At 40.4% G+C, this 144,179-nt stretch overlaps 3 protein-coding genes across 4 annotated transcripts in view; 2 read left to right on the forward strand and 1 right to left on the reverse strand.

The window, feature by feature from the left end:
- The first annotated feature begins 32,383 nt into the window (after nucleotides 1-32,383).
- SLC27A6 (solute carrier family 27 member 6) lies at nucleotides 32,384-94,378 on the forward strand. 2 transcript variants are annotated; one of them, XM_066382142.1, is made up of 10 exons: nucleotides 32,384-32,865; nucleotides 44,329-44,532; nucleotides 45,826-45,984; nucleotides 47,750-47,874; nucleotides 69,971-70,165; nucleotides 77,969-78,059; nucleotides 83,962-84,160; nucleotides 85,584-85,681; nucleotides 87,173-87,303; nucleotides 93,334-94,378. In XM_066382142.1, the coding sequence occupies exons 1-10, from the start codon at nucleotides 32,385-32,387 to the stop codon at nucleotides 93,508-93,510; spliced, it is 1,860 nt and encodes a 619-aa protein (XP_066238239.1). In that variant the 5' UTR covers nucleotide 32,384; the 3' UTR covers nucleotides 93,511-94,378. The 2 variants fall into 2 exon arrangements, with proteins under 2 accessions (XP_066238239.1, XP_066238240.1); XM_066382143.1 differs by having other exon boundaries at nucleotides 87,173-87,335; nucleotides 93,334-93,460.
- A 6,571-nt stretch (nucleotides 94,379-100,949) lies between these two features.
- Nucleotides 100,950-144,179, reverse strand: part of ZNF394 (zinc finger protein 394) — a 481,244-nt gene continuing 438,014 nt past the window's right edge. The window contains exon 3 of the mRNA XM_066382179.1: nucleotides 100,950-101,036. Within this exon, the coding sequence (XP_066238276.1) occupies nucleotides 100,960-101,036 (77 nt within the window). The 3' untranslated portion in view covers nucleotides 100,950-100,959. The remainder of the gene's footprint in view (nucleotides 101,037-144,179) is intronic.
- ISOC1 (isochorismatase domain containing 1) overlaps nucleotides 132,984-144,179 on the forward strand; it is a 21,714-nt gene continuing 10,518 nt past the window's right edge. The window contains exon 1 of the mRNA XM_066382144.1: nucleotides 132,984-133,479. Coding sequence (XP_066238241.1) covers nucleotides 133,171-133,479 — 309 coding nt within the window. The 5' untranslated portion in view covers nucleotides 132,984-133,170. The remainder of the gene's footprint in view (nucleotides 133,480-144,179) is intronic.

Genomic DNA, 144,179 nt, shown 5'->3' on the forward strand with positions numbered 1-144,179 from the left:
CTGGCTGGTAGTTACTATTATCTCTATTATTAGATATGATAAATTTTTGCTTTGTTAAAAATGTTTATCTTATAAAAATAAAATTATTTTTTTATATAAATAAAAATTTTCTTTTTTGGAAAAAAATCAGTAAAAAGAAAACAATAAAAGTTATCTACAACCTAGAGATAATTCTATACACATTTTGTGGCTTTTGTCCAGTATTTTAAAAATCCATTTATGAGCCCTGGCCGGTTGACTCAGTGGTAGAGCATCAGCCTGGTGTGCAGGAGTTCCAGGTTTGATTCCCGACCAGGGCACACAGGAGAAGCGCCCATCTGCTTCTCCACCCCTCTCCCTCTCCTTCCTCTCTATCTCTCTCTTCCTCTCCTGCAGCCAGGGCTCCATTGGAGCAAAGTTAGCCCGGGCGCTGAGGATGGCTCTATGGCCTCTGCCTCAGGCGCTAGAATGGCTCTGGTTGCAACAGAGCGACGCCCTAGCTGGGCAGAGCATCGCCCCCTGGTGGGCATGCCGGGTGGATCCTGGTTGGGCGCATGTGGGAGTCTGACTGCCTCCCCGTTTACAACTTCAGAAAAAATACAAAAAAAAATCCATTTATGTATGTATAGAATCATATTGTGTATTGTGTATAACTAAGTGTCTATACTATATCGACATGGATAGCAAGGGGGTTAAAGTCAGCATTAAATATACTTAATGTCAGCACCTGTGTCATTCAGAAGACAGTGGTAAATGAGAAAGGTCTGACTGGAGATGGGTTGCATGCTGAAAGATGTTTCAGTTTGGGTTCCTTAGAAAGGCACTCAGAAATGAAATGGATGTGTTCAGGAGTTTAATTAGGGGGTATCAAGGGGCACTCCTCTCCTTTCACCTATAGGGAAGTAGGGAAACCAGAATCAGGCAGACAGGGACGATGCAACAAAGGTCTCAGTCAACTCAGTGGAGACTTTACAGTTTGGATGACCCTTCAGAGTTTTCCCACAAGAGTGCCAGGCTTTGAGAAGTAATGATTTGGTTTTTTGTTTTGGAGGGGTTATCTAGGCACACCTTATAATATTGGACTTCTAAAATCTTAACTGATGTGATGAGCTAAGGTCTATTTCCCACTTTATAGTGTGTCTAGAGTCCTCCAACATACATACTACTTCCTGAGATTGATTTTTTTAAAATTAATGTGTAGGACACTAGCTGTCTTAAAAAGGTTAGTGACGGAGTCGGTCAGCACTTCTGGTTCCTGCTCATGGGCCGTCACCTAGTCAGAGAGCTAGTCTAGAAGTCTTCGAATGCACTCTCCAGTCGGACAACCAGCTGTGCACGTGAAAGTCAAGGTTTCTGTTCCCAGCAGTCAAGGTGGAGGATAGATATAGGAGGGCCATTAGCTGTCTCAGCCATAGCATTGAATTCATTTAAACATGGAACCTAGGTTGAACAAGTGTGGGAGTTACACTGTAGAACCAAATATAAATATCATACATCCTGAAAATATAAAAATATTATTGGCCCTGGCTGGTTGCCTCAGCGGTAGAGTGTTGGCCTGGCATGTGAAAGTCCTGGGTTCGATTCTCAGTCAGGGCACACAGGAGAAGCGACCATCTGCTTCTTCACCCCTCCCCTTCCTCCTTCTTTCTTTCTCCATCTCTCTCTCTCTCTCTTCCCTTCCCACAGCCATGGCTCGAATGGTCCTAGTGAGTTGGCCTCAGGAGCTGAGGATGACTCCATAGCCTCACCTCAGGTGCTAAAATAGCTTGGTGCCGAGCAACGGAGCAGCAGCCCCAGATGGGCAGAGCCCCCTAGTGGACATGCTGGGTGGATCCCAGTCGGGTTGCATGTGGAAGTCTGTCTCACTGCCTCCTCTCCTCTCACTGAATAAAAAATAAATATATATTATCTAGTGGGAGCGGTAAGATAGGTCTATGAGACACATTTCACAGCAATCCATTGTAAGATAAAAGTGATGAATCTGGGGTTGGGTGTGAGCTGGTCCACAGCACACAGTATAGATTAGTAGCCCCAGGTGAAGGCAAAGGTCAGACCTGTGACCCTCTCTTACAACAGAGTGATCCGTTAAACACTTTTCCTCTCGAGGCAAATGAGGTCATAACATACCACTGGTGATGTCTCATATTCTTTAACTTTCCAGGTGGCAGCGAGTTATTTTTATGAAACATTAATTCACTTCCTCTGCCATCTCTCCCCTCCCCAGGAATCCTATTCCTCTGAGCACAAGGCTCATAAATGCCTAGCCAAGTAGTCTGCTCAAGTCACTCAGAGCTAAAATGTACAGAAGTTATGGACATGGAGAAGAGTAAAAATTACCCTTTTATATATTATCTAGCATAAGCAGAAAGCTATTCATCAAAGATTGAAAGGCAAGACTTGCTTAAGTGTAGAAAGGAGTGATTTGGGATTATAAAATAATGACATTAATCTTAAAATGAGGTATTATGTATTGGGAACAAATTTTTCATGTGGTGAAGTAATTTAACAATGCAATTAATTTTTTTTCCCCAGTGCTCATTCCAGAGCCTCATCACTAAATAATTTTTTTTTAGTCAAGCTGATATAATCTGTTTTTATTTTATTTCTTTTTAGCGAAAGACAGACAGGAAGGGAGAGAGATGAGAAGCATCAAGTCATAGTTGTGGCACTTTAGTTGTTCATTGATTGCTTCTCATATGTGCCTGGACTGGAGGGCTCCAGCTGGCCCAGTGACCCCTTGCTCAAGCCAGTGACCTTTGGGCAGAAGCGATGGACCAGGGGTCATGTCCATGATCCTACGCTCAAGCCGGTGACCCCATGATCAAGCTGGTGAGCCTGCGCTCAAACTGTCAACCTCAGGGTTTCAAACCTAGGTCCTCAGCATCCCAGACCAATGCTCTATCTACTGCGCCACTGCCTGGTCAGGCTATATAGTCTGTTTTTATAAATTTCACTTTCTAGTTTTCTAGTCAATGTTAATTTAATTTAAATTTAATTTAATAATGCCTGACCTGTGGTGCCACAGTGGATTAAGCATCAACTTAGAACACTGAGGTTGTCTGTTCAAAACCCTGGGCTTGCCTGGTCAAGGTACATATGGAAGTTGAGGCTTCCCGTTCCTTTCCCCCTTCTCTCTCTCTCTCTCTCTCTCTCTCCCCTCTCTAAAATAAAAAATAAAATATTTTATTAAAAATAAAAAATTTTAATTTAATGCCAAAGATCCATTATATAACATGCTTTTGTCTCCCAGGAAATATGCTTGGTCAACTAAGAACTAGTAGTAGCATAAATGTCATCATTAATTAGTACTTTAATGACACTTTTCTGTTACGCCACAAGATGGCAGCATGTGCAAAGGTGTCTATTTATAGTTATTTTTCTATTTGTATATAAATTAATGTATCCTTTGTTTTGGACGTGTAAAGGATGGTTCAAAGGCTAGTTTCCATCTTCTAGAATTAAATAAGGGTTTATTTTAATGTTTTTCACGTTCTTAAGTTCAAGAATATTGTATATTTTTCATCCTATAATATCAGATCTTAATATGTTCTTTTATAAATGAAGCTAGCTGGTGAAAATTCTATTTACATTTAGGCCAAAGAGAAAACATATCCTCACATACAGTTTTTGTTTGGCCTCTCTTCTGATTTACTGACTTATTGGAGGAAATTATCTCAAATGGCTGTTCCCTCTGAAAATTTGTTGCCCCAGATCCTACGTGGCTCCCTCTCACTCAGTGACACTTCCCATGACTACCTTGTAGAAAATGACACAGTATCCCTCTTGTCCTAATTTATCATTAACATCTACATTTATTATCCACCAATAAATATATCTACTTATTTATTCATTTGTATTTCTCGCCGAATAAGATGTAAATTCCACAACAGACAGGATCTTATCAGTTCTGTTCATGGTCGTGTCCCAGCCCCTAGAACAGTTCCTGCGCAGCATGGGTATTTAATGAACATGTGTTGAATGTATTGCCATGGAGGCTGAAACAAGGAAGCAAGAGGGTTGATGTATTTAAATAGGACAAGTGCTGTAAATGAAAGAGTCCTAACCTAAGAGTAGAGAGGTAGAAGTTCTCACTCCTGCTCTACCAGACAGGTGAGGGACCTTGTGCTGTTATTCAAATCTTCTGGGTCTCAGGTTCCTACTTAGTCCATTTGGAGTAAAAGTAAAACCATTTTTACTCATATCCCAACATAGGTATGAGATATCGACGCATGTTGATGACTCCCAAACTTCTGTGTTCAGCCAGGACTTCCTCCCTCCGCTCCAGACCTTAGTGCCCACTCAGTATCTCTGCTTGAAGGTCTCACAGGCTTCTCAAACCTAATATACCTGAAATTGTACTCCTGATAATTCTGTCTTTTTGATGATTGAAGTAAAAAAACCTTGGGTTTTTGTCTTTGTCACCTTTTCTCTCACTTCCTAATCTCTAATTTATCAGGATAACTGTCAACTCCCTTGTCTTAATATATTTGAACTCTGGCCACTTTTCTCCATTTCACTACTGTCAGCCAGATCCAAGATAGTCTCATTCCTCTTGTCAAAATCTTGATTAAGGTCCTGAAGATGCACCGTGACCATATATCCAAGTCATTTCCTGCTGGTTTACATTGCCTGACATTGTCACAGATGAGAATTCAGTTGCTATTATATATTATATACATATTTCTTGGACTTATGTAAACAAGAAACCTAACATCACTTTTGATTTTGCTGACACATTGTACTTTAACTTCTCTCAACACTCATTTATTCAGCAGAAAAAAAAGTTCTCATATACAGCAGTAATTATTATTTAAATACCTAATTATAGAAACCTGATTAAACTTCAAAATAATAATTAACAAGATACAAAAGTATGTAATTAGATGCTAAAATAAGCAGCTGAGAAAAAGAAATGCTACAAGATTTCAGATCCAAGAGTGCTAAGGATGCTGAGACATTTTTAAAAGAAATGGGGCTCGAGCTATACAGTTAACACTTTGAGAATGGCAACTGACATGAAAAGCACAAGCCTTTGAGTTGGAAATGGGCTTTTTGGGGCAAAGAGCAGTATTAAGAATTCACTGGAAGACACGGTTGAGTAGTTGGGGTAGAGGTATAGATGAGAGAACATAGTATAAGAAGGAAGGAAAATTTGAGAGGTATCTTGTAAGATATGGAGGATGGCTGAGCATTTTTGAGGAAAAGAATGACCTGGATTTAATGTTTTTAAAATATTAATATGACTAAAGAATGAGAAATAGATTGGAGCAGAGAGCTATTTAAATATGTCTACTCTATGTCATATACAATTAATATAATTCCAAATAAGAGACTTGCTAAAATCATCAAATGCCCTGACTCAAGCAACCAAGCCTATACAACTATGACTGTGCATATTTAGCATTTGTCTTGTATTTTCTAGCCCTACATGAAATGTCTCTAACACAAGCATAGTTTTTAAAGTCTGGATTCTGACCATCCTCAGATCTTAGGTCTATACAATAGCCAATTCTGTTTACTATTTACCTTGACTATTAAAAAGGAAAAAATTGTAAAGCACTTATCTTTGTTCATTAACTTAACTTATTAAAAGAGTTCATAGTGATATATGTCCAAAAGAAATTAATATACTTATTTTTAATAAAAATATTTTTGGCCCTGGCCAGTAGCTCAGTGGGTAGAGCGTCATCCTGGCATCTGGACGTACGTACTAGGTTCAATCCCAAATCAGGGCACACATGAGAAGTGACCATCTGCTTCTCTTCCCCCCAGTTTCCTTCTTCTCTTCCTCTTCCTTTCTCATAGCCAGTGGCTCAGTTGGTTTGAGTGTGGCCCTGGGCACTGAGGATAGCTCTGTTGGAGCACATCAGCCTCAGGTTCTAAAAATAGCTCAGTACTTGAGTATCGGCCCCAGGTGGGTTTGCTGGGTGGATCCCGGTAGGGGAACATTTAGGAGTCTGCCTCACTATATCCCATCCTCTCACCTAAAAAAGAGAGAGAGAGAGAGAATATTTTCTACATTTCCTAGACTTACAATTGCCTTCATGATAAAAATAAATAAAAATGTATTCATTAAACCTGATTATTACCTAACTTGATATTCATGATTCAATTTTAAATGATACTTCATGGAAGAAATAAGAGAAAAGGATATGAGGCACAGCATTGCTGATTAGAAAGACTGTTAGTCATTAAAGTCAGTTAGCCTTCAGAATCTCAGAATTTTCCCATGGGCTTTGAAAAATATCATAACAGGTAAAACTGGACCTGGTCAGAAAGTATATTCTTATAAGTTTCCTGTAGGGTATTTTTCCCCGCCGAGAAGGAAGGAAGAGGGCCAGAGCCGCAAAGTGTGGAATAAGTAAACGGCTTTATTGAGTACAGAGTGCACATCCCGCCCGGCAAGGTTCCCTGGTCCCGAGGAAAGAAAGATGGAGGCTAGGGAAGTTGCACGGATTAAACCGCGTGGGAGATATTTAAAGGGTCCCTCTAGGGAAGTGGAGCTACTATTACGTGGTGAAATTTCACTGGCTGGCAGACGATCGCTTCTTTCCAAATGGTTCCTGGGAAGCTTCCTTTGGCGGGTTTGATTGTGGGCGGTCCTAGCCAAAGTGGGCGGGTCTGAGTTCTCCACATGACTATCCCTCTATCCACCGACCTTACATTTTCTTTGTTAAAGAAAAGATGAATTTACAAATAGTACAACAGAACAGGGATGCTATGTGGACTAAATCCTTTGGCTCCTAGAGCTTCTTTCAAACACTTGAAAGTCCTTAGAACTCTAGTTAATAAAAATGTAAAATTGTGCAATATCTCTTTCCATATTGCTTCTCTAACCTAGCAAAAAAAATTTAAAACCCTCTTTTATAGTCTTTACCAAACCAAAGACTGGAGAAATGAGACTAAATTGTCTAACATATGCTAAACAGGCCTGGAACCTGTCTGCCAATCTGAGGTACGAGAGCAATGGAGGATATCTCTCCAAAAACCGTTGAGATTGAATTATTAGACATTCTTTAGAAAAAAGGATGTTGATTATGTTAAAGAATCCTGAGTTCCATGTCTGACTTTTAAAACCCTTGACTGCCTTGCCTGGGTAGCTTAGTTGGTTAGAGCATTAACCTGATACACCATGATTGCGTGTTCCATCCCCAGTCAGGGCACATACAAGGGGCAACCAACGAATGTATAAATGAATAGAACAACACATCAATGTTTCTCTCCCTCTCTCTCCCCCTCCCCTTCCTCTAAATAAATAAATAAGTAAAATTCTTGATTTAGCCAGTTCAGTTGTGAGAAATATTTCAAACATCATGCATATTTCTATTCTTAATGAATTTGTTTGACATGTTAACAGTATCTGGACATGATATCATCTTCTTACTAATATCCTATTTTTATCCAAACTATAACCAAAATTAACTTGCTTATAATTTATTTCACCACTGTATCTCCTCCATCATGAACTCGCTCGTTTCAAGATGGAAGAATTCTAGCATTTTATTTTTCATCTCTATCAATTTTTAAGAAAAGTGAAAGAAAAGTATTTCTGGAATAACCTAGATCATGCTTAAATGCAAAGGAATTTGTCATTCTCACCACATCAACAAAACACTCACAAGCAATTTTTATTTTTACTGATGATCCATAGAGCAGATGTATTTTGTGTGTGCGTGTGTGTGTGTGTGACAGAGAGAGGGACAGATAGGGATGGACAGACAGGAAAGGAGAGAGATGAGAAGCATCAGTTCTTTATTGCAGCTCTTTAGTTGTTCATTGATTGCTTTCTCATATGTGCCTTGACAGGGGCTACGGCTAAGCCAGTGACCTCTTGCTCAAGCCAGCAACCTTGGGCTTAAGCCAGAGACCTTGGGCTTCCAGCCAGTAACCTTTGGGCTCATGTTAGCAACCATAGGGTCATGTCTATGATCCCACACTCAAGTCAGTGATCCCATGCTCAAGCTGCTGACCTTGGGGTTTTGAACCTGGGTCCTCTGCATCCCAGTTGGATGATCTATCCACTGCGCCACCACTGGGTCAGGCTGTATTTCCATTTTTATGGACATCTAAAATATGGTAAAGTCATGTACAACTGCTGGGACTCATGAGAGAAAATTCTGTGAGGCTCATGCTGTGCAGAGCATTATCACATCTGAATCTAGATCTTGGTAGTTAGAGATAAAATGAAAATCTGTTCTAGATGGTAAATCACTTCATACAGCAAATAATTTTGTTAAATTTATGAAAATTCTAAAAACATATGTCAAATTGAACACAGTTTTATGAGAGTAATGACAGAGAAATTTATGAATCATTCAAGTTCATTTAGCAGAGAATGTTGGAGAGAAGTAGTAGTCCTTCACTTCTTAATACGTACTCCTAGATTTTTTAAAATAATTTTTAATTTTTCAATTATAGTTGACAGACAATATTATATAGAGTGGGGCAAAAGTAGGTTTACAGTTATTCATATGGAAAATAATACAATAATTAATAATAATACAAGAATAAACTCTTTTGCACACTCACAACTATAAACCTATTTTTGCCACACGCTATGTTAGTTTCAGATATACAACATAGTGATTAGACATTTATATACCTTGTGAAGTCTAGGGCCTTGCTGGGTACCTCAGTTGGTTAGAGCATCATCCTGACATGCCAAGATTGTGGGTTAAATCCCCGGTCAGGGCACATAGAAGAATCAATCAATGAATGCATAAATAAGTGGGACAATAATGTTTCTCTTTCTCTCTCTCCTTCCTCTAAGATAAATCAATAAATAAAAATAAAAAATAAAAAATATATATATACTTTGTGATCATCCCAATAAGTCTAGTACCCATCTGACACTATATTACCTGTGCCATGTTTTACATTCCCATGACTATTTTTATAAATGGCTATTTGCACACCTTAATCCTTTTCCCTTTTTCACCCATTCCTCCTCAATCCTTTCTCACCTGGAATCCATCAAAATCTTTTCTGTATCTATGTTATTTGTTCATTTACAATATTTTGCTTTTTAGATTCTACATATAAGTGATATCCAACGGTTATTGTCTTTTTCTGTTTGATCTGACTTATTTCACTTAGCATAATGCTCTCTGGGTCCATTCATATTGTTGCAGATAGCAAAATTTCATTTTTTATGGCTGAGTAATATTCCATCCTATATAGGTTCCACCTCTTCTTTATCCACTCATTGATCTATGAGCACTTAAGATTGCTTCCATATCTCAGCTATTGTAAATAATGCTGCAATCAACATAAGAATGCATATGCCTTTCAAATTAGTGTTCTGGGTTTCTTCAGATACCATAGGTTCAAAGAGACCTTTCTGAATGTTTCTACCAATAATTAGGCATGCTACAGTATCAGATATGAGCTCTTCTTCCTTTGACACTATTAAGAAATATACTATTTTTTCAGCTTTTTTAAGATGCATTTCCAAGGAAAGCTTCTCCTTCATTCATATAATAGTTTCTCTTTTTAAAGTGTTTTTCTGTTTTAGATAGTACTGAGGATTTACTCAGATGGCTTGCATTTGTTCATATTCTAGACAACCTCCTCATTTGTTTAGAATATCCCTGAAGTCAGGAGTAATAAAAAGGATTATAAGCTCATCATTTGCATTTTCTGTGTTATTGAAACATGACTGCATGATGCAGTAAAATTATCTCTATTACTTAGCACTCTACTTAGGTCAAAATAAATATTCAAATAATTCTATTTATTGGAAAACCTATACTCAGTGATATACTGGAAATCATCTATATGTTATGTATTAATATTAACATAATTTATAAGCATTCTTTAGTTTCTCTAAATGGTACCTAAGAAAGAGACCCCATTTGTACTTGAATTGAACATCTACTCAATGTAAGTCTTGTTCTTGGTGCTTCCTGGAATGCATAGAGAACTGAGAGAGTGTCTGACTTCAAGGGTCTGACCATCAAATCACAAAGATAAGGCAAGAGAACAGTGTATAACAGATAACAAAAAAATGCAATTAAAAACACAAACAATATGTCATTGGATTCAAAGTAAGGAGAGATGAAATAAGATTAGAAGTTAAAGATTTTATGGACTAAGTGACATGTTAGGCATTATGGCAGAAACTATTAGTTGTCTACCTGGATATCCATGCTTCCTCTTCCTTTTTAATCCAGTATCCTGAATTTTAGCTGAGCCTTTCGATGTATGAAAAGGAAAACTACATTTCCCAGCTTCCTTAAAGTTAGGTACAGTCATGTGACTAAGCACTAGCCAATGAGATATCAGCAAAAGTGTTCTGTGTAATTTCTGTGAATGTTGCTTAAACATAGCTGACCTTCAGGAAAGAGTCTCTTTCTACCATTCTGCCTTTTGTGCTCCTTCTGGCCCCACTTACATATGGCTGGAGTTCCACAGCCCATCTTGGGTCATGAGGTAACTTGGAGATGAAAACCTTGTGTTAGGCAGGTAGAATAGAAAGCTAAGAATTGGGGGTTCTGATGAAAACAGGATGAGCTTCCTACCTTCAGGTTTATTTTACATGAGAATAAAAATAAACTCACCTGACCTGTGGTGGCGCAGTGGATCAAGGGTCGACCTGAAACGCTGAGGTCACCAGTTCAAAATCTCGGGCTTGCCTGGTCAAGGCACATACGGGAGTTGACGCTTCCTGCTCCTCCCCCCTTCTCTCTCTCTCTCTCTCTCTCTCTCTCTCTCTCTCTCACTCTTTCTCTCTCTGTCTCTCTTCTCTAAAATGAATATATAAATAAAAATAATTTTAAAATAAACTCCTAATTTATGTAAGCTCCTATTATTCAGGTATATTCTGATCTATATAGCTGAAACAGATCCTAATACTATAGGCCCTAGAGTGTTTCACTCAAGGGAGGCAGAGAAGAAAGTTACTCTAGCAAAGGAAATAGTACTCTACTAAATTATTTTATCATTTTACTTACATTCTCACTTTGATAGTTTCCGTAACGCCTTTGGTAATATTCCTGTGTTCCACTTTCCTATCAACAATACTTCAACATCAGGAGTGGTAGTTGGTATGGTTTCTTAAGTCAGACTACGTGGTTAGAACCCCAGATTGCCCTCTCGTGTGCTGTGTGACTTTGAGCAATTATTTAGGTTTTCCTAAAACTGAGTTATCTTTAACTTGAAGATATTGAGAGTCAGTCTGTTTTCCCTTTTTGTGGGGGAAAAAAATCTCATCTCATGATACTATCACATTGATATTCTTGTTGCATCTCTCCAAAGGCATCTCTTCTTTGAACTGGAGGATGGGGAACCATGGATATCCAGGTAGACTATTAACCATTCTCAGTTTCCTCATTGATAAAATCTGGTTCATTGGAGTTTCATGATTATTCATTGGTAAAGTATGTAATGGTAAATGTTGGAGAGAAATATGGCTATCACATTCAAGAATGATTTGTTGAGTGTCAGTTGTGTATTGAAATCTGTATTCAACCTGGGAACACTGAGTTAAATAAATTATATTCCTTACTCTCCAGAAGTTTATGATCTAATAATGCTCTGTGAGAGAAAATGTGTTTGCATTCTTGGGGTTGGCTCTCTTTGCAGTTCCATGTCCTGTGAATTAATTATGTTCTGAGTTATAGAACAGTGTTTAATTAGCAGATAAACTATGCAATTCAGTGCATGCTCCAGTTCAAACAAGAGATGCCCTTGGCATGGTACACAAGAATATCAACTCATAGTATCATGAGATTTTTTTCCCCACAAAAAAAAGGAAAACAACTGGCCCTCAATATCTTCAAGTTAAGGATAAATCAGTTTTAGGGAGACCTGAAAATGAATAATTACAAAGTCTGACAACATTAAAAATGTCTACTATTACTTAAATTTGTGAAAATGCCAAATTAAAAGCTTTTTAAAAATACTTTTGTAGTAAGAAAAAAATGACAAAACAATTTCTACATATTTATATGTTTTTACTGAGAGATACTTCCTTTATTATCCACATGACAGTCCACATGTTACTTAGAACTGTTGGTGGAAATTAACAAATCATTAAAAAGTTGTGTCAGTTCTTTAAAAAATGAACATATTTCTTATAGAAGTAATGTTATACATGTAGCTTACTTAACTCACGATGTGCCTAAATATAGTGGTAATAATACTATAAACTCTAGCATTGTACTCCACTCTCTCTCAGGGAACATTTATAACAGATTCTAACTTAGGATGTCAGGAACCATGTCCCAATGCCTAAACCTTCACGACACTTTCTCTTCAATCACTGGGAATGATTATCAGGAGTTCCAGCCATCTGGAGCCTGGGTGAAGGACAAAGAAGAAGAGAAAAAGGAGTCCTTGGAAGTCCTTGGTTTCGCATCAGCTACTAATTACATTTTTTACAAGGCCCTGAGAGTGGTCCACAAATTTCTAGTTCTGCTACCCTGACAGTGTCCCTTATGCCCACAGGTTGTCTCCTCTTCTTAGGCTGTTGCCAGAAAAGACTAAAGTTATTCCCTAGTCTCAGAGTCCATGAATCAAAGTGTACATACAATCCTTGGGAGCAGTGGTTTTCAAATTTTTTGAAACTATGATCCACAATAATAAAAGCATTTATGTCATAATTAAATAAATATATACCTACATTTATACATAATTGAGACAAAAGTTTAATGGGACAAAACTCATCAAATTATATGATACGCATATTGATAATTTTAACTTCATTCTATTCTATTGAAAATGGTAGTCATGACCCTGGCCAGTGGCTCAGTGGATAGAGGTTCGGCCCAGCTTATGGACATCTTGTGTTCGATTCCTGGTCTGGGAACACAGGAGAAGTGACCAGTTGTTTCTCTCCCCCTCCCACTCCCCTTTTCTCTCCCTCTTTCCCTCCTGCAGCCAGTGGCTCCATTGGTTCCAGCATGGCCTCAGGCACTGAGGATAGCTGGGTTGATCCAAGCATCAGCGTCAGGTGCTGAAAAAAATAGCTCGGTACTTGAGCATTGGCCCCAGACAGGGGTTGCCTGGTTGGGGCACATGCAGGAGTCTGTCTCACTATCTCCCCTCCTCTCACTTAAAAGAATAAAAAATAGTATTCACAGCTCACTAAATTGCTTTCACATCTGATTTACAGATTACATCCCACCATTTGAAAAACTCTTTTTAGAAGGTTTCTTAAATTTTTAACAATAAAAGTAAAACAAAAACTGCTTGCTACTAACAAATAAGGAAAAATTCACAAAATTTCAAGTTCTCTCAAAAATGTCACTGTACTTAGACATTTAGTTTACTTTGGATGTTTAGGTGTTTTAGCCCATTTCTGTTTGGTAAATTCTCCACCTCATGACACTTGGGGAGGCAGGGCTCATCTCCTACTACAAAATCTCAGTTGTCCAAAATACCATCTTTCCCCAGCCCTAGAAATGAGGGATGAGTACAATGTTCCAGGCCCTTGGCCTGGGACAAGAAGTCATCTGGCAGCATGAATTACTATTGGCTGCGATCAGCATGGTGCCACAGTATACACCACTTTGCGCCAAGTGGACTGCGGTGCCAGATGCTGCACCCAGTAGCAGTGGGTGCACACACATGGTGTCCGGTGGTGCAGTTCAGTCACAGTCATTGTACCCAGCCTCCTTTGATTCTGGCTCTGCCTGTGTCTGATTCTCCAGCTTTTCTGACCATTTCCTTTTTGTCTGAATCTGCATAGTGTAAGCTAGTTTCTCTTGTTTGCGGTCAGTTGCAATCAGTTTCCCTATGACTTAGTTAAACAGTAGGGATTTATCTTTGCTTTATACAAAAAAAGACTATCTTGGCAAGTCTTGCAAACAGATGCATTAGAATTCCAGTGAAGAGAAAGATGGGTACTCTGCGAGGTGAATGTTTGATTAAGAGTGGAGAATGTGGCGGCCCTGGCCGGTTGGCTCAGTGGTAGAGCATCGGCCTGGCATACAGGAGTCCTGGGTTCGATACCTGGCCAGGGCACACAGGAGAAGCACCCATCTGATTCTCCACCCCTCCCCCTCTTCTTCCTCTCTGTCTCTCTCTTCCCCTCCCGCAGCCGAGGTTCCATTGGAGCAAAGATGGCCCAGGCACTGGGGATGGCTCTGTGGCCTCTGCCTCAGGCGCTAGAATGGCTCTGGTTGCAACAGAGTGACACCCCAGATGGGCAGAGCATTGCCCCCTGGTGGGCGTGCCAGGTGGATCCTGGTCGGGCACATGCGGGAGTCTGTCTGACTGCCTCCCTGTTTCCAACTTCAGAAAAATACTGGCCCTGACCGGTTGGCTCAGTGGTAGAGCGTCGGCCTGGTGTGCAGAAGTCTCGGGTTCGATTCCCGGCCAGGGCACACAGGAGAAGCGTCCATCTGCTTCTCCACCCATCCCCCTCTCCTTCCTCTTTGTCTCTCTCTTCCCCTCCCTCAGCCAAGGCTCCATTGGAGCAAAGATGGCCCGGGCGCTGGGGATGGCTCCGTGGCCTCTGCCTCAGGCGCTAGAATGGCTCTGGTCGCGACAGAGTGACGCCTCGGATGGGCAGAGCATCGCCCCCTGGTGGGCGTGCCAGGTGGATCCCGGTCGGGCGCGTGCGGGTGTCTGTCTGACTGTCTCCCTGTTTCCAGCTTCAGAAAAGTACAAAAAAAAAAAAAAAAAAGAAGAAATACAAAAATAAAAAAACTTAAAAATTAAAAAAAAAAAGTGGAGAATTGGCTTGCTCATGAGACAGTAAGTAAAGGAAAAATCTATCTTGGAGTTTTTCCACTTTCTTTGTCAACTAGCTTCCTCATGATCTCCCTTTTGCACTCTAAAATTCTGGAGAGGAGAGCGAGTACCAAAAGACTAAGATTCTATGGGAAGAAGAGGAAGTCAGTCATCGGTGATGAAAAGGAAGGGAGCCCCAGTTACATCACTGGGGAATAAGAAGCAAGCCATTGTGGTTACGCCCTGAGATAGCCTTTGTCCACAAAAGAAGGTCCAGCCTGAGAAAAAGTCTTATATGAGTCTATTTGGGCCAAACTGATGACAATTTCCGGGAAGCAGAATCTCAATGTATTGAGAAAATGTTCTGGAGAATGGCAGTTTTGCAGCCTGTTTTATACATTAGAATCAAAGGAAGAGACATAAGAAGGGTTGCAGGAAATCCAATGGTGGTGGATTAGGGAGATGGGAAAAAGCAAAGCTGGGGAAACCTCTGAGATTAGATAAAAAGTTAAATGAAGAAACACATAGTTCTTTTACATTGGTGGATACAGGATAGTTAACAAAATAATTAACATTTAGAGCACATAGAGATGGTATCCAGAGAACAAGGTAACCACGAGGGGTCCTGTGATCTAATGCGATGGGTATGCCCTATAGTCTGTAAGAGAAGGTTACTCTGACATTTCAAAGGTATCTTATCTCAGATGCAAAAAGACAATATACTGGCTTAGTCTAGTTAAGGTAAAGATTGGCCTTCATTAAGGAAGCAGGTCTAGGACCTCACTATCCATCATAACTTGCTTTTAGTTAGGAAGTTTTATGTTCAGACCATCCTGGTGGTCACTTTTGGTGTCTAAGTTTGCAAAACCCGCCCTTCAGGCTTTCCCTGAACTTGTCAAGTTTAGTACAATATGTGGCCCCTTTTTTGTTCACACCTTTCACATCCAAGAGGCCAGTATATCTACTACCTATGAGCAGTCATCTGAGTATAAATATAATATTTTTGGTCAATAGACTCTGAGATCCAGTTTATTTTTTTCCTAGTCAAAATCTAGATGACAACTATAAATTCTCCTGGTTGACTCATTCAGATGGCACCTGAATTTTTGTACAGTTTCTAGCCAATAGAATTGGAACAAGACATCCGCAAGCACAGAGTCAGGAGCTAACACTCATTAAACTCCATTGTTGCTTTCCCCTTTGGAACATTGTATTTTGACATTTCAACCATCCTCGTTGCACAAGATATTTCAGACTAAATGTTTTAGGTACAAGTCTAGTGCAGATTTGTGGAAATTTTTTAATTCATACCCAAAATGTCACTAGCCCACTAAATCTGCACTGGATTTATACAGATGTGTAAACGTGATAACTCTTGATGTCCATTTCCAAGCTAAATGAGTGTAATGTGTGGAAGGAAGGATTTTAAAGTGAGGCTAATTTGGGAAGGATGGACATATGACTTACCTTGATTGTGGTGATGATTTCATAGATCTATATGTATGTCAAAACATTAAATTGTACACTTTAAACATGTAGTTATTATATAATATGTATATATATTAATTCTCAAAGTTGCTTAAAAACAAAATATTCACGAAAACTCAGTCACATAAATTTGACTAATAATATCTTATTATTAGATACCAGAGAGTGAAAGAACAGACACACATGCACACATACATATATACCTGAGCTAATTCTGAGTTGTTTACCTTGCTTTTGTTGGAAGAAAGAAACTTTCCTCTACCCTCAAGGTTCTCTGGCTGGTCTAATAACCAAATACACATGAGACAGATAAGCAAGAGAAAATAGCCCAATACATACTGTGTATAGGAACCTCACATACATGAGAGAGTCAGAGACCCCACATGCAGGAGAGGTTCAGAAACAAAAAGAGAACATGGGCATATAACACATCCTGACCTAGGGATGAGGTAAGGTGCCTTGGGGCTTCAGAGTGTCATCGGGATGGTAAGAAGAGCAGACCTTTGGTAAACAGCAGTTTGCTTTGCCCTATAGATAGGCCAAAAGAAGTTATTTCTGATAATCTTTATGGAAAAGGCTTCTAATTCAAATTCTTCTAGGTAGTTTGAGAGTGGAGAGAAGAATAGGGCAGAAGTATGTCTTGAGCCTGTGGCTAGTTAACCTTTAGCTCACAACAATGTGCATACCACACAGACACATATTATGACCCCCCACATTGTGAAATATAAACAAACAAAAAGAACCCATATACCACTGCAAATGCCTCAATGGTAGACATTTCTGTATATGCATGTTGGTCAGCCTCTATTTTTCATCCAGTGAACAAACATGCATTTTTTTTTCCAAAACCAAAACTTCATAGAAGACAAACATATCATGAAAGCACATTAGAGAACAACCTACAAGCAGAAGAGGAGCTGCTGCAATAAGTGGTGTATAAATGGGTAGACTAGCCCTTGCCTGGTGCCTTAAATAAATCATAATTCTCAGCAATACAACAGAAAGAATTAATTTATTTGTTCTAATCCTTTTATTCTATTTTCTAAAACACTGAACCCATCTTATAACCCTCAAATTCATTTTCAAAGAATTAAAAGGTTTTAAGGAAAAATAAAATCCTCATTAAGATTTGTCAATCCATTTATCATTCTAACTCCATAATGAATCTGCAATAATCTGTAAATTTACTCCATTTTTTTCCTAATACAGTATGAAGAAATATACCTAGCATTGTGCCTGGGAAGAAAAATGTTGAACTATTTGGAAAGTTCCCATTTTGCTAAATGAGGTACCTGCCTCCTCTTATCTCTTCTCTTGTTCCACCATCTACACTTGACCCTGTGTTGACCCTTCTGTTTATATTCAATGGTGGAATGGAAGGACCCTCAGCCCATGTGCAACAGAAATGTCACTGCTGGCATTGAAACTTAAGCTCTCTGCATCTCAGTGTCACCCTGCTCCTGGAGGTGGGTCTGCCCCCCCCCCATGACAACAGTGCTGAAACTGATCATTTTACACATATTCCAGTATTTGTCTGGTGGCCTCTGGAAGGCACAAGGGCTAGCCTGAGACATTGCTACCAATAGAGTAAGATGAAAAACAAACAAATAAAAACCCTGAAATGTTTTTAAAAATTCTCAATATCAGCAAATTATAGTTTAGTGAATACTTTTTGGTGTATTTGTCACTAATCAGATTGATCTTTGACACATCGATAAAAAGAATCAATCAAGCAGGCAGGTCAGTGGGGGATCACCAGCTGTAGAAGTTGAAAACGGGGATATGCCAACCTGTGGACGTCAGAGCCTGTAGCACTTCTAGTGGGGAAACTCAAGAGTGGGTCCCAGCAGTGACACTTCTCTCCTGTGTGGGCTGAGGGTCCTTCAGGTACCAGGTGACATAACTCATCAATCTTCCAGTAGGTGCTTTTTAATAAAACAAGGAAAGCTGTGTTCCTTGGTATTCTGCTGATTAAACAGAGCCAAGAAACTACAGTATCCTTGAGGTAGACCTAGATCCCTCCCATTTCCCCTCATTCTATAACTGACAATGGTGGTTATGTGAGTACATGATTGTCTAGTACTTACACTCTTGGTACTCAGGCTGGTGAAGAAAGGGTTGCAACTAGGCAGCATCCTATTGGCTAATAAAAGAAGAAAATGGTGGAGGCCAGGTTCAAATCTTAAAAGAAGGGGCGAAAAGGTTCAGATAGACATAGTCTTGGGGCATTAGCTTGGTCCCTGAGCATCAGCCAGGGAGCCTCACTTTTATTTATTGAAGGTCCATGCAGAATGCTTATGGAGAGATGAGAGCGATAGCTTATGCCGACCATGGCTCCCTAATATGCGCAGAGCTGGAGAATGTAGGCCTTGTTGGGTATAGTTTTCTGTCTGATTTACCTACTTTGAACCCTTTTATTTGTTGTGCAACTTCTCTAAATTCAGACCTGCTACTGGAATAGTCACAATGACAGTGAGAAGAATAAAAGCTGTTATGGTGAAGAATATGTACTAATTAAATGCCTGGAGAGAATTAAAGTATGTCAATTTTGTCCAGAAAAATGTACGATACGCTAGGTGGCACAGCTCTAGAGATAGCCTCACCTTGCAGTTCTCTCTGCATTTGTTATTGGCACGGGAGTGGGTACTGAATAGAACTATGTAAACACCTGAGATTTTTTTTTAAAGGGCCCACCAAGAGAATGTGAATTAGAATTCTTTAGTCTTATGTGATCTCGGAAACCAGAGGACATAAAGACTAAGTGTGGAGCTCCGACAATGATTCACATGAAGGGGTTGAATTGGGCAACCTTAGCTAATATGAGTGTGAAGACAAATATGCAGGCCTGCCGAGGCCAGATTCCAGAGTGCTTGGGCATCAAAAGCAGATACAGAAAATGCTTCGGCTCATCTGGTAGATGAATACATTCATTATAGTATGGGTCATTATGTCAAGTGAACCTCACCAGATGACCCTGAAGCTCAGATTCTGTATGTTTACTATTGCTGGTAATCCACCAATATTATTATGCCTGCGCACAGGCAGAGTGAGATATAAACTTTTCTGGTGAGGCACAAGTTAATTAATTAACATTCCTTCCCATTTTGTCAAAGATAGCTCTGAGTTGCATAAAGTACTCCTTGTATGTCTCTGGTGCCTTTCAAGCTGCTGCTCCAGCGCTGGAGCTCAGAGGGAGCGAGTCCAATAAGTCCATGCATGGGCCCTTTAAGAGGAACTGCCTGGGACTCCAGCAGCCCTCTGTCTCCCTCAGCTTCAGGCCCCACTGGTTTTTACAGCCAGAAGTTATGGGGACTTCTCTTCCTGGCACTGGAGCCCAGGATAGGGGTCCTGATGTGGGGCTGAGACCCCATGCTCCTCAGGGGGGATCTCTGCAGCTGAGATATCCCTTCCGGTTTTTATCTGCCACACATGGGTGTGGGACCAGCCAGTTCTGTATCTCCATCCCTCCTACCTGTCTCACGTGGCTTCTTTAATCCCCTAGTTGTAGGACTTCCACTCAGCTCAATTCCAGGCAGTTTTGACTGATGGTTGTCCATACATTAGCTGTAATTTTGATGTGGTTGTAAGAGAAGGCCAGTATCATGTTTATCTATGCTAGTGGTCGGCAAACTCATTAGTCAACAGAGCCAAATATCAACAGTACAACAACTGAAATTTCTTTTGAGAGCCAAATTTTTTTAAACTTAAACTATATCGGTAGGTACATTCCTTATCGAGGTAGCGCTCTCACGTGGTATTTTGTGGAAGAGCCACACTCAAGGGGCCAAAGAGCCGCATGTGGCTCGCGAGCCGCAGTTATGCCATCATCTCAACAAGAAGTTCCTTGTACTCTGATCTCTAAACAAGGGTATTGGTCACTGTGTTTGTTCTGGCATTAATTCTGGAAAGCCATAGTTCTGACAGAGTAGCAGGTTTTCTTCATCTGTTTTAGGGGTTTTTTAGCGGCAAAAGAATGCATTTTCAAATTTGTAGTTCTATTCATGAAATTTCCACATTGAAATGGTCTCTACTAGTCTTTTTGGAATCTTCCTGTGTTCAAAAGTCAGTTTTGAAGAGTTGACAAGTTTTTCATTTTGGTATTATACTATGCAATTCATGTATATCACTAATTAGCCAAAATTTGCCTGACCGGTGGTGGCACAGTGGATAGAGCATCAGACTGGGATGCGGAAGACCCAGGTTTGAGACCCTGAGGTCGCCAGCTTGAGCGTGGGCTCATCTGGTTTGAGCAAAGCTCACCAGCTTGGACCCAAGGTTGCTGGCTCGAGCAAGGGGTTACTCTGTCTGCTGAAGGCCCACGGTCAAGGCACATATGAGAAAGCAATCAATGAACAAATAAGGTGTCGCAACAAAAAACTGATAATTGATACTTCTCATCTCTCTCCATTCCTGTCTGTCCCTATCTATCCCTCTCTCTGACTCTTGCTCTGTCTCTGTAAAAAAAAAAAAAAAAAAAAAAAAAAAAAAGGAGCCCTGGCCGGTTGGCTCAGCGGTAGAGCGTCGGCCTGGCGTGCGGAGGACCCGGGTTCGATTCCCGGCCAGGGCACACAGGAGAAGCGCCCATTTGCTTCTCCACCCCTCCGCAGCACTTTCTTCTCTGTCTCTCTCTTCCCCTCCCGCAGCCAAGGCTCCATTGGAGCAAAGATGGCCCGGGCGCTGGGGATGGCTCTGTGGCCTCTGCCCCAGGCGCTAGAGTGGCTCTGGTCGCAACATGGCGACGCCCAGGATGGGCAGAGCATCGCCCCCTGGTGGGCAGAGCATCACCCCTGGTGGGCGTGCCGGGTGGATCCCGGTCCGGCGCATGCAGGAGTCTGTCTGACTGTCTCTCCCTGTTTCCAGCTTCAGAAAAATGAAAAAAAAAAAAAAAAAAAATTAGCCAAAATTTGTTTGTGCCTCCTGTAGCATCAGAGCACACATTCATATAATGATTTGGAGAACAATATATCTTTGAAGTTTGTGGTTTGGATTTTCAGGCCACTTTGCTGCTGTATTCTCATCTCTGAAAAGATATGTTAATTTAGTTCAGCTTTTGTTTTAAATGTTTTTCTTATTTACTATATAACACAGGCTGAAGCTTAGTACTGCGCGGTCATAAAGCAGATGTGGATTTTGAATACATAGTTTCATGTAAAATAAAATAAATATGTACATTAAATAGTTATGATACATTTCAATAATGGTGTTAGACCACAGAACAAAAGCCTTTACAATATATAACATAAATTGCCCTGGCCAGTTGGCTCAGTGGTAGAGCGTCGGCCTGGCGTGCAGAAGCCCCGGGTTCGATTCCCAGCCAGGGCACACAGGAGAAGCGCCCATCTGCTTCTCCACCCCTCCCCCTCTCCTTCCTCTGTCTCTCTCTTCCCCTCCCGCAGCGAGGCTCCATTGGAGCAAAGATGGCCCAGGTGCTGGGGATGGCTCCTTGGCCTCTGCCCCAGGCGCTGGAGTGGCTCTGGTCGCATGGAGCGACGCCCCGGAGGGGCAGAGCGTCACCCCCTGGTGGGCGTGCCGGGTGGATCCCGGTAGGGCGCATGCGGAGTCTGTCTGACTATCTCTCCCCATTTCCAGCTTCAGAAAAATACAAAATAAATAAATAAATATATATATATATATATATATGAAACATAAATTAACATGTACGTGCCTGTGGGAACATTATTATAGTCCCTAGTATTTTCAGAAGGGCATTCAGGTGAGTTGTACAAAATAGAAGGTTTTTATAGACAGAGGTAGAACTAAGAAGTTAAAAGAGTAGAGTATATATTCTTATTATAGAGACTTCTTTTGCACTTCCCAAATATTCTCATACCTGGAAGATGGGCATGCCAATGAGCCAGTGATAAAACTGATATGGAGGGGAAATTGACAATATCCAGAAAAAACATAAATATGTTTACCTTTTAACCCAGCAATCCCATTTCTAAAAAACTATCCTAAAGTTACCATGGCAAAGGTATATACCATGTACACACTCATTAATTGTAATACTTTTTATAATGGCAAAAGATTAAATACAAGGCCATCAGTAGACATGAGTTAAATTATATCACACAATAAAATATATGCAACCTTTAAAAAAATAAGGAGGATTTCTGCATAATGATAGATAATAATCACAGGATATATACTGATATTAGGTGAAAAAAAGCAAGGGTGCAGATCATTGTAAACAGTAAGCTGCATTTCATCATCAATAGTGATGACTGGTGATCTATAGTGAGATTAGTTGTCTACTGCACAATGAATCGATATTACGTTTATCTTGATGTAATATAACGTAAAGTAAATAGCATCACCTATGGAGTATCTTGCCAATACTGTTTAACCTGAGTCTCATCCAGTCTTCAGGTCTGATTACGGGGGGGAATGAACGTGTTCATGGTGTCAAAGAACAAAATTCAACCCAGTGAATTTGAAGCTCTCACTGGCTTTATTAAGCAATTCATGAATGGGGCCGCGTCCCGTCTAGCAACCAGAAGGGCATTCAGGTGAGTTGTACCAAACAGAAGGTTTTTATAGAGGGATGTAGAACTAAGAAGTTAAAAGAATCGAGTATTTCCGGCAAGGACAGCTCCCATTAGGGGAAGACAAGAAGTACTATCAGGCATATTACTTCACTAGTGTTGATCAGAAAATTCCAGATTCGTTGGTTTAAAATTCCACTCCTGAAAGAGGCTATAACTGCAATTAGGTTATTTATTAAATTTTGCATAGCTTAGCAAAAGTAACTCCATTGGGGCCTGTTGTTTCTTTTTTAACAAAGGAGAATATAGGGAAGCGATCAGACCAGTGCAGAACCTGGGACACTCTACAAGACCACTGGCCTATTATCTTTACAAGGAAAAATGTCTTGAGAAAAGATAAAGAGGTTGCAATAAGGACTAGTCTGTATTAAAAGATAACTTAGATTATAGAAGTTGATTTGTGTTTTGGACCAGTCAACTCCATAAGATATTTTGGGAGGCATTAAATATGGGCTAAACATTAAATGGCATTAAGACTTATTGTTAATTTTATCATATATGATCATGATATAGTGATTAGGTAGGAAAATGTCCTTTTTACAGAGATGTACCCAAAGGTATTTAAGGTAGAAATGTCATGCTGTCTGTAATTGAACTACTTCAGAAAAAATAGTTGAAACACACTGGGCAGAATGTTAATCATGAAATCAAAGTGATGAGTAGAGAGTGGTTTTTTTTGTTTGTTTGTTTATTTTTGTTTTTAGAGAAAGAGACAGACAGACAGAAAGGGAGAAACATAAGAAGCACTCTTGTTATTCATTGATTATTTCTCATACATGCCTTGACTGGGGGCTCCAACCAAGCCAGTGACTCCTTGCTCAAGCCAGCGACCATAGGTCATGTCGATGATCCCAAGCTCAAGCCAGTGACCCACACTCAAGCTGGATGAGCCTGCGCTCAAGTCTGATGAGCCCGCGCTCAAGCCGATGACCTCTGGGTTTCAAACCTAGGACTTCAACCTCCCATTGTGGCACAACCATCAGATGAGTATCATTTTTATTATTTATAACTTTATGTATATTTGAAACTTTTAATTTAATAAAAAGCTAAACAACACTGAAACAAAGAAATACCAATTGACTTCACTTCCTGGTGACCACATCTCCTCTCTTGATGACTTGTGTCGGGAAAGAGCTGCAGCAGCTGCTTTGACTCCATAGGTGGAAGCCCCAGATTGACATTGGCAGAGTCATGTCAGCCCTGGATCTATCCGCACTAGACTTTCTGTCCACCGAGAAAGAAATAATTATCGTAATAAAGCCATTAGGGAGAAACTTAATTTTAAGTGTTATAAATTTGCATGATGTATCAAGAAATGAGATATTCTATTAAACCTTTGAAACTCCCACTCCCCCTATTAAACCTTTGAGATTAAATCTTAGACCTCGTGGGACATGCTCAAGTAAGGGCCCACGAAACAATTCACTGCAATATTCAGAATATTGTTAATGCCTAGTAAAAGTTGCCAATTTCTTTGATTTATCTCACTAACAATCAAATGACCTGTTTCTATGTAGGTGGCTTATAAAACAGAAACAAAGCTGCCCTCACAACTCAGAATCCATGATGAAACTTGACATAAATACCTTTTGCAGATAGTACACCTCACCAACACTGAGGAAGGGGAAGTTTCGTAAACAGAAGTATCTGGAGATAAGAAAGCTATTTTTAAAACCATGAATAAAATATATGTGTAAAATATCTTGTCAGGATCCTGACAGGCATAAATTTTTTAATATAGTTTATAGTCTGTAGCAAAAATAATAGTTAAATATTTAATTTGTTTGAGAATTGTTCCCAAGACTATTATTATAGGATCAATTACTCGGTGCCATAAATTTTTTATATTTCAAGAAGTGTTTGATGTGTCTAAGACATGTTGTAAAGTAAATGCCTTCCAACCCTCTAACAGCAGCCTTCATCTTTAATGTTAAGTTTGCTTCATGAGTCCTTGTGAGGAATAATATTCTGGGAAATGATTGCTCATTAATACAAACAGATTGTAGGAAGAGTAAGCTTTCCATCAAAACCAAGCTAGTCAGAGACCGAAATTGTGATTAAAACCTGAACACAACTCTGTTCCTGCATGGAATTGTAAATTGATGAATCATACATTCAGTTTCTGATCCTTATTTTGAGAGCTATCCACTCCATCACATATCCACTCCACCTCTATCCTTCCCCAAGTACCAATTGCAATCTAGGTACTCAGAGCTCCTTGGCCCATTGTATACACCCGTTGTCATGTTTTGGTACCAACAAAGTATCATTTGGGTCCTTTCTGAACCTCTTCCTTCCCATACAAACTTCCCATAATCCAAAACATGACTGCCATAGAATTTCAACAGAATTCTTCTGAACACAAGTTACGTGTTTGCACAAAGTCAGAATTCTCAAGTTACAGTGGTGAAATCCTATGAGCATAAGATGAGTCAATATCCATCGTATGATGCTATTGTCCAGTCTTACTTTGACCTACTCACGAAACAGTGCATTCAACAGAACTGAGTGTGCAGAGGGATTTTGGAGTGCATTCAAAAGAAAACTCAAATCAGAAATGAGAAAAGGGTAGTCGAGAGCATATTTAGATCAAAAATAAAAGAAGAATTTTCTTTTCTTCTTTATTGATTTGCATTATAATAATATTTATTTTCAAATAATGTTAAAGAAAAATGTAATATCTCTTACATTTTTTTATTTATTCATTTTAGAGAAGAGAGAGAGAGAGAGAGAGAGAGAGAGAGAGAAGGGGGGAGGAGCAGGAAGCATCAACTCCCATATGTGCCTTGACCAGGCAAGCCCAGGGTTTTGAACCAGGCTCTATGTTTTCTAAAAGGGTACCTAAGAAATACTGCACTGTCCCTGATCAAAAGTAATGTCAATAAATGTCTAAATTATTTGCAATTATTTTTGCAATTCTTTATTTCTATTTATTTTAGTTAAATGATAAATTTACTCACTTGCAACTACCTTACTGTCTTTCCCTCATTTTTGCAATAATTAAAAACTCTAGTTTATAATTATATGTATAATATTTATGTCTTTGACATTATTTGAAAATTAATTCAAAATTTCCGGAAAAAATAGAAAACAAACACATGGGCTGATGTAAATGCACACAATCCCAAGATTTTCATTGATTCCTTCTTTCATGATAAGGTTTCAGGACCTTGCTCAATATAAATTTTGGCAACATACGCTTGTAGTTCTCCCAATAGGTCAAATTGTCTCACATTTATTTTATTTTAAAATTTTTTATTTACTGATTTTAAGAAAGAGAGGAAGGGAGAGAGGGAGAAAGGGAGAGAGAGAAGCATTGACTGATTCTCCACACACTCATGCATTCATAGGTTGATCCTTGTATGTGCCCTGTCTGAGAATCAAAGCTGCAACCTTGGCATATCCAGACAACGCTCTATCCAATTGAACTATCTGGCCAGGGCTGTCTCATATTTATGGCGCCAAATATATTCTCAGACCACATCAGTAGTTGCTGAAAATTTAGTTCTATGCCTTGAGGGTCTTAGCAGGTCCATGATAAGAAGTGTAAGTGTGCCTGACCTGTGGTGGCGCAGTGGATAAAGCATCAACCTGGAAACACTGAGGTTGCCGGTTCAAAACCCTGGGCTTGCCTGGTCAAGGCACATATGGGAGTTGATGCTTCCTGCTCTTCCCCCTTTTCTCTCTCTCTCCCTCCCTCTCTAAAATGAATAAATAGAAAAAAAAATCTACAAAAAAAAAAAGAAGAAGTGTAAGTGCAACACAATGAATTTTTCACGAAGATAATTTTATTTATTTTGAAATATGGTCCTTTATTATAATGGTATTCTTTCTTTTTAATTTTAATAAAATAATTTTAATTTAAAAATTTTTTGATTTTAATGTTAATAAATTCTCCTTTTATGAAGTGATGGTGACAATAGACGTGTTGGCAGCAAAAACGACACCAGGTGTTAAACTGGTGGAGTCAGACCCAACCTCGGTTCAGCAACCTCAGTACTTGAGTTCTGGCTAGGAAAGAATTCAGAACCAAAACTCAAACTATCGGAGGGGGTTTATTTAGTCAGAGAGAGAAGTGAGCAGTAGAAGAAATGGGCTCAAGAAACAAATTACAGAGGGAAAGAAGGGGTCCTCGGCGAGAGAAAGGTAAAGGTAACGCACATGCGGGGAAGAGGAGACAGATGGGGGAAAGCAGAAAAGAGCAGGTGTGCTCCTGGGAAGGAGAGCCCCTGGGGATGGAAGGGTGGGGATGGTCATGGGCATGCTCCCTAGAGAGAGCTGCACTGGGCCCTCCCTCTTGAGGATACTTATCTGGAGGTCCCAGGGGTGGATCTCAATAGAATTTCCAGGTATGCCCTTTCAGGGTCATGGACTCCACTGATTGGTTGGCACCAGGACAGGGGCTTATTAGTCAATACAGCTGGTCTTGATGTCAGCCATGGTGTCACTTGTCTGGTTTTGTTGCTTTTCTGGGCCAGGAGCTGAAACACAATGGAGGCCTAGATGTATTTGATGTGGGTCAGAACTTTATTGTCCTTGGGGTTTAATGCACAAGGGCTGTTCTCCAGGCCCCTTGTTTGTTCCCCTTTAAATTCCAACCCACATGGCTAGCAACACACTAGGGGAGAAAAGGTTACCCTAGGAGGCGAGGTCCTTGTTTTCCCAGGTTTTTTCTTTGAGAGGCACCTGGGGCCCTTCACCCTGGTGACCTTCTGTACCTGGCCTATGGTCCTTGCTCTGCTCATGTCTGTCTAACTGCCTACCACAGATGGTAATTGTTTTAATGTGTGCTAAATATTTCTAACTTAACAAAATAAGGATAGGTATCTTTTGTCTTTACTCATTTTCTTCCACTACAGGAGGGCAGATTTTACTTGCATTGGAAGCCAAAAGTCTGAGACCAAGCCACTCCATAGTCTGTTCTTTGATTCAAATGTTTTCTAGGAGGTAACCAAATCAGACTAGAGCTAGAAGTGAATAGGATAGAATTTCAAAGATGCTTTTCAAGTTGTAAACTAATTTTCCCAGTTGCAAACCACTTGACACTTGTAATGCTGGTGGCTGAGGCCAGGCAGGTCCACAATGGATTCTGGCAGATGGTAGAGAAACTGCGGAGCCCGAAAGTACTGAGCCATTCTCATTTAATAGAGTCGCGTAAACAGCGGTCAAGCCAACAGGTAGGGGAAAACTGCTCCTCAGGCCAATGAATGGCAAAAATGGCCCCTCTCAGTGGTGGGCAGGCAATCCACAACCCGCCACTGCCCTGAGGGCAAGCACTCGAAGCCTTACATAGACTATACACATGTGGCACTGCCACATACTCACGCACCAATCAAGCAAAGTGTTTGCAGCTGGTAAACCAGCAAGCAAGCCTAACACAACTGTTTTTCCAACCTTCCACCCCTTTAGGCTTGTTCACTTCACAATCTATGTGACAGGGATCTTTAACAATGGTCTCTGTACAAGGAGTGAGGTACATTATATAAACAGAGTCTACAGCAACAGCACAAGTTATACGATAATTACAAAGGTGCCCTTCACAATGTCTCCCTGAGCACTCTACCCAGAGAGGTAACTAGAGGCCCCCTCTAACCCTCTACCCTACAGTAGGTGGGAGGGCATATATCACCTTTCCATAAGTGCTCTGTCCGTTGCCACAAGCCCCATCCAAACCCCTCAGAGGTCCAAGCTCACAGGGCCTGGCGAGGTCAAACACACTCAAAGCCTGTGCCACCTTGACAGTTCTTTGTGCTGCTTCAGCAGCAAAAAAGCACTTATCTTCTTCTAAGGCCAACACCTGCTGCACATTAGACCAATTCCACATGGGGCCTCCAGCCGCCACCCGTCCCTGTTAGACAGGTCCCTCAGCCTTCCCCCTATTCAAACTGGGACAGTGGGTCTTGGGTGCCCTCTTCGCCCTCAGCTTTCTCCAACAAGTAATCCTGCAACCGTCCAACCTGAACGTCAGCCATTTTCTTGGCAGCTGCCAGAGAAGCCTGCTTCCTCCACTTTTTCAGCGGCTGAAACCTCTATTGCAGCTTACGCTGCCACCAAAGCTCTAAAGGGATTTTATTAGACCTGCCATCTAATTTCTCTTTATTTTCCCCAGCTGCAATAAAATCTACCAACATCTGTGTTTTGGAGTAACCTTTACAGGCCTGTTTCTCTTGTTCGTCGGGGGGACAGGACGGGCAGCAGCCCACACAGCCTTGGAGTCCCATGCTATCTCCAGCTCCCCCAAATCTGCTACCGTCTGTGTAACTGCATTGATGGGCTGCCCAGCATAGGGGCCCAAGATAGCCACTAGTGACCCAAAAATGGCTGACGGGGTGCTACAGAGAATAAGATCACTCATCCCTGACATAAACACTTCCTCATCTGGCCCATGGGACCTCAGGTTGAAAGCAGGATTCTTCATACCTAGTTCCCAAAGGATCTGGGGAAGCCTATTATGGGACTGCCACTGACTCACTGCCCCTGGCAAGTCTCCAGTATTCTGCCAGACTGTACAAATGGCGGCCATCAACCATTCTAATAGTTATGGTACCCTGGGTTGTCATGCAGTTCTAAAGACGCTGCCTCAAGGAGGAGTGCATCATAATAGCAGCCAGTCTCTCAATCTCTGTTCCAGAGAGCATGGTGCCATCCACCACCATGTCCCACAACTGCAGCAATCAGGCTGCCAGGGGCTCAGTGGGTTTCTGCCTGAATTGCACCCCTGACTCCATCAGCTCTGCCTGGGGGTAAGGCCAGGCCACAGAGTGCTCCACTACGTGCAGAAGGGGATGTGCCTGCCCCTAAGGTGCTCTTGGCTGCTGGGTTTTTACCTTCTGGGTGACCACTGGCTGGACTCTGAGTCTATGGATGGCAGTTTTATCCTAAACCTTCTCCTCAGAAGAGTTGGAAACAACTACAACTGCTGACTCAGAGTCACTCCTCCTGCACGGATACAGCACCCTCTTCAGCGCCTGCTTCAGCTCCTGCAGCTGCCAATCCTCATCCTGAAGAGGGAACTTGAGCTCTTGAACCCACAGTTGTTTCTCCAGCAACTGTTGCTACAAACATTCAGCTTCTAGGGCAAACTGCAGCTCACAAAACCATAATTCCTTCTCCAGCAACCATTCCAGTTCCAGGTGCTGCTGGTGTTCAGCATGCATCTCACACTGTAGCTCTCAAAAACAGTCAGCCTCTTTTTCCAGCAAGGATTGTAGTTCCTTGCCACTGTTGGTGCTCAGTCTGTAACTCATCCTGGAGGTCTTGAACTCAGGCAGCCTCTCACACAGACCTTTCAGGTTCTGCTCGTAGAACTGTAAAAAACACCCAGCTCATGGCCCCCAAAAGGATAGCCATGAGGAACAGCCACTCCTCTATTCCCACCCTTCAAGGGTGTTGGCGGCTCCATATTAATCTGCTCCAAATCCTGCCCACTACTCCAGAAGTAATGCTGGTGGTTGAGGCCAGGCAGGTCCACATTGGATTCGGGCAGACAGTAGAGAAACTGCAGAGCCAGAAATCATTGGGCCATTCCTGTTTAATAGTCTCGCAAACGATGGATGAGCAAACTGATAGGAGAAAACTGCTTCTCAGTCCAAAAAACAGCAAAAATGGCCCCTCACATTGGCGGGCACGCAACCCACAATCTGCCACTGCCCTGAGGGCAAGCACCTGTAGCCTTACATAAACCATATACACAGGACACTGCCAAATGCTCACACACTAATCAAGCAAAATGCTTGCAGCCGGTAAACCAGTGAGCTAACATAGCTGTTTTCCCAACAATTCCAATACTTTTTTTTTTTCCTTTTTAACTGAAAAGACCAGAACTTCTGAGTAAATTTAGAAAGTGTTTTCTCTATCTACCCAAAAGGGTTTTAAGAGCCTGGCATACTTCTGGGCTCTTCTCTGTGACTACAAGAAATCATTTTCAGATTAATAAACCAGAATCTGTGCTTGTAGTTAGCCATTTTACTTTATTAGAAAATCTGAGGTTAGCTAGAACCGAGTTGCAGAACGTTAAGACAGAAGAAGCAGAAGCCTAATAAAGTGAGGCAATGCTTAATCATTTCAATATGTACAATTAATTGTGTATACACACTTCTTAAAAACAGAGAGCTGAGATAAGTGTCTGCAAGGGGGATAATGTGTAATCAAATGCCCTTTGTTTGTTTTTTAATCTTCAGTAACATTTCGTCATTGTATAAAATTTTGTTATTCTTTGCAATGACCTGTTCCTGCTCCACCTCCTTCTCCTCTATTTAGAACCCTTAGTTTGAAATCTGAGAATTTTTTAATGATCTAACTGTTAAAAAAAAAAAAAAAAAAAAAGGTGGTTTTTTATTTATTTTATTTTAAAAGACAGAGAATAGCCAGAATTTTATACATTTTAAAAATATATATGTGGATGTACATAATCCCCAACATCAATCAATAGTTTTGGAAATTTTGTGAAAAGTACTGTCTAGTCATTCTAAGTTGAATTCCAATACAAATGTTAATACCAACCTATTAATATGTTTTTAAAAATACTTTTTTGCAGAACAAACTAATGTTGGGGCGTTCTATGAACAAAGAATTCAAGAATTCAAATATTCCATGACTGTCCAATTCATTTATATCTCTCTCTCTCTCTCTCTCTCTTCCTCCCCCTCTATAATGGTTTTCTATAGTTCCCTTAATTCTTTATCCATGAGCAACTCCGACCCAATTCCAGCAGCCTGGTTCTTCCCGACCCTATGTCATGCCCTCTGGCATTCCGGGCTTTCCCTCCGTGACTGGATCCCCGCCAGAGGCCCCTGTCTGGGCGCACGAGCCCGGGTGCCTTGACGAGCGGAGAGGGAGGAGCCGGCAAGAGGGAACCCGAGCAGTTCCCGCGACCGAGCCACCGGACACGGTTGGCCCGGAGCCTGGAGGTGGGAGGAAGGCGGCGGACACCGCCACCGCAGTTCAGAGGAGAGCTAAAGCAGCCCAAGGTCACTGGGGGCGGAGGAAGCTGCGGCCGGGATTGGAGGCAGCGCCTGCAGCGAGCGCGGTGGTCTCCGGGGAGCAGTTCTCCCGGGCCCGCGGCGGGAGGGGTGCTCGGAGCGCACCGAGGGCGGCGCTGCCCGGCCCATCCCACGGGCCTCGCGGGCTCACACCGGGCAGGGCGGGGCCCCCAAGCCCTCCGCGGATCCTGGCGTGTGCGGACGGGAAGCCTCTGATTCCTCAGCGGTCGCCACGCCAGTTTCTCCCGGGTACAGTTCAGCCCCCCAGTCACAGCCGCTGGGAAAACTACTCCGAGAGAGAGCATCTGCCCCGGAACCTACTTCACCTGAAGTGGCGGGGCGGCTTCGGGCCGCAGAGGCAGCGGGGACTCCCCCAGCACGCCCCCGCAGAGGGCTGGCGAGTGCGGAGCGCCGGCCGTCGGAGCTCCCACGGCGCCGGGCTCACTGACTCCGTGACCCCTGCAGCGACCTGCGTTGACTTCGCCGGAATCCCTCTCTCTCTACCCCGCCACCAGCTGTCTCAAGCCTTATTCCCGGCATCCCCTCCTCTGTGCAAACTTCTAATTGTGTTTAACAAGCTCCTCCACCATCATCCCCAACCTGCCAAAGGCTGGTCCGAACTTCAGGTGCCAGTCCTGAGCGCTGAGGACCGGCCTGGAAGAGAAGTACACTGGCAGGGCTGGGATCAGAGAGGCCTTCTGGCCTCGTGGCCCCCATGCTCCTGTTGTGGATTTCGGGACTAGGGGCTGGAATGGTCTTGATGCACTTTGTGCAGAAACTCCTGTTCCCTTACTTCTGGAAGGACTTCTGGTTTCTGATGAAGGTGGTACGCTGTGGAATTCGGATGGAGCTGTACAGTCGGAAAGGGGAGCTGGTCACTGTCCTGGATAAATTTCTAAGCCATGCCAAGAAGCAGCCTCAGAAACCTTTCATGATCTATGAGGGAGACATCTACACCTATGAGGATGTGGACAAAAGGAGCAGCAGAGTGACCCATGTCTTCCTGAACCATTCCACACTGAAAAGAGGGGACACCGTGGCTCTGCTGATGAGCAATGAGCCCGACTTTATCCACGTGTGGTTTGGCCTGGCCAAGCTGGGTTGCTTGGTGGCCTTCCTCAACTCCAACATTCGCTCTAAGTCCCTCCTGCATTGCATCCACAGCTGCGAGCCTAAGGCCCTGGTGGTGGGCGCAGGTAGAGTATGGGGGGTCCTCTGCAGCGGGATGCCAGCCCTGCCTGTTCTCCACACACACACCCCACCTTTTTCTGTTAGAACTGTGCATAACTAATACTGTGGGTATGTGATGAAGTTTGCATGTTACAAAATAATTTTACAGTTCTAAGACTGATGGTTTAATACCCCCCAATCTCCCTTTGATTACTTACTCTGTTGTAGATTAGTAAATATCAAGACAGTTTTGGAAAACGTATGAAATCTCTGCTTCTAACTATTTTAAGAAGAGGGCAATTTTGCTGCTGTTTATTATAGCTTCATTGAGTGCAAGAACACAGAGGCTTAGAACTCAGTTCTAGATTTTACAAGATTTGATAAAAGTATTGATGAGTAAGAAAGTTATCTTGATTCCATTGTGAATACCTACCAGCTTCTAATAGTAACACCACAGAGTTGACTACATTCACAGAACGAATAGTTTTAATCTAAACTGCATGAATTCCTATCTTCCTTGTCTACTCGTACTTTGCACTTCTTGCAAGCTAGGATTTGCCTAGCAAGATTGGGCACCCACCTCCCAGCCAGTGGGAGGGTTCTCAGCAGACACCAAGCCTCTTTCTCTCTTGTCCCCTGTCCCCATCTGTACATCATTTATTTCTTTAAATAAGTTCTAATCCTTTCTCCCCTCCCCTTGGAGTTAGGCTGGGGATACACCTGTTGACACTGAACTAAGAAGAAAAGTCTTTGAGTGCCTAATTAACAAGGAACCTAGGAGGATGGGTTACATTACAAAGTAAAATCCCAGCATGAAAAATGAAACTTACTCTGACCTGTAGCAATAAGTAGGATTAAAGAGTCACACAGAGTTTTGATAGCATGGTGAAACAACCGTTACCACTTGTGGTGCAAGTGATAATGGGAATGCAGCAGGAAAAAATAGCACAGTTCATCTCTGGCTTTATTCTGATGTATTCCACTGCCCATATTACTGCTCATTCTAATCTAGATCGCAATTTCTGGAGCAAATTTAAACCTCAAATTGTGCTAAAAATTGGTAAAGGTATAAATTCTCTTTAGAAAAACCAAGGAAGAAGGCTATATTATCCTTGAAAAGATTTCTGAACCCGTGATTTTAGGCCAACCTGAGAAATATGCCAGAGCCAGTCGCCTGAGGGCCTCTTAACATGCATAGACCTGATTACCTCTCAAAATAGATATTCAGACTTTGCTAGTGACTGAACTGTTGCTTAATTAGGACCAATTATTTTGCAGTTTTTACCTGTGCCTACTTTTCCTTGCTTGCCAATCACTAATTTCATTGTTTTCTTGTTCTTGTTTTGAACATTAGCAATCATTTTTTAAATACATAAAAACCACTTTGGGATGCTGGAGTTTTAAGCCAGAACCATTTAGTAAATTTGCCATGTAAGTAGGTATCTGGAGAAATCAATCTTAAATCTTACTAATGGTTCTTTTTAGCATGCCTCCAAAATATATAAATTGCATATGTTTTTCAAAGATGAAACAATTTTATTTGATTAATAACTAGATTTTTTTTTGTAAAACATAGATTAGATTACAGTCACTTTTCTGTATTTGAAGCTCTTACCCTGAAATACTGTATTCTTAGCATCTTGAATCTAATCAGTGAATAGTATATGTATATAGATATTTTAGAATGACAGAGGTCTTAGATTCTCACTGGGTATTTATTTTTAAATTTTTTATTGAATTTATTGGGGTGACATTGGATAATAAAATTATCCGTTTCAGGTATAGAATTCTATAAAACATCGTCTGTATATTGCGTTGTGTTCACCCCCAAGTCAAGACTCCCTCCATCACCATCTATACCCCCTCTAACCTCCTCTGCCTCCCCCTACCCGCTTCCCTCCTGCAATCCCCACACTGTTGTCTGTGTCTTTTAAGTTTTTTTCTTTGCTGAATCCCTTCACCATTTTTCACCCAACCCCTCTACTACCATTTCCTCTGACAGCTGTCAGTCTGTTCTCTGTATTTATGAATCAGTTTTTATTTTGTTAGTTTATTTTGTTCATGAGATTCCACATATAAGTGAAATGATATGGTATTTGCCTTTCTCTGATTGGATTCTTTTAGCATAAAAATCTCCAGGTCCATTCATGCTGTGGCAAAAGGTAAGATTCCCTTCATTTTTACAGCCCAGTAGCATTTCGTTATGTAAATGTGCCACAGCTTTTTAATTCACTCATCCATTGATGGGCATTTGGGCTGCTTCCAATCTTGGCTATTGTAACAATGCTGCAATGAATGTAGGGTGCATATCTTCTTTCACATTAGTGTTTCAGGTTTCTTTGGATATGTTCCCAGAGTGAAATTGCTGGGCCAAAAGGCAGGTCCATTTTTAATTTTTTGAGGAATCTCCATACTGCTTTCTACAGTGGCTGCACCAATCTGCATTCCCACCAACAGTTCATGAGGGTTCTATTATTTCTTGATTTATTGATGATAGCCATTTTGACAGGTGTGAAGTGATATCTCAGAGTGGTTTTAATTTGCATTTCTCTGATGATTAGTGACTTTGAGCATCTTTTCATATATCTTATCAGTCATCTATATGTCTTCTTTAAGGGTCTATTCAGATCCTTTGCCCCTTTCTTAATTGTTTTTTGGTTTTGTTGTTGTAGAATTTTATAAGATCCTTGTAAATTTTGGATAATAAGCCTTGATCAGATGTACTGGTGAACATGTTCTGCCACTCAGTGAGTTGTCTTTTCCTTTTGTTGATGGTTTCCTTTGCTGTGCAAAAACTTTTCAGTTTGATATAGTCCCATCTGTTTGTTTTTTTCTTTTATTTCCCTTGCCCAAGGTGATATATAAGAAAAAATATTACTTCAGGACATATCCGAGATTTTACTGCCTATGTTTTCTTCTAGAATTTTTATGGTGTTGAAGCTAACATTTGTCTTTAACCCATTCTGAGTTTATTCTTGTGTATGATATAATACTTCTGATGGAAATGTAACAGTTAAATCATTATACCCCCAGGGAGAGTACGTATATAGAGATGGAAAGACAGGTCAAGTGGTTTAGACAGACATAAGCCAGACCGATTCCTATTTCATTTATGGGCTGCCTCTTCTTAGCTGTGTGACTGAAGATAAAATCAGTTGCTCTGGGCTCACTTTGCTTAGTTATGAGATGGTGTAATTCTAAAAATTAAATGATATAGCTTTTGTAAAGTGGCTAGCTGAGTGCCTGGTATGCACTAATCAGATCCTGTTGAATTGAAATAATTGCTATTAACTGTATTATTACAAAGTCATCTGAGGCCTTTGATAAGGTATCTCATTTAGATTTTGCTGCTACAGCCTAATTTGGTGTTAATTATAAAAAGAGTAGTAAGTCACTTGTTTGGAATAGGACTTTGAAGACTACTTTGGCGTTTTTTAGCAAAATTTTATTTTTTAGAGGTATTAGAACCAATTGCAAAAAGATTTCACAGGCCGGTCGGATAATGTTCATGGTGATAGTGGAAGATTCAGTCATGGCAGCTGTCTAATAATTCTGTCTCCAAACACAAGCCAAAGGAAAAGCCAAGCCACCAGGCTAATGTTATTGTTGCTGTTATTGTCATTAAGAAAAATACCAACAGTTGCCATTTAGTCAAGGCTGACTATGGAAAAGGTACTCTCAGTGATTCTGAGAGGCAGATGGAGAACTGTGTTTTGGAGATTAAGAGGGAAAGAAATTCACCTAAGTGATTGAGATGACACAACTTAGTAGATTCCAGCACAAAGACTCGAAACCTGGTCTCTCGTGGAAGACTCTGCTGTACTGTATAATCCAGCTGTTTCTGGGGCTGTCAATCCCCTTATGATACAACTGTGGAAGCTATACGTATCCCACTATGTCAAAACAATAAAGTAGCCTGATCTGTGGTGGTGCAGTGGATAAAGCGTCGACCTGGAAATGCTGAGGTCGCTGGTTCGAAACCCTGGGCTTGCCTGGTCAAGGCACATATGGGAGTTGATGCTTCCAGCTCCTCCCCCTTCTCTCTCTCTATCTCTCTCTCTTTCTCTCCTCTCTAAAAACAAAACAAAACAAAACAAAACAAACAAACAAAAACAATAAAGTAAAAGTTGCAAATATTAAGATATCAAGTTTTTAATACACAGATCACTAGAAAAAAAATAAAATGTTTACAAAATTAGTATTCCTTTCTCAGTTGCAAGACTCAAAAATACTTGCAAAAAAGTGAGGGGTGTAAAAAGGGACAAACATGGTGACGGAAAACAATCTGACTTTAGGTGATGCGCACACAACACAAGCAACAGTTCGAATGCTACAGAGATGTTCACCTGAAACCTGTGTACTTTTATTGATCAATGTCACCCCATTCAATTTCATTTTCTAAATAATTTTTTTAATTTTAAAAAAAGAAATGTTATATCTGTGTATTTTGGTTTAGAAGATGTGTCAAGTAGCATTTCAAATTTCCCTGGAAATTTTCAGTGTTTATTGAAAATGTAATAGTCTTAGATTAAACCTACTCCTTTCCCCCAATATTTCAATTCTAATTATTGCTAATAATGCCTGTTGCCAAAGTTGTTATCTACCTATATATTCCTTTCTCTTTACTTCAAACAAACAGGAGATGTTGCGATACTTGTCTATCACTTGAAAAAGTATATGTAATTATATACTTTGTCATATTTAGCAATAATAATAATAATAATCTCTTCCATTTTACTGTTTTTCCACATGTTCTTACATAATCCTCACCACACTCTTTCAAAGATGAAGAAAGCAGAGAGTGGGCAAGTAGTCTCTAGCTCAGGGGTCCCCAAACTTTTTACACAGGGGGCCAGTTCACTGTCCCTCAGACCATTGGAGGGCCGGACTATAAAAAAAACTATGAACAAATCCCTATGCACACTGCACATACCTTATTTTAAAGTAAAAAAAAAAGGGAACAAATACAATATTTAAAATAAAGAACAAGTACATTTAAATCAACAAACTGACCAGTATTTCAATGGGAACTATGCTCCTCTCACTGACCACCAATGAAAGAGGTGCCCCTTCCGGAAGTGCGGCGGGGCTGGATAAATGGCCTCAGGGGGCCGCATGCAGCCCGCGGGCCGTAGTTTGGGGACCCCTGCTCTAGCTCAAACATCTGGGGAGGCAGTGTGGGGATGTCGCCCAGATTTTCTGATGCTAAGTCCTAAAAGCTTGTCAGGTGCGTGACTGTCTTTGTTCTCCTTTCTGCTCCTTCATAATCCCTCATCTCTGTCTTTCCCCTTCCTCTCCCCTTCCTTAACATCCCTTCACCTGTTCCTTTTCATTCTTCCATGTATCCGTCTACTTGCTCTCAACATCTTTTACACCTCAGGTGTGCTATGATTCACAGCAGTGCCGTGGAATGATAAAGTTTTATTAGCCAATTCACCAACAGATATTTGTGTGGCTTTGAGGAATAGTCCATGAACACAGATGTAAGCTCTCTGAGCTGAAGAAGTTTGTTTCGTTCATTGATACATTCTCAGAATTTAGCACAAAGGAAATGCTCAATAAATATTCATTGCCTGAAGAATGAACGCCCTAACAGAAAATTATGAGGTACACATGGGCATGCAGCAACTTTATTTACTTACAATTTTTTGCTTGTCCATTGTCCTGCTGTCCATTTAGTAACTGATTTTGAGAGTAGATATATCAATGGAATTTCTTTGTTGTGTTATTTTATGTCAATGCTGCTAATGCTAGAATCATGACACCCCAAAAGTACAGTGTTTTAGACACACTAAGAATCCACAAGATTGCAGATTGACTTGCAGGTATATATTCTGCCCTCTCTCCTTTGGCAATATACCACATACTAAGTCATCATAATTATAAATATATAACTACAATATTATGTTCATATTACCCTGAAGTCTTTTCCTTTATATTCAATAAGTATTTTGTGTCTCAACATGTTTCGAAAGGTTTTTGATTTCTGTTCACAAGAAGTAAAAATCCTGCCAGCTCGCTAACCTTAAAATAATGCATGCAGCCTTGCCCTGTTAGTTTTCATGAACTGCTTGCTGCATTCAGACGTGCAGGGCAAGTATTCCAGTTAACAATCGAGCCATTGTAATTCTCCAAATGACTTTCAGCCATGAAGGCATCTGTTTTTTAAAGACCAAGAGGAAATGTTAGAGGAAAAATAAAGACCCTTTAAGTCTTTAGAAAGTAGTATGTATTCAGACAGATAAAATGGCTTATGTGAACTTTTATTATTTTATCCATGTACTATGATATCCTGCTGTAAATCTATTTTAATTTTCAGGGAATTTTGATATTTTTACTTATATTTAGTAGAATGACTGGTTGTTTTGCATTTTTTTAAAGTTTTAGACTTAGCTAAGCCAAGAATTACCTCAATTCCAAAAGAACACAACTGATTTTTTTTTTTTTTTTTTTTAGAATACAACTGATTTTGATAGGAAGTTTAAGTGGTTTTGTGGTTCAGGCTGTGCTTAAGCACAGATGATACATGGCTAATTCTTTACTGACTGTGGGGACACTGGCCCTGGGATTCTTCACAATACTGCTGCCATGTAATTACTATAAGGGAATGATGCTTGAATACTCACAGGAGCAAAAACAATTTCAAGGGAGGTTGTGCCTTCTCAGACAAGTGGTAAGGCTGAACGGGAGAAATGCCCATCTTGGACTCAGACAAACATGGACTTGACTCCTAATTCTGCCACTGACTGCGAACACATTGCAGATGACTGATGGATATCACTGGGTCTTGTATGACTTAAATGTAAAGGACACACCAGAGTGCCTGGACCATAATATATATTCAATAAATGGTTGCCCCATAATTATTTTTAATTGCATGGTGACAGAGACCTATATGCAGTGGGCAGAGGGCTGACTGAAGGGAAATCCAGGTATATGTAACATGACCCAAGGGAACTGGTATTAAGCAGCTGTCCTGTTCTCCCCAGAAGAGGGGCACTTCCCAACCCTCAGAGGCTGGGGCTGGAATGCTGTCAGACACAGTTAGGAACTAGTTAGTTACCTTTTCTCTGGCCAAGAAGGGGAGTCTTCCATTTATAACCAAAAAGCACATGGCAGATAGCCCTGTTGGAGTCTTAATCTTACAAAATACCACCTTGAAATTGCCTTTTTAAAAATATATGATTTACTTACTAATTAGTCTAATTGTATCTAGAGAGATACATTTTTTATGCATTTATTTTTCTAATTTTCACTACTTTCTCACTGAAAAATAGTAAAAAAAATAGATAACATAAACTTAACATAAAATATATAGTAAACTTAACATAAACATATCATAAAATAGTAAACTTTCTCACTGAAAAATAGTAAAAAATAGATAACATCATTCCATTGTGATCTCATTTGAGTAATAATTATTCACTGGCAATAGATGAATTAGAAATAATATCAAAAGAAGTGTTCTACTTTTTTCTTCCTTGTATAGTTTTGCCAGACTGTCCCCCAAAAGATGTGGGGACAACTCAGAGGGAAAACACATAAACCCACTTACAGACTAGTATTCGGTTAGTAAAACTGTTTCAAGGAAGAATATGTAATCACAAGTGAAAGGTGTGATTCTGTGCACCTCCCAAGGTTGTGATGATTGTCAATAAACTAATATTTGTAAAAATAGCTGACACATTATTTATGATAAAATGAATTCCTGGCCTGATGTGAAAGATTACTATCTATCCCATGCTCTAAATTGTTTTAGAACATTGCTTACTTACACATGAGTCTTCTTAGCAACCGTAGCCTGCCCGTGCATTCCATGAGAAACTCATAGATTTGCTCTACGTAATTGGGTGGTATTTAGAAGCATGTGGTTAGATCTGTAATTCCATTTTGCATTTTTTGTGAATTTTTTTTTTTTTTTGTATTTTTCTGAAGCTGGAAACTGGGAGAGACAGTCAGACAGACTCCCGCATGCGCCTGACCGGGATCCACCCAGCACGCCCACCAGGGGCAACGCTCTGCCCACCAGGGGGCGATGCTCTGCCCCTCCGGGGCATCGCTCTGCCGTGACCAGAGCCACTCTAGCGCCTGGGGCAGAGGCCAAGGAGCCATCCCCAGCGCCCAGGCCATCTTTGCTCCAATGGAGCCTTGGCTGCAGGAGGGGAAGAGAGAGACAGAGAGGAAGGAGGGGGGGGGTGGAGAAGCAAATGGGCGCCTCTCCTATGTGTCCTGGCCGGAAATTGAACCCGGGTGCCCCGCATGCCAGGCCGACGCTCTACCGCTGAGCCAACCGGCCAGGGCCATTGCTTTGTAATCATGGAAAACTCAAGTTGACCATTTGTAGCTGAATATCTTATTAGTTTTATTAATGCATAAAAGTTTAAAATTGAAATGTTTGCCAGTGTATTAACGATAAGCAATACTTTTGAAAATATTAGCTTGTTTTATGTAGAAAATAAGATAATTTGAAGAGTTTTTAATACAGCATGACTAACTCACTGAGCTTATAGTCTCAGAAATTTTAATTAGATATATTGATATAATAATGAGGCCCTGGCTGGTTGGTTCAGCAGTAGAGCGTCAGCCTGGTGTGTGGAAGTGTCGGGTTTGATTCCTGGCTAGGGCGCACAGGAGAAGCGCCCATCTGCTTTTCCACCCCTCCCCCTCTCCTTTCTCTCTCTTTCTTCCCCTCCTGCAGCCGAGGCTCCATTGGAGCAAAGTTGGCCTGGGTGCTGAGGATGGCTCCATGGCCTCCACCTCAGGCACTAGAATGGCTCCAGTTGCAGCGGAGCAATACCCCAGAGGGGCCAAGCATTGCCCCTGGTGGGCATGCCGGGTAGATCCCAGTAGGGCACATGCGGGAGTCTGTCTGTCTGCCTCCCCCACCGCGCCACCCTCGCTTCTCGCTTCAGAAAAATACAAAAAAAAAAAAAGATATATCTAATATGTAGAATCAAGGCATTATATTGTACAAAAAGTGCCAAAGGATGGCAGGGAGAGACCCGTTTTTGTGCGTGCAACCCCACCTAATGCAGTGCCTTACAGTGCAAGAAATAATTTGTGTTTTCTGGAAGACCCTGTTGCTTTGAAAAGAGAGCTGAGCTTTCTCCTGTAATGCAGACTATTAAAGTTCATAGAATATTCAGCTATCTCATCGTTTTTATAGTAGTTGACTGTCAGGACGTGCATGTACAGTGGATCCCATGGGCAGAGCTCAATTCTGTGACCAAATATCTATCCGGCCCTTAATGGTGTGTGTGCCAGATGCAGTCAGCCAAAAGCCAAACAGGACACGTGTCATTGTTTTGAGGCACTTAAAATTCTACAGATTTCAGTGGTAATACAATTCACTAAAGAGTAAATCTTCATAAAACACAGCCAAGTTTCCTTGAAGTATTTAAACAAATGTTATTTTTTTTTGTCAGGGCTTAATGTTCAGAATTTAGTTTCCAAACACACTAAAACGTTTCATCTTATTATGAAAGATTAACAATGAGAAGTAAATAATGATTCTTTATCCCTTACATGGTGTTTCACTTTTTAAATTTTCACTATTCTCACCCACATTTCCTACCACTATTCAAGAAATGGTTTTGTTAGATAAATTTCAACTTGAAAATTCTAAAAGCTCCAGCTAAGTCAATTTACTTTTAATGGATGAGGGAAATTAAATTGTATTTCCTCTGATTCTTAGGAATCTGCTCACTTTTTCTGTAAAAGTCATCACTCCGTAAATCCTCACCCTTTCTTTAGACTACAATTCCAACAAAGATTCGGGGCCACAATTAAATGAGTCCTATTGTGACTTGCTTTGCATTTACATTGCCAACTTAGATATACATATCATTAAGAACATACAACAGTGTATGCTGTTAATTTATCATTCCAGATGAGAGATTTGAAATTGAGGTAATGAAATGAGTCAGACTACAGACTTGTACTTACACATACGAAGTGAGATGAAAACAAACTTTAACATTAAAAATTAAAAGAAAATAGGAAGTCTAGATTATTTGCTTGCCTTGTTTTTTCACGCATTTCTGACATGTGCTTCCCCCAGAGGTCCTCGTGACTTTTCACTTCTCCTTCGGACCCGAGAAGTCTGTGCACAGCAGCTTGCTGTGTGCTCAGTAGAACTATTGATAGATGATTTCTCTGGACTCTTACAGTTTGCTTTATTTCAATTTGTTATAGATATGAAAGTTAATTTAAAAAATTTCAAGTCCCAGTGTGCCTGTCACCTACGACATATCACGTCCTGATCATTTTCTGTGTTTCCTTCATTTTCTGGCTGGTTTTGTGAACTGCCTCATCCCTTTTGACATATTTTCTTGCTGCTTCTTTGTGATCAATCTGGATTATAGGTTTTGAGGAAGGAAATCATGAGTTTTTCTCAAATGCGCTGCATTATAGTGGAAGTAAACAGTGGCTGGCAGATGGCTTTCTGAGATAACTGGGCAGAGATTTGCATTTCCAGGAAAATGTTGAATGCAACACCGGCGGTTCAGCTTCAAAGCAGACTGTATCTTTCTTGTGATTGTTGTTAAAGTTTTGTTAAAAAAAAAAAATTAGAATGACTCTAATTGCTTAGAAGGAAAGGTCCAAATTTACATGCACTTGAGCGTTCTGACCTGGGTGTATTTTACATGTAATAACATAATTTTTTATCATTGGTTTCCTTTATGAAATAATGTACAAATTTTAGAGTTAGACTTGGGTTAGAGTAACAGCAATTTCACTGTCCGCCCACTTGTGACCTGGTGTATCAGTTCCCTAGGGCTGCTGTAATACAATACCACACTGGGTAGCTTGAAACAACAGAGTTGCTCTGGGGGTTGGGAGTCCAAAATGACGGTGCCTACAGCGCTATTCTCCTCCGAAGGATCTCAGAACGAATCTCGTCTTGCTCTTTCTGGCTCTGGTGGTTGCCAGTAGTCTTTGGCATTTCTTATGTAACTACAAAGGCCCGTGGCATCACTAACTCTCCTCGCTTAACTTTTGACTCTGAAACAGTCTCTGAGTCATAATGACCTTGTTATGCCAAACAGGTCAGGGGAGTCTTCCAAATGTATTGCATTATGATAGAACTAAACAGTGACAGACAGATGGCTTTTTGGAATAATGAGCTCCTGAATTATATTTCAAGGATGTTTGGTGCAGTGTCCTGAATTTAGATTTAAAACAAAGTATAAAATACTTTTATTTAAAACTTGGGGGGGGGAATCATAGTCTGGATAATAAAGTCTCCAAAACCCTATTTGAATTGGCTTAGTTGCATTGATGACATTAAGTGATGACTAGATTTCCCTCTCAGTTGGTCCTGTTGAAACAGAATCATAAAATGATTTTGATATTACTTATCCAACATAAAAAGGAAATCAACACTGTATTTACATTTTATCTCTGTTCCAACACGCCAAAGAAAGCACAGGGTGCATGGTTTGAGATTTATGTTCTGTTTACCACTTCCCAAATCCTCTGGTTTTTAGATTTGCTTGAAGCCATAGAAGAAATCCTTCCCAGCCTCCCAGAAGATATCACTGTTTGGGGGATGAAAGATTCTGTTCCACGTGGTGTAATTTCACTCAAGGAAAAACTTAGAACAGCATCTGACAAGCTGGTGCCACGCAGCCACCATGTTGCCTCAAATCTCAAGGCTCCATTTCTTTATATTTTTACCTCTGGAACAACAGGTATGCTTTATTTTTTTCTTAAGACCTAAAAAGAAAGCAACAGTGTTGAGCAAATTTCTGCCATGAGTAGTGACGTTAACTTTCACTTGGTTTAATGATAATTTGGCAAGCCACCACATTCACTTACTTCAGGGGTCCCCAAACTACGGCCCGCGGGCCGCATGCGGCCCCCTGAGGCCATTTATCCGGCCCCCGCCACACTTCCAGAAGGGGCACCTCTTTCATTGGTGGTCAGTGAGAGGAGCATAGTTCCCATTGAAATACTGGTCAGTTTGTTGATTTAAATTTACTTGTTCTTTATTTTAAATATTGTATTTGTTCCCATTTTTTTTTTTTTACTTTAAAATAAGATATGTGCAGTGTGCATAGGGATTTGTTCATAGTTTTTTTTATAGTCCGGCCCTCCAGTGGTTTGAGGGACAGTGAACTGGCCCCCTGTGTAAAAAGTTTGGGGACCCCTGACTTACTTGGCTCTTGTCTTCAAGTTTGATAGTATCAGGAGCAAAGGACTGTCCAAAGACTTGACCAGCTTTTTTTGACATGTTCTTTGCTAGCTTCTCTGTTCCTCGATTCCTGATATAAAAAAAAATGAACAGATTTGTTTAAATACTGTCTATCCTGCAGGATTAAAAAACTGATTAGTCTACTTTAAAACAGTTTTTTAAATTTTCTTGTGTAAAATGTTAAATCCTAAACACAATCCAACTACAGCTGCAGTGTAAGCTACTGCTGCTGGCTCTCCTGGTTTCCCGTGGGGTGACTGGAACAGATCACAAACAAGAAGTCTTCAATGCATTGCCGGTTTGGGAGAAAATACAAAATAGAATCAAAACTTAGTTTCCCCTCTTTTTAGGTAAACAATAACAATATACACTCACACCCGGCATCGCCCCCTGGTGGGCAGAGCGTCGCCCCCTGGTGGGCGTGCCGGGTGGATCCCGGTAGGGCGCATGCGGGAGTCTGTCTGACTGTCTCTCCCCGTTTCCAGCTTCAGAAAAATACAGAAAAAAAAAAATTCTAGAAATGATAAACTTTGAAAAATTCTTCAAAGCTTCACCTTAGTTTTCAGCTTCTTGAGTGAATGGTGTCAGTCGGTTATCTGCTTTTCTAAATTTTGTTGCTGTCATCTCTAATTCCATTCTTTTTCCCTTGAGGGTCTATGTACATGTGTATTCAGTCTGCCAACTTCTACCTCTATTACTGCTCATTGGTCTTGGTTAGGTAGCTTCAAGAATGTCTAGGAAAAGCTAGACTTGATTTCTATTGCATATGTATTTTTTCATTTTCTTCCAGGTCTCCCAAAAGCAGCTGTGATTACTCATCTGCAGGCTTTAAAGGGGTCTGCTGGATTGTGGGCTTTTGGTTGTACTACTGATGACATCATTTATGTCACCCTTCCTCTGTATCATAGTTCCGGATCTCTCCTGGGAATTGGTGGATGTATTGAGTTAGGTAAGTTCTTATTTTCTGTATGTAAGTTTTCAAAATGCCTAATAATTAGAACTTGTGTTTTTAAAGTTTGAAACGCTTCCAGTAGAGTTCAGAGTGTGTGCGTGTTATATAATTATACCATCTGATAAGTTATAAAATGTATTAAAACTATATAATTTCATGACATACTCAGGGCATTTCTGAAGTGGAAAGCGTAGGGAATGGCCCTGCAGATGGGGCTGGCTGTCGATGGGCTTTCTTCTCCATGTGGTTGCTTCTCCTGTAATTGCCTATCTCCGCCTCCTTAAAATGGTGGCAGGAACCATCCAAGTGAGTGAACGTGGAAACTGCATAGCTCTTAAGTCTTATCCTTGGAAGTCAGATAGATCATTTCATCTGCATTTTGTTGATTAAAGGAAGTCACAAGCCAACTCAGTTTCAAAATTAGAAGGGTTGGGAAATAGACCCCATCTCTTGGAGAGAGAAGTGGCAAATTCACATTGCAAAGGTAAGTCACAATAAGAGTTACTGAGGCTATCTTCACAGTGTACTCCAGACATCCAATAAGTCTGCTGGTAGCACTTGTGACTCATAGATTCCATTCCTAAACCTGCAGAGAGTATGTGTTCGTTACTAGCTAGTCCTGAAATAAGATACAGAGATAATTTATTACTATTTATATGTCTAAAATACTATAAAGTAATTTTATAGAGGAACATATTCAGAATATGATCAATGTCCACAAAAAGTATATATAGATCAAGGTCAAATCATTCGAGTTTTCTCTTTGGACATATTCATATGACTTACAGTGTTCCTGACATTAGGTTCTGTGGTCATCAGTGAACTTTTTTGTTGGAGCTATCTTACCAACTACCCTACTCTCAGCCTCAAGATATAGACTGTAAAATTAATGTTGTCAAACGAGCATGATATAATTGGCCACTGGTGGATCATAAAAGCCTTAAAAGTGATAAAGTCAATGATGGGATTCAGCCAGTTTGTACAGGTTTGACAGAACTGATACCTAATTTTTTGTTGAATTTGGTGAACCAGTTGTTAAAATGGCCCTTGCAATCATGGTTCTTTCTAAAGTGGGTACTTGGGCAGACACCCAATGTGGAAATCACACATTTACATTCCTTACTCTTTTTTGTTGTTGTTTATTTATTTATTTTTTTTGTATTGTTGTTTATTTTATTGATTTTAGAGAGAGGAAGGGAGAAAGAAAGAACATGGACCTGTTCCTGCACGTGCCCTGACCAGGAATTGAACCAGTAACCTCTGCACTTGAGGACGATGCTCTAACCAATTGAGCTATCTGGTCAGGGCATTCCTTACTCTTTTTTAACATTCATCTGTGCAACAGCACATTCTAAGTACCCATAGTAATGTTCATTCTGTCCATAGGTAAAAATTGCAAGTGAGGATGCCAATCAAGAAGCAATGTGGAAATATCTTAAATAACAGTTTTATTGTTTTTTTGTCAGGTATTATTTAATATTTTTTCATTAATATTTTAAAAATATTTCTTATAATCTAGTTTTGTGTACCTACCTCTTTTATTTTCCTTATTTAAGTATTAATTGCATGAAATAATAAACTACCTTTTGGTATATCTTTATTTTATACTTAAAACAGTCATTACAGCAGAGAACCTGTTGTTAAATTATTTGAATCCCACCGCTGGATAAAATGTTCTAGACAGAGCAACATTATGTGTGTTTTATGTTAATTCTGCCCTTGAATATTTTTATCTAGTGCCCCTTTTTGCCTTCTCTCATAGGTGCTACTTGTGTGTTAAAGAAAAAATTCTCAGCAAGCCAGTTTTGGAATGACTGCAAAAGGTACAACGTGACCGTGTTTCAGTACATTGGAGAAATTTGTCGCTACCTTTGCAAACAACCTAAGGTAAGAATAATCATTCTCATGGAGAAAAATTAATTCCAGAAAGAAAAAGTTTTGAGAGAAAAAGTAATTTTTGTTTGTTTATACTCCATCTTCTTCCAGAACATAGTTTAGCTGACTTACACAGATTAAATGACTTTGCACCCAGATAAAATGAATATAAAACAAGTCAGAAAATAAAAGCAGAGCTATCCAGGGATGTCCTTATAATATGCTTTATATTATGGCAGGAAGGGATAGACCTGCATCCTGTTCACTTCATGTTGAGACTGATTAAAATTTCTGTATACGCATGTGTCTGATTATGAAGTTAGATGCACGCTATATTTACAGAAAGCAATTATTCCATGATTGAATTAAGTAATCTTTTAAAATGCTGTTCAAAAAAAAAAAAAAAAAACAACCTAACAACACTGATTATATTGTGACAGTGATTATATTAGAATATCTTTTTGTTTGGTTTTGCTTTAAATGTAGAAGGGAATTTTGCTTTCATTTATACTTGTCTTCCCATCTAAAGCAATTTTTTCCGTATAGTTTTGATAAATTGCACCCTTCTGAAAGTAAACAGGCAGAGGGAGTTGCAACAGCCCGACGTTTGTCTTTATTAGTTTGTTTGCTTTCTTTCCCTCAGAAGTTACTTTTCTTTTCCTGGTCTCACTTGTATTTTAAGATGCTTATTTTTTAACTGTCTGATATTCTAAACATTCTTCAGGCCACAAAGAAGTGACTCAGTAATCAAATCAATACCAGCTGCTTAAAGAAGGGTGATAGAGAATGCTTCCCTGTGCAGGCTGGGGCAGCAGAGCCTGATAGCCTGCCCTTGACCTCTGAGAAACACGGTTCCTAGACTAAAGCACCTCTCACTCCTCACCTTTACCATCATCACTCAGCCCCATGGAAGTGGGCTGGAATACCTTCTCTGGCTGGCTACAATAACAAATTATTCATTATCCACAGCACAGCTCAGACTAGACTGGAGGCATTTAAATAAAACTTTATTAAAATATGGGAATACAGGTCTGACCTGTGGTGGCACAGTGGATGAAGCATCAACCTGGAACACTGAGGTCACCGGTTTGAAACCCTGGGCTTGCCTGGTCAAGGCACCTTTGGGAGTTGATGCTTCCTGCTCCTCCCCCTTTCTCTCTCTCTTTCTCTCTCTCTCTCTTTCTCTCTCTCTCTCTTTCTCTCTCTCTTTCTCTCTCTCTCTCTCTCTCTCTTCTTTCTCTAAAATATTTAATAAATAAATAATATGAGATTACACAGGAGAAACAAACACAGAAAAGAATGTGAGCCTGACCAGGCAGTGGCACAGTGGATAGAGTGTCGGATTGGGATGCAGAAGACCCAGGTTCAAAACCGCATGGTCACCGGCTTGAGCCTGGGCTCATCCAGCTTAAGCGCAGGGTTGCTAGCTGGAGCATGGGATCGTAGACATGATCCCATGGTCACTGGCTTGAGCCCAAAGGTTGCTGTCTTGGGTCCAAGGTGGCTGGCTTGAGCAAAGGGTCACTCACTCTGCTGTAGCCACCCCCCCCCCCATCAAGGCACATATGAGAAAGCAATCAATGAACAACTAAGGTGTCACAATGAAGAATTGATGCTTCTCATCTCTCTCCCTTCCTGTCTGTCTGTCCCTATCTGCACCTGTCTGTCTGTCTGTCTCTCTCTCTTTGTCACAAAAATAAGAGAAAGAATGTGAAACTGGATAATCTTATTTACCAAATGCTTTCACTCATTTTACACTTGGAGTGTGCCAGGGAGAGACCTTCTGTCTAGCTCTGAATCTACCTCCTTGTGGCAAAAGGCATCCTTATTCTTTTTGCTTGGTCAGAATTCTTCAAGTAGCTGTAGATTTCTTAGGTCCATAGCTAAGACAAGGAATCCTAGAGAAATGTTTTAGATTATTTTTGCCTTTATTCAGATCAGGGAGACTTTACCAATAGGTTGTGATCTTACCTGAAGAGTCCCAGTGGAAGAATTTTAATGCCACAGCCTGACATAGTTTATCTTCTAATTTTCATTGTATTCTTTGGTAATATTTTAATTTTATTTATTTTTTACAGAGACAGAGAGTGAGTCAGAGAGAGGGATAGACAGGGACAGACAGACAGGAACGGAGAGAGATGAGAAGCATCAATCATTAGTTTTTCATTGCGCATTGCAACACCCTAGTTGTTCATTGATTGCTCCCTCATACGTGCCTTGATCGCAGGCCTTCAGCAGACCGAGTAACCCCTTGCTGGAGCCAGCAACCTTGGGTCCAAGCTGTGAGCTTTTTTGCTCAAACCAGATGAGCCCATGCTCAAGCCGGCGACCTCGGGGTCTCGAACCTGGGTTGGGTCCTCTGCATCCCAGTCTGACACTCCATCCACTGCACCATCGCCTGGTCAGGCTTCTTTGATAATATGACATGTTGACAAAGTTAATATTAGAAATCAATGTCCTCCAGTAAGATAAAAACCACCTCAGTAAAGGACATAGTAGATCTGTCTAATGAACTTCATGGCCTTTCTAATTGTTCTCCCAGCCATTTCTGTGTCCTCTCATCCTTTAATAGAAACTTAGCTTTTGCAAGGTCCTTTGCTCAGTGAGTATTCATTGAATAGTTGAATACATGCATTTATTTTTTTTCCTAAAGTTTCACCATCTTAAATAATGCTGCAGTTAGTATCATCATGTAATATAGCCAGTATAAGGGTCTCAGAAGTAAAGGTAGTCAACGGACATGGTATGTTGATTTTTATGGAATATTTCCAGATTGCTTTTCAAAGTGGTTGACATGATTTAGGATCTCAACAATGTGGAAATATGCCTGTTGCACAGTCTTTTATCAGTACTGGGTAACATTGAAAATAGTGGTCTTCCAGTTGGAGAAATAGACATTCCCTCAAGCTTCTTCAAAAGTCCCTAAAGGAACAACAGGGAAAATAGGCCAGTCTTCATGATCCACCCTTGCAAGTAAGGTGGATGGAACCCAATTTGCCTGGGCTTCTAAATAATATTTTGTTTTAACAAAAAATGCCTTGTTGTTTAAACAGTGGGGACAAGATTATTTAATTTTATTTGTAATTTTATAGACTAGAAATAAGCATATTTTTAATTCCTTTATTTTTTTTTATTTTTTTTTATTTTTATTTTTTTCATTTTTCTGAAGCTGGAAACAGGGAGAGACAGTCAGACAGACTCCCGCATGCGCCCGACCGGGATCCACCCGGCTCGCCCACCATGGGGCGGCGCTCTGCCCACCAGGGGGCGATGCTCTGCCCATCCTGGGCGTCGCCATATTGCGACCAGAGCCACTCTAGCGCCTGGGGCAGAGGCCGAGGAGCCATCCCCAGCGCCCGGGCCATCTTTGCTCCAATGGAGCCTTGGCTGCGGGAGGGGAAGAGAGAGACAGAGAGGAAAGCGCGGCGGAGGGGTGGAGAAGCAAATGGGCGCTTCTCCTGTGTGCCCTGGCCGGGAATCGAACCCGGGTCCTCTGCACGCTAGGCTTAAGCTCTACCGCTTAGCCAACCGGCCTGGGCTTAATTCCTTTATTAAGATTGCTGGCAAGCTGGGATAGTGTTCTAAGCTGTATTCCCCTTTAAAATGTCTCTTCTGAGTCTTTTACTCATTTATCTCTTTAACACATACTCTTTTACCTATTTGAGCTATCATTTCATATAATTAAGATATGAATAGTTTGTTATACTTCCTATAAATATTTTTCCAAGGTGTTTTCCTTTGAATTTTTAATGAAATGAAATATCTTTCTCACCCTCTTTGAATTTGTAATGCATAAATTTTGGGGAAATGAGATAATTTGAGAGAACTGAGACTTGGAAAATGATTCCTGATTGCTTTTAGTTAATTAAATATTTTAATTCTTAGCTAAAGTTCTATGAAGGAAAGACAGTGTTTGTGAAATAATCTCCAAGCGCTTATTTTCAAGCAAATTGAGGAGAAGCAAGAGAAATAAATATAGCTTTGCCCAAAGAAAAGCTTAATCGTTTTTCTGAGCAGAGATGCATTACATTACCTAATCTCCTTTGTTGATCTCACACAGTAAGGGAGTAAGGGTACAAGCAGTTCTTGGCATTAAAAGATTAGGAAAAGGAGAGTCATTCGGTTAGGACATCTTATCCCTTCAAGGAAATCTTGCTTTTTGCTGTCCAATATTCATCCCTTCCTTCCAGTGACCTCTGCCCGGAAGAGGTAGCGCTGCTGTGCAGCTGGAACAGCCACAGATGCGGGTAGGGCCAGAGGGGGAAGTGGGAGGCGTGGTCCATGCCATCGGGAGGCGTGGTCCGTGCCATTGAAGAATCAACCTTGACTTTCTCATAAGCAGTGGTTTCAAGCCACACAGACATTTATTTAAAATAGATGCCTAAGTAAAAGAAAGCAATACCATGTATTCTCTAAATATAGCCAGATTTGTTGCCAATCTCAGGGTAAATCATATATTCTGAAGGAGGTTTACTTACCTGCAGAATCCCAGTGTGAGTTGAGGGTTTCTATGTAGCTGCCTAAAGACGCCTAGGACTGGCTTTCCCTGGCGGAAAGTGTTTATCCGCCACCCACCCAGTCCTGTTGCAAAGGTTCCTTTGGCATAAACATTGGTTGTGCCTCAAACTGCTGGCAGCAGCAATATCCTTAAAAAAAAAAAAAAAAAAAAAAAAAAGCCAAGGTATTGGCCCCTCTTAGTCACAGAGTGATGGGGTAATTATCCTCTTCCCCTGAGAGTAGGAGAGCAGCTCTTCCTAACTTGTCAATCTTCCCAGTTTTCTACATTACTAAAGCAACACCATACAATTTCTGACTGGACCTAGTTTTATATTTTCTTAATATTGATGTTGCATTAAATATTGATAGGTGAGGAATATGGTGGCATTCTAGACATCAGTAATCCTCTGGGAGAATTGCTACAGAGTATATCTTTTTTCTTTTTTTTTTTTCATTTTTCTGAAGCTGGAAACAGGGAGAGACAGTCGGACAGACTCCCGCATGCGCCCGACCGGGATCCACCCGGCACACCCACCAGGGGCTACGCTCTGCCCACCAGGGGGCGATGCTCTGCCCATCCTGGGCGTCACCATGTTGCGACCAGAGCCACTCTAGCGCCTGAGGCAGAGACCACAGAGCCATCCCCAGCGCCCGGGCCATCTTTGCTCCAATGGAGCCTTGGCTGCGGGAGGGGAAGAGAGAGACAGAGAGAAAAGCGCGGCGGAGGGGTGGAGAAGCAAATGGGCGCTTCTCCTGTGTGCCCTGGCCGGGAATCGAACCCGGGTCCTCCGCACGCTAGGCCGACGCTCTACCGCTGCAGAGTATATCTTATTTGAAGAACTGTGCCTAAGGCAGTCCACAGCCATCCCTAGGGATATATCTAGGGAGAGGGTCATATATGTCACTCACTCATACATTCATTCATTCATTCAAGTAATATTGTAGGTTTGAGTGTACGGGGAGCACATAAGACAAATGAGAACTGACACTCTATTTGGGGAGAAAGAAAATAAACCAGCAAACAGACCATCCCAAGTATTATGAAGAAATAAAACAGGTTGAGGTGCTCTAGAATGATGAGTGGTGGAAGTGGGCGTTGCTTATTAGATTGAGTGATCAGGGAAGATCTCACTGAAATGGTGACTTATGAGATGGGAAACTGATATTTCAAGTGGGATCCAGCCATGGAAAAGCTAGGGGGTTGCAGACATGACATAATAAGCTGACAATGAGGAAGCCCACAGAAGACACAGCCTGAATGATTGAAGAGAAGTGTATGGCTGAGCCATCCATGGGCCAGGTCTTAGAGGGCTCAGGGGACCATAGAGAGGAATTTGGATTTTACTTCCATCACATTTGCAAAAAGATAAAAGCAAATTAGAAAAAGCTGTACTAATTTGGGATCTATTTTGAATTAAAGATAATAGAGCATGTGAGTTCAGGGATAGGGAGTGAAGGAACGGATACAATCAAGAATAGATCTCAGATTTTTGGTTCAAACATCTGGGTAAATTGTGAACCAGTTGAAAAGATAAGGAAAACTGAGATTTGAGGAGTGAAATTAAAATTCTTTTGGACCTGTTAAGTTTGGTATGTTAATTAGGCACCTAAGTGAAGAAGTGAAATAGGCAGTTGGATGTACAAATCTGGAGCCAAAAAAAGTACAGAGGACAGGGCGTAATTAATGAAATGATGCATCTGTGTGATGCCCACTTTTCAAGTTAGTATCACACTTTATTATTTAGGCTATATACTTTGTAGCTATTAATGTGGAACACCTACGTTTTGGCATTCTCAAGGCATAACCTATACCTTTTAATATATGTATTTTAGTATGTATTTTTTCTGTAAATTATACCCCCTTTCTTTGCTCTGTTTTCTTTTCTTTTTTTTTTTTTTTGGTATTTTTCTGAAGCTGGAAACGGGGAGAGACAGTCAGACAGACTCCCACATGCGCCCGACCGGGATCCATCCACCCCGCACGCCCACCAGGGGCAAAGCTCTGCCCACCAGGGGGGTGATGCTCTGCCCCTCCGGGGCATCGCTCTGCCGCCACCAGCGCCACTCTAGCGCCTGGGGCAGAGGCCAGGGAGCCATCCCCAGCGCCCGGGCCATCTTTGCTCCAATGGAGCCTTGGCTGCGGGAGGGGAAGAGAGAGACAGAGAGGAAGGAGGGGGGGGGTGGAGAAGCAAATGGGCGCTTCTCCTATGTGCCCTGGCCGGGAATCGAACCCTGGTCCCCCGCACGCCAGGCCGACGCTCTACGGCTGAGCCAACCGGCCAGGGCTGTTCTGTTTTCTTAAAAGCTAAGAGATTCACTGGGAGCCAGCAGGTGCCCTTATTATTATGGATACTTTCATTAAGGCGTATTAAAGCTTTGACAAATGGATTATACTGAACTCCCATTATGAAAAGAGAGACATTTGAAAACTTCTGGATATTTGATATTTATTAAATATTGTTTGTTAAAAACTATACCAACTGTACTAAGTTTTTCACTAGTGATGTTTGACAATCCTGCAGTGAACCCCTAAGTGTTTGTTGGGTCTCACAGCACTGTGAGATTTGTTTTTAAGACTTTATTTTGAAAGGACACCTTTACTTTATTTTCTCAAATAAAAGTCTACCATGTCTTTCAAGATTTAAGAGTTTTCCTTTGTCATATTTAGGTAAGATGTGGGGATGAGGAAGATGTTAACAGTACCAGAGAATAAAATTCCAATGATGTTGACTTGGCCTTGATCTCTTGAACTTGTTTATTTCTTTTACCAGTAAAGTCTTAAATGAGTCTAAAGATAGTTACAGGCTAAAGGCATTGGCTGTATCTTGTCCCTGGTTAAGTGCATTACTTTTTTTTTTCCTATTGAAAATGGATATATCAGAATCATATGTTCTTTTATAATGTTTTCATTTTCTTAGGTTATTTTTAATGCAAAAGTTCACGTTTATTTTTTACTTATTTTTACATTGGTAAGGACTGATGTCAGGAACTTCACAAGAAGTTCGACGGTTTTATAATCATGTTTTCCCCATTTTACATCTTGTAAAAGATGTAGTTTATGAAAGCATTCATCTTTGAAAACTTTTCTCATCATACTTAGTAAGCTATAAAGAATGACATGTTTTAATCAATATAAACTTTTTTTTTTTTTTTTTAAGCTGGAAACGGGGAGAGACAGTCAGACAGACTCCCTCATGCGCCCGACCGGGATCCACCCGGCACGCCCACCAGGGGGCGATGCTCTGCCCCTCCGGAGCGTCGCTCTGCCGAGACCAGAGCCACTCTAGCGCCTGAGGCAGAGGCCAAGGAGCCATCCCCAGCACCCGGGCCATCTTTGCTCCAATGGAGCCTTGCCTGCGGGAGGGGAAGAGAGAGATAGAGAGGAAGGAGGGGGGGTGGAGAAGCAAATGGGCGCTTCTCCTATGTGCCCTGGCCGGGAATCAAACCCAGGTCCCCCACGCGCCAGGCCGACGCTCTACTGCTGAGCCAACCGGCCAGGGCCCAATGTAAACTTTAATTGTTATTAAGATATGCTTATTTAGTTTTATTACCATTCTTCTCTGCAGTACTCAAAACAATTGATTCATCTCTAAGACCTAGTTGTTTTTAAATATTTATACATTTTTATTATTTTTCCCCAAGTACTTGAAACATATTATTATGTGATTGAGAAAATCACCTCTCTTATAAAACCTAGTTGTCCTTAAATAAATCAAAGATGTGTTTAATGTGAGAATACTAGATAAGAAAGCATTTAAGAAAGGTGTCAAAGTACCAGAACCATTTTTTCTGCTTAGAAGTACAGAAACAGAAATATGAGGGCCTAAGATAAGAAATAACTATTAACAAAGTAAATGCTAGCAGAATTAGAAGAGAAGTAATAAATATTTTGGGAGATTTTAGAAGCATGTATATATTAAAGGCTTTTAATAACTGCTAATTTTAATACATAATGATTCATAGTTTATGGATAAGGTACATATAAATTATATCTTTTTCTGTCTTCCTGCTTATATTGTACAAGTCATGCTGTTGTTTCCACTAAAAATACACACATCCCTTATTTATTAAATTTCCCAAAAAATGTAGCTTGATATAAATATAACCTTTAAATATGTAACTTTAAATAGAAAGTCATCAGATAGTACAATAGCTGTAGAATCAAAAGATTTAGGCTCAACTTCATACTCTTGTTGTATGACTTTCTATTCGTTGCTTCTCTCTTAGTCCTAGTTACTGTCTTTATATAAAATAGGTAACAATATCTACTTCTCCTAATTTGGTCCTTGATTCTCCCAATCCACTTATGAGATATGTGTGAAAAAACTGTGAACTGAGAAGCCCAATAGAAATGGAAGGATTTTATATTTAAATGGAATGTAGTGATGTTTTCCATGAATATAGTTATAAAAGTATAATAATTTTGTTGGTGCTGAAAAATAATTGGTGCCTGACCAGGCGGTGGCACAGTGGATAGAGCGTCGGACTGGGATGCGGAGGACCCAGGTTCGAGACCCCGAGGTTGCCAGCTTGAGCGCGGGCTCATCTGATTTGAGCAAAGCTCACCAGCTTGGACCCAAGGTCGCTGGCTTGAGTGAAGCGTTACTCGGTCTGCTGAAGGCCCGCGGTCAAGGCACATATGAGAAAGCAATCAATGAACAACAACTAAGGTGTCGCAAGGAAAAATTAATGACTGATGCTTCTCATCTCTCTGCATTCCTGTCTGTCTGTCCTTATCTATCCCTCTCTCTGACTCTCGCTCTGTCTCTGTAAAAAAAAAGAAGAAAAATAATTGGTCTTTGACTAATAAAAAATCATACAACATTTATTATAAAAGTCAATTTAAATAGATCATGATCATTTAAAATTTTAATATTAAAATATTAACAATTTAATGATATTATACTTGTCATGGATAAAACAGTAGAAATTGAAATATAAAATCAGAAACCCTGAAAATATTATGCCTGTTTCCTCTTGGGTTACACACTATTGTTACTATAAATGTGGTATGTTAGGTTTTCCTACATTGCAAATTGATTTAACATTTATAATTTTACATCCAAGATTATTTACCTTATTATTTATTTGCTATGTTTCATATGGCTTATTCCTTTACTAGTTTGTTCCTGATATTCTTCTAAGGATATACAAAATCAAGGTCTGAAATGGTCACTATTTGCCCTGCAGTGAGGGCTTACCAGCAAACACAAGAATCTTCAGTTAATGATTAATGACTAGAATTTTCCTATAGATCATTTCATTCCCAACGGAAAATAAATAGCAATTAATTTAGATTAAAAAAGATCAAGGATCTAATTCCAGCTTTTCCATTAATTCACCATGTGACATCAGGGAAGTCATTTATTTATTTGTCCCCTAGAGTTGGGGAGCTTGATATTTAAGCCTAAATTTCATGTCTTCCAAGCTCTGTGGTATTGAGCAAATTATCTTGCTTCTCTCAGCAACCCTGACCCCAATGTTTTCAACTTTAGAATGAATGTAATAACAAGTACATCCAGAGTTGACATAAGGCTTAATGAGTTAACTTAAGTATAGAAATTCACATGGAAACAGACTGACCACAGTGGTAGGGGCTCTCTGGAAAAGGAGACTTAGCCTTCTCCCAGGAGGCCTTGCAGGATGGTTTTCATCTTAGTGAGATGCCAGAATGGAAGGTCTAGTCTCCAGCTTGACAGGTTCACAACCCCGTTTAATCAATACATGTCCTTAGATTAGACTCACACAAACTAGACTCAAAAATACCAGTGTAGAGCTTTAAATTGTCTCCATTGCTGGATCTTCCTCAATATTCCTGATCTCTAAATGTTCGAGTGCCCAGGACTCACAATCCAACCTTTTTTCTTTTCTCTCCTTCCTTGAACATGCTCCTGGCTACAAATACCATCTACAGCTTAACTCTCAAATTTGTATCTCCAGTCCTGTCTTCTCCCTTGATTGTAAGTTTTATATGTCTAGATGTCTACTAGATATCTCCACTTAGAAATCTAATTGACATCTTATGTCAAAAAAATGACCAAAACCTATCTTTTTACTACCTCCTCCATCAAAATGTGCTCCTTGCCATCTTGACCTTCTCAGTTAATGACAAATCCATCTTTCTAGTTATTCAGTCACAAAAACTCTGGAATCTCCCTTGAAACCTTTCTCACACCCCCTGTCTAATCCATGAGCAAATCTTGCATAGTCTACTTTGAAATATACCCACAGTCAAACCTCGGTTTACCACCTACCTGCTTCTCTCATTTAAGTCAGCACTACTTCCTGCCTAAAATGTTAGGGATAGCTTCCTTTTAGCTCCAGGTTTGCCCTCTTACATAACACTCTGGAAGCACAGTTGATACAATTCTATTAAAGTGTAAGTCGGGTTATGTTGCTCCACTACTCAGATCCCTTTGATGGTTTACTTGGAAGAAAACTGAAATTCCCTTAGCATGAACCCCACAGCTCTGTGATCTGCTTCCCAGCTGGGACTTCCCGGACCCCCAGCACCAACCTCACCCCACCCCCACACTCGACTCCTGTTCACTGCAGCCTCACCAACCTCCTTGCTTTTCCTTCAGTGCACCAGGACTCTGTTACCCTCTTGAATGTTCCCCCAGATGTTTGTATGTCTTACTCCCTAACCCACTCACAGCCCCTCCTAGGTAGGGCCTTCCCTACCTGGCCACAATCCCTATTCATGTCTGGTACGATCACCTTACCAACTCAGATGGACCCTGTACACTAAGTTAGACTGTTGATACCACACGTGCACCAGGAGGACACGAACAGGCTTATTCTTCACATAATGGGGCTTTCTAGGGGAAGCAGGGCACAGTCCTAAGCATATCCAAAAATGGCTTGAGAGCCCAAGGAAAGAGGCTGGTTCAGCTTTTATTGTGATAAGCAGGCAGCACTGGGGTAAGGGGTCTTGTGCGTACAGAACTGCTCATGTGCTTTGAACTTCCTGTGGATGTGAAAGAAGAGAGCCCTGCGCTTTCTTATTAGCTTGCCAGATGTGGGGCAGCGGAGGGAAGGAGACTGGTGGGACCTGAAAGTCTTCAGTAGTCAGACATCAGCAATGGAGTTAGACTCTGTATTACAGTGTTTGTCTCCTCGTCTTCATTCGCTGCTTTATTTTTCTTCATATACCTTATTAGCCCATTACATATTACCCTCACATTACCCCACACACACTATCAGTCCAGGAAAGCAGGGAGTTCATGTTTATTATCTACAGTTGTATCCTCGGTATCAACATGGTGTCTGACGTATAGTAGGTGCTCAATGAAAATTTGTAGAATTATTTTTTTAATCAAGTAATAAATATAACAAGCCCAGTTGCTGGGATACTTATGTGCTCATGCCCAGAGCAATCTTTCCTAGCTCTGGACCTGCAGGGGAAGCTTGGTTATACAAATATTGATCGACTTATGACCTATGCAACTTATGACCATTCGACTTTACGACCACAATCGCTAGCCACGACTGCTCTGTGTCTGGCAGCACAAGCGTTGCCCAGCTGGGTGTACGACAGTGCTGACCAGCTTCCGGCAGCACTACCATCTCCACGTGCACCATTTCAACTGTTATCCCAGACTTGGTACAGCAATTTGTGTTTTGTGTCTTGGATATTTTTCATCAAACCCCTCCCAAGATGTCTACCAAGAGGAAATTGTCTTTGCAAATATTAAACCAGTGGTACTGGTGATGCAGTGTTACTTAAACCTGACGAATGTAAAAATAAGAAACAAAATGGTGTAGAGATGATACAAATGGCATAAAATGAACAAAGAAAATTATGATATATAACAATAATGAAAGAAAATTATGATAAAATATGACCTAAAGATTTCTATAACATCATTTCACAGTACTGTTCATATAGCCATTCAACTTACGACCAAATCGTGTTACGACTGGTCTGTTGGAACCAATTGTGGTCGAAAGTCGAGCACTAGCTATAATGAGAAATTCAGAGTTCCTGGGGAGGACAGAACCAAAGAGGAAGTTTAGATGAATCGAAGATTTGCATCATTGCATGGAGGGAGTTAGGCCATTGCTGCATCCAACTCACAGCAGAAATGATCTTGCTGATGGGCACCTATACTTTTCATAACATTTCATTAAGGAATCATAGTAGCTGTGAATCAAATGACCTATTTTCCTGGGTTTGCAGGAAAGAGCAACCTCCCTTTATGTCTCTACAGCCTTTTTTAAGTGAGTTAGCATAGTCAGGTTAGCAGAGGTTAGAGGCAAGTCTTGCAGACTCTTGAGGCTGGTCGTTCTTTCCAAGACAACTTTGGAAAAGCATTGTTTTGCTTCCACTTTCAGTTTTCCTAAGCACTGCCAGGAAAGAAAGCACCAATTCAGAATAAGAGGTCTTTAAATGGCAACCCCTATTGCTATTATATCTAGAAAATGAGTTCTAAATAAGCCCACCATGTGATTGCTATTTGCTGTAACACTTGAGATCACAGAGGTCCTTTCTTTTTTTTTTTTTTTTTAATAATTTTATTTTTTTAATGGGGTGACATCAATAAATCAGGATACATATATTCAAAGATAACAAGTCCAGGTTATCTTGTCGTTTAATTATGTTGCATACCCATCACCCAAAGTCAGATTGTCCTCTGTCACCTTCTATCTAGTGTTCTTTGTGCCCCTCCCCCTCCCCCTTTCCCTCTCTCTCTCCCCCCTCCCCCCGTAACTACCACACTCTTATCAATGTCTCTTAGTCTCACTTTTATGTCCCACCTACGTATGGAATAATGCAGTTCCTGGTTTTTTCTGATTTACTTATTTCACTTCATATAATGTTATCAAGTTCCCACCATTTTGCTGTAAATGATCCGATGTCATCATTTCTTATGGCTGAGTAGTATTCCATAGTGTATATGTGCCACATCTTCTTTATCCAGTCTTCTATTGACAGGCTTTTTGGTTGTTTCCATGTCCTGGCTACTGTGAACAATGCTGCAATGAACATGGGGCTGCATGTGTCTTTACGTATCAATGTTACAGAGGTCCTTTCTAACTATTATTTATGCCTTAAAATAGTTTGGGAACTGATGGCTGTCATCTCTAAAACCATGGCCTGCCCAAACCCAAACTGGAGAGGCAATACGACAAAGATTATTAGGGAACAGTTGGAGCCCACAATATCTTAGCCTGGCAGGCTTCTCATTTTAGGTACTCTACCCTCCACTCTCAAAATAGGCTCCCACCTCCTGCCACTACCATTCTTTTCCTGCTTCAGTATAAGAAAGTCTGCTATTTTACGCCTGGGAGGGGAGGTGGTTGCCCCAGGATTCTCTCTGATATCCTATTTGTATTTAGTTTTATTTTGTACCTGTTCTAGAATATCTACTTAGCTTGCTGTCAATATGTTTTCAATGTATATTAGTGGCTATAAAGGAAGCCAACTGTGAGAACATATAGTTAATGTTATGGGGCATGTTGTTGTGACACGTGCATATGTAATTATCAGGGAGTTTTAAGAAAAGGGAGTTTTATATTAAATGGAATCAAGATGAAAGAATTTTAGAATCCCTAACATGTGTTGTTATATATATTTAGATGATCCTTTAGGAATTAGACCATATTTTTGTTTTCTAGGGTTGGAGGCAGAAATGATTTGCCCCTTTGTTTTCACGATAAATTTATGTTTCTTTTCTGTCTCTCCATCTATTAACAAACAGTACAGTCTTTGTTTACAGAGAAATCAAGATTGATAGAAAATTACCTGTATTTAAACAGAACTTCCAGAGTTGGACTTTTCATAGGCATATAAAGAGGCCATTCATTTGTATGTGTTGTAGATCTTTGAGTAGGATTAAGCACGTGTTCTGAAAGAAAGAAACTTTGTTTCTAGGAGGGCATTGTTAGAGGCCTCTGCTATCTCCCACAACTGACAAATAAACCTGTAACCCGGTAGAAGGTAACTATAGTTCATTCACTGTCTCATATACTGGTCAACAGACCCTACGGGAAAAACAGGTCCCAAAGAAGGTTTTGAAGAAACAAGAACCTTGGTTCAAATAAATGTGACTCTTTTACTGGTATGGTCACATCAATTTGATGCATGACACTGAAAGCCAGAAGGAACTGGTCTGCTGAAATGTAAAATTTGGGGCATTATTAAAAGCTCTGATCCGTTCAGCAGATTCTTTTTTAAATTCCTAATGAGATTTTAAATGGCTGAGATAAAATATGGACTTTCTGTATATCATAAAATGGCTTATTCTACATGTGTGTGAAGTGTGTCAACATTTCAGCACCAACTATGGAAATAAACTCATGTTCTGATTGCTTCTTACTGAAATCATGGGACAGACTTGGAAAAGTAGAGCATGAACTTTTTTTTTTTTTTTTGACAGAGACAGAGAGAGTTAGAGAAAGGGACAGACAGACAGGAACAGAGAGAGGTGAGAAACATCAATTCTTTGTTACGGCTCCTTAGTTGTTCATTGATTGCTTTCTCATATGTGCCTTGACCGTGGGGCTACAGCAGACCGAGTGACCCCTTGCTCGAGCCAGTGACCTTAGACTGAAGCTGGTGAGCCTTGCTCAAACCAGATGAGCCCGCACTCAAGCTGAGTCCTCCCTGTCCCAGTCCTACACTCTATCCACTGCGCCACCACCTGGTCAGGCTAGAGCATGGACTTTTAAGGGTTTTTTTAAACTTGGTTTTCTCCCTACACACTATCTTTTCTTTCCTTTCCTCATTTCTTCCTTCCCCTACTCCCTCATTCCCTTCCTTCTTCCATCCTTTCTTGAACCTGACTTCCCTCCCTCCTCCCCCCCTTTCTTTTTGAGAGGGACAGATAGGGACAGACAGACAGGAAGGGAGAGAGATGAGAAGCATCAATTCTTTGTTGGAGCTACTTAGATATTCATTGATTGCTTTCACATATGTGCCAGGACCGGGGCTACAGCAAAGCGATTAACCCCTTGCTCAAGCCAGCGACCCTAGGCTCAAGCCAGCAACCTTGGGCTCCAAGCCAGTGACCTTTGGGCCATTTCTATGATCCCACGCTCAAGCTGGTGAGCCTGCGCTCAAGCTGGCGACCTCAGGAATTTGAATCTGGGTCCTCTGCATCCCAGGTCAATGCTCTGTTCTATGCACACCACTGCCTGGTCAGGCCCCTCCTTTTCTTTCTTCCTGTCACACATGGGTTGTGAAGGTCGCTTGCTTGCTTGCTTGTTTTCTTTCTTTCTTTCTTTTGCCTTTATTTTTCTTTTTAATTTTTAAATTGAATTTATTGGGGGTGATATTGGTTTACAAAATCATACAGATTTCAAGTATACAACTTAACAAAACAGCATCTGCACATTTCATTGTGCACCCATCACCCCAAGCAAAGTCTTTTTTTGTCCCCACCCCCCGTTGGCCCACCTCTACCTACTGCCCACCCCCTTCCCCTCTGACTATCAGCACACTGTTGTCTGTGTGTTACATCTATATGTTTTTTGGCTAATCCCTTCACCTTTCATCCAGGACCTTCTCCCCCTCCCCTCTGACAGCTGTCAGTCTGTTCCGTGTATCCATGCCTCTGTTTCTATTTTGTTCATCAGTTTATTTTGTTCATTAGAGTCCACACAGAACATCGCTTATGCACTAGGCAATTGGTACAGAAGAGGATAGAACAAGCAACAGTCCCTGTCCACATAGCACTTGCATTTTAATATGGTCAAATTCTGTCTCTGTTTATTTGCTATGTGACCTTGGTCCTGGACTTCATTCTCCTAATGTGCAAAATGGGGATAATGCTTCTTATTTTATAGGGTATCGTGGTGATTAAAATGAGGTAATACCTGGACATGGAGCTCAAACATATTCACTCCCATTGCTTCTCCTGATTTGGCTACAAAGATGTTTGTATGGGTCTCTCGGTCTGTGTCTGACTGCCTCACTTTGCATCCCTATGTGAGCGTGTGAGCGTGTCTCCCTGCACCTCTGTTTCCCTCTGAGAGTGGCTCTCTCTCTGTCTCTGCATGTCACTCTGTGTCTGTGTTTCTATGTAGTATCTCTATTTCACTTTTTGTTTTGTTTGTATTCTCTGTGTGTGTCTCTCTTCCTCTTGCTCTTTGTGTCTCTCTTGCTTTCTTTCTCTCTGCGTCTTTTACACTTTCTTTCACTTTCACTCTCTTTCTTGCTTTCAGTCTGTCTCTGTCTCATGCATTCTCTCTGACTCTGTTTGCCTCTCTCAGTCTCTGCACACTATCTTTCTCTTGTGTATAGATAGACGCAGGTGTTATATTCATCCGTTCTCTTAACTGTACTCGTATTTATGCACATGTGCTCTCTTCATGCCATTCCCAGCAGAGCTTAGATATCCAGTGATATTTACCTAGTAACCTCATGGCTCAAGAAAAATAAAAAGGAATAGGAATTGTTCCAAGAAGGTTTGAGGGAATGGATGAACAGAGAAGAGAATTGATGAACAGAGCAGGGGATTTTTAAAATTATAGGTGGTCCTATTTTAGAGGATGCACTGCTAGTTTCACAGCCATTTCAAAGTGGGCACACATAAAACCAAATATAATACCAACGCTGAGACCCTCCTCTCAATTTCCATGTTTTCCAAGTCTCTTTTTAAGGCTCCTTTGGCCAATTCGGGTGACTTTTTCTTCCTTACCTTCGTCATTCAGCTAACTCTCTTTTTCCACTTTCCTAACCATCATCTGAGTTCTTCCCCTGATCATCTTTTATCTGGACCACGTCAGCCACTATCATTGACCCGTGCCAGCCTCCCAGTCCGTCACGCCATACGGAGCCAGGTCAGTGTTCACACCGGGCTCTGCTGGCCGCACTGCCCCTCCCCACTTGGCTTCTGGTCATCTTCTAGGGTCACAGAGAGCTTCACAACATTACTAGGTGGGTAGCTGTTTTTTTTTTAAGACCCATCTGTTCAATATTTGCCCACCTAACAGTATGCTCAGTGTGCCTAAGAAGCTCTTCATCCCCTTTACAAATAAAACCAACTTCCAGTTATTTCCAATGAGGCAAAGCCCTTCTTAAGAAAGAAACATAAAATGAATATACCAGTACATGGGATCTGGATGAGAAAGCTTAATGAACCAGTATTTATATTGTCCACTTAATACATGATGCTTGACTTGTGTTAATATTAAGAACTTATTGCTTTTTTTACTTCATTTATAATTTAGGACTGGTGTCAGCCTGTTTTTTCTGTAAAGCACCAGATTAATAAATATTTTAGGTTTTATGGATCATACTGCCTTTGTCACAACTAAGTTCTGCCTCTGTGTTACAAAAGCAGCAATAGACAATTCATATAAATGTGTGTGACTGTGTTCTAATAAAACTTTATTTATAAAAACAGGAGAGAGTCTGGATTTGGCTCCTGCAGGCTGTAGTTTGCTAACCCCTAATTTAGACTTTATGATATCTTATTGTATATATCTTTTAGGTAAAATTTCTATTCCTATGTAAACTTCTTTTTTTAAGCTTCTGGGTTTTTTCTTTTTCTCTCTCCATATCTGTATATATGTATATATGAATGAATGAGAGAGAGAGAGAGAGAGAGAGAGAGAGAGAGAGTGTGTGTGTGCACGTGCACGCCAAAAATAATATCTTTTGGGCTTTCTATAGGGCTTCACATAATTTCTACATTATTATATATTATTTATATATTCTTTTCTTTTTATATATGTTATATTTCTTTTTATATATTTTATTTATGCATATTACCTGGATCATGATTTGACTCAAGCAAACAATCTGAATAATGTCAATGACAACTTCAGATAATTATCTCAATAAACTGTAAAATAACTCATTTATATCATGTATCATTTAATTTTGCTCCTTTAGGAGTGCTTATATTCAGTTTCTCAGTTATCTTTTTTTCCTTTTTATTGAATTTATGGGGGTGACACTCATTAACAAAATTATATAGGTTTCAAGTGCACAGTTCCACAACATATCATCTGTACACCGTATTGTGTGTTCACCACCCCAAGTCAAGTCTCCATCTTGTCTTCCCCACACCTACCTCCGCTTCACTTCACTCCCCTCCACCCCCAGCAGTCACCACAGTGTCCGTGTCCATGAGTTTTTTCTCTCTTTTTCATTTTTGCTCAATCCCTGCATCCCTACCCCAATAGCTGTCACCCTGCTTTCTAGCTCTGAGTCTGTCACTGTGTTGCCTGTTAGTTTATTTTGTATTAGCTTCCACGTCTGAGTAAGATCATATGGTACTTGTCTTTCTGTTCTCAGTTAACTTTTTCTTTATTTTTTTTATTCATTTTAGAGAGGAGGGGGGGAAGAGAGAGAGAGAGAGAGAGAGAGAGAGAGAGAGAGAGAAGGGGAGGAGCAGGAAGCATCAACTCCCATATGTGCCTTGACCAGGCAAGCCAGGGTTTTGAACCGGCAACCTCAGTGTTTTCAGGTTGACACTTTATCCACTGCGCCACCACAGGTCAGGCTCAGTTAACTTTTAAAGGAAGATTTTAGAGAATTCTTTAAAAGTAGTTTGTGTACATATGCTTACTGAATCAGCTTAAAGATGTCTGTAAAATTTTAGGCATTTGTTAATTGAGGAACTTATATTTGTAAGTCTTTGGATATGGGCAGTTGAATAAATTGAAAATTAGACTTTTACAAAGTCTGAATTTGCAATAAATGAGACAAATAATTGTATGAAATGTAAAATGTTACACCTTTCTCACAACTATTATATTCTAAATGATATAAAAGTTAAATTGTAAAGAAGAAAAGATATTGGGGTTTTTTTTTTATTTTGGCTATGGGATGGAAAAGAGATTTTTAATCACAAATTAAGAAAAAATATGGGCCCTGACCGGCCCTAATCTGCCATCATACAGATGTCCCAGGTCTCATCCCTAGTCAGGGGACACATGAGAAGCAACCATCTGCCTCTCTCCCCCTCCTCTCCCCCTTCTCTCCTTCTTCCCCCTCACAGCCAGTGGCTCAGTTGGTCTGAGCATCAGCCTCAGGCACTAAAAATAGCTTGGTTGAAGGGGAGATAGAGAGGCAGACTCCCACACGTGCCCCAACCAGGATCCACCCTGCAACTCCCATCTGGGGTTGACTGCTCTACCCATCTGGGGCCATGCTTACAACTGAGCTATTTTTAGCTCCTGAGGTGGAAGCTCCATGGAGCCATTCTCAGCTCCATTGAGAGATGCGCTTGAACCAGTCAAGCCATGGCTGCAGGAGGGGAAGAGATCAACAGAGAGAGAGAGGAAAGGGGAAGGGGTAGAGAGTCAGATGGCCACTTCTCCTGTATGCCCTGACCAGGAATCAAACCCAGGACATCCACACACCAGGTCAGCACTCTATCACTGAGCCAACTGGCCAGGCCTGGTTATAACATTTTATGTGTATACATATGGATATATAAAAATAATAATGGTGTGGTAGGATTACAGCTTATTTTTATTTTTTTTTTTGTACTTATCGAATTTTCTATCATATGCACACCTTTCATCATAAAAGGAGATATAAATTATTTTTCTTCCCACAACACTACATAATGAATCAGCTAATCTGTTCTCACATCCCTTAAAGTATGATCTTCCAGATTTTCTTTTAAAGGAGAGGAAAATAGAAATAAAATAACTTAAGTTAAATAAATGAATTTTATATTTCTTGATAAGAGCCTGATCTTAGTTTTGATCATTTGATTTTCTATACCAATTAAGTCATTTTGGATGAATGCTTATTCTTATTTAGTAAGCTTATGTAACGATAGCCCACACAGATTAAAGTCTATGGAATTTGGTTTATAAGCCACCTTCTTATTAGTTTCCAGTATGTGCCAACACAGTTTATGAATAATAGTACTTGCAAGAACTTATCTCCGACCTGAAAAGCATCCAAGAGTTATTCCATATTAAAGAGTGTTCTCTGTTCAAGCAGAATGACTCCTAAGATTTGCAACACTAGTGTTTGATTTAGGAAGATGGCAGCGGAAAGTCCAAGAGCTAGTTCCCGCCAGGTAGGCAATATCTGACATGCCCATGGGTGGGAACCAGGGCGGAGTGCTCAGAGTTATATTTATCGCTAAAAAAGATTCTTCTGTGTTGGAAGGAGCTGCTGTTATCTGAGATTTTTTCTCTACCTGCAAAAATTTCACTTAAACCCCAATGATGTGGGCCTAAGCCCACAACAGCAAGTCAGATGCTTACTTCCAGTGTATCCAAAGTCTTAGCTGTCTCTTATTTTATTTTTCAATTTAATTTTTATGTTATCAAATTAAGTTTTACAGTTTAAAATATCAAATAGTACTCTGAAGACAAATAACCCTTCTACTATCAATAGACAAAGGTCTGCAATGAACATGGGGGTGTACATTTCTTTTCAAGTTAGTGATTTCATTTTCTGAAGTGAATACCCAGAAGTAAAATTACTGGACCATTTGGTATATTTAATATTTTTAATTTTGTATTTAATTTTTTGTGGAAACTACACTGTTTTCTGTAGTGGTTGCAATCTACTATGGAAATCCCACCAAAAGTGCCCAAGAGTTCCCTTTTCTCCACATCCAAACACTTGTTATTTCTTGTCTTTTTGGTAATAGTAAACCTAATAGGTGTGAGGTTATGATTTTTGATCAGTGTACAATTTATATTAATATTGTTCTTTTTGAAAATAGACTATAGTTCTAGTTTTTCTTTTAATTACAAAATATGATCTAAAAGTAAAAATATGATAGGCCCTGGCCAGTTGGCTCAGTGGTAGAGCATCGGCCTGGCATGCACGAGTCCCAGGTTCAATTCCCGGCCAGGGCACACAGGAGAAGCGCCCACCTGCTTCTCCACCCCTCCCCCTCCCCTTCTTCTCTGTCTCTCTCTTCCCCTACCGAAGCCGAGGCTCCATTGGAGCAAGGTTTGCCCGGGCGCTGAGGATAGCTCTGTGGCCTCTGCCTCAGGTGCTAGAATGGCTCTGATTGCAGCAGAGCAACGCCCCAGATGGATGGAGTGTCGCCCCCTGGTGGCATGCCAGGTGGATCCTGGTTGGGCACATGCGGGAGTCTGTCTGACTGCCTCCCCGTTTCCAACTTCAGGAAAAAAAAATACAAAAATGCAATAGTTACAAGTAATAGCCAAATATTACAGTGATTAGATGACCTCAATTTATTGTTTACTATATGCTAAGCACTGGAGTTAATTGTATACTGCAGTATATAAGTGAGATAGGTATTATCATCATTTTTGCAGATAAATAAACGGAGAATCAGAATAGTTTTCAACCTCTTATTCAAAGTTATATAGATAATAAATGATAGAGCTCAGAGTAGAAACTTATGCTTTTTTTTTTCTTGAAATGTGCTTTCTTATTTACCTGATCTCTACCAAAATAAGGCTTCAGTAAGCTGGAGTTTGGGAAGAGCTTTTCCCTCATATGGGAAGTAAAAACTGTATTACTCTGGGGCAGGTTTCATTAGCTATTGGACTCAGTCTGCTATTGGACAGACTGACATGGTTTTATTTTTTACTTTCCTTCCATTATTGCATTAGGCAACTTCTAGATATTTACCCCTTAAGTACTAGTAATGAAAGAAAGAATTGGGAACTAGAATTAATAAATTACAAGTAAAATCTTTGCTTCTAACAGAGAGAAGGCGAAAAGGATCACCGGGTGCGTCTCGCAGTTGGAAATGGTATCCGGAGTGACGTATGGAGAGAAGTGTTAGACAGATTTGGAAATATTAAGCTGTGTGAGTTTTATGGAGCTACTGAAGGAAACATTTGTTTTATGAATCACACTGGGAAAATTGGAGCAGTTGGGAGAACAAATTTCTTTTACAAAGTAAGTATCATATTTTCTTAACAAAAGAAATACTTTGAGACCTGCTAACTTCTCTCTAGCTCTGTGGATGTACATTACGGTAAATATTGTCACGTATTTTCTTTTAAGTTGAGAACTTCTATAAAATAGTGGCCTCTGTGAACTACAGTGCTATAGGTTATGACGATCTCAACCTCCCATGTTTTCCCCCTGTCATATAGGGATAATGATACCTAATTCTTTTCTTCAGTTTTCAAATTTAATGATATAAGTATAAACATCAAGCATAGATTCTGATATAATTAATTTGACTCCATTTTCTTTTAAGTATTTTCAATCTACTATTTCTATTTATTTTTCATTTTTATATCATTCAAAAATTATGTATAGCCTGACCAGGTAGTGGCGCTGTGGATAGAGCGTCAGACTGGGATGCGGAAGACCCAGGTTCGAAACCCCGAGGTCGCCAGCTTGAGCACGGGCTCATCTGGTTTGAGCAAAAGCTCACCAACTTGAGCCCAAAGTCACTGGCTCGAGCAAGAGGTTACTCAGTCTGCTGAAGGCCCGCAGTCAAGGCACGTATGAGAAAGCAATCAATGAACAACTAAGGTGTTGCAACGCGCAACGAAAAACTAATGATTGATGCTTCTCATCTCTCCGTTCCTGTCTGTCTGTCCCTGTCTATCCTTCTCTCTGACTCTCTCTCTCTGTCTCTGTAAAAAAAATAATAATAAAATAAAGAACAAAAATTGGCCTGACCTGTGGTGGCACAGTGGGATAAAGCGTCGACCTGGAACACTGAGGTCGCCGGTTCGAAACCTTGGACTTGCCTGGTCAAGGCACATATGGGAGTTGATGCTTCCTGCTCCTCCCCCTTCTCTCTCTCTCTGTCTCTCTCACTCCTCTCTGTCTAAAAAATCAATAAATAAAATATTTTTTTTAAAAAAAGAACAAAAATTATGTATAGGCTTCTAATATATGATTTTTTAAAAAGCTACTATATAAAGATACCTCTAAAATCTTAAAAGCAGCCAAAAAATTGCCTTCTTAAGAGTGAAAGACATATAGCTGATTTCTCAATAGCAACCATGAAAGACAAAGGCTAGTAAGTAGATAGATATCTTCAACTGTCTTGGAGAAAATATTTGTCAAAATAAAATATATACTCAACAATATTTTTAAAGAAGAAAATTCAAAATAAAGAAAATAGACTCAAAATTTGTATCACTTCCAGGGAAAATAAATTCAGAATCATATTAAGATATTATATTTATAGCCCTTTCAATATTTGATAGAATAAACAAAAAAACTTTAATGATATAGAATATTTAAGTAATACAATAAACTACTTAAACTAATGGACACATATAGGACACTACATCTAAAAACTGCAGAATATCCATTCTTTTTAAGCACTTATGAAAATTCATAAAGATTACTGGGCCACTTAGAGGATTTCAGCGAAATTGAAATGATTGAATTTAGCCCTGGCCGGTTGGCTCAGCGGTAGAGCGTCGGCCTGGCGTGCAGGAGTCCCGGGTTCGATTCCTGGCCAGGGCACACAGGAGAGGCACCCATCTGCTTCTCCACCCCTCCCCCTCTCCTTCCTCTCTGTCTCTCTCTTCCCCTCCCGCAGCCGAGGCTCCATTGGAGCAAAGATGGCCCGGGTGCTGAGGATGGCTCTATGGCCTCTGCCTCAGGCACTAGAATGGCTCTGGATGCAACAGAGTGACGCCCCAGAGGGGCAGAACATCGCCCCCTGGTGGGCATGCCGGGTGGATCCCGGTCGGGCGCATGCGGGAGTCTGACTGCCTCCCCATTTCCAGCTTCGGAAAAATGAAAAAAAAAAGAAAGAAATGATTGAATTTATATGAAGTATGTTCTTTGACAACAATAAGGCAAAAGTAAAAAATTTAAATGACAGCTAGATCATCTTCTATGTATTTGGAAATAAAACGCATCTCTAAATTTTCATGTCAACAAAAAAATCAAATTAGAAAATAATGAACTAAATTATAATGAAAATGTTACATTTCAAAGTTTGTAGACTCAGATAAGAACAGCTGAAAATTAGTGGGCTACATATCTTTTTATAATAAGTTAATTTAAAAAAACTCAAAGGAAGAAAATAATAAAAAGCATAAATTTAAAAAAATAGTAAAAAAAAACATTCAGTTTCAAAAGAGATAAAAATATGCTACAAACTGAAACTAATGCAATATAATATTGAATATAAACTCTAATTTAAAATTTTTTTAAACTGAGACTTATGTACATAGAAAAAAAGTGAAGTGGTTACTAGGGGTAGGGGTATGTGGAGGAGGGGCAGAGGGAGGAGTGAAAAGAGGGACAAATATAAGGTGATGGAAAATGATTTGACTTTGGGTGATGCGTATCCAACATAATCAACAGTTCAAATGCTATAGAAATGTTTATCTGAAACCTATGTACTCTTATGGATCAATGTCACCCTGTTAAATTTAATTTTCTAAATAAAATTTAAAAAATAAAAAAGTTACAAAAGTATAACTTTTAAAAAGTAAAAAAATAGATTCAAAACTGGTATAAATTGCTCTAATGTTTAGAACTTAAAGAAGGTGCAAACTATTTTTATAACACATTCTTTGGGATTTTAAGGGTCTTGTTACCAGGTCAGAAATGCATTTGCATTCTGAACAAAAGTCATTTGGGAAAAAGTAAGTGCTGATATTACTGAGTTTTACATTCCTTACAGTTAATTTTCTCAATTCATTGAACTGATTCCATTAAAAATTGGTGTTTATATTAAAAATTCCTTTAGTGAAGCTGAATCATTTCAAAGTAATTATCCCATGGGAATGAAGAATATTTGTATTCTTATTACTTTATTATATCTGATACCTTAAATTCTCTGTCAGACTATTATAATGTCAATAATACAGAAAGTCATGATTGTCTCTAGTTTATTTAGAAAACTTCTGATTTTCAATTCAGTTTAGTTTTGGGTTTTTTTTTCAGTTTGGAAATGATAAAAAAAAACAAAACAGTACCTATTATGGTTTCTGTCTTTTATCATTTCATTCACATATTGTTTTGTTACATAGCAGGTGATCAGAAAAAAATGGACCAATAACTTTGATGATTATGTGGGGATATTTGATAAGTATGTCTCTCCCAAATTTGAACCTAACGGAGGCTTACACTGACTGTCTCAAGGAGGACTCATCCTCTAAACCAGGGGTCAGGAAGCTATGGCTCACCAGCCAGATGTGGCTCTTTTGATGGCTACATCTGGCTCGCAAACAAATCTTTAATAAAAAATAATAATAACGTTAAAAATATAAAACATTCTCATGTATTGCAATCCATTCATTTCCTACCACTCATGTTCATGGTTGCGGGTGGCTGGAGCCAATCACAGCTGTCCTCCGGGACACCACCAAATTTTTATTGGATAATGCTTAACGTACATGGGTCATTGTATGGCTCTCATGGAATTACATTTTAAAATATTTGGCATTCATGGCTCTCTCAGCCAAAAAGTTTCCCAACCCCTGCTCTAAACCGATAGGATTTTATAAGTAAAGGGAAAAGGTAAAGCAGCAACACAAAGTTCCCATGACCTAAATTTCCTTCTTGTGTGCTATACTTGCTATTTAAATGCATGCAACCAAAGGGATATGTGTCCCATATATGTTCCAAAAGCACAAATATAAAAAATTTAGTGACAGGCCATTTGAGGAACAAACCTAAGTAACAGTTATAAGCTTGCCTTTTGTTCTACACCTGGGGATAATATCTGAGAAGGAACAAACATGAAATCCCTAGAGGAAATAAAACTTGAAAGGGGAGTGGAAAATGAATCTAAATAAAAAGCAGCTGAAAAAAATTCAGATGCACATCAAAATAACGAGTCCTCCAGAATGGCCAGGATAGGTTTAGAAAACAATTTCCCATGGGTTCCAAGATTGCAAAAATATTCTCTTTAAAAATAAGACCTCGCCTGACCAAATGGTGGCGCAGTGGATAAAGCATTGGACTGGGATGCAGAAGACCCAGGTTCGAGACCCCGAGGTCACCAGCTTGAGTGCGGGCTCATCTGGTTTGAGCAAAGCTCACCAGCTTGGACCCAAGGTCGCTGGCTCGAGCAAGGGGTTACTCGGTCTGCTGAAGGCCCACGGTCAAGGCACATATGAGAAGGCAATCAATGAACAACTGAGGTGTTGCAACACTCAACGAAAGGCTGATGATTGATGCTTCTCATCTCTCCATTCCTGTCTGTCTGTCCCTGTCTATCCCTCTCTCTGACTCTCTCTGTAAAAAAAAAAAAAAAAAGACCTCAAAGAAGGGAAAAATGCAAAGAAAACAGAAATCAACCAACAGAGGTGGAAAGTAGGCATGCTCAGCTCAAAATAATAAATTAATAAAAGGAAAAAATAAAAATATCACAGAGGTGAACACCACCACACTAAAGGACTTAAACAGGACTGTCAACATTATTAGGAAGCAAGATGGATGGGATTAAGGGGTTACACAAACAATAAAAATAATATGTATGTAACACATAATAACATAAAATATGTATATAATAACATAAAGTAATTTATAAACATAGATTTTGAAAATATAAAAAGTGATCTGATATATGCTTAATTGATGTTCCTGCAGAAGAAAAAAAAACAAAGAGATAAAAATTTATTTGGGGCCTAATAGAAGAAAAGTTCCTTAAAATAAAGATTTGAATTTTTAGTAAAAGAGCACACAGTATTCCAATTTTCAGTAAAAGAGCACATTATATTCCAGGAGGAAAAAATATGGTACATCATGCCTGACCTGTGGTGGCGCAGTGGATAAAGCATCAACCTGGAAACGCTAAGGTTGCTGGTTCAAAACCCTGGGCTTGCCTGGTCAAGGCACATATGGGAGTTGATGCTTTCTGCTCCTCCTCCCTTCTTTCTCTCTCTCTCCCCTCTCTATAATGAATAAATAAAATCTTTAAAAAAAAAACATGGTACATCACAAAATATGATCGTCAGAAAAGTATGTGCTGGTAAAATTATAGCGAACATAAATTAAAGGACCGTAAGGAGAAGCTGAGGAAGAAAAAACAAAGGGTGTGCCCAGTGTAAGGCAAAGATGTACAGTACCTGTACATTTAGGAGATATTAAAACTGTGGCACTTTTTTTTTGATTTGTGTTACAACAGCCATTTTTTTGGAATCTTTTGGACCTCCTGAAGGCAGGAAATAATATGGAAATCCTTCTGACTGAGACTCTGATCTTGGCTACTTCTAGAAGATACTGTGATTTGTTTAAATTTCGTTTGTATTGTAAAATTACCCAATCTCTGACCATCAAGTCCCCTGTACCTGATAACAGGCACAGCAAACAGTGGTGTGGAGTGAATGTCCCATCCCCCATGCGTGTGGTTGCCAAATTAATTTAAAGGAAATAACACTATAACTGATAACACCAGTTGCTTGGCAAAGCTTTCAAAATATAAAACATGTTAAAACAGGAAAAAAAAGATTGGATAATAAACATAGCTCCTTCCTTTTTTGGCCAAAATGATAAATGCAGTTCCGGAACTTCTAGACTCTCATTTTACCAGTCATTAGGCAGGTGGCCAATATCCTGTTATCCCAATTACAGACAAAGACCGACAAGATGCAAGCTGCATTTTAATAAAGAACCTGTATGTCTAGAATAACAATATATTATGATTTGCAATCTCTTTCATTGGACCTCATCTTAAAATAAGACAATACTATAATAATTTCTACCTCATTGGGTGTTTTAATGATTAAATTAAATGCTGCTCTTAAACTCTTAGCAGTGGCTGGCATACAGTAAGTGCTCAATCAATAATAGTTGCTCTGATTTATATTTTAATTCAAATAATGAATTGTGATCTTTATTACATCCTGATTTTACAGAGATTAAAAACTAGAGATATTTGTGTTTAGTTTTTAATAATAAATAATGCTATTACATTTGTCTCGTTAATCTTACTCACCTTTTTCCCATTTATTTGTTCTATACTTGTTCACTGCTCACCTCCTTCTTTCCTCTTCTTTCACTCTTCTATTTTTACTTCCTTGCCATTCTTTCTCACTTCATTTTATTTCCTCCATTTTAGTTTTCTAGTTCAGCTTAGTAAGACTGCTTTTTTAATTGATCAGGAAAATCTCAATTTTCTTATCTATAAAATGAGGGAGGTTGGATTGAACCACCCTGTAATTCTCTCCCAGGTCAGATTTTAGTGGATTTATGAATCTGTATGGCATGGTAATAAAGGACAGCTAGAAATATTTGGGGACAAGGAGAGATGTCCAATTAGCTTGGTACCTGTAAGGCCAGTAGCTACAGCCACCATCACAGCCGCCTGGCCCATTCAGGTTAGCATTAGATTCAGACAGACGGTAATGAAACAATGGAGCCAAGAACTGGTGGGCCATTAGTTTTAATCCTAGCTTGCAAGAAATACACACAGTGGGAAAACACTTCCCTTTCCATTCAGGGCTCCCAAAGGCACTGACTTATCCGAGTTTCATAGAATCAAAGATTTCTAGCTTACCAGCCTTATTCACCTCTGTTCCCCATCTCCCTCTCTCTGCACAAACTGGCTTCTCCTTCAGCACTCCACCATCTTGGCTGCTTCTCCTGGCCTCCTCCACGTGGCCTTTCTCTGCTCTCCTCCTCTGCTCTCCTCTCTAATGCTAATCTCAGGAACCAAGAGAGAGCAAGCTCCCGGTCTGTCCCCATTTTATAGTATAGAAATCCAAACCTTTAATCCAATATACAAACAAGGAAGTCTCTGATACAATGTCACTTATCTGAGGCATAATGGGATTCCTCATAAGAGTGCACCACCCTACATCATGCAATCAGTCAAGGATGTGGGGGAAAGCTTAGTCTTAAAACTAAGCCTTAGCCTATAACGACCCAGCCTGCTTACAGCCTGTCCCCCACACCCAATACAAACTATAAGCGAGCAAACATATATATCATATCTAAAAACTTATTTGGCCAACCCCTATACTTAAAAAACGATGAATTTTTTAAAAAAGGGATGACTTTATTTGAGGAGAAAGGTGTAAGAAACTAAAAGAATGACTTTGAGGTGGAAATTAAAGGAGTTTGCTACAACATTATGGACATTTATCTTAAAAGCTTGGATTATGAGCTAGTTTACATTTTAGTTCTATTAAAACTTTCAACTTCGCCTCACCAGGCAGTGGCACAGTGGATAGAGCATCGGACTGGGATGCGGAAGACCCAGGTTTGAGACCCCAAGGTCGCCAGCTAAAGTGCAGGCTCATCTGGTTTGAGCAAAGCTCACCAGCTTTGACCCAAGGTCACTGGCTGGAGCAAGGGGTCACTCTGCTGAAGGCCCACGGTCAAGGCACGTATGAGAAAGCAATCAATGAACATCTAAGGTGTTGCAACGAAAAACTAATGATTGATGCTTCTCATCTCTCTCCATTCCTGTCAGTCTGTCCTTATCTATCCCTCTCTCTGACTCTCTGTCTCTGTAAAAAAAACAAAAAACAAAAACAAAAAAAAACTTTGAGATTGCTTGCATTCACTCATGCAGGATTAAAATTAGTACTTCTTTGCTAAGGTGATATCCAACATAAAAGAAATGAAAGTAAATGCCAATACAGGAGTGCTGTTCATTAATACCTTCAATTTTTATGTCCAGATATTTAATTTTGCATCAGTAAAACTTGTTTGTTTTAATAAAACTGCATTCTATGTTTCAATTGAGTATAAAATCTATTACCAGTAGATGTCACTACACAAATAACTAAATCTTGTTTCCATTTGATTTTGTTTTTGCAGCTTTTTTTCAATTTTGACTTGATAAAGTATGATTTTCAGAAAGATGAACCCATTAGAAATGAACAGGGCTGGTGTAGTCATGTGAAAAAAGGTAAGATTCTTGTATTTGAAGGTGTTGCCTCCGGCAAGTGTTTAATTTCTTCTTAAATTACTACTAAATTTAGAAAAGAAATGTGGTTCTTTCTTTCTTTCACTTTTTAGTCAGAGGAGAGGAGGCAGAGAGATAGACTCTTGTATGCGCCCTGACCAAGATCCACCCTACAAGCCCACTAGGGAGCAATGCTCTGCTTATCTGGGGCATTGCTCCATTGCTCAGTGTTGAGAGGATAAAATGTATTATGCTCACTTTGTTAAAGATGGCGCTGCGCTGCCCACGTGGAGGCCGTCACCCAGATGATATTAATGTGTGTTGGGGGCAGGCTGTGGGCAGGCAGAATCCTTGTAGCCTGGGGCTTGGTTTTGGGATTAAGCCTTTCCCACCCTTTTTGATGTGGGGTGGTACAATCTCATCATGTCTCTAATAAGTGACTTTGTATTAGAGACTTCTCTATTTGTATATTGGATTAAGGGTTTTGATTTCTACACTATAAAATGGGGGCAGAACGGGAGCTTGCTCTCTTGGTTCCTGAGATTATCATTAAAGGAGAGAGCAGAGAGGAGAGCAGAGAAAGGCCACGTGGAGGAGGCCAGGAGAAGCAGCCAAGATGGCGGAGTGTTGAGTGAGAAGCCAGTTTGTGCAGGGAGAAGGAAGGAGATGGGGAACAGAGGTGAATAAGTCTGGTGAGCTAGAAACCTTTGATTCTAGGAAACTCGGATAAGTCAGTAGCTTTGTGAGCACTGAATGTGAGTGGGTTTTGGAGCCCAGTGTGTGTTTTTACTTGCCCACCAGGTGCAAGCTAGGATTAAAGATAATGGCCCATCAGTTTTTGGCTCCGTTGTTTCTTTACCGACTGTCCGAATCCAATGCGAACCTGCATGGGCCAGGTGGCTGTGATAGTGGCCCTGGCTACTGGCTTTACACTCAGCAACTGAGCTCTTCTTGGCACCTGAGGTGAGGCCATGGAGCCATCCAAAGCTCTTGGGTCCAGCTTGCTTGAGTCGAGCCATGGCTGCAGGAGAGGAGGAGAGAAAAAGAGAGAATGAGAGGAGGAGGGGTGGGGAAGCAAATGTCCCCTGACTGATAATCAAACCCAGATATTCACACGCCAGGCAGATGCTCTACCACTGAACCAACCAGTGAAATGTGGTTATTTCTATTTTTTTTTTAACAGAGACAGAGAGAGAGATTCAGAGAGAGGGATAGATAGGGACAGACAGACAGGAACGGAGAGAGATGAGAATCATCAATCATTAGTTTTTCGTTGCGACAACTTAGTTGTTCATTGATTGCTTTCTCATATGTGCCTTGACCAAGGGGCTACAGCAGACTAAGTAATCCCTTGCTCAAGCCAGTGACCTTGGGTCCAAGCTGGTGAGCTTTGCTCAAACCAGATGAGCACATGCTCAAGCTGGCAACCTTGGGGTCTCGAACCTAGGTCCTCCGCATCCCAGTCTGACGCTCTATCCACTGCGCCACTTCCTGGTCAGGCGAAAAAAAGTGGTTATTTCTAATATGTAATGTGACTTACTTGGAATTTCAGTGTAGGTAGAATGGTTTAATTATTAGATGTTAGGAGCCCCAAGTGAGTCTCTCAGATGGTAAATTATTAAAATTTAAAAGTAATTACTGTTGGGCTCATTTTTTATAATCTGCCACTTCTGGTTTGTAGCAGTAGCATATGTCCAATATTCTATACCAGCAGAACACAACATAAAAACGAATGACTTAATTTAAAGTTCTAAGTGTAGTGGAAAGTCAGGCAGACTTAAATTTAAATCTGGACTGTCACACTTAGAGACTGTACTGCTTTGGGAACATCACACAACCTGTCTTAGTCTCATTTTCTTCATACGTAGAGTAGAGCTGGCACTTATTTCATTACTGTTGACAATTAAATGAGATGATGTGTGCAAAGACCTGGAAGGACCTGGCATGTGCCTTGTCACTCCCTCCCCTTCTTTTCTTCTTCCCACTCCCTCTCTTCCACCAAGGTAGACTTTCTTAAAATTTTTAGATAAAAATTTTTTTGTGTGTGTGACAGAGATAGAGAGACAGAGAGAGAGGCAGATGGGGACAGACAGACAGGAAGGGAGAGAGATGAGAAGCATCAATTCTTCATTGTGGCTTCTTAGTCTCCTTAGTTGTTCATTGATTGCTTTCTCAAATGTGCCTTGACCAGGGAGTTACAGCAGAGTGAGTGACCCCTTGCTCAATCCAGTGATCTTGGGCTCAAGCCAGCAACCTTGGGCTTCAAGCCAGCAACCTTTGGGCTCAAGCCAGTGACCATGGGGTCATGTCTATGATCCCACCCTCAAGCCAGTGGCCCCGCACTCAAGCTGTAAGCCCCCGCTCAAGCTGGATGAGCTTACACTCAAGCCTGCGACCTTGGGGTTTCAAACCTGGATCCTCTGCATCCCGGTCCGATGCTGTATCCACTGTACCACCGCCTGGTTATGCTAGATAGAAATTTTAATGAAAGCAAGTGCTCCACCAATTAACTTGCCACAGCACATAATCAGTCTAAAAATAGTGGAAGTATTGAGCAGAAAAGGAAAGGACGGAGGGGGGGAAGGGAGAAAGGAAGGAAGGAAGGAAGGAAGGAAGGAAGGAAGGAAGGAAGGAAGGAAGGAAGGAAGGAAGGAAGGAAGGAAGGAAGGCAGGCAGGCTCATGGAGGGGAGGTTGAGGAGAGTAAAGGGGGGATAAACGGTGAATGATGGAGACTTGACTTGGGGAGGTAAACACAATACGGTATTCAGAGATGTGCTATAGAATTGTGCACCTGAAATCTGTATGATTTCATTAACCAGTGTCACCCAATAAATTGGATAAAAGAAAAAAAATGAATATAAAGATGTGCATTTAGAATTGTTTAGAGATCCAGTCTGAATAAATCAGGCCAAAATGAACATTTACTGTCTCAAAATAGTTTAAAGAAAATCACTTCGGAAATGTAGTTTAAATTTTTACTTCAAATGTGGAGATAAAGGTTGCAAAGTTGGTTTTTGTTTTGTTTTGTTTTTCCTGGCAGCTAAAAGACTGGAAAAAATGTAAACCTTATCTATTAAAAAACAGATTTCCCAATCCTCTGAGTTTCAAGCCTAAAGGGATTTATCAAATGTCTTCCCTAATTGAACTCTATAGATAGCATTCAAGAGAAAAGCCATTTGAAGGGAGATCACAAAGAACTTCATTTAGGCGCACTTAGCTAGTGTGTGTGTGTGTTTTGCAATTACAATAATATCTGATATCGGAACTTGAGTCCCAGAACTGTTTATTACTATTTTGCAATTCACATTATGGGTTACTAAATATTTTCTTTTTTCCATTAAAGCATTGTTTTACATAAATTATGCCTATAAAGGATAGATAAAAATACACTATGACCTTTCAAGCATTAGCAATCATTGGTATCTCAGGGAAGAAACTGTCATTTGTGCCCTGAAAAACAAAAACAACATAAAATTTAAAGGCAATGTGAGGCTTGAAAATTCTGCACTATAGGAAATGCGGACTGATAAAATATGTGGTAGAAGAGAGGCTTTGGAGTTGGGGGACCTGGTTAACGAAAAATTCTAACCCCAACAACTGGCTGCTGTGCGACACTGGGCAGATGACCTTTTCTCGGTCAGTTTTTTAAATGAACATTATCTGAGGGCCTGTTTTACAGGTTTGTGATGGGGATCAGATGGGACACCATGCCAAATGCTCAGAGCAGTGACTGGTCCCCAGAAAGTGCTCAGTAGTGTCATAATGAAGATAATGCAATGATGACGACAGTGGTCATGCTGGTGGTGGTAGAGACGGTGACAGTGACGCTAAACGGCCTCTGCTGTAGCAGAGAAGGCTGGCTCTGGCCTCTGGCTGGTGCCCCTGGAAGCCAGAATGTCCAGACGGAGTGGGAGTCATTGGAAGTTGAACAGACAGTGTTTAAAAAAAAAAAAGATACCACTGGAATTCAGCCCACTTAACTGATCAGGAGAATGCTGACTCTCTTCCCCCAGGCAAAGCAAGTCAACAGTGCCCTTGAAATCTCCGGGCCGGTGATGGCTGCTCTCCTCTGTCTTCTGCTCTTCTCTCGGAAGTAGTTTTTCACACTACAGCTTGCTTGCCAAACTCCTGATTCATTTAAATAAATCTGATTTAAAAATTATTTTCAATAATATGTCTATCTGTAAGTAAAACTAATAAATTTCATGTTTCATCTCTTTCCTGTCAAGGATTTCCAGACTAACATCCCAGAGGAATAAAACATTTTCCTAAACTTTTATTAGCATGTTAATTAGATCAGAGATAGTATTATACGAAAACCTTGTTGCAAATCATTGAGACTCGAATTTGAGTACTAGGTTCATTCCTTTCTATCTGTTGAATTTTGGAAAATGGATTTGTCCTTTTGGGCTCTACTTCCTTCCTTGTAAAATAAAGATTATAATGATCAATTTCAAAGAATTTCTGTGAAAAATAAACAAGATGGCAGTCGCAAAGGTCTTATGGGGCTTGCTACGTAGTAATTACCCAATAAATGTTGCTATTATCAGAATCTTATTGTTGTTGTTATTTATATATAATTGCCATTATTATCAGTAGTAAAATCTACACAATCTGCCTGACCAAGTGATGGCGCAGTGGATAGAGCATCGGACTGAGATGTAGAGGACCCAGGTTTGAAACCCCGAGATGGCTGGCTTGAGTACAGCCTCACCGGTTTGAGCAGGGAGTTCCTGGCTTGAGCTCAGAATCATAGACATGACCGCATGATCACTGGCTTGAGCCCAAGGTTGCTGGCTTAGCAAGGGGTCACTCACTCTGCTGTAGCCCCTCTGTCAAGGCACATATAAGAAAGCAATCAGCCTGACCAGGCAGTGGCACAGTGGATAGAGCGTCGGACTAGGATGCATAGGACCCAGGTTCAAGACCCCGAGGTCGCCAGTTTGAGTGCAGGCTCATTTGGTTTGAGCAAAAGCTCACCAGCTTGGACCCATGGTCGCTGGCTGGAGCAAGGGGTCACTCTGTCTGCTGAAGGCCCGCGGTCAAGGCACATATGAGAAAGCAATCAATGAACAACTAAGGTGTTGCAACACTCACTCAACAAAAAACTAATCATTGATGCTTCTCATCTCTCCGTTCCTGTCTGTCTGTCCCTGTCTATCCCTCTATCAGACTCTCTCCCTGTCTCTGGAAAAAAAAAAAAAGCAATCAATGAACAACTAAGGTGCCTCAACAAAGAACTGATGCTTCTCATCTCTCTCCCTTCCTGTCTGACCCAAGATGTAACATAAATTTAATATACCTTTCTTCACATTCAGTTTTCTTTCTGTTAGTTTCTGCAAAGTAATTTACATTTGTGGTCATCTGGGAAAGGGTATGCTGAATGTGCACTCAGCACCCAGAGCTAATGATGTCAAATGTGTAAGAATGAGATGGCACTCGAACACCAGGTGTGCAGGCTTTATTAGAGGAGAAAGACCTGCTGGGGCACCCCTCCAGGAGAAGTGCACCCAAACAGATTCTGAGGCAAATTTTTTATAGGGTTAAGGGAGAGCTTTGAGCAAGTGTGTATTGCATCAGCAATTCTGGTATGCTCCCTTCTGCAGTCCTACGATATTGGCTTCTTGGAACGCTTCTCCTCGGGGTGGCTGACCAGCTTCCTAAAACTTTTCTGTTTCAGGGGCGATAGTCCAGTAAGGGTGGGGTCAGATAGCCAAGCAGAATAGCAAAAGGGCAGTTTGGAAGTTTTGGTAGATTCATGTATCCATCAAAATGTAATAAAAATTAATTCAGAGGAAAGGAAGATGGACAACACTGATTGTGTTGGTCAGATATAAACTAGCTGCATGCATGGTGTGTATAATAGTTTTAATCAGATCACTAAAGAATGCCTTTCTCTCACAGGGGAACCTGGACTTCTCGTTTCCCGAGTGAATGAAAAGAATCCTTTCTTTGGTTATGCTGGGAATAAGAAGCACACGGAAAAAAAATTGCTACAAGGTGTTTTTAAGAAGGGAGATGTTTACTTTAACACTGGAGATTTAATGGTCCAAGATCAGGAAAATTTTCTTTATTTTTGGGACCGTATTGGAGACACTTTCAGGTATGAGACATCACCAGTCACAGTGCCTATTCCATGACTGTGAACAGTGCCCACAGCAGGCTCTATAGAAACATTATATACCACATGCTGTTTACTTCAGCACAGACACAACCTTTTTATCTTAACTTTGTCTCCTCATTTAAAAATCTGTTGGCCATCTGTTTCTAGATTGAAACATACGTTAAATTTTTATGTCAATTTTTTTGTAATTATCCTAATGAATCCATTTGATCCAAATTAGTAAACTCCTTTTTTTTTTTTTTAGAGTTTTAAAGGGGTAGACATACGTGCAGTCTAAAAGGGAAGAGTTAAAACAGAAAACCAGGCCCTGGCCAGCTGGCTCAGTGGTAAAGCGTCAGCCAGGCATGTGGATGTCCCGGGTTCAATTTCCGGCCAGAGCACACAGGAGAAACTCCAACCAGCTTCTCCACCCTTCCCTTCTCACTTTTCTCATTTCTATCTCTCTCTTCCCCTCCCACAGCCAAGGCTCCATTGGAGCAAAGTTGTCCCAGGCGCTGAGGATGGCTCCATGGCCTCCACCTTAGGCACACTAGAATGGCTCCAGTTGCAACGGAGCAATGGCCCAGATGGACAGAGCATCACCCCCTAGTGGGCATGCTGGGTGGATACCAGTTGGGCACATGCAGGAGTCTGTCTCTGCCTCCCTACTTCTCATTTCAGAAAAATAAAAATAAATAAAAAAAACAAATTTGATCAAATATGGTATAATTCTTGGCCTTGTGATAAAAATAATGCGTCAACAAAATTTCCCTTTCTGTGGTTTTTCTTTTTTAATTACTTAATATTATTTTAGGCTTATGAAATTATTTTACTGTACTAATCAATGACTATAGAACAGTGAAGGACAGACAAAAGACATTCAAAAAATGTTTGCATGAATAAATGAATTATACTGTACTTCCTACTTCCCTGCCTTTTTGTACCACATTAGGAGCTCGCTTTATGGAAAATTCTTTTAATTAAAATAAAATATATATTTCTATGCAATAAAAGAGCCAAAGGGATCAATCCCTAGGAATTAAATGGATTCAATACAGTGAAAGTCAACTAATTAAAGTTTTCCTTTCAGTTTTTTTCCTGTCATTAGAGATAGGGAACATTTTATACTTAGTTATTATATTATAAAATAAAGAGGGAGTCTCATTTTTCATGACATATAAAAAACATAGTAAGCAATTTATAGCAATGAGACATAAAGTAATTTTAACTAAAAAACAGATAACAAACTCCCGACTCTGTTGACTTATCAGCAAAGTGCTTCCTTTACCTTTTGTTTTGAAAATTGCTATTATTTATGTTTACTAGGTGCTTGGACAGAGCCAAATGCGAGGCACTAAAACTAAAACTGGGTACGTAATTCTTCAAATATGGGTATACTAACTGGAACTTGTTTTTTGTTTAGATGGAAAGGGGAAAATATTGCAACCACAGAGGTTGCTGATGTTATTGGAATGTTGGATTTCATACAAGAATCAAATGTCTATGGTGTGTCTGTGCCAGGTATGAATACATTTTGGGATTTGAAAGGATACTCAGAGTGTGCCAACTTTTCTTTAGTTTTACAATGATCTTACTGATTCAACGCTTTGTTTTTTATATATTCAATAGTATCTTAGTATTGTCATGGCAAATAATGCCCTCGACCAAGCTAACAAACTTCTTGATCACATTAGGGGAAATATAACCACTGAAATTCTTTTATGATTTTTGCTTTTTATTTTAGTGTGGGTGATTTTTTTCCCATTGAATTTTTTTTTAATCTTTTTTTTTCTTTTTTTCTTTATTCACTTTTAGAGAGGAGAGAGAGAGGGAGAGAGAGAGAGACAGAGAGAGAGAAGGGGGGAGGAGCTGGAAGCATCTACTCCCATATGTGCCTTGACCAGGCAAGCCCAGGGTTTCAAACAGGCGACCTCAGCATTTCCAGGTTGACGCATTATCCACTGCGCCACCACAGGTCAGGCTCCCATTGAATTTTAATACATGTATCTATTTTTAAGCAGAACTTAAAAACTCTGGTCAGTGACTCACTGCTTGACAATAGTTACAGCTTTTCAATAGTCTATTATTTTTCTCTTTGTTTTTTTTAAAGACTTTATTTTCTTCATTTTAGAGAGGGGCGGGGGAGAGAGAGAGAGAGAGAAAGAGAGAGAGAAGAGAGGGTAGGAGCAGGAAACATCAACTCCCATATGTGTCTTGACCAGGCAAGTCCAGGGTTTTGAACCGGCGACCTAAGTGTTCCAGGTCGATGCTTTATCCACGGCGCCACCACAGGTCAGGCTTTTTTTCTTTGTGACTAGAGTTTATACAAGCCACTAAACAGAAACATGTTCTAGTTTAAATGTTTAAATACACTGACTTGTGGTTAAGTTGAATCTTTTAAAAATCATTTTTAAATTGTTTGGCCTCATTTATCTCTAATAAATATGCAAAGATTGTGCCATGATGGTGAAAATGGCATATAAAAGTGACCAACTTGAAATCACAGAATTCCTCTTCACTGTCTTTTTTTTTTTTTTTGTACTAATGACAGTATTTTCCAACTAATATTTGTAAGTGCATGGGGACAGGGGGTGGGGAGGACAGTGTGCACAGGGGAGCAGAGGAAGGGGATGTCTACTGTAATAGTCAGCCACTGGGTACCAGGAAAAGGAGATTAGTTACCTTAAAACTATGCCCTTTATTTTTCATATTAATATTTTGTATTTTATGTTCATGGTTGTACGATGCAAATTATGGGTCATTTATGATTTTTTCCACCCCATCTATTTTATTTTTTTAGTGTAGACAGGGATAGATTCTGCCCCTCTCTGTTTCTAAGTTATTTCTAGGGAATAAATTGTGTGCTCAGGGAAAGACAAACTGTTACATTGTCTTTACTGCAGTAGATCTAATGTCTCCCTTTAGAACAATTAGTATGCAATAGACAGCACTATTTTAAAAACTCACCTAGAACTAGTAGAATGAACTCTATTTCAAACTTTTCTTTTTCAGATTGTGAAGGAAAAACAGGAATGGCCTCTATTATTTTAAAACCAAATAAGTCTTTAGACTTGGAAAAAGTGTATGAACAAGTTATGACATTTCTACCAGCTTATGCCTGCCCACGATTTTTAAGGATCCAGGTAATTTTGCTGTCTGAATTTTAAGAATTAAAGTAATTTTATTTACCCCCCAAATTTAAAGTCAGGAATCTAGGAGATGGTTTAATTACAAAATAATATTTTATCCTCTAGCTAATATGTGCAATTTATTTCTATTAGAGGGTTTCAAGAGCAATGAAAAGGCTTGGGATGCTAATTTATGCCATATTTGAAGCCCAATTATAGAAGGGGGAGCAGGATGAGTTGCTGGGGTATCTTTGTCCTTGTCCTAATTAAAGAATTGCTCTCTTCCTCTTCAATCAAGACCTCAGAGCACAATGATGGTCCCAGAGATTGTGGCAAGCCAAAAGCCACATCGCACACATGCCTCGTGAAGACATTTAATGCTGTGTGCCTAAATTAGGTTGTGCCACGCTGACACCAAGGTGCCTGGAGGCTGTGGCTTTAAGCAATTTTGCTTTTAAATGTTTGTCCTCATTCTGTCCACCCCCACCCCCGGACTCTGGGATTGTATATTTTGGAGAAATCTGAATTTATTTGTTTTGAGAAGATGGCTCCCTCTCTTGTTAGGTTACTAGGCTAAAACACAATGAAAATCAAACAAATTTATTCAAGTACTGAGTAGCTTTACTTACTTATTTCTTCAGCCATTCACTTATTTAATATTGTGCTTCAAATGTAATTTCCCAAAGCCAGTACTCATCTCTTAACATCCAATCCCATAGAATTTTTCCAGAAACATTTTTCATATTGCTATTAGATCTCTAATAAAACAATAGATGACATCATATTCATTTGTAATGCATTTGCTGAGCAATCCTCATGGCCAAGCACAGGAGGACACATCATCTGAGCTGTCATGAAAACGTATTTTATTTACATGATATTTTTAAGAGCTTTTACATTTATCATCTCAGATTATGTTCATAACAATCACCTGAAATACTAAAGGGAAGTAATTATGAAGCATAAGTAACACATTTTTAATTGAAAACATGTTTAGATAATTGTAGATTCACATGCAGTTATAAGAAATAATACAGAGAGATCCTGTGTACCCTTTACTTGGTTTCCTCCAATGGTGACATTTTTCAAAATTATTACTATTTGGATATTGACATTGATACAATTTTCCCATCTTATTAAACTTTTCTGTTTTATTTGTACTAGAGTGTGTGCATGTGTGTGTGTGCACACGCGCGCGCGTGTGTGTGTGTGTGTGTGTGTGTGTGTGTGTGTGTTGTGGGGGAGGAAGATGTTTTCCTCTATCCTCAGTTCTTCCATCTAGTCTAATAATTAAATTGACACGAGACAGATTAATAAGGGAAAATAACCAGATTTAATTGCATACATACATGTGGGAACCCCACACAGCTGAGGGAGTCAGTGACCCGTGTCCATGAAAGCTTTAGAGACAGGAAGTTTCAGTGAGGTGTACATGGCGTTCTGAGCTAAGGAGGAGGTAAGGTGCGCTGGGGCTTCACAGAGGAGAGAAGTTGTTTACAGGACAAGAAGAGCAGATGTTCACTACGTAGAAGTTTGCCCTGTCGTATTCAGTGTGTTTCAACTGCTGACCTGCAGACCAGTCCGCCAGAAATTTCGTGTTGGTCGGTGAAAGAGTTAACCACCCTGATGTTGTATGAAGATTACAGACCCCATGGTCTTAGTCGAATTTCCTTATGCTCAGGGTGATTTCTGCCTTAGCTGTCCTGGAAATAATTCTCATATTTTTACCAGTCCCCAAGTGTAAAAAGGTTGAAAACCATAGATTAGTCATAAAATGTTATTTCTGGTGACAACTTATTATGGGAAAAGACCCTAATTTAAATTCTTTAAGGGAGAAATAAAAGTTCCTCAGGAGGCCCTGGCTGGTTGGCTCAGTGGTAGAGCGTCAGCCTGGCGTGCGGAAGTTCCGGGTTCGATTCCCGGACAGGGCACACAAGAGAGGCGCCCATCTGCTCCTCCACCCCTACCCCTCTCCTTCCTCTCTGCCTCTCACTTCCCCTCCCGCAGCCAGGGCTCCATTGGAGCAAAAAAGATGGCCCGGGCGCTGGGGATGGCTCCTTGGCCTCTGCCCCAGGCGCTAGAGTGGCTCTGGTCGCGACAAAGCGACGCCCCGATGGGCAGAGCATCGCCCCCTGGTGGGCGTGCCAGGTGGATCCCAGTCGGGCGCATGCGGGAGTCTGTCTGACTGCCTCCCCGTTTCCAGCTTCAGAAAAATGCAAAAAATAAAAATAAATAAAAATAAAAAAAAGTTCCTCAGGAGCCCTCACAGCCTTAAAAATAATTCACATGCCAAAGTGGCACATCTTGGGGAAGCCTGTACTGAACCCCTTAAGTATTAATTTCTTTACACTTTTTTTTAACATTTTAGTTTTTATTTATTTATTTTAGAGAGAGGGGCGAGAGAGAGAGAGAGAGAGAGAGAGAGAGAGAGAGAGAGAGAGAGAGAAGGGGGGAGGAGCGGAAAGCATCAACTCCCATATGTGCCTTGACCAGGCAAGCCCAGGGTTTCAAACCAGCGACCTCAGCATCTCCAGGTCGACGCTTTATCCACTGCGCCACCACAGGACAGGCTCTTTACACTTTTATTAACTGTGTAGCTTTATCATCAATGGCCACGGTCAGGATATGAACCATTTCAACACCACAAGGATCCTTCCTATTGTCTTTTTATAACACACCCAGCTTCCTCCTGCCCCTCTCTATCCTACCCTAGAAACAATGTATTTTATTGGAGCAAAAAGTTGAGGAATCAAATAATATTTTAAACATTTTCCTCTAGGGCTACTTAAAATTCACTGCTATTAAGCAGAAGAAAAATTTTGGCGTAGGACTCCTCCAGCAGACTAAATTAGTCTAATACAAATTTAGAAAATATTTTAGCATCATTAAACACCTAAAAGCACTTGAGCCATGACTGTTATGTTTATTATGATATTTGCTATAGTTAGCATAATGCAAAACACTTAGTTGGCAGTCAAAATATTTATATAATGTTACAATCTGATATAAGCAAAAGAATAAGTTACTTCTGACAAAATGAAACAACTATCTTATTAAAAATCTGTTTAGGCCCTGGCCGGTTGGCTCAGCGGTAGAGCGTCGGCCTGGCGTGCGGGGGACCCGGGTTCGATTCCCGGCCAGGGCACATAGGAGAAGTGCCCATTTGCTTCTCCACCCCCCCCTTCTTCTCTGTCTCTCTCTTTCCCTCCCGCAGCCAAGGCTCCATTGGAGCAAAGATGGCCCGGGCGCTGGGGATGGCTCCTTGGCCTCTGCCCCAGGCGCTAGAGTGGCTCTGGTCTCGGCAGAGCGACACCCCGGAGGGGCAGAGCATCGCCCCCTGGTGGGCAGAGCGTTGCCCGTGGTGGGCGTGCTGGGTGGATCCCGGTCAGGCACATGCGGGAGTCTGTCTGTCTCTCCCCGTTTCCAGCTTCAGAAAAATACAAAAAAAAAAAAAAAAAAATCTGTTTAGCACAAATTTTGAAAGGATTCTCTTACCAATAAATTCATGAGAAAATTTTTAATATTTTATTATTCAATATGACTGGGAAGAAATTAAACTGGTCTTCCATTCTGCTTGTGGAAACACAAATTGTTATAACTTCTTTAAGAAACAATTTGGTAAACTCTTAGAATTTGCATATATTTTGACTTAGTTATTTCCCAGAAATTTATTCTTAGGAAGTAATCAAAGCTGCGCAAATGTTATGTGGAAAATGTTCTTCAAAATATTATTTATGGCCTGACCAGGCGGTGGAGCAGTGGACAGAGCGTTGGACTGGGATGCAGAGGACCCAGGTTTGAGACTCTGAGGTCGCAGCTTGAGCGCGGGTTCATCTGGTTTGAGCAAAGCTCACCAGCTTGGACGCAAGGTCGCTGGCTCGAGCAAGGGGTCACTCGGTCTGCTGTAGCCCCACGGTCAAGGCATATTTGAGAATGCAATCAATGAACAACTAAAGTGCCACAACAAAAAACTGATGATTGTTGCTTCTCATCTCTTTCCGTTCCTGTCTGTCCCTATCTATCCCTCTCTCTGACTCTCTCTCGGTCTCTGTAAAAAAAAACAAAAAAAAACAAAACAAATTCATTAAAATATTATTTATGGTAGAAAAGTTTTTTACATTCTAAATTCAATAATAAGAGTAGATTAATTAAATAATATAGTTAGATGAGATCTTATCACACCGTTAAAAATTGCTGTTTTAATGAAAATCGCCTAACTTGGGGAAATATACCTAGCATAGTATTTTTTTTTAATTCAGAATATCAAATTGTATAAATACAGTGAGCTCCTAATATTCTTGAAGAAGAATATATGTTTCACTTGACATAATACCCTTTAGGTCAATCCATGCTATCTCAAATGATATGATTTCATTTTTTTATGGCTGAGTTATATAGTTCATTGTATACATGTACCACCGCTTTTTTATTCATTCATCTGTTGATGGGCTCTTTGATTGCTTCCATTTCTTGGCTGTTGTAAATAGTGCTACTGATTTCATTTATATGTGAAATTTAAAGAGCAAAACAAGCAAACAAACGAAATAGAAACAGACTCACAGATACATAGATCAGACCGATGGTTGCCAGAGGGGAGGGAGGTTAGCAGGCAGGGTGAAAAGGTGAAGAGATTAAGCAGTACAAATTAGGAGTTACAAAATAGTCATGGGGGAGTAAAGTACAGCATAGGGAATATAATCAGTAATATTGTAATAACTATGTATGGTGCTCAGTGGGTACTTGAAATATCGGGAATCCACTTTGTAAAGTATATAATTATCTAACCACTATGCTGTATGCTTGAAACTAATACAAACTAATATTGAATGGTAGCTGTAATTGAAAAATAAAAATTAAAAATATGTCTTTCTACACTGTCACATCTAATTCTGTGATGACAGTGTTTGGTAGGAGAGGGGAGAGAAGGGTTAGGGAAGGAGGTTCAAAGAGAAGTTGACTCTAGAATTAATCTAGAAGAATAAATCAAAGTGACCAAATTATGCACAGAACTTTGTATGGAGCTGCATAGTCATTGGGTTTAAGCAATGTTGCTTCTCCACGCTTGAACTTGCTGCAGAGAGATCCACTCTTACCTTTCTCAAATCCCTCAAGCAGAGAGTCTTAAACTTTCTAGATTCATGGCAATTTTAGTATCTAAGTAATTATTTCATCTTGTTCTTGAGCCCAAACAAATACCTTAACATTCATTTTTTCAGTGGTTAGATCAAAACAAATTAACAAGTATTTAAGTGTAACATATTAGTTGCCATTTGAAAAAATACCACATATAAATTGAAAACAAAAACACTTTTATTTCATTTTCAAATAACTACAGTACTAAAGATGTGTAAGTTGGGTTTTGCACAACTCTTCAAAGCTTGGCATTAGATTGGACTGAACAGGACCAGCCTAATTCCACATTCCACATTGATTTAGGGATGGATTTACTTTTATCACAGCTCCACTGAAAACTCTGTTTTGCAAAGATATGACATCATTGAAAAGAATATGACACGAACTGATACTGAGCTAGTAGTTTGAAAGTGGTGACTGACAGATATCATTTATTTTGAAAATTTAGAATAAATTTTACACAATCCCGTGGAGACCCTAGAAATTCAAAGCTACCACAAGGTGCTGCATACATAGCTTGGAATTCTACCTTATGAAATAGACTGCTGTCTTTTACACCTTTTATCTTCTTGGTGCCTAATAGCATTCTCTGTACATAATATTGTATTGACATTGAATTGAAGATATAAGTCTGTGTGTCTTAGAAATATTTATAATCAGTTGTAATAAGTTATTGACTATGTTTATTATTTTTATATGTTAAATAAAGTTCACAGTTAAGTCAAGCTAAAGATTCAAATGTTCTAGAGGGCATTTTTTATTTCTAATGTTAAATTTTTACTAGTAAATAGGGATGGCCATTGAGTATGAAAATGTTATAACTCAATATTACAGTCTATATTGTTAAATATGCTACTTACATATTATATATAATATTAAATGATTCCACTAATCCTGGTAATTGCTTTATAGGAAAAGATGGAAATGACAGGGACATTCAAACCAAAGAAGTTTCAGTTGGTGCAGGAAGGATTCAGTCCATTGAAAATTGCAGATCCACTTTACTTCATGGATAACTTGAAAAAAGCTTATGTGCCACTGACCAAAGAAATTTATGATCAAATAATGTTAGGTGAGATAAAACTTTAAGATTTTTTTTTATATATATGGCATTTTATATTTGCTTTCTTAGGAGACATGAGAGTGTGTGGTTCTCCAGTATGAAATGGGGAAAAGAAATTAACATTTATTAAGCATATGCTGTATTTCCTTATTATGCAATATTTTCTTTAATTAAGAACTTTAATTTGTTTTAATAACAATCTTTAGTTTATTATCTTTTTTACCTATTTAGGGATTCAGTGCATAACTAAATATACTGCTCACAAAAATTAGGGGATATTTCAAAATAAATATGAAGCGATAAAATATCCCCTAATTTTTGTGAACAGCATATTTATTTGCCTTAATCACAATGGGGTTTTTTTGGTTGGGGTTTTTTGGGGTTTTTTTGTATTTTTCTAAAGTGAGAAATGGGGAGGCAGAGAGACAGACTCCTGCATGTGCCCAACTGGGATCCACCCGGCACGCCCACTAGGGGACAATGCTCTGCTCATCTTGGGCATTGCTCCGTTGCAACTGGAGCCATTCCAGTGCCTGAGGCAGAAGCCATGAAACCATACTCAGTGCCTGGGCAAGTTTTGCTCCAGTGGAGCTTTGGCTGCGGAAGGGGAAGAGAGATATAGAGAGAAAGGTGAGGGGGAAGAGTGGAGAAGCAGATGGGCACTTCTCCTGTGTGCCCTGACCGGGAATCGAACCCAGGACTTCCACACGCTGGGCCGACACTCTACCACTGAACCAACTGGACAAGGCCCAATCACAAAATCTTTAAATAATAAATGATTGAGTAATTTTTGATACTAAAAATGTACTTTTAAATACTTAAAATTCCTAGTTTTGAAAAAATGGTTCTATTTTACTTGGATATTTCATTTTTATGTGCCATCCTGTAATTCAATAAAATCATCTTTATTAATACAGTATGTGTTTTAAGGTTCTGTTCTGATGTTTTTAATTGTAAATTTCCAGTCAAAGGAAACTGACTAAATGCACACACTCCTATCTCCCTTAAACTCACATTAAAATGGTAGAAGAAATATAAAAATATAAAACTACGAAGCAGGAAAACTGGTAAACCCAAAGGATTTAGGCATTTTTCAAGATATATAAATGGGATCAAATATACAGTTAAATACAATAGAGTTGTAGAAACCACTAACAACACATGGAAAGAATAAACTAAGCTATAACAGGTATTAGCACCAAGATCAGAGGCAGGAAGGGCTTTGCGTGTGACAGGTTTGTGAGTAGAGTAGTTAACTGGGGAATGAATTTCAAGGATAGTGTAATGAGCACAATTATACTTATCTCAGTCTGGAAGCACCACGCTCAAGTGTTTGCTTCAAACTTGAAACACATAGACGACTTTCTTTAGAAAGTGAGCTATCTTTCATAGGAAGGGATTATTTATTAGTTATTCATCAACAAATATGTATCACACATCTGAGAAGTATCGGCAGAGGTCCTACCTAGTATAGGAAAGAATCTGAGCTGTTGAATGAACAGAAAGGAGGCCGGTATTCCAAGTGATGGGAGCATAGTAACCACAGAGTAGAAAGCTTGACTGGAGGATGAACCCATTGGCAAAGGGTTTGGATTTTATTTCAAGTGCAGTGAGAAGCAATGGAAGTGGTTTAATCATGGAAGAGACACTATCAGAAAGATTATGCCAACTGCTCTGTGGGAGTGAGACTGGGAAATGAGGCCAGCGTGGAAATAAGAAACTAATTAGAACTACTTGTGTGAGTAGTTTTCTGTGTCAGCTTCAGTTGCAGTGGTAGTCAACCTGGGTGTTCCAGCTTTCATGGTGGGCGGTAGTGGAGCAACCAAAGTATAAATAAAAAGATAGATTTAACTATAGTAAGTTGTTTTATAAAGATTTATTCTGCCAAACTTAGCGAAAATCCGACATAAAGTACTTGGTAAGTAATTATTATTATATGCTCTAACTTGCTGTAACTTGCTTTATAAATTTTATAAAGTAAAGTTACTTCCCTACTTTATAAATCACATTTACTGTGGAACCACTGGGTGGTTAGAAAATGTTACTACTAACAGAGATACAAAAGTAGGCGGTAGGTATAAAAAGGTTGACTACCCTTGAGTTATGGTACGCAGTTGCTTGGGCAGCCACTAGTCCAGAAGTTGCTGTGAATGTATTTCGTAAATGATTAAATTTACAGTCAGTTATTTTTAAGAGATTACATTCCAAAATAGGCCTCATCCAGTCAGGTGAAGGCCTTAAGAGCAAAAACAAGTTTCCTAGAGAAAAATTCTGTCTCAAGACTATAACACATAATCCTGCCTAAGTTTTGAGCCTGCCAGAGATTTCTGACTTGCTAGCCCTTACAATCATAGGAGCTGATTCCTTTAAAGATAGATAAATATATAGATGATAGATAGATAGATAGATAGATAGATAGATAGATAGATAGATAGATAACTGTATATATTCAAATTTTATTGATTTAGTTTCTTGTTGTGGTGCAGGCTAGAGATAAAATTGGAAAGGTGATAAAAGAGAAGTATACAGCTTCAAGATATAGTCTCTAAGTATAATTGACTAGATTTAATGATAGATAAGGAGTTAAGGGAAAGGGAGTGGATTACCCCCTAGGTTTCAATTTAAACAACTAGGTGGATAGAGATTTTATTTACTGAAATGAAGGTAACTGGGAAACAGTAAGTATTTGGGTCGTGAGAATAGTGGAAATGAGTTCTGTTTTATCTAGCTTCATCTTGAGATGTCTGCAGATAGCCAAGTGTATGTGTGAAATTGTGAATATGTGATTCTAGAGTTCTGAATTAGAGATAAAATTTGGGGAGTTTCACATAAATAAGATATTTAGAATTAAGGAGTTTGAGGAGAACTTACAGTAACAGAATGAAAGACCACCCGTGACCAGCCCAGAGAGCCTAGGACCAATGGGAGGAAAAATACAGTTAGAGCTCAGGTAGAAGTGGAAACATACGTGTGACGGGGAAAGCAGGAGGTAAATGAACACTGTGGCATCAGAGATCTGTCAGGGGAATGCTCAATATAGAATGTAGAATGGTGGCAGCTGATCTAGAAAGATAAGGCTGGGGGGAAAGTGTTATGTGGGTTTGTCAAAAGGGGTGTTATTAATGACCTCTATAAGAGTAAGTTTTGACTGGTGGGGAGACAGCAAGAGAGATTCAAATAGGTTGAAGAATGAATAGTAGGTGAGGAAGTGGAGATAATTCTTTTATAAAATTTTGTATTACACAGGGACAGAGAAAGAGAGACATTGAGGGTTACGTGGGGCCAAGAGAGAATTTAAATATTTTATTTATATTTGTTTCAAGTAAATCATCCTGATTTAAATAAAGCAATATATAAATAAGGCAAGATGAAAAGATGCATTGATATGTCTTGGTTGCATCCTCTCTCCCACCCTTGATAAATACTTTTTATTCATTTCTTGTGAAAACTTTCAGTGTGTCTTTATGAAGATTTAGTAAATATGAATAAATATTCTTATTCCTGTACCATTTTAAGCATTTAAAATACTATTCTGTACCTGAAGTTTTCTATTTAATAATGTATATGGGAGACCTTTCCAAATTAGTATACAGAGCGTCTCCTCGTTTCTGTAGTAGTAGTTCTTGATGCAGATATCACACTTTAAGCAGCCCCCTAGTAGTGCATTCTTGGATTATTTCCAACATTGTGTGTAACTACTACAGATAGTGCCCAAATGAATGACCTTGTAAGTATTTTTTCCTATAAATGTCCAGGTGCATCTGTTGGATCAATTCCCAGAAATGAGGAGCCGGGGCCATGTTTGTATAAGGTAGATAGATATTGCTAAACTGATTTTTGTGAGGTTATATTATTTTACATTCCTATCATCAATATATGAAGGCCTGCTTCCCTATTCCCTTGCCAACTGTTGTGAAAGTTTTGAATTTTGCCAATCTGATAAGTGAAAAATAGAAGCCAAGTGTACTTTTAGTGTGTATTTCTCCTATTATGAGTACAAGTTGGACATTTTTGTTCCTTGAGTTATTTTCTCTGAACTGTTTGTGCTTATGACTATTGTCTATTATTTTTACTGGTACTTACCTTTTCTAAGACATCTTTATTTGAGAGTAGCCCTTACCTGTGGTATGAGTTGCAGATATTTCCTCCTCCACTTTTTCATTTGTTACTGATTTTGTAATTTTTTCCCAAGCAGACTTTTTTCTTCTATCTTCTTTCTCTTGTCTCCCCTCTTCCTTCTCTCCATGTGTTTTCTCTGTTTCCTCTCTCTTTCTCTTCTTTCCTTCCTTTTATCCCTTTCTTTTCTTTTCCTTTCCTTGTCTTCCTTCCCTCCTTTTATATAGTCAAATATTTTTATCTTTCCTCTTTGGTTTGTGAATTTTGAGTTAAGCTGGAAAGGCTTTAGCCTCTTCAATATTATAAAGAACTTGGTTTATATTTTCTTTCAGTGTTTTTATAAGATTTTAATGTTAAAATATTTTTTGTATCTAGAGGTTATCCTCCCGTGTACTGTATGGTATTAATTTAACTTTGTCTTTCCCAGTGGTAATCTTATCTTAAGACCATTTTTTTTTCTGCTTCTCCACCCCTCCCCCTCTCCTTTGTCTCTATCTCTCTCTTCCCCTCCCTCAGCCAAGGCTCCACTGGAGCAAGGTTGGCCCGAGCACCGAGAATGGCTCCAATTGCAACAGAGCAACACCCAGATGGGTGGAGCATTGCCCCCTAGTGGGCTTGCCAGGTGAATCCTGGTTGGGCACATGCAGGAGTTTGTCTCTCTGCCTCACCACCTCTCACTTAAGAAAAATACAGAAAAAGAGATCATTTTTTAAAAATATCTTCGTCCCATGGATGTTACTTTTATTGTACACTAAATTCTTGTCTTTGTTCTAACCTTTTGATTATTTTTCATTGTTCTGTCTGTTCATGAACCAGCAACACTGCTTTAGTTGCTGAGGGTTTATAATATGTTTTAACCTCATGGCTCTTCTTTTTTCAGAGTTCTCTTAAATATTTTTGCCTGTTTATTTGTCCACACAAACTTTAAAGTCATTTTGTCTATTTCTAGAAAAGGGAAGTATTTTTTCAGTATGGGAAGTAATAGAGCGCATTTACCTGCTGAGGAAAAAAACCCAATAGAGAGGAGAGGTTCGATGTAAAAGATAAAAGAGAATAATCAGGAACTATTCTTAAGACGGGGAGAGAACATGAGTTCTAAGATTTAGACAGTAAGTATGGCTTTTGATCATTAAAAGGACATTCATGCCATGGCAAGAAAAAAAAATGAAGACAGCTGGCATACACACTTACATTGTTTCAGTGTATGAAAACGATGGTGTTCCCTTCTGATGACTTGTATGGTCTCAAGTATGAGGAGAGCCGCCAGCTGCATGCAGGGGGGTGGGTGCAGAATGGAAGTTAGGAAAAGCATGAAAAAGTTATGGTATAGTGGAGAAAAAGTAATACATCAATTAGAGATTGGCATTGATTGAAGATATGAATTGGAACGAGAAGAAAGCCGTAAGCCACTTGAAGTCTTCAGAGGGTGAGGTGTAGGGACCGAGATGTGAGGATGATCGAGACAGATCACAGGCGAGGAAGCATAATAGAGAAGGGCCCATGAGGCACAAGAGCACAACCTCTTGACCACAACATATGGGGTGTAGGAGAGTTAACAGCTTTAGTGGACCAAAAGGGAAATAGTGCCCTCGCAGGGGTCGTCAAACTTTTTATAAAAACAGCTCACTTTTGCAGTGCTGGTAGACCTGGTCCCTACTGCCCACTAGTGGGCAGTCCAGCTTTCATGATGGGCCAATCGCAGCGCTGTTTGGTTGCACGGTAGGGACCAGGTTGACCAGTACTGCAAAAGTGGGCGGTTTTTATAAAAAGTTTGACGAGAGCCAGGTTTTCAAAAAGGCAGATATTGAAGGAGGGTTTGATATGACATTGAGGGTTTACAGGGGATTTGGTATGTGTAAAGCCAGCAGTCAAGGCCAGGGCCACTATCAGAGCAGCCCAGCCCTTGCAGGTTCGCATTGGATTCGGACAGTCGGTAAAGAAACCATGGAGCCAAAAACTGGTGGGCCATAGCCTTTAATCCTAGCTTGCACCCGGCGGGCAAGTAAAAATACACACTGGGCTCCAAAACCCAGTCACACTCAGTGCTCACAAAGCCACTGACTTATCTGAGTTTCCTAGAATCAAAGGTTTCTAGCTCACCAGCCTTATTTTCCTCAGTTCCCCATCTCCTTCCTTATCCCAGATACAAACTCTGTACAAACTGGCATCTCATTCAGCACTCCACCATCTTGGCTGCTTTTCCTGGCCTACTCCACGTGGCCTCCTTCCGCTGCTGGCTCTACTCTCTCTGCTCTCTCATGCTAACCTCAGGAACCAAGAGACCAAACTCTCATTCCGTCCCCATTTTATAGTGTAGAAATCCAAACCCTTAATCCAATATACAAAACAGGGAAGTCTCTAATACAAAGTCACCCTCTGAGGCATGATAGGATTGTACTGCCCTACATCAAAAAGGGTAGGAAAGGCTTAATCCCAAAACCAAGCCCCAGGCTAAAGGATTCTGCCTGCCTTTAGCCCACCCCAACACACATTAATATCACCTGGGCGACGGCCTCCTCCTGTTATCTTTAACAAAGTGAGCATAATACATTTTATCTGCCCAACAGTATGCACATATCTGGATTTCAAGAGGGCCCAGAAGAGAGTCTCAACAGCAAGGACACTTAAAGAGTGAGCATAAATTTTTTTAAAACACGGTATAATGCATAGCCAGAGTTCAGAATTCTAGGAGAGTTGTTTAAAATGCAAGTTCCCGGGTCTTACATCTAGAGTTTCTGACTAAATAGAGCGGGGTATAGTACCCGAGAATCTGAATATTAAAAGCTGCACATGATTGTTATGCACGCTGGCCTAGAGAAGCATTTGCCTCTTGTTGTAGGCTGGGAATATGGTAATAATGGCTTCCCATAATAATTTGATGGGGGAGGAACCATCCCTGTTCACAGGTTCAGATGTTTTTGTTGGCAGCAGTGGAAACAGCGCAAGGTGTTAGAACACGGGGGTCAGATCGGACTTCGGTTCAGCAACCTCAGTACTTGAGTTCTAGCTAGGAAAAAGTTCAGAGCCAAGACTCAAACAATGAAAGAAAGTTTATTTAAGAAGTCATAAAGTCAGAAGAAGTGAGCTGTGGAAGGAATGGACTCAGGAAACACGTTGCAGAGGCAAAAGAAGGGGCCCTTGGAGCTTAGGAGAAAAAAGGGTAAATGTTGCCCATGTAAGGGGTGGGAAGAAGGAGGGGATTTTGAAGGCGCTAGAGTGCTCCCAGGAGAGCAGAGCATGCTGGGTACTTCCTAAGGGCTCTGAAGGGTGGGCGTTTTAGGGGAGGTCCCAGGGGAAGACCTCAGTAGAATATTCATCAGTCCTCCAGGTGTATATATTCACGGCACCAGGGCAGGGGGTCATTTGTCCATGCAGCTGGTCCTGAGATCAACCATGGTGTCACTGGTCCAGTTGTGCTGCTTTTCTGGGCCTGGAGCTGGAACACGACTGAGGTCTAGATGTTATCCCTAGGGCTCAATGCTTAAGGGAGTGGTCATTCAAGGGCCCGCATGGGAGTCGCATGAAGCTACTCTTTGTCTCCTTGTTCCTCCTCTAAAGAGATCTATCTACCACATGACAAGCAACATACCAGGGCAGGAGAGGTCAGAGGAGGGTCTGAATTGCATGACTGGCAATGTGAAAGGTCAGGGTGTCTAAACCACATGACTAATGATATGCTAGGGTAGGAAAGGCAGCCCTGGGCGGGTGGGGTCCTTGTTTTCCCAGTTTTGCCTGTTGGTAGGCACCTGGGGCCCTCCACCCTGGTGACCTCCTGTACCTGGCCTACGGTCCTTGCTCTGCTCACGTATAACTGCTTACCGCATTTTGACACAATCACACTTCCAACCCTTTCACCTCGCTGTTGAAATGTGACAGTGTACACAGGTGGTAATTATACAGTCATGCTTCTATCTCTAGAAGAATTTGAGTCAACTAGTGTACTAGTAGTTAGAGTAAATCAAGAAACCAAAATTCTGAGTAAGAAAAAGACAATAAAAGTACTTTTTTTTTTCTTTAAGCTGGAAACGGGGAGAGACAGTCAGTCTCCCGCATGCGCCCGACCGGGATCCACCCGGCACGCCCACCAGGGGCGAAGCTCTGCCCACCAGGGGCGAAGCTCTGCCCACCAGGGGCGATGCTCTGCCCCTCTGGGGCGTCTCTTTGCCGCGACCAGAGCCACTCTAGCGCCTGGGGCAGAGGCCAAGGAGCCATCCCCAACTCCCGGGCCATCTTTGCTCCAATGGAGCCTTGGCTGCGGGAGGGGAAGAGAAGAGACAGAGAGGAAGGGGGGTGGGGGGTGGAGAAGCAAATGGGCGCTTCTCCTATGTGCCCTGGCCGGGAATCGAACCCCGGTCCCCCGCACGCCAGGCCGACGCTCTACTGCTGAGCCAACCGGCCAGGGCGGGCGCATGCGGGAGTCTGTCTGACTGTCTCTCCCCGTTTCCAGCTTCAGAAAAGAAAAAAATAAAAAATAAAAAATAAAAGCACTTTTATTTCCAGATTTGGGAAAGGAACTAGGAAACTCATTCACTATCTTTGTGCGATTTCTCGGATGTGTTATTATCTAAAGTAGACAGCGCAGCCAAAAAAATATGTCATTTTCTGTTTTATAAATTGTCAATGATATAATGAAAAATTAAAGCAAGTTCTCCATATATTAAGAACTGCAGCATTGAGACCATATATTAATTCTCATGCAAACAAGCTAAAATATTAAAGGTGATGCCTGCAAGCTTAAGCCAACAGAGCACTAACGTAATGAACAAGTGTCTGCCAGACTGAGCTTACAAACAAAAAGGCAAGGGTTTTTTATGTTGCCAAGAAATCTCCCTCATACTATTTGGCAGCATCTGAGGTTTACAATTGAAAGTCTTCAATGAGAAGGGGGAAGGATGATGAGGACAAGTTTTCTGGGTTTTTTTTTGTTGTTTGTTTGTTTGTTTTTACTTTTTCCTGACATAAAACTTTGCAAGCACCCTGTGACTGGAAGCGAACAGGCTGTACAAATGTGAGTGAATTCTTTTCTTCCCCAGCACATTTCATTCTTCATGGCATTTTTTAAAATCTAAAAGTTGACATATCAAGAAAAATTACAATAAAGAAAATTACACATACATTAAAAAAACTGGTTAACTAGCGTTTTTTTTCCTCTCACCTTAGTTTCTATTCTAGCCTTTAAATTTAACTCGTTAATGCTATTGCCTCTCAAATAGAGCCATTTTCACCCCACAACTCACTTAATTTCAAGAAGTCCACATAATTTAAGAGCTTCCGCTCCAAATCTTCATGCTCATATTTGTTCTTTTCCTCATCTTTATGAGTTTGAGAATACGACCCTGCATTGTATCTACCTCCGAGATATCCCAGTAACAACCCTTTCACAAACACATGCACACATGCACACACACACACACACACACACACACACACACCAGCACCATCGCTGCCCTCCCAGCCGGCTAGGCCAAGAGGCATCCATTACCTCAAAGTTGGCCTTTTTGCTACAGCACAACTTGGAACGAAGAAGTCAGTACAGGTACTGAAGTGTAAGCTGCAGAGTCGATCAGAACCACTGTTTATTCTTTCTGAAGATAATAGTCAAGTTTTCCAGACTGGCAGGTGGGTGGCGGGGGCAGATACAAAAGGGTTCGTATTGGTACGATTCCCAGAAAGTGGGTTCTGTGCCCTGGCTGATGTCTCAGACCAAATACCAGGAGAGAGACGAACAACAGAAGTCCTAATAGAAACCTGGTGGGGGGTCTGGACTCTCGTTTGAATAAAGCCCTGGAAGGCAGCAAGACCTCCAGGACCTCTTTATCTAACATGCATGGTGTAGGTAAGAACTGCCAGTTGCATGTCAAGGCAAAAAGGATCTGAGTTAGCCTGAGAGAGTAATTCTTGTGCCAGCAGGGCTTGAGAGCTCAGCCGAGAATTTTTCCAAGCCCTTTAGGAGGGTGTCGCAGTAATGAAAGAATTGGGGCAAAAAGCTTTCACATTAGGGAAGAGGAAGACTCAGCTGCCAGGATGCGCCACTGGTCTGATCTGCACATGAGATGGGCTGATGGGGTGACAGACAAGCCAGCAGATGCCAGCATGACGTGATCAAAGGGACTGAGGATGGGTGTCATTTTCATGCCCCTGAGCACCAGTCACGGCTCAGCTTTTCCCATCTCCTTCAATGATTCACTTTGATGAAGGAGAGGAACAAATTAACTCTTCGCATAAAACTTTGAACACAAATAATATCTACCTACATATGTACCAATTCAGAATTCCTATAATATGTGTGTATCTGAAATATAATGAAACAGGGATTTGAATCTATGGAAAAGTTGAAACAATTTAGAGTATTAGCTACATAATAATTTGTTTTAAAATTTTTTAGAATATCTTCTTTATTACTCTTATTGCAGTTAATAACAATATTTCACACACTTAGTTAAAAAATAGACTGTAGCCTGACCAGGCAGTGGCGCAATGGATAGAGCGTCAGACTGGGATGCAGAGGACCCAGGTTCAAGACCCCGAGGTCGCCAGCTTGAGCGCAGGCTCATCTGGGTTGAGCAAAAGCTCACCAGCTTGGACTCAAGGTCACTGGCTCGAGCAAGAGGTTACTCGGTCTGCTGGAGGCCCGCGGTCAATGCACATATGAGAAAGCAATCAATGAACACTAAGGTGTTGCAACACGCAATGAAAAACTAATGATTGATGCTTCTCATTTCTCTTCATTCCTGTCTGTCTGTCCCTGTCTATCCCTCTCTCTGACTCACTCTCTGTCTCTGTAAAAAAAAAGAATAATAATAAAAAATAGAATGTAAATTCTATAAATGATTATTGTTCTTGGGAAATGTTCAGGAGGAATATATGCAAAAATAAAAGAAAAAAGAAACAAAATTTTCAAATGTGGCAGATGGTGGTGGCATTTGAACATTTTGAAAAGCAGCTGGTATATAATTTTAATATGCATGACCTAGATGATAATAAATAATTTTAAATGAGTTTTGGCAAATAAATCTGTATGATCAGATACAATAATTCAGGAAAAAAAATGCTGTTGTACAAAGATTTCATTGAGTTTAAAGGTTAAGCCTTTTACTATAACAGTAATGTCAATTTTTTATCCAGGTTGTATGAACCTAACTATTTTTTAATGAGGATATAGTGGCAGTACAAAGTGAAGAGTGTCTCCATTGTCTAGCACAGTACCTGGCACATAGATGCTTTAAAAACAAACTTTTGAATAAATGAGTGTTACCACATTTTCTATATATTATACTACTGTTAATTCAGCTTAAAATTGCATTATCTTAAGAACTCATATTGAACATGGAGACCACTAAAAAAACCACAGCACTTTTGTTTTTACAATAGTTTTATGAAATCATGTCTTTCTATTGCTTTGAAGGTGGACTAATTTGTTCTTTTCCATCTTTTTTCAATTGACCGTGTTTCCATTGTGTGCAAGTTTTACATTAGAAGACTGGAAGCAACATTATTTACGTGTGGGTATAAATATCTAATCTGAGAAGTTTTTACAATTCATGGAGTGGCTATTAGAGTCCTACCAAATGTTAGAAGTAAGTTTATGGTGCTTAATTGACAGCCACAGTTATTATTTGTTTTATTTGATTGATGTTGAAATTAATGATAATTGATCAAGAGCTAGTGTGTATTAGAGATACTGTAGTAGAATCACGTCCCACACACACACCCTGTATATGCCCAAAGTCCCAGAACCTATGACTATGTTCACTTAAATACAAAAGGGACTTGACCAATATGATTAAGTTAAAGATACTGAGATGGGAAGGTTATCCTAGATTACCCAGGTGGACCCAGTGAAATCCTAGGAGCCCTTATAAAGGGGACTTGGAAAGCTGTAGGCTCAGAATGAAAGCCAGAGTTGTGAAGAAGAAAGCGGAGAGATGTGAAGTTAGGCTGCTGGCTTTGAGGACGGAGGCAGGTGCCACTGGCCAAAAAAAGCAAGTGGCCTCTAGATGCTGGAAAAGGCAAGAGAACAGATTCTCCTGAGCCTGCAGAAGGAATGCAGCTCTGCTGAGTTCAGGATTTCTGACCTCCAGAGCTGTGAGACAGTAAGTGAATGTTGTTTGAAGTCACAACGTTTGTGGTAATGTGTTACAACAGCTAAAACTAAGATGGATGCCTAGTTCTAGGACACACTAAGATGAGGTAAACACAGAGACTGAATATCAAGTCAGTGGGAGCCCACCTGATCCTGATTCTGCAATCCTTTTGGAAGTAGCCCTTCATTTGATAAAATTGAAAAACTGCTCTTTCTTCAGGAAGGGATCAACCTGAAGCACGTAGAGCGGGAGGTTCTCAATTTGGAGAATCCAGATCCCTTGGGAGATCTCTGACTGCTCCCCCAATAAATCATATGCATCTACCTGGAAAAACTGTCTAGAACTTTCCTCAGTTTCTCAAAGTAAGTCCAGGACCTAAAATATTTAAGAACTACTAAATTAGAACAATGGTTTATGGTTTGTGTAACTTCATTACATTCTCGGTAAAACAGTCTGTTTATCTTTAAAATTGCAACTGTTTGAGGATGTGAAAGAAATGATGCTTCAGTGATTGTGGATGAGTTCTTTCTGGCCTGCTCAGGGGTCCAAGGTGAGCACCCATCACACATGGAGGATGCTCTCATGGACATTTCTCCGTCTGGCTCTTCCAGGCCTTGCGTTGGTAACCAGTGGACTTGGGTTTTCAATCAGGCAGGTTGGAAGCCATGTAACTAACTTAGTATGTTCTCAGTTCTCACAAGAACCCCCATAGGTCAGAGTCTCTTGAAGAACATAATTAATCAGAAGTGACCTAGGATTTCAACACAGGCCTGAATTTTCATTGATTCTAGGAAGCTGTGTGGTGGGAAGAATGACTCAGGGCTTCTCAGCTACCACACTGAGGAAGGAAGAGGGTGTTTTTCTGGACCGGCAGCGTGGGCATCACCTGGGAAGTTGTTAGAAATGCAGTTCTCCGGCTCGGCTCCATCCCCACTGAAACAAACCCTGGAGGCACTCGGTTTCAACAAGCCCTGCAGAAGCTTCTATTGCCAGAGTTTGAGAATCATTGAGCCGACCTGTAAAATCCAATCTACATATAGAGCATTTTGCACTGACTTTGTATTCAGAAAACAATATTCAAAATATAAGTTTTCCAGAATGAAGAGGGAGATAGGAAGGGAAAAGAAGGAAAGCAAAGCAAATAAACAAGAAAAGGAGAAATTAATCTGATTTTTTTTCTTGTTTTTCTCTTTTCTCTCCTTTAAAAAAAAATGCTAATAGACTCTTTCCTGATCACTTGTGGCTGCATATAACTTTCTTTCTTCCTTTTTTGTAAGCGACAGAGAGAATGAGAGATAGGGACAGACAGGAAGGGAGAGAGATGAGAAGCATCAACTCATAGTTGCGGCACCTTAGTTGTTCATTGACTGCTTTCTCATATGTGCCTTGACCAGGGGGCTCCAGTGATCTCTTACTCAAGCCAGCAACCTTGGGCTCAAGCCAGCGACCATGGGGTCATGTCTATGATCCCATGTTCAAGATGGTGAACCCGTGCTCAAGCTGGTAAGCCCGCACTCAAGTCAGCAACTTTGGAGTTTTGAACTTGGGTCCTAAGCATCCCAAGCTGATGTTCTATCTCTCCACTGCACCACCACCTGGTCAGGCTGCAAATACAATAACTTCTTTTGAGGGCACTGGCTCTTCTCCTAGAACCAATAGGATACTGAGAATATTTCCAAGGTTTTAGGAGCCTCTTGAACATTTTTTCTGTGATTAGATTTTTATCATCATTGATTAGATTTTTATCATCAGGTCAAGAATTCAGCTTTAGCCAATTTCTTATAGTCTGAAAAGCTGAACTGATAAAACCAAGCATACCTAGTTCAAAATAGTTTAAAGCAAAATGCACTGGCTGCAAGTGGTTTAGTGCAAACAGCAATGAACACAGCAATCTTATTTAAAAATTTTTTAGCTATTCTAACTCAACATATTCATTCAACTCCGGCATGACTTTTCTTAGTTTTAATGTTCAACCAGGTGTGCCTAAATTTAGAATCACCATATGACGACCACTAAACAGGAAATGATGCTGTGACAGTAGGTATAAACCAGGCAAATGAGGGTGCATGATCTTGATTTAAATCCCAAAAACTAATAAAAATAGACAAGATTACCAGTTACAATGAATTGTAATGAATGCTTCAAAACCCTCTTCTCAGCTCTTATTTTGCATCATACTTTTAGACATGTCTTCCTCTTTGACTTCTGCATCTCAAATATCCATCTAATCCTGACTACTGACATTTTCTTTGGTTGATGGACTGGCTGTCCTTGAAGTCTAAGTGTAGACTTACTAATGAGACTATAGCCTTTGGGGAACACCAGCAACTCTCTTCCAGCCCATAATCATCATTCAAACAGTCTTTTTTATTTTTTTCTGAAGTGAGAGGCAGGACGGCAGAAAGACAGATTCCTACATGAGCCCCACCAGGACCCACCTAGCAAGCCCACTAGGGGCTGATGCTCTGCCCATCTGGGGCATTGCTTCATTGCAACTGGAGCCATTCTAGCACCTAAGGTGGAGGCCATGGCCTGGGCCAACTTTGCTCCAATAGAGCCTTGGCTGTGGGAGAGAAAGAGAGAGATAGAGAGGAAGCAGAGGGGGAAGGATGGAGAAGCAGATGTGAACCCGGCACTTCTCCTGTGTGCCCTGGCTGGGACTCAGACTTCCGCACACTGGGCCAATGCTCTACCATTGTGCCAACTGGCCAGGGCCTCAAACAGTCTTGCATACAAGATTCTTTTAAAATCTCTTTGGATTTGTTTGCAATACAATTTCTTATTTGAGTCTTTATTATGTGGATGACTATTATAAATCATCTTATTTTTCTTAATTATAACATTTGTATTAAAAGTCAGCTTCAACTGAGTTTTTAGTGTGCCATTAATCAATATATATTGCATAATTTAGGGTCAGTTCATAAATCATCTGCGCAGCTAAACTTCTACAACATTCATATCATTAAGCCACTTTTGACTACCCTCAGATGTTAAAAATCTTCTGTTTTATGGCCAACTACTTCCCATTACTTTCCAACAAGACTTCTCTTTCTCAGTTGGTATTTTCTCCATCAATTAAACACTTTTTCTCCTGTATTTATCCTACCAGTCCTCTGCATCTTTCTTGGTCTCTAAGTTTTCTCCTTCTGAGGTAAAATAAAAAACAACAAACAAAAACAAATATTAAAAACCTTTCTTCAACCTTGCATCCTTTTATAGCTATACCTCATCTCACAATAACCAGGATTCTTGAAAGTCTACTATGCCCTTATTTTCACTTTCTTTGTATTTTAACTCATTTAAATCTTCTTTTGATGCTATCATAATGTCAAAGGTACTCTCTAAAAGACCTTAATGATCAATATATTGTTAAAGCCAATGGCTTTTCAGTATTTTCTGCTTAGATTAACTGGCTTTACTTGACATCTTTGAGAACTTATTGTTTTATTGAAACTCTCAGATCTCTTGACTTGTGAGATATTATTGGGGGGCAGGTTCTCTTCTTTTTACATCAATGTCCTTTTCCCCTCTTTTTCAAATCATTTCTTATATCTCGGTGTATCTCAAGATTTTAACCTACTGTATTTCTTCTGATTATAGTAAACTGCACCATTCAGTTACTCAAGTCAGAAACTGTTGTCTGATTAGGGGCAAAAATTACTCCTTAGCTTCTAACATGACAAGATCTTAAAATATATCTCTTAAATATCTTCCTGCATTGATTACACTTTCCCCATGCCCTTCTCTATCTTACTAATTCATATTCATTATTCAACAGTCATCAGAGACTTGTTCTTTACCAGGAATTTTTTCCCTACTTCATAAGTAGTTTCTGAATTAAGCAAAACTTGAAGTATTAAAATAAAGTAACTGAGTCCACCTCTTGCCAACTGACCACACATTTCCATTCACACAAAGAAAAGCAACTGAAAGTTTTTTAGTTATTTAAGACTAATTCCCATTTAAGTTCTGATAGCTGTCTCTTGAGCCTGTTAACTGGCCATACCATCTATCTAGTCTTGTTTTCATTATTTTGAATAACCAAGCATAGAGCTATGAAAACCGAGATGGGAGTAATATTCACATGAGCCTCCAGTTCTACATAATTTGCATGCTAGAAGAACTGTCAGCTATTCTAGAACAACTTCAGAGAGCCATAGTAGATTCTAGAAAAATTGAGACATGAAATTGTCTTCTATACATATCTACCTTTGTTTCTGCCTTCCTTTTCACTTCATGGCCCTCCTATTTTTTTGTTTCATCCAGGTTATAGATAGGTGGAATCCATTTGTTCCTTATCCATAAGATTATATCTATTATTGCTATGTTCTTCCTTATAATCAGCTAAGTTGAAGGAAGTTGATGTTGACATGGTTGCATAAAGCTTCTGCCCATTTGAATATTGATAAAATTGGACATGGGGATAATGTATACAGTAAATTCATTAAACCCTTGACTTATAAGTTATAAATATAATATTAATAATTGACTTCAGAGATTCTCTGACTTTTATTTTTATTATTTATTATTATTATTATTTTTTACTTATTTATTTATTTCTTACAGGGACAGAAAGAGAGTCAGAGAGAGGGATAGACAGGGACAGACAGGAATGGAGAGAGATGAGAAGCATCAATCATTAGTTTTTCGTTGGGACACCTTAGTTGTTCATTGATTGATTTCTCATTTGTGCCTTGACTGCAGGCCTTCAGCAGACCGAGTAACCCCTTGCTGGAGCCAGCGACCTTGGGTCCAATCTGATGAGCTTTGCTCAAACCAGATGAGCCCACGTTCAAGCTGGCGACCTTGGGGTCTCGAACCTGGGTCCTCTGCATCCCAGTCCAACGCTCTATCCACTGCGCCACTGTCTGGTCAGGCTCTCTGACTTTTAATGTGATTTGTATATTGGCCATACCATTATTATTATTATTTTTTTACAGAGACAAAGAGAGCCAGAGAGAAGGATAGATAGGGACAGACAGACAGGAACGGAGAGAAATGAGAAGCATCAATCATCAGGTTTTTTTGCGACACCTTAGTTGTTCATTGATTGCTTTCTCATATGTGCCTTGACCATGGGCCTTCAGCAGACCGAGTAACCCCTTGCTCAAGCCAGCGACCTTGCATCCGAGCTGGTGAGCTTTGTTCAAACCAGATGAGCCCACGCACAAGCTGGCAAACTCGGGGTCTTGAACCTGGGTCCTCTGCATCCCAGTCCGACGTTCCATCCACTGCGCCACCGCCTGGTCAGGCGGCCATACCATTATTAAAACCCTTCTGTTTAATAAATTTAAAAAATAAAAAAACCATTTTTGCCAAATTAGAAGGTGAAGTGATAGCCATATGCATATAAAAAATAATAAGAGAGGAAGTTCCTTTACTGGTGCTGGTGAACTAGTTATTGAGACCCCTCTTCCCACTGAGGACAACTAGAAAACCTGCACAAAATATGTTACTAAAAACTTGTTTGAAGCAGTCAGAATTCTTACAAGGAGGTAAAGAATTCTTGAATGAGTAGACAGAAATGCAGATAACTGAGTGTTGACAGAAATGGAGAGAAATGAGTATTCCTTTGGAACTGATTTGGCCCAGAGGTCTTTGGTCAACTCCAAAGTGGCAGCAGGGAAGCTGAGCAACACTACGGGAAGAATTTGGGGGACATGGGGCCAAAAGTTGCACCAGAGCTCACCAATGGTGGGAATCCTTAGAAACCACAATGCCTTAGGGCTCAGAACATTGCATTTTAGGAGTTAGAAACTGGGAATGAGCAGCTCTTGTGGAGATGGCAGAATAGCCTGAAGACATTTGAGATGTTCTGAAAAATCTCAGTCCTGGCACTTAGCATATTCACCTTTAAAGTAACTAGTAACAATGGTATTTGAGTTAAAACCTATAATCTTGCTACTTGCTTTATATATATTCTGCCTATTTGTTGTTCCCTTTTCTACTTTTGTGACTTCTTTAACCATCTTCCCATTTATTTGTGTCTAACTTAAATTTGATGATTGCAATTTGAGTTTCTTGAACCTAAGGATCAAAGTCATCAGTTTCTGAAAATTCTTAACTGTTATCTCTTCAAATAGTCCTTCTGTTTATTTCCCCTCTTCTGGAGGTGTAGTTAAATATATGTTAAACATTCTAGAAAAATACAACTTACTTAAAGTGATAAAGAAACAAATGGTAAATCTGAATTTTCTTCTAGTAAATAAGTTCAATTTGTAATTAAAGATTATATAGCTAAAATAATCAAGATATTATCACAGTGTCACAAAGATAAAAAAAAAAAAATAGAACAAGAAAGAGATGAAGAAAGCCAGAAACATACCTGTATAGTTCTACGTTATTTTTGAAAAAAGTAGCACTACAGAATGGTGTAGAAATGATATTGATTTCAAAATACAGTGGTACCTCGATTTTCATTGATAATACGTCTGAAAACAATCAGCGAAACATGAAAGTGATGAAAACCAAGGCAATTATTTCCATATGAATCAATGTAAATCCAATTAGTTCGTTCTATACACTCCAAAATACATACCAAAAACACGTTATAGAAAATAAATGTAGTGTTTAATGCTAAAAACAATGAGAAATTAATATAAAATGAATATAAAAGACTAAATGTAAAGACTAAATGAACATTTAACATGGCATTTACTTTTCTGAAGACTCTTCTTGACGTATGGAAGACAGCCAGGCAGGGAGAGAAATGTGCAGATACTGTATACGCAGTAATCACTTCCATGTAATTGTAGTATTAGCACTCGCAATCAATAAAAAAAGCACACCAAGCCTAGAAAGCACTGAAATTGTTTGGCTAGATGCACAGAGTGATGCTCACACAGGAAACAATGCCACACTGAGCAGGCGAATGCGTGGGTTGCCCTTTGTTTTCGCAAAATTAGCAGTGAAGTCACGTGGGCATGCCAACAAAATCCAAGGCAACCGACAAAAACCAAGACAAATTTTTCGCGGAAAAAAATCGACAAAAACCGAAACCAACGATAACCAAAGTCAACGAAAATCGAGGCATTCCTTTATTATGTTGTGGACATTCAATATCTATGCGGGAAAATAATGGAACTTGTTTCAACATCATGCTACAACCAAAAATCAATTACAAATTGATTATCATTATAATGATATGAGAATTTTTAAAAAGAAATAAACATTAGCCATGAAGAAAATTAATATTTCTAATTCAATTAAAATTCAGACCCATGTTTTTCTAAATTCATCATTAAGAAGATGAAAATTCAAACCACAGAGTATGGGAAAATATTTGTGGGTATGTTTGTACACTCAGACACACAGAGATTACTCACTCTTTATTGAAAAGAATTCATAACATCAATTAAAGGTCTAGAATAGCAAAAATATATAACTCTATATTAGTAAATTTATTAATTTTGCATTTCACCTTCTATGTGCATGAATATTTTTTTATATTGTAATCATGAGGTACATGCTATTTTCAATTAACATATTTTATTTTAACATAAATATGTTTTGATTTTCAACATTCTCTATTTTTAAAGTCTTCCTAGATATAAGTAAGGTATTTATGCATAATAAAAGTTGGAGCTAATATATGTTAATATTTTAAAGAGAAGAAAATTTTACTGGTACAAAGAAAAAGTATGGCATAAATGAATGACACATGAAAAATACTTAATAACTTAATAAATTAGTTTTTATCACTTTCTAGTTTTATGGTTTTCACTATAAAAATTAAATAGATTTTAAGAAGTCAAGTATAAGAAAATCTTTCAGACTGGAAAGTTTGTGATGAACATAGTGAAATAAAAATTTCTCTGAGTTAAAGCCTAATGTTCAAATTAAATTTACTCAGTCTTATATAGAAAGTAAAAGAGTAAGTCCATAATCATAAAATAACATAAACATCAAAAATATGTGATTATAAATTATGCAAAGTTTTTAACCACAAGATTAAAATTTCATTTATTAATATAATATTCTAGAAGAACATTAACATGAAACCCATACCATTCAGTCAACCTAATTCTTGTTTGAAATTCATCATGGCATACTACTGTGATTAACCTTAATAAAAATATTTAAGCCTCCAGGGTATTCAATAGAATATAAGATTAAGGTCAGGTGACCTAGATTTCTATTCTATATTTTGCCACTTGAGAGTTTTGTGATCCTGGATACACTTAACTTCTCTGTGTTGAACTATCCTTTATTATATAAAGACACGTATAATAAAGTTTACTCTTTTTATTTATATTCCATTTTAGATTCTTGTATACATAATTTATATATGTATGTATACATGTACAGGAATGTGTAAATACATAAAAGGTAAGACATTCCTCAAAAATTTTTTTCAAATTTTGTATTTATCATTTTGCCATCTGCATAAACTTTACCTCAGCAATAATATTCTCTACATTTCAAGAAATGTCTCCAGTGCAAAGGAGTAGTTTGATTTTAATAATTAGCAGTCATCAATTACCAATGAGTTGTCAGACACTGTTAGGTGCTTTCTTTTTTTTTTTCTTTTTTCTTTTTTTGTGACAGGGACAGAGAGAGAGACAGATAGACAGAAAGGGAGAGAGATGAGAAGCATCAATTCTTCATTGCAGCACCTTAGTTGTTCATTGATTGCTTTCTCTTATGTGCCTTTACAGGGGGGCTACAGCAGACTAAGTGACCCCTTGCTCAAGTCAGTGACCTTGGGCTCAAGCTGGTGAGCTGTGCTCAAACCAGATGAGCCTGCGCTCAAGCTGGTGACCTCGGGGTCTCGAACCTGGGTCCTCCACGTCCCAGTCCAATGCTCTATCCACTGCGCAACCGCCTGGTGAGGCTGGTGCTGCTTTCTTAATGCGAGAACATATGAACAATTATACTTTTCTATTGTTTAATAAATTTTAACAACTACAATCTGGATAAGTGCCAACACACACATGAATCACCAGATGATGTGATTAAAATGCAGACTTGGATTCTGTAAGGTTCAGGACCCAAGATTCTGCATTTTTATCACATTCCCAGATGACACCATGCCGCTGGTACACAGAGCGTGCTGCTGGTGCACAGACGTGCTGCTGGTGCTGTGGCCTCAAGGGTGAGCCTCCTGGATGAACTTTTATCTTAAAGTTTCCTGGGCTTCTTTCTTTTCTATTGTCTGTTCCCTTTGGTGTTTGGCATTCTATACTCCTTCCCAGATTATTTCATTATTGCCTGATGTTGTTCTTCCTGAAGTATAATCTACATATAAAATATACCCCTAACTCTTTGTTTATAATTTATCAGTCACTGATAATAGGTGTGAAATAAAAGCCTTCCATTCTTATTTTTAAAAATTTCCCTTCTTTTTATAGATCTTCCTTCTCTAAGGGGCAGACTCACTTGGGACCAAACAAACTAGATGCCAGAAGCACAGGTACTAGACTTCAGCCCAAATGAGCTCAGGGACTGCAGACCGCACAGGCAGGAAGAAAGTGAGGTGGAAATAGAAGAGAAATGCATTTGCTAAAGGAGTCCTGGAGTTTAAATTTAGCCAGCTCCCAGGGCAATTTTATTTTGCAGATCTGGAAACTGACAGAAATGCCTGAGATAAAAGTCAACTGTGTCATATCCTAGTGCCTATCACTGTTTCTATATGATGCATAGGGTTTTAACTTCATCATATTAACTTGGCAAAGTACTAAATAGTGGAAGCTCCTTGGGGCTCTTTTCCAGGCATCACCCTGGGCTTATTTTGGAATGAATGAAATGGCAGGCAGCCTCCTGATCCTACGCACTGGTGAGATTCACAGAAAAATCACTAGAATATTAGCAGTTTTTGGCAGTTCTTAACTTCCTAAACTGTCTACTATTTCCAGCCTTATCATAGTTACCTGTTTTTGTTACACTAATGTATGGTGTGTGTGTGTGGGTGTGTGTGTGAGTGTGAGTGAGTTGGGTGTGTTAACTTGTCTTTTTAGTTGATGAGTCTCCATTCCAGAAGTAGCCCCATCCAACTTGGAAGCAGAGACTGATAAATATTATGCAGAGGTCCAAGATACTGAGCTCAGTGCCATAACTGAGTGGAATGCTTGGGTTGTCTTCTTTAGAGGAGGGGTAGATGTATTCTGTTTGCGGAGTAGAGAGTGAACCAATTAAGCCAACATTGGAAAATCAGAATAGGTGGTCTTTGGTAGTCACTGTGTTATTTATCAAATATTTCCAGTTCACTCTTTTCCAGGCATGTCATGGGAGGTACAGCGGCTCCTGTAAAGTTGTAGGTGCCCTTGGGATTTGCTGTGGACAACCAAGTGTGATTTGAAATGATGCATATCAGTTTGGAGAGGAAGCTCTGATGATCACAGAAGCTTCCATCTCCTGAGTAACTACATTGGGCAGAGCCCCCTCTGACCTATGCTGAACATGTGCTGTAAGCAAGAAAAAGTTTTATTGGGTTAAACCATTATTATTAGGTGTCAGTCAAATAAGTTTGCAAATATGATATATATGTTTGCTTGCTTAGAGTTTGCATTGGGTGTGGGAGACAGGCTGTAAGCAGGTAGGATCCTATAGCCTAAGGCTTCGTTTTTTAAGACTAAGCTTTTCCCACCCTTTTGTTGTTGTTGTTTTTTTTACAGAGACAGAGAATGAATCAGAGAGAGGGATAGACAGGGACAGACAGACAGGAATAGAGAGAGATGAGAAGCATCAATCATTAGTTCTTCATTGCGCGTTGCAACACCTTAGTTGTTCATTGATTGCTTTCTCATATGTGCCTTGACCGGGGCCTTCAGCAGACCGAATAACCCCTTGCTGGAGCCAGCGACCTTGGGTTCAAGCTGGTGGGATTTTGCTCAAACCAGATGAGCCCGTGCTCAAGCTGGCGACCTTGGGGTCTCGAACCTGGGTCCTCTGCATCCCAGTCCGATGCTCTATCCACTGCGCCACCACCTGGTCAGGCTTTTCCCACCCTTTTAATACTAAGATCTTCTCAACACTAAGCTTTTCCTCACACCCTTGACTGTTGCACGATAGCGGGTGGTGCACTCTTATGAGGAATCCCATTTATGCCTCAGATAAGTGACTTTGTATCAGAGACTTTCTTATTTGTAAATTAGATTAAAGGTTTGGATTTCTACACTAAAAAATGAGACAGACCAGGGGCTTGCTCTCTCAGTTCCTGAAATTAGCATTGCATAGGAGAGAAAGAAAGACCACGTGGAGGAGAGGAGAAGCAGCCAAGATGGCACAGTGCTGAAGGAGAAGCCAATTTGTGCAGAGTTTGTGCATAGAGAAGGAGATGGGGAACAGAGGTTGTAAGGCCACTGGCCAGGGCTACCATCACAGCAGCCTGGCCCATGCAGGTTCGCATTGGATTCAGTCGGTGAAGAAACAACAGAGCCAAAAACTGATGGGCCATCATCTTTAATCCTAGCTTGCACCCGGCGGGCAAGTAAAAACACACACTGGGCTCCAAAACCCACTCACATTCAGTGCTCACAAAGCTACTGACTTATCCGAGTTTCCTAGAATCAAAGGTTTCTAGCTCACCAGACTTATTCACCTCTGTTCCCCATCTTCTTCCTTCTCCCTGCACAAACTCTGCATAAACTGGCTTCTCACTCAACACTCCACCATCTTGGCTGCTTCTCCAGGCCTCTTCCACGTGGCCTTTCTCTGCTCTCTGCTCTCTGCTGTCTCCTCTAATGTTAATCTCAGGAACTAAGAGAGCAAGCTCCCGTTCTGCCCCCATTTTAGAGTATAGATTCAAAACCTTTAATCCAATATACAAAATAGGGAAGTCTCTAATACAAAGTCACTTATCTGGGCATGATGGGATTGTACCACCCCACATAAAAAAGTGTGGGAAAGGCTTAATCCCAAAACCAAGCCCCAGGCTACAAGGATCCTGCCTGCTCTCAGCCCGCCCCCAACACACATTAATATCACCTGGGCGACAGGCTTCCGTGTAGGCAGCGCCATGTTTAACAAAATGAGCATAATATATTTTATCTGCCCAACAGAGGTGAATAAGGCAGGTGAGGTAGAAATCTTTGATTCTAAGAAACTCAGATAAACTTTGGGAGCCCTGAATGGAAAGGGAAGTGTTTTCCTACTGTGTGTATTTCTTGCCCGCGGAGTGCAAGCAAGGATTAAAGCTAATGGCCTACCTGTTCTTGGCTCCTTTGTTTCATTACTGTCTGTCCAAATAAAATTCGAACCTGCATGGGCCAGGCGGCTGTGATGGTGGCCGTGGCTACTGGCCTTACATTAGGGATTATTTGTTATACAGCATAATCTAGCATTTGTTCTGACTAATGAAGACTTTAATTTGCTCAGTCTCTGTCCTCCCAGTCTTTTCTGACTCTTTCCTTCTTTTTCTCTCATCCTTCCCTTACATCCTTCAAACTCTAGTGCTTGTTGCAGTCTGTACTGTAATACTCCAGCCCTCTGGGAACTACCAGTGTCACGTGGAAGAAACCTACTGAAGACACAAATGTATGTCAAGAGGAAGAGGGGGAGACCTGCCAAGGGAGGCAAAGAAGACCTGCTAAATTTTCTTCTCCCTTAGCTTTTATTGATCAGAAGCAGAACAGAGGTAACAAGATTACAAGATCAGGTGATAAAGGGAAAGAATGATTAATGGCTGTTTTGCTGACCTGGAGAAAGGGCTAATTTGGTCAGTACATTCTTTTTCTTTTGCTAATTATCAAGCACAAAGGAAGGGGCAATCTAGAACCTCTAAGCTAATTTTCTAAAGCCTGTTCACATGCATTCCTTTGTGTCTGCACAAAGGTCACCCACTCACACAGCTTCTTAGTATTTGCATGAAAGAGACAGTCACTCACTCAGGCTTCTAACTAAAGTTTTCCAATCCAAGTCTTAGAGCAGTGGTAGTCAACCTGGTCCCTACCACCCACTAGTGGGCGTTCCATCTTTCATGGTAGGCAATAGCGGAGCAACCAAAGTATAAATAAAAAGATAGATTTAACTATAGTAAGTTGTTTTATAAAGATTTATTCTGCCAAACTTAGCAAAAATCCAACATAAAGTACTTGGTAAGTAATTATTATTATATGCTTTAACTTTCTGTAACTCTGCTTTATAAATTTTATAAAGTAAAGTTACTTCCCTACTTTATAAATCACCATTACTGTGGAAGTGGTGGGCAGTTAGAAAATTTTTCTAACAGAGATACAAAAGTGAGCGGTAGGTATAAAAAGGTTGACTACCCGTCTTAGAGGGTTCAAGGTTAGATGGGAGATTCCCTACACTGTACCTCATCATTTGCAATGGGCAAGTGGTCTTTTTCAGAGTTCTTCAATAGTTAATACAGAAGCAGCCACCAGTGTCTGCTCTTAAGGTCAACCCTGGCAGATGCCATCCTACACAAACAGAATTCATACTGACAATATAAATTATCTCTGTATCATCAGGAAATGACTCACATTAGCTAATAACTGGCCTTCCAACTACTGGCCATATGTTTTTGTTGTAAATACTATTAACTGATGGACTGCAGCCATTATCTAAATTAGCATATATTTAAGCCTGGGTGAGCAGTATGAAAATCCTGGATGATTGGCAGCACGTTTAGAGTCTGTCTTTAGCTTCAGGGAAGGGGAACTGTAAGGCGTTCTGCGGCTCATCTTTCTTTGATCTGAGTGGAATATACATTTGTGCCCAGAAATCCCTTCAGTAAACCACATGTATTAATCACAATAAAAACAACTTGGAAATAATTATAATTTCCCATCAGAGTTACCAAATATTAATTTGACTTCTAAATTTCATTGTTAACCAATATAACAGGCCACAAAATAGGCAATGACGTTTGGGATGCTTGTATTTTAGAATGAATTTAGTTTGAGGATCTATATATAGAACCCTGCAAATCAATAAATAAAAGAGAAACATAAATGGCCAAGAATTAAAATAATAATTTTTTGTTATAAGATGAAACTAATATGTCCAAAAAAAGTCTGAAAAATGTTTAACCTCATAATTAATCCATGAAAGGAAAATTAACCACAGAGACATATCCATAAACACCAGATAATTGGTAAAGAGAGGAAGACTGAAAAAATAGGCAAAAGGGAATAGAAAATTGAACTGCAAATATTTCTAGTAGAATATAAATAAAATAAGAGGCCCACTTAGCAATATGTAATAAACCTCAGTTTAATTTCCCTTCTGCTGTTATACTCTAGATCAGGGGTCGGGAACCTATGGCTCGTGAGCCAGATGTGGCTCTTTTGATGGCTGCATCTGGCTCGCAGACAAATCTTTAATAAAAAAAAATTTTTTTAATATAAAACATTCTCATGTATTACAATTCATTCATTTCCTACCGCTCATGTTCATGGTTGTGGGTGGCTGGAGCCAATCACAGCTGTCCTCCAGGACAACACCAAATTTTTATTGGATAATGCATAATGTACACGGGTCGTTGTATGGCTCTCATGGAATTACATTTTAAAATATATGGTGTTCATGGCTCTCTCAGCCAAAAAGATTCCCACGCCCTGTTCTAGATATTGTCTGCTTAGGAGTCTGACAAGTTTGATGCCATAGGATGTTCAGTCTAGAAAAGCCTTTCCTGGGATCTAAAGTTTGCAGAAGAAACTTCAGGCTGTGGTATTGGGGGTACAGGAGTCTAGCAAGCAGTTCTGAAATGGTATGTCTTAAAAATTAAAAAGATGATAAGATGTATCTAGCTTTTTTTACTGCTTATTGGTGACTCGAACATGGTGTTTCTTTGATGGATTGCTTAAAAGTCCATTCATTCAGCAAATACCTAACCCACATACAGTTTATACAGCACACTTTTCTCACACTGCTCTAAAAGCCCTGCACTTAAAGTGATTGTGTATGTATAAGATGATAAAGTACACGATGGAACAAGGAGTCCTGCCAAAGATGAGAAATGGGAAATTCCATAACCTAGGAGCACTGCCTTTAAAGGCAAAACCGCTTTTCATTTGCCTTCTGTCTTGGCACATTCAGTGTGGGAATTTATTCTATAAGATTTTTTTTTTTTTTTTTTTTTTTTGGCATTTGCTTACAGTGGCAGCTAGTTTTTAAGGTCATAAATTTTCTGGGTTCAAATCCTGACATAGCCACTTAATGACTGACTATAAGTAAGTTGTATAATCTCCCTGCCTCAGTTTTTTCATTAGTAAATGGGTATAATACTAATATTTATATTCATAGCCATGTGGTTAAGTTAGTGATATAAGTAAAATTTGTAGCAGGCTGAACTATGTCTCCCAAAGATACCTGGCCCTAATCCCTGAAACATGTGAATGTTACCTTGTATTATGAAAAGTGTCTTTGTGTATGTGATTAAGTTAAGGATCTTGAGATGGGGATATTATCCAGATGGACCCTAAATGCAATCAGATGAATCCATATAAAAGGGAGGCCAGAGGGAGAGTGACCACAGACAGTCATAGAAGAAAGTGATATGAAGATGGAGGCAGAGATTGGAATGATGTGACCACAAGCCAAGGAATTCCAACAGCCACCAGAAGCTAGAAGATCCTCCTCTAGAGTCTCCAAAGGGCGTATGGCCCTGCTGACATCTTAATTTTGGCCCAATGATACTTATTTCAGATTTCAGGCCTCTAGTACTGTAAGTAAACTTCTATTGTTTTAAGTCACCAAGTTTGTAGCAAATTTGTTACGGAAAGTAACACATACACTCAGACCCATGCTTGTAAAATGCTAAGCATTATAAAAGTGTCTGTTATTAGCCATGTAGGAAAATGGCCAGAAGTTCACACTCTGAAATACCGAAAACTGGAGAGCTCAAGAACCATTAACTGTGTGTTTTCAGGACATTTGTTTGTGCCTAACTACAGAAGGGAGTTCCAGATAGAAGCTTATTCTGATGAGGAATGTGAGAAAAACATGCCAAGTAGCAGTCCACCTTCTACCAGCAGACCTTGTAATCAAGTGCTGCAAGGGAGAAGGGACCCCTGTAGTCTTCACAATGGCCACACTACAAAGCCTTTCCCCTTCCCTTAATTAAGAATATGTTGGCCCTGGCCGGTTGGCTCAGTGGTAGAGCATCGGCCTGGTGTGCAGGAGTCCCAGGTTCGATTCCCGGCCAGGGCACACAGGAGAGGCACCCGTCTGCTCCTCCACACCTCCCCCTCTCCTTCCTCTCTCTCTCTTCCCCTCCCGCAGCCAAGGCTCCATTGGAGCAAAGTTGGCCCGGGCGCTGAGGATGGCTCTGTGGCCTCTGCCTCAGGCGCTAGAATGGCCCTGGTTGCAACAGAGCGACGCCCCAGATGGGCAGAGCATCGCCCCCTGGTGGGCATGCCAGGTGGATCCCAGTCAGGCGCATGCGGGAGTCTGTCTGACTGCCTCCCCGTTTCCAGCTTCAGAAGAATGCAAAAAAAAAAGAATATGTCCCATTTATATTCCAGGCAGCAAAGTCACCTGGAAGAGTATGTGAGGTATTAGTCAAAGCTTTGAAAACTGTGGCACTGAACTATCTGGAGCTAAAATTTGTTTCCTAAAGAATAACAAGAAACTCATGTAAGAGAAAGTAGGCTACTGAGTTACTTGACCTCAAGCAGCCATTCCGCCTCTCTGGGCCTCAGTTTTCTTGGTAAATTTTGTGTGTGCAGTGGCGCGGGGGAGGGGAGAAAATATTGCTTCACTGGAATACCGTATGAATCAAATTATATAAATAAAACATGTAAAGTGCTTAGTCTGGAACCCGGTGAACGGTAAATATTCAAAAAGTAGTATCCAAAAGAGATGAGGCCAAAGCACTAATTTATTCAGAAAAATGAAGAACTAAATAGACAACTGATATAAAGAAAGCTAAGGGAAAGAAAAAAGTTTGTCAATAAAATGTCCTATTATGTTTTTATTTGTTTTAGCCCCCAATTGTTTTTTTGTTCTGTTTTGTTTTTTACTTTATAAAGCTTAACAATCCAGTAGTACAATGTTTGGGGGTATCATATTTGGAGGTTTTCCTGAAAAGAAAAGTAATAGGAGATAATACAGTTTTTAAATAGGAAGAAAATCCTGCCTATGAAAGTAGAGGTTGGCATCGAAGCAGTATTAATTATAGAAATCCTCTTTTTGCCAAGTTTCCGCTTGGCAAATCTCCAGAAAGGAGATTATGAGAAATCATTTAAACTCTTCAAAACTAAATTTTAAATTTTAATGGAGATGAAAGAATTGATAATATAAAGTGGCCACAGAGGCCGTGCGGAAAAGCCAGGCATGTGACACCTCACGAAGCGCGTGTGTTAAGAAACATCCCAAAACTGCGAGTAAAGTAATGGAGTGGAAGCCGGGGCAATTGCCATCTGCCACCTTCCCAAGCAAAGCCTAAAAATAGAAGGTGAGTTTGGCTTACCCTGGGATAGTTTATACCCTCATCCTTTGTGGACCATCAGGAGCCATCCCCTTCTTCTTCCTTAGTGCCAAAGTACCCACTTGTAAGTGGAAGGGTGAGCATATGACTCACTTCTGGCCAGTGGCATGCCAGGAAAAGTTTGCTCAGGGGGATACTGGAAAAAATATTTTTTCTTCAATAATGGTAAGAGAAAAGTTCTCTCCCTTGTGCTGTCCTTGCTTCCAGCCCTGAATACAGTTGTGTCATGCTTGGAATGACAGGGTCTATCACAGGACTGTGAGAGAACAAGTGAGAGAAGTAGAAAAACATCAACCTTAAACTATGACATTGTTGCCTAGCCAGGTGGTGGAGCAATGGATAGAGCATTGGACTGGGATGCAGAGGACTCAGGTTCGAAACCCAAGGTTGCTGGCTTGAGCACGGGCACATCCAGCTTGAGTGTGGGATCATAGATAGACATGACCTCATGATTGCTGGCTTGAGCCCAAGGTCGCTGGCTTGAACAAAGGGTCACTTACTCTGCTGTAGCCGCCCCCCCCCCCCGCCCCCAGTCAAGGCACATATGAGAAAGCAATCCATGAATAACTAAGGTGCTGCAACAAAGAATTGGTGCTTCTCATCTCTCTCCCTTCCTGTCTGTCCCTATCTGTCCCTCTCTCTGTCTCGCACAAAAGAGAGAGAGAGAGAAAGATAAATCAAATTTAGTAATTCATTAATTTGTTCAAGTATTTATTGAGTTTATATTATTTGACAGGCACTGTGCTTTTGGAAATACTTTGATGAAAGAGATTGACAGCCTGACCAGGCAGTGGTGCAGTGGATAGAGTGTCGGACTGGGATGCGGAAGGACCCAGGTTCGAGACCCCAAGGTCGCCAGCTTGAGCATGGGCTCATCTGGTTTGAGCAAAGCTCACCAGCTTGGACCTAAGGTCGCTGGCTCGAGCAAGGGGTTACTCGGTCTGCTGAAGGCCCACGGTCAAGGCACATATGAGAAAGCAATCAATGAACAACTAAGGTGTCGCAATGCACAACGAAAAACTAATGATTGATGCTTCTCATCTCTCCGTTCCTGTCTGTCTGTCTGTCCCTGTCTATCCCTCTCTCTGACTCTCTCTCTGTCTCTGTAAAAAAAAAAAGAAAAGAAAAAAGAGATTGACAATGTCTTTGCTTTCATGTAGAGTACATTTCATAAACAAACATGAAAAAGTAGAATACTGAATGACAAGATCAATTTTGGAGACAGTTCTAAGTTTGGGAAACAGTTTACAATTCTGCTTTTTCCTTTCCCACAGTCTCTATATTGAAAAATGAACCAGACTCAGCATTGGACAGAAACTTCCTGATGAGACACAGAGAAATTCTGAAATACAAGACATAATAAATTACAAACACCTTTCTATCTACAAAAGATGGTCGTGGCAAGGTGAAAGTACTAAAATAGAAATATGGCTCTGGAAGTATGTTTTTTGAAAAAATAAAGACAGTTATGAATACCATACTGGGCCAAAATTATGACTGACTTTTTTATAGTAATATATAACATGTATATTACTTATACCAAGAATTAAAGATAATAGACATTTAAGAATAGTGTACAGTTATATACAATAAAAGATAAAATTAGACAACTCCCTCATTTCCTTATTCCAAAGTTATTAAGCTGCCTTTATGTTTATCCAAATTCTCTGCCTTTCATTCTCAATAGAACAAGTGTTTCTGTTCCTACAAGAAGCCCAAACCCCCTTCTGTGCTCTGGATTCCATCCTTCTCAAGCCCTGTCCTCCTTCAGTTATCCTCTCTCCACTGCACCATAAATCTGTCCCTTCCTTCCAGTTAATTCTCACCAGTTTAGAACAATAATCTAACATTTCTAGGATTTTCTGTCTTTAAAGAAATATTTTCAAACCCTTGACCCCCTTTTTTTAATTTTAATTTATTGTGTTTACATGGATTTAAGTGTCCCACTGAATATAGCTCCCTCACCCTCTCTGCCCCCCTCTGCTCAACACCCTCCCCCTTCCCTCTAGGATTTGCTGTCCTGCTATCTATATCTCTGTATTATGTATATGTAATTTCACGAATCCCTTTACCTTCTCTGATCTGATCTCCTCATCCCCCTTCCCTCTGAACGCTGTTGCTCTGGTCCCTGTGATCCTGCCTCTGCCTCTATTCTGTTCCTCAGTTCACTTTGTTCGTTAGATTCCACATATAAGTGAGATCATATGATATCTGTCTTTCTCTGCCTGGCTTATTTCACTTAGCATAATAGTCTCCAGGTCTATCCATGCTGTCGCGAAAGGTAAGATTTCTTTCTTTTCATAGCCACATAGTATTCCATTGTGTATATGTTCCACAGCTTTTTAATCCACTCGTCCACTGACAGACACTTGGGCTGTTTCCAGATCATGGCTATTGTAAACAATGCTGCAATAAACATGGGGGTGCATATCTTCTTCTGAATCAGTGATTTGGTGCTCTTAGGACCCCTGTCCCTCTTAATCTAAAGAACAAACTGACTCATTTCTCACTATCAATTTTCTCTTTGATCTCAATAAAACCAGAGTTCTATCCCATTCATTCCTCTAAAACTGTCCTTGTCAAAGTCACCAAGGACCTTTTTGTTACTGTTGGTCAAATAAGTTTGTAAATATAATATATGATATATAGGTTTGCTTGCTTATAGTTTGCATTGGGTGTGGAGGACAGGCTGTAAGCAAGCAGGGTCATTATACCCTAAGGCTGTGATGGCGAACCTTTTTATTAAAACCACCCACTTTTTCAGTGCTGGTCAACCTGGTCCCTCCTGCCCACTAGTGGGCATTTCAGCTTTCATGGTGGGCCAATCATGGCACTGTTTGGTTGCTCTGCTACCGCCCACCATGAAAGCTGGGACACCCACTAGTGGGCAGGAGGGACCAGGTTGACCAGCACTGCAAAAGTGGGTGGTTTTTATAAAAAGGTTCGCCATCATGGCCCTAAGGCTTAGTTTTAAGACTAAGCCTTTCCCACCCTAAGTGACTTTGTATCAGAGACTTCCTTGTTTGATATTGGATTAAAGGTTTTGATTTCTACACTATAAAATGGGGCAGACCGGGAGTTTGCTCACTCTCAGTTCCTGAGATTAGCATTAGAGAAGAGAACAGAGAAAGGCCACGTGGAGGAGAGGAAAAGCAGCCTAGATGGAGGAGTGCTAAAGGAGAAGCCAGTTTGTGTAGAGTTTGTGTAGAGAGAAGGAGATGGGGAACAGAGGTGAATAAGGCTGGTGAGCTAGAAACCTTTGATTCTAGGAAACTCGGATAAGTCAGTGGCTTTGGGAGCCCTGAATGGAAAGGGAAATGTTTTCCCACTGTGTGTATTTCTTGCCCGCTGGGTACAAGCTAGGATTAAAGCTAATGGCCCACCAGTTCTTGGCTTTGTTGTTTCATTACTGTCTGTCCGAATCAAATGTGAACCTGCACTGGCCAGGCGGCTGTGATGGTGGCCATGGCTACTGGCTTTACAGTTACCATGTTCTCTATGCTCATTCTGTTCAATATTTGCCATAGCTGGCCATTCTTGCTTTCTGCGAGGTTGAACTATCTGAAATTTCTGGTTCAGCAGATCTAAAGTGACTTAGGGAATTTCATTTGGCTCAACATAATAGTAATACTTTTGTAAGTCTGCAGTGACTTAGGCAATTTCATTTTGGCTCAATATAATAGTAACACTTTTCTGTTAACCTCCATGATTCCAGTGTCCAGGGGTTTATTTCTGTCTCAGTACCTATTTCTTATCAATATTATTCTTACTTTCATCAACTTTCCTTAGCTCTTTGTTATAAGCCCTATTTTCTACTCTAGCTATGATCTCCCTCTAGGTGATCTCATTTGTTCCCAATACCTTCTTTGTGCTGATGTTTTTTGTATTTATATCAGAGTTTCCTCTCCTGTGAGGTTCAGATACATATATGAAACTACCTATACTCACCATTATAAGCTTCTCAAATATGGACAAAATAGCATTTTTAGCTTTAACCCCTGACATGATATTCTCCTGGTCATCTTCATCTCAGTAATGGCCTCATGGCATTGCCAGATAGCCACAAAGACTACATGTCATTCTGGATTCCTGCCTTTTCCTATTTCCCACATCTGATCTATAGAGAGTTCTCTTATGTTTACCTCCAAAATAATAGCATATTCATCCATTCATTTCCATTTACACCACTAATTGCCTAGAACCATGTTCCTCAACATTGGCACCATTAACATTTTGGGCTAAATCATTCTTCATTGTGGGTGGCTGTCCTGTGCATTGTTGGGTGCTTAGCACCATCCTTGACCTCTACCTTTTAGGTCCAGTAACATCCCAGTTCCCTATCGTAACATCCAGGCATTGCTAAATATGCCCCCGGGGGAAATAACCCCTGGCTGAGAACCACTGCTCTAGAGCTGTCTGCCACTTTCTTTTATCTAGATCAGTGATTTTCAACCTTTTTTGAGCCGTGGCACATTTTTTACATTTACAAAATCCTGGGGCGCACCACCTACCAAAATGACACAAAATGACACTCTAACACAGTACGTATTATAAATATATTGTAGTTAATAATATAGTTTCTAAATGTATTTAGACTCACTTAGTGTGAAACCTAGGCCTGTTTCGATGAACACAAAAGGGATATCCTGGCAGGAATGATAGAAGGACACACACGAAGCTCTTCCTTAACAGTTCTCAGTCTCTCTCTGTTTTTAGTTTTTATCGCAGTCAAGCTTGAGAAGCTCAGCTCACATAGATATGTGGTTGAAAACAGGAGCAATGTCAAAATAGCCTTGTTGGCCAGAATGGGGAACTCCTTGGCAACAGATAACCAAAAACTGTCCAAAGGAAGATCAGCAAACTTTAGCTTTAAAGTTAGATAACATTGTGATGCATTGTATATCACCCTCTGCGGGGGCCTCTTTTAAAAAGAAAAAGGTCAAATATCTATATATACCATCAGGGTAGACATAAACAGCTGAGGCTGAGGCTTCATCTAGTGGTGGCAACATTTAGCTCCAGTCCTGACCAGGATTAGAAATCGGGACCATGGGGAGGAGTAGCAGCTTCAACTACTCGCTGCAGCCACACAATGACAAGTGCACGGCAGCCCGAGTGGGGACCTTCCTGGGTGTGGATGAGAGGCGGCCTACTATTGGTTCATCGCTAGTGGTCGGGATTAATCCTAGAAAGTGATTGGTAAGTGAGTGTTCCCTGTGCCTTCACTCTTCCTGTCACTGATAGCTGGAGGGATTGTGAGGGGAATGTTTATGTTCGGATGGAGGCAACTGGCGGCGGGCCAGATAAATAGCCTCCACGGGCTGTATCCAGCATGCGGGCCATAGTTTGGGGACCCATGTTTAATTTCCCCACGGCACACCTGACCATGTCTCACGGCACACTAGTGTGCCACGGCACACTGGTTGAAAAACACTGACCTAGATAACTAATAGCCAACCAACCAGGTCTCTCCTTGCTTGTACTTTTAACCTCCTACATGCACTTCTCCTCATACTAGTTAGATGAGTTTCTTTTAAATCATAAATAAATTCATGTCATTCCCCTGATTAAGACATTACTCAGAATAAAAACAAATTCTTTGTGGTTATAGCCATTGCTCATATCTCTGATTTCATCTCATACAATTCACTATTTCCAACCCCACCATTTCTCAAACATACTAATCTTCTTACATTTTAAGAGCCTTTGGACTTGTTCTTCCCTCTGTCTGGAATACTTCTCTTACCATCCCAGATCACAGCTTAAATGTTTTCTCCTATGAAAGTAGATCACAGATAATTTACTTAAAAGATCCTGCACCCTACTACTCCCAGTGATGCTCTATGACTTTTTATTCTTAGTCATTTCACCAAGGGTTATCTCATTTATTTGTTTGTGTGTTTTTTGTCTACACATTCCCAGGACATTGCAAGCTCCACAAGCACCAGGAGCTCTGTAAGAACATTATCCTTCTTGTTCACACAGAACTCTGAGGGTAGATTATTCGCTGATCAAATGACTAGGTGAAAAATTTAAACAATTCAACTTTATATTAATTTGAATCACATTATGGGTGATAGTCACAGTTGGATGTGCCAACAATCGACTATAAGGTCTTTGGTGATATTATAATAAAATAATAATAAATCCTAGCAATAACTTTCTGCCATATGTCTCTATTACAGTGGTTCTCAAACTTTTTGAAGTCGGGGTGTTGGTCAAATAAGTTTGTAAATATGATATATGTTTGCTTGCTTATAGTTTGCATTGGGTGTGGGGGACAGGCTGTAAGCACAGGGTCATTATAGCCTAAGGCTTAGTTTTAAGACTAAGCTTTCCCCACACCCTTCACTGTTGCAGGGTAGGGGGTGGTGCACTCTCATGAGGAATCCCATTATGCCTCAGATAAGTGACTTTGTATCAGAGACTTTCTTGTTTGTATATGGAATTAAAGGTTTTGATTTCTACACTATAAAATGGGGCAGAGGAGCCCATGCCTGAGGAGAGCAGAGAAAGGCCATGTGGAGGAGAGGAGAAGCAGCCAAGATGGCGGAGTGCTGAAGGAGAAGCCAGTGTGTGCAGAGAGAAGGAGATGGGGAACAGAAATGAATAAGGCTGGTAAGGTACAAACCTTTGATCCTAGGAAAACTCAGATAAGTCAGTGGCTTTGGGAGCCCTGAATGGAAAGGAAAGTGTTTTCCCACTGTATGTATTTCTTGCCCGCCGGGTGCAAGCTAGAATTAAAGCTAATGGCCCGCTAGTTCTTGGCTTTGTTGTTTCATTACCGTCTGTCCGAATCAAATGCAAACCTGCAAGGGCCAGGTGGCTGTGATGGTGGCTGTGGCCTTTTACACAGGGCACATTTAAAATCCTACCAATAATTTTAGGTGCACTATATACAAATTTCTGAGAAATATGTTGTAATAATTAAGTCAAATATTAAAGAAAAAATATAAAGTCCAAACATGCTTTTATGGTAATTAAATGAAATAAATACAACAAAATTAAATTTATTCTGACATTAAAAAACATTTTATGTTATATTTTTTGAGTTATGCTTTTTAGAATTCATAAAATAGAGGGGTTAAAAAATTAAAAAAAAAAACAAAAAATACCTTTTTATATATATAGATACATTCTTAGTAAGATTTAGTAAATTCAGCATGTCCCAGCGTGAATGTATTTTTTTATTCTTGCATTTATGAGAAACATGAGCCTGATGTGTCCTAGCGATTTCTTAAATGTTTGGGCATATATTTGAAAGGCAAACTCATTTTCTCATTAATACATTGAAGAATTCCTCTCTTTTTACTATTAGTTGTGTTGAGGGTAGAAAATCCCAATTCACATAAATAGGATGTTGAAAATTATAGTAAAATATTCAAAGCTTTTTTAGATATTGCCACATATTCTTCTTTTATAGAAATCCAAAAGGCTTCAAGAGACAATCCCTTATGTGTAATCATCAATCCAAAACCTCCACCATACATATCATCTTAACTTGACACCAAACAAAGGATAGAAGAAACTTGCCTCCAGTCTTTCCAGGGAACATGGCGGGTAGTGTAAACAATCCAGTACCACAGCTTAACAACCTAATCAGGCCTTTTGCAACCTAATCAGGCAAGTGAGTTGGGGGGTTGGACAGACTGTCAGTTTACAGCCAGTTCCTTACACCTCTGTCCCCCAAAAATCTAAACTCCAAAAACCCTGTTGGTGTTTTGGTCCCTAATGGGCACATATTTTTCTGGAATACCATAGGGTGCACCTGGAAATCTTCTAGGGCACACCAGTGCGCCCCGGTGCACACTTTGAGAACCATTGTTCTATTAGATAATCTTCTGGTTCTAAAATTTATCTGGTAGCTCCTCAAAACATTTGATTGCACCACATTCCACCTATGTATAAAATAACATCTTGACATCCTTCCTTTCCTTTGCAGAAAATTGTCAGAATTCCCTATAGTAAAGGAGAGAAGTTATTTTGATAACTGACTTTCTTTGCTTTCCTTACCAAAGTTTCCAGAAAACATAAACAGAGTCAAAAAGTCTTATGTGGAGCCTGCTGAGAAATCCAATAACCTAATAATGGCTATCCCGGGAATAATCTACAATGTAAATGAAACGTTCACCTAGAAAAATTACCTTTGACTGAGTGAATATACCTTTGATTTTTTTCAATATGGTAAGCCTCAAGATATATTCAGTGTAGCAACTCTTCACCAAATATTTGTAGAGCCAGGAAGTGTTCTGGGGATTGTGATAATTTCACTAATAAATTCTTCTACAACTATAACCTGATGTTTAGACTATCCAGTGAAATTTTTATTCCAGATATTGTATTCTCCATTTTAAAACTCATATTTACTTTTTGTCATTGTCACCTCTCTACTGGTATTCATTTGTTCATTCTTAGAACCACCTTTTATGTTCTTAAATGTACTTATAATAACTGCTACAGAGTTCTTTTAATTCCAACATCTGGATTTTCTTGAGGTCTGTTTCTATGTACTGGAGAATTCTTTTTTTAAAGTACTACTCTGATTGCCCTGTGGTAAATGATTCTTAGGGGGATAAAAGTCAAAGAACAGGCACCATTTATGACGACAGTGTTATAGGCAGATGAGGGATGATGACAGGTTCGTCTTGGGTGGTAGGTAGCACTAGTGTGGATAAGAGGTTTATGATCATCAGCTCTTGCTAATAGATTTAGAAGGAACACTTTTATAATTAGTCCACCCAGAATAGATACCTTTTGTAATCAGCCCAAAAGAAGTACCTTTCTTTTACTAAGACAGATTTGCACATCTGCATATAGAAGACCTTGCCATGGTGTGATATCTGCAAAAATATTTTGGGTCTGATGGGTTCAGACAATAGAGTTTTAAATGGAATTTCTCCAAGTTTGATGAGAAACCAGAAAGCAGCATTTTCAGTAGCTTGGGTACAAATGAGCAATATAGGCCAAAGGATGGTTGTAGCATTACTTAGCAGTGGTTCTTCACTGGGGGCAGATTTGTCCTCTCTGGGAGATATTTGGCCTTACCTGGATACATTTTTGATTGTCAAGACTAGAGAGGAGTGGGGTGCTACTGGCATCTAGTGGACAGAGGCCAGGGCTGCTGCAAAACATTCTACAAACACGCAAGACAGGCCCCCATGAAAAAGCGGTATTCATTCCAAATGTCAACAACGCCTGTTGAGAAACCCAGTCTTATAGTTAAAATTTTATAGAACAGGAAATCCTTAATATCTAAGATTTAGCCTATCTTTCCATGACCTCCTTGTGTTAAGAAAACTTTGTTCGTAGTGTATGCTTTCCTCATTCCAGTAAATTACAGTGCTTCACAGCGTTGATAAGGCAGAGAATTATTTGAAGGGGTTCGCTTTAACTTGCTTAAAAAGAAATTCAACATAAAGTCATGATTTTTACTCTTAAACCTGTTTATATTTTGCAAATTCCAATGCAAGTTCTCCCGAAAAGTTGATTGAGATAAACGGAGGTCAAGATTTCGAGATACTAGAGATACTGTGTTCCACGGGACTGAAAAAAAAACAAACAAACACAACAACAAAAAACAAAACATGAAATTCTGAGCTTTGAGTGCCCCCAAGTTAGCATTTTAAATTCTGCTGCTAAGAGGATCAGCCTGCCCTCTTGCTTTTGGGATTACTACTGCTATCTTTGAGGAGGGACGCATGCCTGCGCAGGCCAACAGGTAACGCAGCACGCTCAGCCGGCCAGCGGTGCCCGCCAGCAAACTAACTCTCGGAAAGCACCACTGGTTCGAAGGTGGGCGGGGCGGGGTGGAAGAGGTGCCCCCAACCTCCTCCCGGAGCTGCGGCCGCGCAGCAGCGGGCGCTGGAGGGGGCGGGCCGGCGGGCGGGCGCAGGCGCTCGCTCCGCGCGCACCCCAAGCCCAGCGCCCAGCCCTGCCCTCCGCGCGGTCTGCCCGGTACCCGGTGGGAGGAGGGCGGCGGCCACGGCCGCCAGGGCCCGCCCCTTCTCCTCCCCGAGCGGGCTGGCGAGCGGGCGGTGCGGGGAGGCGGGGCCGCGGCGGCCGGCAGTGTCTGCGCCTCGGCGGCCTGGAAGCTGGCAGACGCTCGGGGGAACATGGCGGCGGTGGAGGCGGCAGTCCCAGCGCTCCCCAACAGCGGCGGCGGGGGCGCGGGGGCGCCGTCGGGCACGGTCCCCGTGCTCTTCTGCTTCTCCGTGTTCGCGCGGCCCTCGTCCGTGCCCCACGGCGCCGGCTACGAGCTGCTTATCCAGAAGTTCCTTAACCTGTACGGCGACCAGCTCGACATGCACCGCAAATTCGTGGTGCAGCTCTTCGCCGAGGAGTGGGGCCAGTACGTGGACCTGCCCAAGGGTTTCGCGGTGAGCGAGCGCTGCAAGGTGCGCCTCGTGCCGCTGCAGATCCAGGTGGGTCCTGCGGGAGGGCCGCGCGCCCCGCCCCGCTACTTCCCCGGTGCGTCCCCGTCCCCGTCTCCGTGCCCGCCGCGCTCCTCAGGTGCCCCGCGCCGAGCGGGCGCCGGGCCCTGCGCTCTCTCAAGCGTCGGGGACGGCCCAGACTATGTGCCTGTCCAAAGGTGACGGTCACCAGCTGTCCTTGGTCGAGGCGGGGGGTGTGGGCCTCCCAGCTGCTGGCGGCGCGCGCGAACGCCCCACGTGTGTGGTCCTCCGCCACCCGCATCCGCTTTGTGTGCCAGGACCAAGTCCCAGTCTCCTGCGGAACCAAAGGGCAGTACGGTAGTGGCTGTGTTTTTATATAGGGGTGATGCAGAACGTGGGGAAAACCAAGCGTGGGGAGCACTGGCCTTAGGTTTGTTCCCCAGAGTTGTGTTCACCACTTAAAGATAAAACTTCAGAAGTCAGACCCTTTCCCCTTCCTCTTCGCCAGCTTTCAGTTTCCTTACTTGAAGCCTCCCCTATGAAGTGAAATAACCATTTGGTTAACTCTTCCCAGGAACTGTCAACTGAATCTGTTGATTACACATGCGTCGCCTGCATTAAAAAAGTCCTTTGATTCCAGGAGGGCAGTACCTTGTTAAGTATCAACTTTAGCTGGACCATGATTTTCTGCTCTTGCTGGCTGAGAAAGCTATTAAATCTGAGGATTATTTTATAGCTTTTTAATATTTTTTGAAAAGCCATGCTCTGATACAACAGCGGTCAGTTTCCTGTATTTTTTTATTTTTTATTTTTACGCTCAGAGGAGTCACTGGAGGATTTATATTTTTAAAAAGAAAAAATATAAGGTATACTATAGTACTATACCATCAACATTTTTTCTTTAGGGAAGAAACTGGTTGTTTCTTTGGACGACCAAACTGAAATGTGGGACTTGGGGTTAGGAGGCATTCAAGTATTGTTTTCTTGAGATCATTCTCTAGCTGTTTAATCTTTCAGTTGTAGTCTGCCATGGAATTGGTCTTGTTTCCTATCACCCCAACTCCTATGCCAGAAGCTCCCAAAGCACAAAGGCTTTAAAAGTCCTCTGTCCACCCCTGCAGAGCCCAGAAGAAGGCAGACGGTCTCTGATGCCCTGCTGTCCATATGGAGAATTTGGAGGATTGTGGTTCCTAGCTGTTTCCTACTCCCTGTTTTTTGTCTTCAGGAGTTTCCATAGCAGTTAGAGAAATAGTCAAAAGATGTCTAATCACTGTTGTACCCCTGAAACATAATATCGTATATCATGACTAGAATTGAAAAATAAATTTTAAAAAAATTTAAAATTAAATTAAAAAGAATTTTCATGGCTAACACCTCTTTGCAGTCTTGTCAGTCTATTTAGATTACTGCTGCCAAAATACCTAAGAAGTTGGATGCACCTTTGACAAATCCATTAATAAAGGCAAGAATCCAAATACTAACTAAGGAGTTATGGAGCTGTTCTGAGGATGCAGACCTTGTGATAATTTCCTATAATGGTTGGGAGGGAGAGTGGGGTGTTATCTAACAAGTTGTTATGCCAAACTAGAACTTCCCCCACCTCCATCTATAATCCCCCCCCCCAAGATGGGATTTTTTTTTTTTTAATTCAAGGCCTGGGTCTAACAACTTTTTAATTAAATATTCTCAAATGTATGTTCTTGAAATGTCTTTTGTTTTTTTGTGACAGAGAGAGGGACGAATAGGGACAGAGAGGGAGAGAGATGAGAAGCATCAATTCTTCATTGCAGAACCTTAGTTGTTCATTGATTGCTTTCTCATATGTGCCTTGACCAGAGGGCTACAGCAGAGCAAGTGATCCGTTGCTCAAGCCAGCGACCTTGGGTATAAGCTAGCAACCTTGGGCTTCAAGCCACGACCTTTGGGCTCAAGCCAGCAATCATGGAGTCATGTCTGTGATCCCACGCTCAAGCCAGCAACCCCATGCTCAAGCTGGTGAGCCCGCAGTCAAGCCTGAGACCTTGAAGTTTCGAACCTGGGTCCTCTGCATCCTAGTCCAATGCTCTGTCCACTGCCTGGTCAGGCATTCTATCCACTGTTCCACCGCCTGGTCAGGGTTGAAATGTCTTTAAGGAATTACATATTCAGGTCACTTGTGGCTTTTGAAGTATAGTATTTTGCTTGGTATTAGAAATAACATGCAGTTAATTTTTCATGGGTTTTTTTGTGGTTATGTGTTTAATATAATAGAACTACTCTATTTTATTTTATTTTATTTTTTGTATCTTTCTGAAGCTAGAAACGGGGAGAGACAGACAGACTCCCGCATGCGCCTGAGGGGGATCCACCCGGCACGCCTACCAGGGGGGCGACGCTCTGCCCACCAGGGGGCGATGCTCTGCCCCTCTGGGGCGTCGCTCTGTTGCTACCAGAGCCACTCTAGCGCCTGGGGCAGAGGCCAAGGAGCCATCCCCAGCGCCCGGGCCATCTTTGCTCCAATGGAGCCTCGGCTGCGGGAGGGGAAGAGAGAGACAGAGAGGAAGGAGAGGGGGAGGGGTGGAGAAGCAGATGGACGCTTCTCCTGTGTGCCCTGGCCGGGAATCGAACCCGGGACTTCTGCACACCAGGCCGATGCTCTACCACTGAGCCAACCGGCCAGGGCTCTATTTTATCTTTAAAAATTATTTTTCACTGGCCCAAGAATTCTTAAGTATCTGTTATATAATACTGTATATATTTTTAAATGTTAAAACTGTATTATCTTTTAGTAATCATAATATTTTGACTTCTTCAGCCAAGTGTCTTGAAAGTAGAGAGTGTGGAGGGAGACACACATATGTGTATGTATAATATGTTTGTGTACTCTCAGAAGGAAAAGTGAAGGTATTTCTCATCTTAACCATTTTATGTATTTTTGGAACACAGCTGTATAATCCTAGATACATCAACATTTTATGGCTAGATGAAACCATAGAGTTGATGGTCTATGTACAAAACATTTGCGTGGCAGCTGTAACTTGCCTAGCACAATGAATGCAGACATGATTAAGACCCAATTCTTGTTCCTTACCTAATCTAACTCTTCATTTTGCAGAAGAGCATAAGGAATTGCTCAAGGTTCCATGGTAATGCTGGAGATAGAAAAGCAGGTGAAAGGCCTCCCTTATAGCCAACCATAGACTTTTTCTCTTTTTATGCTTAATGAAAGTATGGAGCAGAATGGAAAACAAACCACAAACCTGAGCTTGTAATAGCATTTGTTTTGATGCTGTTTATTGTTCTTTGGAATAGATGCCTATCACTTAGGAAGACTCAAAGGTGGCCATGCTGCTGGTAGTGTGGGCCCCTCCCTTCTCCCAGAGGCACAAAGAGCATCAGTTAGCCATTTGTGGGTCACCGCTTAAATAATGTGACTTGTTATTTCTGCAGACATAGAGCCTCTGTGGCCCTGGTTCACATTATGTATACTCCCGTATTTTCCATGTACATAGGGGGTCTGAGTTTGCTTTCCTGCTTGTTCTGACTGCCATTGCTAGTGACCTTGTAAAACTGGTTACTTGTGCCACACTGCACCCATGTTTGGCTAGCGGTTCTGTGGGGACTGATCTTTAAGACCCCCGTTGCCAATGTTAGACTTTTTAGTGTCGTCTTTTCTGAAATACTCTGTCACAGGTAGCTGAAGACAGCTCTTATTTCAAGCCTGGTTTATATGTCTTGAGCTTTGTCAAAATGCTTGAAGTCTGAGGAATTTTGAGACATAGAAGAAGAAATGTAAATGAGAGGATTATGTATTAGGAATTTGAGCCATTTTTATGACTTACAAGTTTTAATTTTCCAAAAGGCATTTCCCAAGTTTTAACTAATAGAAACATTCATCTCCGGAAAGTCCTGGAAATTTGAAATCATACCACCACCAGTGTGTTTTCCAGCTTGTCACAGGGGAGGCAGAGCGCAGACAGAAGAGGAAGAAACGGACATTGTCCGAGGATGCCAGGGAGAGGCTTTTGCTTCTGCAGGGAGAATGGGAGGCTCTGACAGCTCCGTGAGGGAGGAGATAAGGGCTTCCCTGCGAAGGTTATGCTGACCTTTTCCTGAGACGGTTAATTGGGAAGGGCTTCAGCACAAGCTTCTACTTTCTTGAGAGTTTATTATTACTGTTATTTTAAACAGGGGCATGGACACATGGTGGGAAGGGAGCCATGGCAGGGTTTGTAAAGAGAGGAAGCCCCTTGGGCTTGCTAGTTTGAGGGTGTGATTTTTGATTAGGAAACATTTGTCATGAGATCATGTAGGAGGAGAGGTAGAAATATTTGTAACCTATATTAAAAAGCCCAAGACCTGTTTTTCCAGGAATAGATCATATAATAGTAAGTCTTGGAGACATTTGGAAATCTACTTTATGAATCATTTTCTTATTCTGTAGCCTATGTAAACATAACAAGTTAGGCAGTGTGTGTGTGTGTGTGTGTGTGTGTGTATTTCTTAAGGAATCTTAGTAATAAATGATATTTTGTTCTCCCTCCCCATTTATTGATTGATTTTAGAGAGAGAGGAAAGGAAAGAGACAGAAACATCCATCTGTTTCTGTATGTGCCCTGACTAGAGATCAAACCGTGTGTTGGAATGATGCTCTAATCAACTGAGCTATTCAGCCAGGGCAATAAATGGTATTTTTAACCTCATTACAGAAAAAGTTTTTTAAGAGGTGCTGAACTTCAGAGTGTAGTGTATGCCTTCTCGATGAGGGATATCACAGTAGGCTAATACATTTATTGATTGATTACATGATGTTCATTTAATTAATCCTTGAAATAGCCACCTGAGGTAGGTACTACTTTTTTTCCCTTTGTTACAGATTAATTAACTACCGTGTGGAAATGCATTGGATTTGCCTAGTTTCATGTAGTTGAAATGAGAGGAGTTGAGATTTGAACTCAGAGTCTAATGTCCACAGGGTGTATGCACTGTGTAGGGAGTCTTGTAACCCAGGGGAGTCACATCATACAGGCCTCTATTTTAGGTGAGTCAATATGGGAGCAAGGTCTTACAATAGATGGTGTCATCAGAGTTCCTTGGTGTAATTCACGCTTCGGGTGAAATAGTGATGCCCCCTGTCCTCTCTGGATGAACTCTGTCCCATGCAGATCATGCCTGTTTTGTAACTGTGAAAGACTACCACAAGTTTGAAAACGTCACACATACAATTCCAAACTGAATCATTCCTGAAGATATAAGTTGTACCCACTATAGTAGTTCAGTAGGGGCTGCTGTAACAAACTGCCACAAACTTAGTGGCTTGTACCACAGACGTGTCTGCTCACGGTTCTGTAGCTAGAGCTCAGGCAGGTTGCCCTGAGCCCGCGCGGAGAGTCTGTTCCCTGCCTCTCTCCTGGCTCCCACGATTTGCTGGAAATCTTTGGTGTTACATCACCCTCTTCTCTGCCTTCAGGTTCACAGGCTTCTCTATCCAGATTTGCCTTTTTTATGGGGACACTGGTCATATTGGACTAGGCACCCACCCTATTCTAGTATGACCTCATCATCGACCTCATCATCTTCACTAACCCTTTGAGTAGTGAGTATTTTTCATGCTCGCTGACCCCCGGGAGTCAGTTCTTTTTCAAAAATGAAATTAGTTCCTGTTCCAGTTTTATTAACTTAAAATCATGTTTGTTTGATAACCAATTTGTGGAAACAAGAAGAACATACATTTCCCTTTTTTAAATGTTGCTTTACACTTTTTTTTTTTTTTTTTGCTTTACACAGTTTTAAAATAAAAATTTTTGTATGATCGTACTCTGGATAGTCAGGAGGTATGAGGACGTACATGAACGTTCATACTGCTCAAAGGGTTAATTACTTTTTCAGTAACTATTTCCAAATAAAGTCAGTTTAGTACGGGGGGTTAGGAATTCAACATATGAATTTTGGGGGATACAATTTAATGTACATTACTTTACACGTATTACATATAGCATTCACCATGGTTTACTTTGTGGAGAGAATGAAGTGGTGCACAGTTCACCTCTAAGCAAGGCCAGGCACCCTGTTTGTGCCTGTCCCGAGTAACCGGGGCCTGAGGCAGGGACAGACAGATTCCTTGCGGGTGTTGAAGCCATTGTTAGAAAATAGAGCACATGTGGTCGTAAAGGAAGGTAAATATTGTCAGGATAATGGTAATAATGGGACTTGGGGAGGACAGGCCTTTTGAATATGAAATCTAACGTCAAATCCCAGCTACAACAGTTCTTAAGAAAGTGGACAAAAAATTTATACCAGAAATTGATCTGAACTCTTGCTTGAGGAAGCCATTGAATGTGATCAACTCTCTGTATTTTAATAAGTATTATTTATGTGTATATATGTTGTAGGGATGGGAGGATATTTGTAGATATCCAGTAGATATGTAAAGGGGTGTATATATACGCATGTATTTTTATTGGTGACTTCTTCATGCTTTTTGAATAGACATTCATCTGTACTTGTGAGGGCATTTGGTCAAGTCCACTTTAATTTGCTCTGTGGTTGCAGCATGTCAATGTTTGACTATGAGCAGCAGTTTTAGTTGTCTGTAAGGTTCTGAGAGAAATTCATGAGTCAAAGTAAGAAGCCCCTGAATTATAGAGTCAATGTGTTAATTTAACAGTAACTTTTGGATTCAGGTGGATTTGGGGTGGGTGGGTGGTGGCTTGGATTTGCTTAGAGATTTTCAGGGTTGGTTTGGTTTGGTTTTGTTTGTAGACTCAAAGCCTCTTACTTGGCTTGTAAGGTGTGGAGGGTACTCATATAGTAGCATCTTCCCCCCTAACTACCACAGCCTAGGGGAGACCATTTTTAAAAACATAACCTTTTATCTTTATATTATATTTATCTTGGAATAGTGTTACATTCACAGCAGAGATAGCACAGAGAGTTCCAATATACCTGTATCGAGCTTCCCCCATTACTGCGGCATATTTGTCACAATTAAGAAACCAGTGTTAGTACATTACTATTAACTGAGCTCCATACTTTATTCAGATTTCAGTCGCTTTTCTGTAGTGCTCATTTTCTGTTCCAGGATACTAATACATTTAGCTGTCATGTCTCTGGGCCATGGCAGTTTCTCAGACTTAACCTAGTTTTTGATGACCTTGGTCGTTTTGAGGTGTACTGCTCAGATATTTTGGTAGAATGTACCTCAGTTTTGGTTTATCTGATTTTTTTGTCTCGTGTTTAGACAGGTGTTACGAGATTTTGAGAGGAAGAACATGAAGAGCATTCTCACATTATATTAAGACTATGTTCTATCAACATGGCATCTTTGATTGCCTTCATCTTCATCTGGTTGAGGCCGTGTTTGCTAGGTTTCCTACTCTAATGTTACCCTCATCCCTCTGTGCTCTCCTCTGGGGAAGCAGATACCAGTGCGGGCCACATGCGAGGGGATGTCAGGGGTTCATCTCCTTCAGAGGAAACTGTCTAGGCATTTTTGGTTCACTATTATAACCAGTCATCTGTGCATAAAAATGTGCCTTGTTACCTTATCTCTGTGGTTTCTTTTCATTGTTTACTGAAGGTTTGTAGGGTGAGTTCCTAGACTAGAAAGGTTTTGCAGCATGATGAGGATTTTAGGGCTGCATTATCTGACTGTCTCAATCTGTGTCTGATACGACATTTATCTGATGTGGTCTCCTGCCCAGAACAGGATACGTCACCGCTGAAAGGGAGGTACAGGGAAGCACTGGGTCACACAACTCTGAATATTGAGGATTTCTGGGTAGTTAAGGTTTTATTTCTTTAAGTATCCAAAATAGTTTGTAATATTTTGACCACTTTATGGTGTAGTCCTGGAATGTTATATAATTTAACATTTTCACAATGGGTGTGCTAAAATGCTATTGTCCCAATTTATAAGTTTTGCACAGCCTGTTATTCCTTCCCTGGAGTTCTAGATTGTAGAGTGGGTTGAGTGTTGATCTGCTTTTATTTATTTTGAATCTTTTCTCTGTCAGTTATCATTTCTTACTGCTCTCAGTTTGCCTGTCTCCAGCAGTTTGCTTTTTCATTTGCCATTTATAACCGTCTGTGAATTTAGAATACAGACAGCCAAACTCGTTATGAATGTGTGGAGTCAGTCAGTATGGCCTGAGATGAGATCTGAGAGCTGCCGATCTAAGCAGGCATAACCTGTACGTTAATGCATGGCTGTCCAACACGATTATGCAACTGCCTAGGTAGGAGTTCTGCTTTGCATGCCAGCTGGTTTTCCCGTCAGTTGAATGGTAAGATTGGCTGAATGGCATTACTACAATATAATATGAAACAGGCCAATTGCAGTTAAACAGCTCTTCACGACGTGCCCTTAACACATTGTGAATGAGTAGGAACCCACGGTTCAAATTTATAAGAAGGAAGTATATAGGTTTTGAGCCTTTGTCACCAAGATTTGATGTTGACTGAGAATTTAGATTACATAGACATAAAGAGTGGTTCTTTTTAAAATGGGCCCCTAATTACTCATATACATATGGTATTCACTGCTTTTGAAAATAAGCCAAATGGAGGCATGGTACTTTCATTAAAAATTTAAGGAAGGAAGTAGCCAAAGATGGAATATGTAATTTAAGATGTTTGAATATTTATTTTAATTATACTTTACTGGCAAAGTAGGAAAACTCTATACAGAGTGTTCGAATTACAGATGGCACTTGTTCTGAAATGAACTTGGTGTTGGATTGCACATGGTTAATCAGTGCACATCTATGGAGGTTAACGTGCCAGAGTCCCTAAGACCAGGACCTAGATGAACAAAGTGAAAACTGATTGGAGCGATCCTACTATTTAGGATAAAAGGTGCCTTTTAGTGACTGACTTAATTCCTGCAGTAATTGTGTCCTGCGGCTCTAAGGCAGCCTAGGGCCAGACCGGTGGTGAAGCCACCGCCATGGAATTGGGACACAAGTTCCTGAAGGAAATTATGAGTAACTATCATGTGCAGGTAGGGGATTTATAGGAGCAGCTAGTAAGAGTAGTGGTTTGAGCTCATTCAGGACCAGACTGCATCCTTTACACAGCTTTCTGTAATTTGAGAAGATAGAAAGAAAAGCACCGTGGGCTTTTAAGAATCCAGTGAAATTAAATTCTTATATTCAGTAGAGATTTTCGCTTTTTGGTAAATTCATATTGGATCCAAGTTGTTAGAGTGGACCAACTATAGCAATGTGGAGCCTGGTTATCCAATACTCAATTCTAGTCTTAAGTCATTGACTTTCCTGATTTTGATAAATATGTTTTAAAATGCAGACATCAAATTTATGTCCATTTAACAGTGCTGATGTGCTTGATATCATTTCATTGCATTTTTGTGAACTTCTTTTGTTTTAATTGAGAGGCATGGCAGCAGAGACAGACTACTGCATGCACCCTGACTGGGATCCACCTGGCAAGCCCCCTACCAGGTGATGCTCTGCCCCACTGGGCTGCTGCTCTGTTGCTCGGCAACCAAGCTATTTCAGCACCTGAGTTGAGGCCATAGTGCCATCCTCAGTGCCTGGGGCCAACTTTGAACCATTCAAGTCATGGCTGCAGGATGGGGAAGACAAAGAGATGGGAGTGGTGGTGGGGGGGAGCAGATGGTCGTTTCTCTTGTGTGACCTGACTGGGAATTGAACCCAGGACTTCCACAAACCAGACCGAGGCTCTACCGTTGAGCCAGCCACATTTTTGTGAACTCAAGTTATTCTTAATAGCATCATAGTATTTCTATCTTGATAGGCAATAATTCTGGATTTGTTTCTATCTTCTTTTTTTTAGTTTTATGGTTTCTAGTACAGATTATTTTAAGTTTTACTCTGTACATGTAAGCAATGCCATCAACTTCAAGTTTCTTCCTGTTGTAACATTTATTTTTTTGTTTGTGTGGGGTTTTTTTTCTGAAGTGAGAAGCATGGAGGCGAAGAGACAGACTCCCGATTGCGCCCCACCAGGATCCACCAGCATGCTCACTAGGGGGCAGTGCTTCGCCCATCTGGGGTGTTGTTCCATTCCATTGCAACCCCAGCAGTTCTAGCACCTGAGGTGGAGGCCATGGAGCCATCCTTAGTGCCCGGGCCAACTTTGCTCCAATGGAGCCTTGGCTGCGGGATAGGAAGAGAGAGATAGAGAGAAAGGAGAAGGGGAAGGGTGGAGAAGCAGATGGGCGCTTCCCCCATGTACCCTGGACTTGAACCCTGGACTTCCATGCGCCAGGCTGATGCTCTACCACTGAGCCAATTGGCCAGGGCCTACATTTGTTTTTATTATAAAGGTAATACATATTTTTAAATAGCATTTAGGAAGTGTTTTTAAATAGCACTTGGAAAACATAAGAAAGGTATAAAGAGGGAATGTTACTAATAGCCCTAACCATAAAACCACTTGTTATTTTCATATACATATTTCTACTTTTTATTCTCATCTTTACATTATTGAAATACTATTGAACTGTGCTCTGTTTTTAAAATTAACATTAGATTATGAGCATTTCTTCTTAGGTGGTACAAATTATTTGAAAACATATATACATGTGCTATTTTAATCGGCTAAAAATGTTTTGTCATGTGAATGTGTTAAAATTTGTGAAATTATTTCTGTATTGTTGGTCCTGGGTTTATTGCTGATTTTCATTATTAAAAACAATTCAGTGAAAATCTTTGTGGATAATTTTCTTCTATAATATAGATGACTTTGGGGGGGGGGGATAATAGTTG

Source organism: Saccopteryx leptura, chromosome 4 (genome assembly GCF_036850995.1).
Source record: "Saccopteryx leptura isolate mSacLep1 chromosome 4, mSacLep1_pri_phased_curated, whole genome shotgun sequence".
NCBI classification, from domain to species: Eukaryota; Metazoa; Chordata; class Mammalia; order Chiroptera; family Emballonuridae; genus Saccopteryx; species Saccopteryx leptura.

Bases quoted from the DNA above. Each gene is read 5' to 3' on its own strand.
- SLC27A6 (XM_066382142.1), top strand. From the start codon at position 32,385: ATGCTCCTGTTGTGGATTTCGGGACTAGGGGCTGGAATGGTCTTGATG. The intron at 78,060-83,961 runs GTAAGATTCTTG...TTTCTCTCACAG, and splicing joins GTGTAGTCATGTGAAAAAAG to GGGAACCTGGACTTCTCGTT. The intron at 85,682-87,172 runs GTATGAATACAT...TTTCTTTTTCAG, and splicing joins CTATGGTGTGTCTGTGCCAG to ATTGTGAAGGAAAAACAGGA.